General features: G+C 39.0%; 2 protein-coding genes across 3 annotated transcripts; both read right to left on the reverse strand.

The window, feature by feature from the left end:
• Positions 1–11,505: 11,505 nt before the first annotated feature.
• On the reverse strand, positions 11,506–98,749 carry LOC149231629 (disease resistance protein RPV1-like). Of its 2 annotated transcripts, XM_089376339.1 has the most exons (4): positions 98,140–98,749; positions 96,940–98,036; positions 96,746–96,873; positions 11,506–11,989 (listed from the first exon to the last, which is right to left on the reverse strand). In XM_089376339.1, the coding sequence occupies exons 1-4, from the start codon at positions 98,661–98,663 to the stop codon at positions 11,567–11,569; spliced, it is 2,172 nt and encodes a 723-aa protein (XP_089232465.1). In that variant the 5' UTR covers positions 98,664–98,749; the 3' UTR covers positions 11,506–11,566. The 2 variants fall into 2 exon arrangements, with proteins under 2 accessions (XP_089232465.1, XP_089232464.1); XM_089376338.1 differs by having other exon boundaries at positions 96,746–98,036.
• On the reverse strand, positions 12,291–13,159 carry LOC149231630 (uncharacterized). The gene is made up of 2 exons (XM_089376337.1): positions 12,480–13,159; positions 12,291–12,375 (listed from the first exon to the last, which is right to left on the reverse strand). The coding sequence occupies exons 1-2, from the start codon at positions 13,011–13,013 to the stop codon at positions 12,319–12,321; spliced, it is 591 nt and encodes a 196-aa protein (XP_089232463.1). The 5' UTR covers positions 13,014–13,159; the 3' UTR covers positions 12,291–12,318.
• Positions 98,750–144,179: the final 45,430 nt, after the last annotated feature.

The raw sequence follows: 144,179 nt of genomic DNA on the forward strand, positions 1-144,179 counted from the left end.
GAAAGATAGTTTTGTGTTTTTCAAAGAGTCAGTTCACGTCAGGTGGCATGTTTTGTACATCCGTAGAGCTTAAAGCTTTCTTGTCGATTTTTATTATCATTACTCTCTCCTCATGTGTGAACTGCAAGAATGAAAAACAGAAGTAACACGAAGCAATGTGCAGGAAGCCATAAAGGAAAAGGGTAAAGCTCCAATGCTCAGAGACAGAGAAAAGATGCCCTCATAAACGGATACCGCATGCAACAGAGCCGCAAATTCACAGAGCGCCGCTGAGCTATCCATTACAGATCTTTCAGTCATGGCCATGGTTGAAAGAGTAGTTGAACAATGTTGATATCAACAGGCGGTTTAACGCTCAAGGTCAGAAGCTCACGAAAGCAGTATGTTTACAAAATTTTGAAGCTTATACCCGGTGAAGGAAAAGGCACTAAAGGCGAAAAACGCATCAGAAAGGCCCGGATCAAAGAACGGAGGCAGTTTCCGATGCGCGATTAAGAAAATTGCTCAAAAAGCAAAGTCTCTAACTGCTCAGTCACTCGTAAGCCCGGAAAATGCAAGAAAGCAAAGGCAGAAGCAATTCGAGGATTAACCATGTGGAACTTGAATTATTACTGGGCATACACAGTAAATCCACATAGCCAGAGGATGATTCTCGAGTATATCATCAATTTTGCTGAAAAAATGGTGCCATCTCTTACCATTTCTATTTGCTTAGCTCAACCAAAAGTGGAAGACAGTCAGCCGACTCTACCCAGGCAAATATTGAATGCTCGCAATATTAAGGAGCAAATGCAAAAATAGTTAGATATTAGATTTAATTTTTAGAAATAGTTTTGCTTAGAAAAAGGGTGGTCATTTAAACTGTATCCTAAATCTTTGTAATTAAGTTATTTAGTTAGTAGTATTTAAACCCTTCTCATGCATTTAAAGAGGGGTCCAGAAATTTATCAAAAACTTGTCCTCAGAACATGCACTTTTGCACCCTCAGAGGAGGTTTTGGTGAATGAATGGATCAAGATTTGTTGATGTTTGCATTTGATATCTGCTACTGATGTTGCACTTCTGTACTCTTAGTAGATGTTAGAGCAAGGAGAGATAAATCATTGTTGCTTGAAGCTTATGAGTAGGACCAGTCATAAATGGTACTTTTATCTCTTGACCATTTCTACTTATATGTTAAAGTGATATAAAGTTTTTAGTTATTTATGTATTATTGCATGAATGCTTGAGTTATTATTTGGCACTTTTGTACGGTGATAGCTATTTATTTATGTTTAATGTATGAATAGCTCATTATGCGATATGCTGTTCACAACTATTTCGTCTAACTTTTTATGCGAAGTGGTTCATCTTAATTGATTTCCTTTCTTATAATCGTTGAATGATCTTTATTACCAGTTGTTATTTGAAATCTCTTTAGATCGCATAATAGAAGAATTACATCCCGGGTTAGCATAGATTTAGATGTGTTGTTTATTAGATTACAATAACATAGAATTAGATTAAAGTTTGAATTAGAATAGCTTAGATAGGAACTGTTAGATCAGCAACATCCAATTCTACACACACACACTCATAGATTGGGAAACTGGTCCCATTATCCCCAGTCGGACCCGCTATACCAAACAGATAAGGAGCTGCCAACCAAGGTCCGAACCGGGCGGGTATCCCCCTTGTTGTCGACCCGATTTTCGGGGCCTCAACAGAGTTGTACCGTCCATATGAGTCTATTTACTCCTTCAGTTGGTTACTCTTCCAATCATATGGAACATGATTCAATGCCACCAGGTTTGTTTCATGATATCACGTGGTGCTCATTTTTCATGTTTCCAAGTCACTTTTGTGTCATGCCACTACGTGTTCTAGGGAAGTTTCAAGTTGTGCTAGCCATCTACAGTAGTTTGTTGACCTTTCTGAGTCAGGCATCCCTGTGTCAGTTGTACTTCATTGTTTCATGACTTCATCCATACATAACATCATCATGGTCTATTGCATTTCGATTGATGGGGGATTCATCAAGGCCCTCCTTCGATGGATCTTCTCCTGTTGACTTCAATTAATTATCCAGGAGATTTATCTAGGAACCAGTAATACCTTGGAGCTTGTAGACCTCAGTGGTAGGATTCCTCGCAATTGACAATGGTTTTAAATTATCAACTCAAGATCGGTCAATTTCACTATTGTTCGACATCAGTTCATCTATTCACACTTAATGGATTGTACTAGGTACCTTAGGGTCCATTTTCTTCATTGGTGGATTCCCTCATGTTTGTTACTAGTTTACCTCATTGGTTGGTAATTAGGTGGTTTCTCCTATGCTCGACCTGACCACATCTGTTCACTTGTCATATATTCATACCATTAGGGTTATGTCAAAGAGCCTGGGTTAGGAACATTTCACTCTTATATGGCACCCTTCCCAAGTTGTGTTGGAGTTATGTATCATTTATGTATTTTAACGGCTATTCTAGGGCACCTATCTATCTTTCTTATGTCCATAATCCTACTAATGTATACTGTGACATAGATCCACATTCTATTTGTTCGTAGCTATGCTCTATCTGATGATTCACATCCATCCACTCTGTATTTCTTCATGGCCAAGTTCTAGTATTTCATGTGATGGATCTGCAGTGTATGTTTTGGCGGCCATGTTTAGTATCTCTTTGTGATTGAGCATAGGTATGCCCACTATTATTAATTAGAGAAAACCCTGGCTAAGGATAGAACTCTACGGTGACCAAAAAATCGCTTTGAGGTTAAAAGTTAGCCCTTCAACCTGGAGAGGAATCTCTCCTTAAAACTCAACTACCTAAGGTCAGAGTGGTAGAAGGTTTGCAATAAATCCTATGGCCATATTTATTTAAGAAAAACTGAGGTTGGTTGGACTATAGGAAAATTTCACCATTGGGCATGGAGTCTGACCCAATCAACTTTATATACTCATAGGTTTAGTGAGAAAACATCATAAAAGAGAGATAGTGACAATTCCTTTGACAATTTTTAGGAAGTCGGAGGATAGTAAAGGAAATCACTGTGATATTTATGTGAAAAAACAAGTATTTAAATATCTGAATATAAAGAAAATGGAGCACAAAAATATGAATTCCAATTTCAAACCACTTAGCATTCATACATTGAAGAAAATATTAAAAACCAAGAGATAGACAGGGAATTGTGACAAGGATTTCTTCAAAATCCTCACATAGACTACTTTATTATAATTTGATCACACAGTACATGAAAAGGCTACCTTTCAAAATTTCCAACCCTTTTTCCTTCTTCAGAAACTGTTTATATAGAGAATACAATAGAAAAAAAAAGGTTTATAGCTTATCTTTAATTACAATAATATAAAAATAACAATGTATATCATTAAGTACATGCATGTAAAATGTCTTTTAAAACCTATCTATATCTAATCAAAACGACTTGTTGTAAATTGGGCTAAAAACAGGGACTCGAAAGTGCATCGTTTTTATGCCTCCTTTTTTGGGAATCATGCCTTTTCATTTCTTCGAAAAAGGATTTATGTTGCATAGATTATGTTCTCGGGGTCCTTTCCTAAAATCATTGATAATCCCACTTTCATCCTTTAGCAGCCAAAAACTGATAATTCTGTTGATGGACCGACTGTCAGCATTTTCATCCAAATTATTTGCCAAAATTCCTGTGCTAAAACGCTAACAAGTGATTTGTCGTTTGAAGACCAAAATTTCATTTTTACAGTGAGGGGTTAAAAACTTAAAATATCAAAAAACAATTTTCAGTTAAGGGTATTAGTTGCCTCTAAAACAAAATCCACATTGGCCATCCTATGTATTTTACTTTCTCTAGTATCCATGGGAGTTCCCTTCTTGGAAACCTTTTTTTTCTTTGGTATTTTCGAACTGGTATCTCTCTCCTTGTTTATAACCATTTCTCTTAGTGGGATATCATCCACATCTATGACTTCCTTAGCAAGCTCTGGGTTCTATTTTAACTTGATATTTAGTCTTAGCTTGTTCCAAGACCTAGTGTGATGCCCTTTTCCCCCTTTAAACATTTTAAACAAGGTTTTCTCAACTGAGGCTCTTTCATTTTTGGGCTCAGTCATCTTTCCCTTAGTTTTCTTTGGCAACTGGATACCTGTAGGTAGGATTTTAGTAGGAGGGGTTTGTTGTCATTTCTTGAGCCTATCACTCTTTATATTATAAAATTTATGTAATTGAGGAACTGGAGGAGAGGTCTACTCTACCCTTTTCTGACTTCTTCTTTGTACAACAAAAGTTCTTTGAGATGAGATTCTTGTTTTAGGGTGTTTGGTTTGTTTGGTTTCCTTCTTACTAAACATTTTGCTACCTATTTTAGATTTAGCATGTTGGGATTGAAACCCTCCCCAAAATATAAAATTCTCCCAAGTTCTCCTGGCTTTCCTTAGCTGGCTTTCAATTAATAACTTTATCAGAGATTTATGATAAATAAAATGTGAGGATGGGTCTGATTTGGCTCGAACTCAAGTGGCCATATGCTTTAAACTTTCTAACAAAAATAAGAGGCATTGATTCTTATCTAACCTGCCAAATGAGCTAGAAATCAGAAATGGTAGAGGTTGACACAGTTGTAGCGCCCTTTGCAGGTAAAATAGGACTAAGTAATTCACAGTAAATAATTCCATTCATCTTTTAACCATGACCTCTGCACCCCTGCTCTCTAGTTCTTTTCTTTGAATTCATCCTTTAAAAAGAAAGGCACATCAACTCCAGACAAGATGTGGCTTCTGAAATATTTCTCTCCATCTGTGGGCAGACCTGTAACCTCATAAATTAATTCCTCTGTCATCTGGAAAGAAATTCCTCCAACCTCTACTCGTTGTCCATCAAAGCCCTAGGAAAATGCTCGGGCCACTTCATCGTGAAATAGATCCATCACTTGAAGAATTCTTCCCATCCAACCTATCGAAATCGTTTCTAGATCTTCGGGTATACCTCAAGAAGATCAAACCCTTTCGGCTCCCTCCTATTCAACTTTCCACTTTTTCCCATTTCTCTTTCACAGCCTAACGAACACACAAAAATAGGGGATCAAGATTTGATCCTTGATCTCCAACAGGAACTCAACAAAAAGAGTGTTTTTAGCATAGAGGATAACATAATCATAATTGATATAGGTGACTTTCTATATGCAGTAATTTATTTAAAAATGTGTCTTGGTCTGTACTATGATAACTAACTGACAGTAGATTAGAAAGGATTTAACCCTTCGATGATGAAATTTAAGCCCACAAACCTCTTCGGCGGTGGAAACGATCCCTTCAGCACATGATCTCTCTTCTCCTATCTAATAAAGTGTGTTAGCTCAATATAAAACATAGATTTGAATTTCGTCATTTTGGCGTTGATACCTTGGCTATCTGCAAAATCAATTTTGTCTGCAATTTCAAATACCTGATAACGCTACCACTCTCATTGTCAGCGTATTTTTTTTATTTTTTTCAAAATTACAATAGTGTTGATAGCCCCATCATCAACGTTTTTCCTTGTTTATTACAATTTTTCACTGATATTGCAATTGTCAGCATTTAAAAAAATTCAAACTTGACAAATGTGATAACACTAGCCTCGGGATGTTATCAGCACATATGAGACTTCAACATTTGGTAACTTCTGATCCAAGTTATTAGCTTTGTCCCCTCACTTTTATTTTGACCTCTGAGCTTTATTATAATGCATTTCGGCCATCAATTACTCTTCTGACCTCATGCATTAGGGGGCATCTGTTATCAACCTATTTTTCGACCTCGGGTTCTAAGTCCTCTTGATTCATTATGTTGTTGACCTTTTTCTTTGGTCTTGACCACTCATTTTCCCATTTTTTCTCGCTAATTGCACGCATCCCAACTTGTGAGTGTAATTGGAACCCTCTAATCGCACGAAAGACATTTTATCTGGGTGGTTATGATTGAGATTTCATAGTTTTATCTGTGTGGTTGGGAGACTTGTTTTAGATATTTATGGTTCCTAGGAGATCCGTTCGACTCACGTTCTTATCTTATATATTGGAGTTGGCTTGGATGCATTATTGAGAACCTTATCTAACTTCTCTTCATCCTAAACATATACATTCATACTCTTGGAAGTCTTCCCCTTCCTATTTATACTGGGCCATTATAGAGTTTGAAACTAGTTAGAATTTGTGAGCTAGAATCAGGGAGTCATATACTGCTATTGTGATTCAGTTTTGAGAGCCTCATGCTGCTTTGATTTTTTATTCATTATAGTTGGGAGACTCTTTCGGAGTGTGGAGAGGACTACTGAAGTTGAATTTATATTTTTGTATTCTTTTTTATATGGTTAATGAAGATTCATGTTCCCTTCCTTTATATCAGCATTTGCAGTGATTTATGTTCATGTATTTCTTGATGTCTTGAGCTGGAAATCTTCTACATAAGGTCACTTGTCATTTTTGTTTGTTTGTGATTATGTGTAGGTTTGGGATCGTAAGCAAGAAGGAGATTTCTATGGATTGGAGCAAAGAGGATTCTGCATTAGACTCAAAACCCTTCACTAACCTACGAGGAGGCAAGGTACTTGCTCAAACCCTTGTAGCATTAATAATTGCAAGGAGGCTTCTTGCATGATAATTTGACTTGGGGATTTTTATTGTCTTGGGTTAGCCATATAATTTTGTTGTTTAGTGATCCTAATCAATCTTAGGATTGCATAGCAATGGCTCCTTGTGTGTAGAATTTACTGCAAGAATTTCTAAATCTACTTAACAATAGGAACAAGGTTTTGGATTGAAATTGTTTATGGCTAGAAAGTTGTGACCCATTCGTAGAAGTGTACTTGGGCTAATGGGGTGAATCAAAACTAGTTTTGAAGGTTCTACAACCATAAAAAAAAGATAAGGTTGGACACCAAACTCCATTAAATTGATTAAGGTTGGATATACTTCAAAAATATACAAGGAAAAATACTATTATGGTAATTTCAATTAGATTACAACAAGATATTCAAAAACAAATCTCATTGCCCTGATGATGGACTCACTAAGCTAGTCCGAAACGTTGGTTTCAAAACTGTTCACAGGTTTTTCCTCAACATAAAAAAAAGTCTATCAACCTGTATGGACTCCCTCTTTAACAAGATATTCACCATCTAAGGAGAGTAGCACATACAAACAATCTATTAGAAAGATGCTACTTATCAAATCAAAACTATGACAAACATCAACATAAACAATAAGAGACTTACTGAATATTATCCCAAGCTTGAAGCTTGTACATCTCAATCATAAACCAAAGCAAATTTCATTTGTACAAATAAGAAATTGACCCTCCCCCAATGAGTCACAAATGTGAGGATAGAAACAATCGTAAATGCCTCCAAATATGTAGAAAGTAAACTTCCCAAGATGAGTGACTCTATCATCCATCTATAAGCCATAATGCAACATCAAACCATCAAGAAAGGTTAAAGCACTCAAACAATGAGTCTCCAACCCACACATGTGGATAAAATGAGACGTAATACATGTGTGTGTGGTGACTAACTTAATATAATGTGTTAATATCTCCATAAACTTAATTATTTCACTCCATCGCATAAATTGACCAAAGTGTGACATAACTAAACCAAGAGTAGACATGAAACCCTTAGGAAACAATCATTACATAGATCAATAAGTAGGTGCTTAGATGATGATGTGAAAATGCAAGGGGAAAGGGGACATCATGATTTAACCATCACAAACATGAGCAAGTGTGACTAGGAGTGTATATATTCATATGTTTTCCAAAGATAGGGTGACTACATGAGTTATCATTCATTGGGCCTTATCTTCCCTTCTTTTCCTTTTTCTCATATCTAGGACTTAGGGAATGACGCTTTGATCAGTTTGGTACAACTCATAGATATATATATCATTTACATGAATTCACACTTCAATCTTTGAGTTTAAACTTAGATACATCATTCTAGTGTACCTTCAATGATTTTTGACTTTCACCTTTTGCTTTTCTTTCATCACAAATGAAAAAAGGGGAAATCATTTGTCACAAATTTATGAGTGCTTAATCATAAAGGTTCCACATGATGAAAATGAATGAATATGCTATGTAATGACATCGGATAAAATTTGACTAAGATAAATAAGGAGTACAATAAGATCGATGTGTAACACATAGTCAAATCACCAATTATATACCCAAACCATCAAGATGACACACTTCTTTGAGTAAAATTATGAAACATAATGAAACAACTCATCTTACAATTTATAGCCAAAACATCAAGAGTTAGAATAGAGTGGTAAAGTGATCACAATAAAAATAATACACATTGCAGATATCATATACACAGGGATCATACATATCAAGCTAAATGTGGTAGCTAAAGAAACATCTTCCTACACCTAGTGTCTTAGATGGCCAAGGAAAGGTGTCATCAAACCAATGATACATTCATGAATTAAATATAGATCCATATCTCAGTTGGAAAATGATTAATGTGAGAATAATTGTAGCGGTTGACAACATGCTCAATGATAGTGAAAATGATGATAATTGTGGGTTATATGTCCAAAGTCCCACACTTGAGGAAAGCTCTAATAAGAATGTTATAGGAATTACAAACATGTTCATGGAAACTACATCAAAATATGATGAAAACAAAGATGACAATTACGATGACAATAAAATTAACATACATGATGTTATAATTACACAATATACTTGGAGTTGACAAGGAAACTTATCATGAGGACAACAAGCACATGATGAATTGATGATGGAAATGAAGTTGGTGTTAAGGGCTTAAGGATTATGGGTTAACATATGTAGGTTTTATGGGGTTTTAGGAATTAATGGGTTTAGGTAAGGGTTTTAGGAGTTTAGGAGTCAAGGGTTAAGTTTTAAGGGTTAGGGCTTAGGGGGTTGAGGGATAGGAGGTTGAGATCTAGGGGGTTTAAGGGATGCAACAAAAGTGGATGCAAAAATAGATGCAATATTCAATACAAACTTGGATGCAAGATAGGATATGTACGTGGATCCAACAGTAGAAGAAAACATGGTTGTAGTAGTAGGCCAAAAACTTGGAGAAAATTATGGTGAAACAAAAATGGATGCAAGAACGAACGCAGAAAAAGACACAAACTTGGATGAAAAATAAGATATAAAAAGGGATGTAAACATGGACAGAAGCATGGGTGTAACAGTGGACACAAAATTTGATGTAATGGAAGTAGATGCAAAAGTAGATGTTAAATGAGATGAAATACTTAATACAAAACCTAACGTAAAAGTGGATGCAAAAACATACACAATATTTGTTGCAAACTTGGACATAGAAGCAGATGAAAATGTGGATGAAAAAGTGGAAGAAAATGTGGGTGTAACGATAGGCACAAAACATGGCAAAAATTGTGGTGCAACAAAACTGGATGAAATGGAGGACACAAAAAGAGGATGCAAAAAGGGATGCAAAAGTGGACGCAAACATGGGTGCGATAGTGGACACAAAATTGGATGCAATAGAAGCAGATGCTAAAGTAGATCCAAAACGAGATGCAAATCCCGATGCATAAAAATGAGATGCAATATTTGATGCAAACATGGATGCAAAAGTGGAAGAAAATGTGGGTACAATAGTAGGTGCAAAACATGGTGCAAATTGTGGCATAACAAAAGTGGATGTAAAAGTGAATGCAATGATAGATGCAAAAAAATAAACAAACTTTGATGCAAAAGAAGATGCAAAAAGGGATGAAAAAGTGGATGAAAACATGGGCGCAACATTGGATGCAAAAGTCGATGTAACATAAGTAAATGCAAAAGGAGACGCAAAAACCGATGCAAAACCTGACACAAAAGTGGATACAAAAAAGGATGCAAAAATATATGCAAAAGTTGATACAAACTTAGACATAAATGAGGATGAAATTGTGGATGAAATTAGAAGCAAAAGTGGCGCAAAGGTAGGCGCCAAGCTAGGTGCAAATTGCGGCACAATAAAAGTGGATGCAATACTGGACACAATAATGGATGCAAAAGAATTATGCAAAACAAGATGCAAAAGTGGTTGCAACAAAAGTAGATGCAAAACTAGACACAAAACTTGGTAGAAAGGGGGATGCAAAAATGGATGCAAAAGAGGTTGTAAAAGAGGATGCAAAATATAATGCAAGTTTAGGTGAAAAAAGTGGATGCAATAGAAAATGCAAAAGTGGGTGAAACAAAATTAGGTGCCAAATTGGATGCAAAACCTAGTGCAAAGAATGATGCAAAACTTGGCGCAAAACCTGGTGGTAAACTTGGTGCAAAACATGACGCAAATTTTCTATCAAGTATGATGTGTAAAAAGGCTCATTCTATAGCCCAGTATGATGTGTATGATGTGTATGATGTGTAAGGTTGTCAGTTCGTAATTTTGGTGCAGAAAGGCTCATTCTACAGCCCAGTATGATGTGTATAATGTGTATGATGTGTAAGGTTGTCAGTTCGTCGTCAAAGTTGAAATGTTGGGCAAAAAAAAAAAAATCTAAAAAAAAAGTTAATAAATAACTATACAATTTTTTTTAAATAATGTGAGTGCACATGAAGAAGTTGGATCCCTATCGGCTCATGTTAAATTTGTATTTAAGATGGATCTATGCTCGTATTATATTAAAATTTGAAAAAATATTTATATACCTTATAATATAATAGAATGTTAAAATACAAATGCTATGAGAAAAAGTGATGTGGTAGGATTTCATGAGGTATCTTCAAAATGTAATTTTCTAAATCTAGGAAGTCTCTAGAATTTCTAGATTATGTAAAAATTCTAGAAAAAGATGTAATAGAAACTAATTGTATTTAGAAAGTATGTTCCTAAGATGAATTGTAGATTTTATAGATTTTAGAAAATACTAGAATATGTAAAACATTTTGTTTGGGAAAAAATTATGATAGGTTCCTAAAATCAAGGGGTTTTCTCTCAAGTTCCTCTAAAAATGAATGAGAAGAATTATCTTTTAAGAAATCCTAAATTTTTCCTTCTCTTAATATTAATAGGAATGTAATGTGTTTGCTGAACCAACCAAGAAAAGAGAAATGCCTTAATCTCCTCGATAAATAAAATGGTAAATAATTTTAAATTTTAAATTTGAATGGTGATTTCTTGTAATTTTATGTCTAAATATTGATTTGGAGGGGCATTATATTTTTGTTCTTCGTATTAAAATTATTTGTTTCAGCCTTTTTAATTGTACTTAAATCATTTAATTTCGATTTCTATATAGCTTTCCTTGGGTCAGTCTCCCATCAAAAAGGAAAATGATAATAAAATAATTGTTCTCTTAATTAATTATAACTTTTTATAATATTATTAATAAATTCCATAATAAAAATAACATGACGAAAACATAAACTTAGTAGCTACTTTGTTGGCCTTAGCAAAATTCCTTCCTTAGCAATATACCTTGAGGACAATAAGCGAAGCCACAACTGTTCACAATTGTTGCACGAAATTTGCATAGCAGAAATATTTCACTCCTCACCTTACTCACAAAATAACCAATCCAAACCATATTCCGCGGAATCCAAACCCTATTCCACTTTCGCGGAAAGACTTATGATTTGATTCAACACATCTAAAACCTGGTTTTCACTCGAAAACGTGAGTATCCATCCCCTGTCACCGCCCTCCACATTGAGTCCAGCCCTTTTGTAAATATTCACATTGTCGAAATTATCTTCATCTGTAAATAATGTGGAGTGTTGTGTCCACAGATACATATGTACCCATGCTCTCTCACTGTATTCACGGCGGGTTACAAACACCTCGTTTCGGGCACCACCATTGCATGCTTCGAAACTTACAACGAACTTATCGTACTGTGTGATAAAGCACATCAATATTGCACTGTATGAATGTACTTTCTCTAGAACCAGCCGAGATTCATATGTGGCTGTAGAAGGGACCTCCCGCAGTGTCACACCATGAAAACTGTTCAGTAATTTTTCAAACTCCTGCACAAATTTCACCGTAGATAATTTAATTTTAGATTTATGAGTATAAAAATAATAAAAAATTAATTATCAATATTTAAAATATAAATATAAATATTTCAAAAATTAAAATTTATGTTATTTTATCATTATTTGATCATCAATATGTTCATTAAATTTAAATATACTTAAAATAATTTTGAGAAATACTATTATGTTTTCTCCAAATTCCTTATATTGATGAATAATTCTCACAATGATTTTCCTAAAAACAAACAACAAACTTGATATATTTTACAATTTAATTTATTACTATTGCCATCCGAGCGGTTCCTTAGATATTTTATAATTTAATTTATTGCCTTTATTGCCATGTTCGTGCTTTCAGAGTGCTCCGGCGATCTCATCTGCACACAAAAACATGTTTCTTCATCACAACGAAAATTAACGAAATCTTTGTCAACATATTTCTTGGCGACATAGAAAATAGGTATTCGTTACAGGTACTCACGCAAAAGTTGTCCAACTCTTGTGAAAACGTGAAGAAATTTAGGCGTTCCAACTGACTCCATGCTGCTTCGATCGTGAAACGACACTCCTCCGCCGTAATCTCTTCCAATGACCCGCATTCTGCAACATTCTGGATTCTGACATAACCACACCTCTTTATGTTGAGAAATTTGAGACGTCCAAGTTTTGGAAGATTCATATGCTGCAAATTCTGGCAACCCTCCAGATTCAGTTTTACAATGGTTGATTGGGAGACTTCAACCTGCCTCAGACGACGGTTATGTGAAACATCAACAATTTCCAGCCCAGGACAAGCACCGGCAGGAATGCTCAAGTCGGATATGCGTGTGTGGATCAAAGTCAAATCTGTTAAAGCATCCATGGCATTATTATCCAAGGTAAAATTTTCTATTGGACTAGAGATTATAGTCAAAACTTTCAGATGTTTCAGCAGTGAGATTCCTGCTGGTAATATGCGCACTTTGGAGCCATATATTTCTAACTTTTCCAAACATGTGAGCTGTTCAATAGGCATGCTGATATGCTGCAATTCGGAGCATCCGACCAGAAACAACTCTTTTAACTTCACTAGAAAGGCCACGGAACATGGTAACTCTCTGAAGCTCTCACTCCCTATTTTTAGTTGTTCTAATTTTCACGGTAGTTCTAATTTCGAAGGAAATTCTAGTAAACTAGTATCTAGTAAATTCAAGTATCTTAAATGCCTCTGAGAGCCAATTCCCTATGGAAAGTGTAGAAATTGTGTACAACCTTTGAAGTCGATATGCTCCAATGTGGAAATCTCTCCCAAAATATCCACTGGGATGGATAAGTTGCTGCAGTCTCGCAATGTCAAATGTTGAAGTTGCAATAATTGAGAGAAGGAATTGGGCAATGTGGTTAGTTCAGTAGAGCCAGATAGATCTAAATGTCTTATCATTTTAAGCTCCGAGAAGTCAAATAGGATTGATTGTGAAATTATGATATGATTCAACACTATCTCATTCAAGTTTTGCATCAAAATGCCTATCGATTGAAGAAAACGGGTAAAACTATTTCCATCAAATGATTTCGTGGAATGTTGTTAGAATCTACTTGAAGATGCATGCTTTGTGCAATCCATGTGGAGCACACGCAAGTCCAAAGGTACCTGCAATGACTAACGAAGTACATGAAGTCGGTGCATGAATTAACTGAGTACATGATTAACGAGAGCGCGGGACAAATACTTACCTCATCAATAGAATTGAAGAAATTTTCGAGGTGGCCTTGAAAACCTTCAAGTTCCAAAACTCTTAAATTTTTCACTGAAATGGTACGAGGAAGGGAAATGCAGGGAGAATTACGCCAACGAAGCCATACCAAATCACCGGAGATGGAAGCAAGAAACTTCAAGACGCGCTTTATGGGATGTTCAACAACCAGAAGACGTACACCCGTAATGTTTATGTCCATTGGGAGTTGAGATGGACTCTGACCTTTACGGATGCAGATGCCTCGTATCGGACGGGAAAGTGATCCGCTCTAAGAAGCACATTCAAGAACGAAATAAGTATGCTCTACTCAACACCAACTTAATGAATACTTTTTCTGAATAGATAAATTCTTTGTTGAAGTTCTACCAAACCATTTTCTTTTTTTTGTCCAAAAGTAAAAAAATAGAGCTTCTTCATTATATAAAATAGAAGTTCTACCAAACAGCTATTCACTTTTTACGTTTTTTTTACCTATCGAAGATTTTATCCAAAACTTTCAAACTTTCACACCCTAATGGCTCATAGCAGTAACAAATCAGTGGTCTAACTAATTCGGAAGAACATCACAGTCACAAACTATCAAACAGAATCTGAAGAACAACGTACAATTGAGAGAGGCAATCAGATCGTAGGGCTCTAAGTTTTAACAGGCTGCATGATGGAAAATAAATAGGTGTTAGTAGTTCCTGCACATTAGCCCCTAGAAAATAAATAGGTGTTAGTAGTTCCTACACATTAGCCCCTCGAGGGCTCTTCTTTTGAATTCTTAAAAACCAGCAATCCCGTTATCATTTTCCAATCGATATTTTATATAAAACTAGCAATGCAAATGCAAATACAATTTTTGTAAGACACTTAAAAAATCGCTTTTTTATTTTACATTAACCCCTGGAAAATAAATAGGTGCTAGTAGTTCCGACACATTAACCCCTGCAAAATAAATAGGTGTTAGTAGTTCCTAGTTCCTACACATTAGCCCCTCGAGGGCTCTTCTTTTGAATTCTTAAAAACCAGCCATCGCGTTACCATTTTCCAACCGCTATTTTATATAAAACTAGCCATGCAAATGCCAAGACATTTTTTTACCCTTTTCTTAAAAAGTCTTACCTATTTTATATTAATATTTAATATCAATACAATAAAAAGATATTTTTTTGTCCTAAATATTTTAAAACAAAGTAGTTTGAGACAAAAATATTTTAAGACAAGATAGTTGAAGACAAAAATATTTTAAGACAAAATTTTATATTTAAGAGAAAAACATTGTAATACAAAATTATTTTAAACCAGAACTTTATATCTAAGATAAAAATAGGTTTGAGACAAACATTTTAAGACAACTTTATATTTAAGACAATGGCCTAACAACTACAAAATTGACTCTGATAGTGCACCCTAAGTCCCCCAGGCTACTTGCTTGTACAAAGGATTTTATTTCACTTACCATTCACATTATCTTATATAAAGACAACGATTTGTTGGGCTCTTTGTTTTGTGGGTATAGCCGACTCTAAAAAACGCGACAACTTTTCTTGGCAAGATTTCCTAGACATCAATTCCACTTGTGTCCCTTTGATCTCTGTTGATGCGATTAGAGATAACTTGTCTGTCGTTGCATTCGGCCAGTGAGTCACTTTGGTGGTTACTATTGCAGAGCAATTGATAAACTAACTAAACAGTGGGCTCCTTGTCTTGGTTATGTGATTAAGCCTTGAGTTTGAATTTCCTTTAATATGCATCACCTAAGACTTTGGATCTAGCTTAGGGTAATCAGTTGCAAGAAAGATTGCAATGTGGCTCGCTTACAATTGGGTGGAGAATTGAAGTCCTTCCTTCATTTTTTAGTCATCATTAAACACAGAGATAAGTGTACATTGCTTATGTATATTGCTTTATAGAGTGTGATGAATCTTGTTACATTGTGAAAGGTGAAAAATCTTGCGTGTTTGTAAATGTAAATGAATGTCTGAGTTTTGATGCTCAATGTATCTTCATGATTAGAAAGGTGTCATGTATGCACGTGAATTTTAAAGTGTGCCTAGAATATGCTATTCATTATTATGTGCATGGTGAATATGAAATTATGTGTTCATATTCAGTCAGTTGATTTCCAAATTTATGGGTGTACTTAGTTTAATCAATCCCTACGCTAGTTATTTTATCAAAACTGAGAATTTAGGTACCAGGAATTGGGCCATGAGTCTCCTTGAAACTACAGGACGATGGGTGCACAACAATTGTAGTTTTTCTTTATGAACCTAGCCCAAGTTTCTTTTTAGTCCATATATGCTATGTTTTTGAGGTCAAGAGGAAGTGGGAGAACATGACTTTGTTGACATGCTAACAGGTCCAATACCTAGTGGGTGTTGGTGAAACCACACCCTAGTGGAACCATGTGATGTGTATAGACACCAACCATAATCCATCGACCCTAATGATCAAATATGAGGTAAGGGAAGGGTCTATACACTTGACCAAATGTCGTTTTATTTTGGGTGAGAAGCCTGAAGGCTAAGAGTGTTGTCCAAGCAGAACTAGGAGTGTTGGGAACATTTTCAGCCACCCATCCTTGAGATATTTGTACCCTACAACATCCTAAGAGTGTAGAAACTAATATAAATTTTCTACTATTGATGTATTCGAACTAAAAACAAGTGATTATAAATTTCCTCTACTATTCCGCGAAATGGAAATCACAATTTAAAAACACATGCAATGACATGCAACCATCAAAACAACACAAGAACACAATTATTATAGGGAAACTCAACAGGGAAAAACCCTTTCACTACTTTTCATTAATCACATGAGAATGAGAAACTATTACAATGTCTTGCTTCAATTCTAAAGCACACTTTGCACTGTAAACTTGTTCTCCTACTAATTATCCTGATCTGGAAAACACTTAGTCAATTCAAGGCCACATCTTTCTTCTATTTCCTTACAGAATTTTTGAGGAAATTAACTCCTAAATAATAGGGGAATTCACTATTTCCTTGTGCAAATCCCAAGTAATTGATCGTCTGCCTCAATGCCCAGTATGTACACTCAACTAATATACAATTAATAATTACAATGTTCTTTTTCCTCCACTTTAGTCCGACAATTCAAATTCCATGCATGTTTGGGCTATTTTTAGCTGATTGACCAATTTAATCGAGAGATCATTCAGTTAACAATTTTTCTACTATTCAACTGACCTTCAACTGACTCGACTAGTTGCTTGAGCTCTGTTAACTAATTCAAACTGAAAATAACTAAATTAGATTGCTAAATTTTAGCAACACTACATCCACAACTGTACTTCTATGCTATAACTCGAATTTACTTAGTAAACTAGTAGAGAAGGCCATGCCACAAAAGGTCACTGCCATCCAAGTCCTCTTGCTGATTTGGAATATCAAATTACTAAATTTGACTAAGGAACAAGTCAAATTTAGCCTTTCTTGCTACAATTTCTAACACTCCCTCTTAGCAAGAAAGGGATTTTGCACCACCGATATCTTGCTCCTATGGAATTTGATTTTTCCTCTTGACAATGCCTTTTTCAATATATCTGCATCTTGCTTCTTAGTTAGAATGTATTGTAGCATCATAGTTCTCATATGCACACAATTACGTAAGTGATGGTACCTGATATCAATGTGCTTGGACCTGTCATGAAATACTATATTCTCAGAGACTTTGATACAACTTTGATTATCACAATAAATCATTTTCAAATCCATCTGTTGACTGAAAATACCCACAAGTATCTTCCTCATCAATATGGCCTCACATGTTTCTTGACTTGTAGTCATGTATTCATCTTCTGCTGAGTTGAGTGCCACATACTTATGTTTCCTATTATACCAGGAAATAGCTACAGACCCAACACTGAAGATAGAACCTGAAGTACTTTTCTTTTCTAATGGACTCCTTTCTGATTTTGTACCAGTGAAGCCTTGGATCTTCACTCTCTTTGTCCTCATGTACCATACCCCATACTCGGTTTTTCCTCTCAGGTACCTCAACACATGCTTTGTTGCCTTCCAATAAAGCTTGGTAGGCTTCACCATGGCTTGAATCAATTGATCAGTTGCATAATGTATGTTGGGCCTTGTGTTCACCAGAGACATCAAGGATCCCACAAGCTGTCTATAGATGGTAGCATCTACTGCCTCTCCTGAAGAAGCACTCTCCTTCCTCCAGTTTGTAGCTATAGGTGTGTCCATCGACTTGCAGTTCTCCATGTAAAATCTCTGAAGTATTTAGAGGCATACTTCCCTGACTCACAAACATTTCATCATTACCCTGCCATACTTCTAGCCTACGGAAGTAATGTATCAATCCCATGTCCTTCATCTCAAATTCTCTTGCAAGGTCCTCCTTGCAAGATCGGTGCAACAACTCATACCCTCTAAGTATCAAGTCATCAACATACAATACCAAGATAAGCAACTTTCCATATACCACAATGTGATAGAGGTTGTCATCTGCTTCACTTTTGGTGAATCCCAATCAACTCAGATATGTATAAATTGGAGTGTAACATGCTCAGGGTGTGTGTTTGATACCATACAGGGCTCTTTTGAGTCTACACATGTCTCCCAATCGTATGTCTCAAATCCCTTTGGCTTCTATATGTAAATTTATTTCTCAACAATACCAATGAGAAAGGTTGTCTTCACATCCATCTGGTGGATCTTCCACCCCATCTGTGTAGCTAATTCTAGAATGGTTATGATTGAGGAATATATTTCCACTGGTGAAAATGTTTCCTCATAGTCCACTCCCTCTACGTGAGATAAGCCTTTGGCTACAAATCTAGGCGTGTACTTCTCAATGCTCCTAACAAATGCACAATTCACTTTATAGATCCATCTGGAACCAACTATTGACTTGTTCTTTGGCCTTGATATCCCCTCCCATACATTTTTATTCATGATGGAGTGATACTTCTCCACCATAGCATAAACCCACACTCATTGAGAAACTGCTTCCTCAAATGAAGAAGAATCTAACTCAATGAGCTCTGTAATGAGAGACATATACCCAATGTACCTGTTTGGTGACCTCATCTTCCCATGTTAAGATGAAGGAGGTACCACATGCTCCCATGCATCCTGTACCAATCTGTCAGCTTCTTTGGTTCTATTGCTCCCATCTACGGAAGATTTTGGTTGAGTGGGTGCCTCCACTTGGCCTCTTTTCTACTCCTCTACATGTGGTTTCTCCAAAACCTCCTAAAGCTCTACATGTGGCTCCTTCTAAGGAATTATAAGCTCCTCCTATGGTGGGATACTCAACTCTCACTCTAGAGAGCATCTCATAGCCTTCCCCTCATCAAATTTGACATCTCTCCTCATTACTATCATCCCGGGTGATGAAACATACACCCTATAGTTATGATGTGTCTCTATGTATCCTAGAAAGACTCCCATCTCAGCTGTAGGCTCAATTTCGTCCTGCTATACTTGGAGACATGACAATACACAGTAGCTCCAAAATTTTTGAAATGAGATATAGCTGGCTTCCTCCCATAGAAATCTTAGGGTGTTATCATGACAAGTATTCAACGAGGACTCTGATTCTACAAATAAACTATGTTGTTGCATGCTTATGCCCATAGGTGTAATGGAAACCCCTAATCATAAAACATGGATCTTTCTAGTCCCACTATTATTAATTTCTTCCTTTCAACCACCCCATTTTATTGTCAGTTACGAGGTGTTATTAGTTCTCTTCTAATACCCTCTTTGGCACAAAAGGCCTTAAAGGTGCTAGATACATATTCTCCTGCATTATCACTTCTCAGGGCTTTCAATTTTTGACCAGTATCCTTTTAAACCAATGCTTTGAATTCAATAAATTTTGAGAAAACTTCATCCTTCTTCTGCATGAAGAAGATCCAACATTTTCTTGAAAAGTCATCAACAAAAATAACATAATACTTGTGGTGTGTTGTGGAGGTTGTAGAAAATGGTCCACATACATTATAATGGACTCACTTCAAGATTACTCCAACTCTGTTATCTCATCCCTGGAAGGTGGATTTGACATATTTCCCCAATGTGCGTCCCTTGCAGACATCATGTTGGTCAAGGGTGCATCTCGGGAGACCAATGGTAATATGTTGCATGATTTTTAAGGCCCCGTGGTGTAAGTGTCCCATGTCTTCATGCCATAGTTCTTTGGCATCCCAACTATGCACTTCTCCTACCATGCTACTTAGTGCAACACAAGATTCCACCTCAAGTTTGTATAGGTTCTTCACAAAAACTCCAAGCTGTTTCACTTGCCCGATAATTACATGTCTTAGAAAGGATCTCCCCTTACTAAAAACAACATCATAGCCATGGCCCTCCAATACAACTATAGATATCAAGTTCTTCTTCACCCCAAGTACATACATGACATCTTTCAGATGAAGATGGGATCATGACTCCCTCTTAAAGGTTATGGTACCAATTCCTTTGGTACTATACCACCCATCATCCCTAAGTTCTATGTGCATCTCGAGATCCTTCTCCTCTAGGATACTAAATAATTATTTACATCATGTCATATGGAACGAACCTGAATATAGATACCACACACTCCCCATTAAAGTGTTGACCATACATGAAATTAGGGTGAAGTCTAATTCGAATTGTGAGGGAAGTGCTTCACCTATTGCTCCTCTTGAAGGCTTATTGTTAGACTTCTTGTGCGAACACTTTGTTGCATAGTGCCCAAATTCATGGCAACGAAAACATTTTATCTTCCACAAGTCCTTCTTCTTGCCATTTTTCTGGCTAGTCTCTAGTTTTCTTTGGGCCTTATTTCCCTTTCCAACCAAGGGAAAACTCTCTTCCTCCTTGGATTTGGATGTTACTCCATCTCTAGTGTTCCGTTGAATTTCTTCCTGCAACAAGTCAGACAGAAGTGTCTCCCAATTTGGTAATTTTTTCCTTCCATTTACAGATTCCCAATAGTTGTGCCACGATTTTACAAGATCTAGGAGGTCTAAGATCACGAGTTCTAGAGAGGGAATACTTTCTCCAACTCCTCCAAGCTCATCTCAACACTGAGTGAACCCAGCGAGTAATGTGGAATGGTTTCTCTTTTATGCAATCAGGTATTCCTGAGCTTGTCCCTTAATGCCAATCCTATTGGTGTGTTAGGATTCAAAGTAACTTTTCCTTCCCCTAATATTATTTTTTAACTTGAGGAGGTGGAGGATTTTGATTATGGCATATTATGCTCTTCTAAGAAATGTGAGTAGGCCTTTTACTTAAATGTTCTAGGTAAAGAAATTTGTTCATATGTTGCTAGATACGATCCAAGAGGAAGGTCTGTAAAGTATAAATAATTGTGGTTGGATTAATATATTATTTTTTAGCCATATTTTAGAGTGGAATATTTGGAGGAATCAACTTTATGTGTCATTTTTACTACTTCTCTCACCTTGAAAATTTCCACAGAAAAGCTTTAGGATCCATCTTGAGGCCTTAAATGACCACAATTTTTGGTCTTGACCTTATTATGGACCCCAATTCCATAATTCATATACATGTTGATAGCGAAAAATTTCCCAACAATAGTTTGTGACTCTCTCTAGTATGAGGTCCCAACTAGACCTCACAAAATTTGGTATGAGAGGACCATTCAAATTTTGGCTCAGCTCCTATGCTTAGTTGTGTGTAAGTAATATGAGGTGTGTGTGATCACTACAATTATGGGTGCACCTATGGGGCTAGTAGCTATATTGAATGTAAGAATGCAAGAATTCTAACCTATTTAAATGGGGAAATAGATGAGAAAAACTGAGGTGATGAGTATAAAATTACATATATCTACATTTAAGGATTGTTTATTATCAACCTGGAAGGCATTGCACACATAGATTATTGTGGAGTACTAAAGAAGGTATGTTTTTGGTAATTATTTCAGCATCTTTTCATTAGAACTTACAAACCTTTTTGCATCATGAACTAGGAAAATGATAAGAAATTGTAATGAAACCCGTGAGATTAATGTGCAAAGCGGAAACACTGACAATTGTCATTTTCTTATGTAGAAAGAAGGGAAAACAAAAGACTGTCGTGCTGAAGAAAGGACAAGGACGGGTAAATCGTTGTCGCTTTGACAGGAGACCGTATGCAAACAAGGCAAAGCAAATCAAAGCGAATCAGCCCTGGAAAGGAAGTGGAGATATCAGCTCGGCGCAAAAAAGGAAAGAGATGACTGAGGACTAACGGTTCGACGAATCCCTCAGGATCCTTGATCCTGAGGGATCATTGTTTTATCTATTTCTGCACTTAGATATCTCCGCCTTCACCCTTATAAAAGGGGGCAGCACTGTTAGCTCGAGGAGGGTTGGTGATGTTTTTATGTAATTTCTCTGAAGATTGAAACTTTGATCATCAAGTCTCGTTGAGAACTGATCTACTGTAATTCCATTTTATGCATTAATACAAACTCGGTTGCTATTTTATCCCTGAGTCTGGAATAACTTCAAGCGGTGTACCCCTGGAGGCTAAGGGCCCAGCCCTGGAGGACACTTTCTCCTGTACTATTACGTTTGGTTTATGCGTGGTTTGCTTATCAGCATTATTTGGTAATCTGATGTGTTTTGTTAGTTTACATCACATGCTCTGTTATGTTTACTTTACTGAGACAGAACTATTTCATTGACTCTGCAATGTATCACTGTTCTTCTAAGTGTTAATATAATACTGTTAGTCTTTACAGAATATTGTTGTTGTTTAATTACAGAGCCTCTGTGTTGTGCACTTATTACGGAATTCATCTTAGCGATTATGTTCTTTGCGATTGTTGGATCTATAGACATTGTTGTTCCATTCTGAAACGCAGTCGTAATCTTTTATAGCTGAGAGTGATAATTGGTTTACCAAGATCGGGTTACTATTAAGGTGTGTCGTGTGCATATATGGTTTTGAAGTGTTGTTCTATAATTCATCATTAATCAGAGCTGTTCCATTTTGGTGTGTTGTTCAATTCGTCCTTTAGGGTGAAGGATTGCCATTTGATTCCTGTAGGTCACGATTCGTGCATTTGATCTTGTAGACTAAGGTGTTACTGCTTGCTAGACTTAGTTGCTGTTACAGTTTCAGATTTGTTGTTCTATTTCAGATTTGCTGTTCTATTTGAGGTTTGTTGTTCCATTTCAGATTTGTCGTTCCATTTCTTATTTCGCTGTTCCATTTCGTATCTGTCGTTCTATTTCCTGTTCTTTGTTATTTTGGTGTGAAGAACGATCCAGGGCTGTAGTGAGCACTGACTTTTACTGCCTAGCTCCCAGATCCACGATCTGTTCTTTGATTTACCTTAGTTCCATCAATTTACAAAGGGATGAGTTACTGCTACTGAACCCTTGACTGATAACTTGCTTAGTTTTCTGAATGTGTAGTTTAATCTTTTGAAGTAGTTTACTGTAAACAAGCATCCATTTACTCTTGTATTTTTGAACACTGTACTACTAGCATTACTCTGACAAATGATAGCCTCAGACTGAGACACTCTTTGAAATAACAAAACGTTCCTGGATTGACAACTAATGTGAGGTAATTAGAGGTGAAAGAGACCCTTTTTATAGCTCCACAATTATCAAAACAAGACATAGAATAGTCATTGACCAAACCAATAAGTACCTAATATAGAAGGCAATTAAACTGAAACCAAGTACAAGGGATGATACTTCCCAAGGATCAAATGTGCAATTCTTCTTCTCCAACAAGTCCTTATTAAGTACCTTTTGAATATGAAATCCATTCCAGGTTGTCAAATTCGTTAGCTAGTAATTGAGGAGAACATTAAGAGTATCTAGCCTATCCATTGGTTCTCGTAGTTTATTCTTTTCCTCTTTAAATGTCACAATTTCCTACTCAAGTATAAAGGATAGATCATATGTATTTTGTTTCTTATTCTTCTATTATGACTGCTCTACCTATTCTCTCATTTGGACATTTTCAAAAACAAGTTGATAAACTAGTTGTTGCATTGAGTCCAATCGATCCTCACTTTTTCTTAGGCAAGCTAGTTGTAGTTTATCCATAACTAAATTTATGCAGTTAGTCTAGACAACTTCCTTTTCTTTCTTTTTTCATACCATGATAATCTCCTTGCTGATTCTCTTCCATGTCATAGAAGTTTCTCTACAGACAACATGAAATAGTGTAAATACCTAAATATCCAATACATCTTTTGGATCATATGCTAGTTGAGTCGGTTTAAATTATTGTGTTGAGGTAAAATGCCCCTTCATTTTCATTGATTTATAATTGTGTATTTTATTATGTGTTCCTATGTTATCTTTTTAAAGTATAAATATTTCAAATTTTGTTCAATTTATAAGTTTAAAAAAATAACAAGTACATATCATCGTACAATAAAAAAAACATGGGAAGTATACTTTTTACTCAATTTGCATAGGATACAATGTATTGCCTTTAGGTAACAAATATCATATTGGGGAAAATATGCTTTGGATGTAGAACTTTATACAGGGAATAAACACTCACCTTTGAAGGATATTGGTCATTGCATTAATTCAAATACATAATTTTTCAATATACTTAAAACAAAATATGATTTCTGAAAAATGTTTCTTAGATCTATAAGACATAGATTAAGTTCAAATAGCAAATGAAGTCATAAATGAAGGAAAATGGGTAGTAATTAGAAATGGAAAGCTATTATTAGGGATAGAGACCATAATGATACTAATGACTTGGAATTTAGGACATTATCAACCCATTTTTTAGAACTGTCATGGATTTACGTGGCATAAAATTTGTTTGCTAAGTTTTCTCTTTATGGATCAAACATTTTATGTTTCGTGAAAACCTGAAGTACATATTATGACCTAGTGATATAAGCTTATATGTCATTGGGAAAGGTAGATCTAACCTGGAATGTCAACCTTTTTAAAAGATAAGAGGACATATTTCCTCTTGTTGATATAAAAACCAAAACCTAAAAACTGGGCTATGTAGGCCAATGACAAACTAAGAATTACAAACAAAGATGATGAAGGAATAAGATAAAAACAGATTTTTAAGGGACATTTTTATTTTTTATATATGGTAAAACATTATTATTTGAGGGGATAGTCTTCAAAGGGCTTCCATGAGGATGAGATTTGTAAATATTATGATACACTTACATGATTATCTAATTTCTCTGTAATTTTATTTCCAGGCCCTGACCCAGGTTCGGAAGATTTATTAACCAAACAAATCCCGTAGCTACCGGCCCTTTCGGCAACAGCCCGCGGAGCGCGGACTGAGGTCTCACCTGAGGTAGCAGGGAGGGTGTTGGAACCAGCTTTCCGCGCCCTTGGGATGTCTTGATGTGGTCTGGAGGGGTCGTGATCCGTATGCGGCCTTGTGCCACTCTGTACTGCTCCTTGGGCATTCGTGTAGATCCGCGCAAATGCACTTTCTTATTAATCAAATTATTACAGATCTGAGCTTTTTATTACAGTCTTTAAGCAAACATTTAAACTTAAAACCTCGTGCGCGCAATTATAACAAATAATGCATAAATTCAGAACATAAGCAATAAACAGATCTGCAAGCAAACACACAATGATTCAGAAATTCTTATCTTTATTGATCTTCTCTTCAGTACAACCAGATCCACCCTGCGCACTCAGCTGCAAGGGTCCACGCACACAGCTGCGGACTCTACCAGGCCTCTGCGCACACAGCTGCAGAGCCTCTATCTATCTACCAACACCCTTGACTCTCACTTACAGACGCTCCAAGACTTCTTTCTTCATAAACCCATTACATTCGTGATCCAAAATTACATACCAAAAAACTTCTCTCTAACCATAGAGCCTTGCTCTATTTATACATTTCCATGGTCTGCAGACCATGGGCAGGCTAACTCATTTTACATTATTTTTGGGTGGACAACCCTTTGACTTGACTCATTACACTTCGTGCTCCGTGCATCTCGCGGAGTCTTTACCATACCTTTACCCAAAATTGTGGGCTTTGAGCCCCAAAACCATTACGCAGGGCCTTCGCTACCCAACAGGCCCCCAACACAATCATCGTGACTCGTCCTGAGTCACTCGGCTGGTGCGACAATCTTCGCGCGAAGGTCGGTCAACAACTTTTGTGCTTCGCTTGTACTTGCAGCAAACTCTTCCACCATCTGCTATACTTGTTCGACACGGGCCGCCGACACATCAGTCTCTGTTTCAACTGCTTCGCCAGGTGCATATTCTGCCTACATGTGTGCCACCTTGCGCTCGATGGCGGTGGAAACCACAAATGCCTCATCAAGCCATGGCTGGAGATGTTCTTTAATCACTGCTTCCTTCTGTCGAGTAGCATCAGCTTGTATCTTCAGGGCCTGGGCATCCCTCATCTTGGCCAAGTGCTGTGTAATAGCAACCGTCTACGTGGTCCCTCTAACATTATCATAGGCTTGTTGGACCTCCCTTGCCTCCGTTCCCAGTCACTGTAAGGTTGGATCTTCCTGGAGTGAAGTGAGCGTAATAAGCGACTGATCCAACAAGTCAGCGCACTCCTTCATGGCAGATGTGATCGTTTCCCGCCTGAATTGAACGATGCCTCTACGCTGCTCGGTGACCTCTGGTGGTGTCGAAGGTGGTGCTTGCAGTTTTAGCTCTGCAATCTACAAGCTGAGAGCCAACTGAATCCTTGCAGCCTCCCCCTTCGCTTCGCGAAACCCACTAGCCAGCTTGTGGATTCGTATGCCAACAAGCAAGTCGACCACAATCTCTAACTCAAGGGCACGCGAACATGCTTCCCCTACCAATCGCTCTAACTGCTGACTCTGTGCTATCGCTTCGTCCCGTTGGAGGCTCAACTGTTCTATATTAATTATCTATTCGCTGAGTACCTATTTCGCGCATCCTTCCCTGGTGCGGAGCTCCATCGTTGCACTGTCCTGGAGCTGGTACAAGCTTTCGTGTGGGAGGGCAGCCAAATTTAACCCAAGTCCCATAAGCTGGCCCACCACAACTCTGTCCACTACATTTTTTGTTCTCAGTGCTCCTGCTGGGATCGCGATAGTATTAGCCATTTGGTCCTTTAGTAGCTGCTCAATGGCTGACATACCTGTAACTCCACGAGTATCTATGGTTCTCGGCTGCGAGGCCCGTGTCTCAAGTTCCTGTATCTGTGCACAGAGCACCCCTAACACAATCTATTGCTCCGACATGGCCTCGTCGATTGCTTCCCGGGTGACTTCGTGAACTGTGTCCCCTATGTCACCTAGGTCGCCCTCAGTCAATGTGGTCAGTTCTCCATCCCATTTAGATGCCTTGGCCTTCTTTCGCGACTTTTTCCATTCTGTCGGTTGTGGCCGTTTTAAGGGTGCCCCCGTGGTGGTTGGCAGTGTTCATTCTGTCCCTGTATCTGTGGTCGTCTCTTTGGGCACCTTTGGACCACTTTCATCCTTTGTCATTGTAGCCCCTCCTGCTAGTGCCTTGCCTTGCGAAGTCTGCGCCAGCTCCCGAGCTGCCCGTACTTTTGCAGTGTGTTGTTCGTTCCTATTTTGCTGTGCTGCACACTTAGCTTCAGCTTTTTGTTTTTCAATAGCAGCCTCATCGCGCCCCACCGCATCTATTCCATGCCATTCCGGTGGCCAGGTATCCAATACCGCATAGATAGATTCGTCAATGGCAATGAAAGGAAGTGTGGTCCACGTCTGGTCATGGTCCTTGCACGCCCGGATGTAGACAAAGTGCATGTCTGCTTTAAACTCAGCGATGTTCTTCACACTATCATATATCTCGTCGGACAGACAAGGTTTCTGGGTTATCCATTGTCAGACGTTTGCGTCCATCAGCCTCCAGAAAATCTTGATGCCCTATATTCTTGCAGCGTCCCTCGTCACCCAAAGCGACATGTATTTGGTGGCTTCTAGCCAATCCTGGTCCAAGGAAGGGAACTGGCTGTCTTCGGGTAGCTCACTTGTAACCAACATGATGGATAACAACAACCATGCATAGTGGAAGGTTTTACCCTCCTCTTGGACCTCCCAACAGTTGTTCAATAAATCATCACAGAGGAACTGTGCCCAATTGAACCATTCCCCTTCTGCGCACTGCTCTGCTAGCACGATGACTATTGTTGGGACCTCGTTGGTGCGGCATTTCCGCATCACTTTTCCTACCAATAGCTGGGTAGAAACACAAACCCCTTTGTTCAGAATACTGTCAATAGCATACCCTCGCTGCTTCTTCTCCAAATTGTATTTCTTTTTCAAGGTTTCCGTCATCGTCACATCACCACTCATAGCAACTATTTCCATGGGGTCCCTACCTTCACAGGGAAGCTGTGTGATCTTGTGAATAAGTTCGGTCATGATGGGAACAGGTTTGTTTATCCATAAGTATCCATCATGTACCAAGCAGAGCAATTGTCGGATGACCAATATTGTGATGGGGGGCCATTGAAAATGTGGGATGGACAGGAGATAGAGTAACCCAGCTTCCTCCACCTTTCGTAGCCACTTCCTCAGCTAGAGTGTCGTAACAGTTCCCTCCATACTTTGCTTCATTAGTTCGCTGGTCGCCAAATGGGGAAACTTATCGGTATCTGCAAGGTCCCAGTCTTCAAACTTCATAGTCGAGATGCGGCCGGTCACCGTTCCTTCGATCAGCACCTCTTTAGGAAGGGACGGGGTGATGAGTATGTTGTCAACGTCATCCAGATTTGCAAGGACCTTATCCTTTCCTTTGCTTGGAGGAACATACTTGGGTCGTCTTACTGGCTGGATATCTTCTTTGCCTTCTTCGTCTGGTTTGATTTCTTCAACATAGGTCAGAGGTCCCTCTTCCTCCTCATCGCTTTCAATAGTAATGGCTTTGCCCTTTTCTTCCATTGTGAGCTTGCTAAATCATGGATTTGGTGGCGACATCCTTACTGGTCCTGGTATCTGGGGGTCCTTCTTGGTCCATGGCGTCCTGGGTGATTTAGGGATTTCGGCTACCTGTGGCGTAGGATTCTGTGGAACCTCCTTGGTGGGGGTTATCGACCTGAGGAATGACTCTCACAATTCCTTTGGCATTTCCTGAAACCACAGGCTTTCTTCCAGCTATTTTTCATTCATCTTGCTCCTCTCGACTTGAACCCAAGGTTTCCAATTCTTCGAATGATCAAGCTTTGTTGTGTGCCCCTTCACTTGCTTGTTATATACGATTTCAAATTCAAATTCGGCCTTTCACCCTATTCGTGGCTCATTAATGCGATCTTGGTGGTTACCCCTATGCCTTAATTGCCCGCTGCCCACTCCTCGGTGTCTTAAATGGGACATCTTATCATGAACAGTAACTGCAATGGTCGCCTTCCATCCCTCCTCTGTAGTAGCGCAACCCCTGGTACGTAGATGCACTCTATGTGTTTGTCTAGCCTTGTGCACCATGACCGAATTGCACAACTGTCATACAGCCTGTTTTATAGTCTTGCACCCTCTTTCAACTCTGTGGAGCGCTGAGACTGGGCCTCCTACAGATAGCTAGGTGGTCGCACCCTTCGTGTGAACCTTCCTCTTCCCTGCTAGCTCAGGCTACGGGCACCCTTCGTGTTCCTTTGAGTCTAGTAGCGTATTGCGGTTTGTGCTCCCTTGTGCCCTAGGGTGTAGTTGCAGCCATGATAGCAGGGTCATGGCTTATGCTAGTAGTGTAGGAGGGCCGGCCAGGTCCGGTTCCCATAGTAGCTCTTTCGCGTAGCCCATTTGTGTGACTCTGAATTTGATTTTGTCAATTTCTTCATCCAACCTCACACTTTTCCTCCTTAGCCTGATCCCCACTTCCTCTAGCTTGTGAAGTCTCATGTTGCCATGTCGAATGGCTTCCCATGACTGTTGGATCCCTTCGTCCAAGTCTTCTTGTTCAGGTCAAACTGCAGGGGCAGCAGCTGGGGAAATCCTCCTCGGTCCCTTGATTTCAGCGCGTTTATTCACGGGTAGAGTTCTCTGTGCACACCCTGCTTGGTTTATGGTTTTCTTAGCCCAGTAAACCCTTGTGACACGCATATGCCATTGGGTCGATGGTTGCACCTCATACCATTGTGGGCTCCATTGTAGACGGGCACTTGAACTACTATATCGTGGTTGCCCTGGTCACCGCGGAAGCCCTTTAACCCGTAACCGCCTTCTACCTCCGTGCTCACTCCACCTCATCTTCCTATGTGCACGCCATACTGGTGCACGCGATGCTTCTTTCGTCACACTATGCTGCTCCTGCTCTATGATTGAAGTGCCAGGGTTGACGAAATGCTCCTCATTTGTTGTGCCGTTATCCGCTGGCCGTTGTCGTACTTCAGTGGTCATGCATCGCAATGATCTAATCATCATATTACAGTTGAGTGTTGTGACTTCATGCAATCGGTTCTGCCATCGTTCAATTTCCTCATCTAAATTTGATGTGCAGGAAGTATCACGCTCCCATGAGAGTCTTCCGTCTGCTAAGGGAATCACCCGATCCTGGTCTTATGCTGTTATCTGGTAGATGCAATCTAGTTCATCATCACTATCCTCGTCGTTCACCAACTCGGTGTAGTGCACTCCTTCAACTGGGTCCAGTGGAACTATGACACGAAGTGACTTTTTCTCGAATGTCATTTTTTTGTCTTTCTAAGTTGATGACCCCATTCATGTCTGTGGCCCAATCTATTCCTATCAATGTAGGGTATGGGTTACTGTCATCAACAATTTCTATTACCTCAAAGTTGGTGTGCGTACTTACTCCTTCAATGTCCACCGTTACCCCTTGTAGTCGTCCCATCAGTAAGATCTTTCGTTGATTGGCCATCCGTAGTTAAATAGGAGACCACTGTAGTGCGGGCCTACCCATGCGTTCCCACGTTTTCTTAGGCAACACATTCGCATCTGACCCTAGATCTAGAATGACCTGGTCCATCTCGTATTCACCAATTTGTGCCATGATTCGAATCTCCCGCCCAGTGCGCAGGGCATGTTTCCCCAATTTTCGGACTATGCACGGTTCCCCTGATCCCACGCACCTAGTAATCAATTCTTGGAGTCCTTTAACCACCTCATTATTGCGTAGCAACTTCATACATGTCTCTAAAAAGGTGGTAAGCATAGAGGGATCCATTCCTGGCTCAATTAGGTCCCTATTACCTGGGGTAGAGACTTCCATGAAGCTCTTCTAAGCTTCTTTAGACGTCCCTTTTGCCTGTTCAATTTCCAAGTCAGGTTCCTTTGTCAGAGTGTCGCAACCCTTCCCATGTTCTCCAGGTTGTTTCCTCGCATCTCCTTTGGTGGTTGCGCCACTCCTTAGTACCGTGTTTACGCTGGGGTCCTCTTCGCGGGGTTCCGACCTCATCATTTGGATATTTGGAGTCAGAGTAGGCTGCAATACCCCCTTCTCGTGTATCTGGGCAATAAGCATTAGACAATCTACCATTTCATGGTCAAACTGCTCACAGTATGGACAAGATATCCTTGTTGGATTAGTACAGTCATGAGCGTAGTGCCCCGGCCCTCTGCATTTATAACAGATCAGCCATCTGCGCCCTCACCCAGGCCCCATTCCTCTTCCCCGTCCGCATCCTTGAAATCCCCGCGTGGCCCGACAGCTAGGTCGAAACCTGGCGCTTCAGTCTGCACTCGATAGGTTGGGGTCCTTTCCGTCATTAAATCGTAACTTCGACACATTCACTCGTCGTGACCTACTGATCTACAAAAGTTGCAATATAGTTGTTGCGGGGTCTGGGTATACTTCTGCAATAGGTGGCAGTTGTCTGTTGTGTGCTTTCCCCCCACTTGACAAATCGCGCACCAGAGCGCGTGTGTTGCACTTGGCCCTGCTTGTACCTCTAGCTTTAATGCCATCAGGCCCCCTCCTGCCAGATAGTTCGCAAAGACGAGGCAATGGTCCTTGTCGTGTCCTTGACTTTTGCATTTAATGCACCCTACCTTTGTACGCGCCTCTAGTCAGGTCGCCCTTTCTTGCTTCAAGCTTTGCATTTCTAAGCACATGTTTTGTAGTTGCGCATGGATTTAATGAACTCCCAACATTGGATCTTGTATTGGAGTTTCGTGCAACCTCATTACTGTCTCTAATGCTTCGGCTTGGGTTGAGATCTTTTTCTATGATAACGTCATCCTCAGATGTGGTGTCAACGATGCCACAAACCACACGCAGTGTTGTGCATTCGTCAATGTCATGTGAGCCTCATGGATTGTGCTTTTCAATCTTTGATCCAGATCCCACAGGGTTTCACCAGGTAAATCGTGATCTCCTTGAACCCAATGGCCGACTAAATTCTCTGTTCAATGCGTCCTGGATCGCCATTATTCCTTCATTTGGATGATCGCCCGAGTACTTTATATACCATGTCAACGTGTGGTCCTGCAGCGTGCTAACCAGAGTAGCCTTCTTGATGTTGTCATCCGTTATGCCTTGGTCTTCCCATATAGCCTTTACCACAAACCAGAACTGACCTAATTCCTCATTTCCTATGCCTCTAAATACCGGAAACTTGACTGCACTTGCCATCCCAACCTTCAGTGGTGGCGGAAGTGGGGTCGGTGAAGATGGATTTGATGTAGGTGAAGTAGGTGATGGCATGGATGGTGGTGGTATTAGTGGAATGCATTGCTTAATCAACCGGACTGTGCTTCTTGGAGAGAACCCTGCGAGCTCTTCCTCACTCTCTTGCGAAATAGAAATCAGAGGACTATTCTTTAATCCTTCGGTTCCTCGGTAACCTCTTCCACTCCGTGTTACACCAGACATCAATAAATGCGCATAATCCGTTTTTCACATAACAACATTTTAATCCAAGTATTCAACAACTTGATGTACTTACCCCACGGTCCTTGGAGAAAACACCTTTCTGCTTCACTATAACTCACAGTGGTGTCTATCGCGAACTCAGTGGTAAACCCTCCTATTATCCAATCCAACCAGTGATCTACTGGGCATGCAACTTTATCTTTAGATGCTTCTAGTCTGTGCACCAATTCTGGAGTCCACAGAATGGGTTGATCTAATCTGCACCTTCCCACGCTGTTAGCTAGCACGCAATCCACTCATGCAACTCTGTTGAGAATGAAGCAAAGAAGATCTCGTGGATCTCTGTGTATATGTAACGATCGAACCACCTTTCTTCTGATATTTGTGGATTTCTGTTTTCCAGAACCACAAACTCGTAAAGCTTTTGATCCAACCAATCTTCAAGCTCTTTCTTTGTAAGGTTCTAGTGTTCCGACATCAAACATCCCTTAGGCAGATCCAGGTCCCGGAAATGGAACCATTTGTTGGCTTATTGGGCCCTGACCTAGGTTCGGAAGAGTTATTAGCCAAACAAATCCCATAGCTACCAGCCCTTTCGGCAACAGCCCGCGAAGCGCAGACTGAGGTCTCACCTGAGGTAGTAGGGGAGGGTGCTGGAACTAGGTTGTTGCACCTTTGGTATGTATTGATGTGGTCTGGAGGGGTTGTGATCCGTATGCGGCCTCGCACCACTCTGTACTGTTGTTCGAGCATTCACGTAGATCTGCGTAGACGCACTTTCTTATTAATCAAATTATTACAGTCTTTAAGCAAACATTTAAACTTAAAACCCCATGCACACAATTATAACAGATAATGCATAAAGTCAGAACATAAGTAATAAACAGATCTGCAAGCAAACACACAATGATTCAAAAATTCTTATCTTTATTGATCTTCTCTTCAGTACAACTAGATCTGCCCTGTGCACTCAGCTGCAAGGGTCTGCGCACATAGCTGCGGACTCTACCGGGCCTCTGTGCACATAGCTGTAGAGCCTCAATCTATCTACCAACACCCTTGACTCTCACTTACAGATGCTCCAAGACTTCTTTCTTCATAAACCCATTACATTCGTGATCCAAAATTACATACCAAAAAACTGCTCTCTAACCATAGAGCCTTGCTCTATTTATACATTTCCATGGTCCGCGGACCATGGGTAGGCTAACTCATTTTACATTATTTTTGGGCGGAAAACCCTTTGAATTGACTCATTACACTTCATGCTCCACGCATCTCGTGGAGTCTTTACCATACCTTTACCAAAAATTGTGGGCTTTGAGCCCCAAAACCGTTACGTGGGGCCTTCACTACCCAACAAAGGAATAAGATAAAAAGAGATTTGTAAGGGAAATTTTTATTTTTTATATATGGTACAACATTATTATTTGAGGGTATAGTCTTCAAAGGGCTTCCATGAGGATGAGATTTGCAAATATTATGATACACTTACATGATTATCTAATTTCTCTGTAATTTTATTTCCAGTTCTTGTGATGTGGGTTGGCATGATCATCAAAATCGAAAGAAGGAGAAATGCTACTCATATGAGTAAGATTTCATATATCAAAATACAAGATGGTCTTCTAGTTTAGGTGAAATCTAGGATTCTTTTGATTATTTTTATAACAAGTTGAGAATCTCCCACCCCATAACTTTGGTCTAGCCTTGAGTCTAGGAAATCAGTAGTACATCTTGCAAGGCTTTCAATTTTACTACGTTATTGCTCTTATATCCCACAAAACTTATATAAATGTAGATATGGGATCCCAAATTATCCATGAAGATACACCCATATCCCACCATGCCTGGGTTACCTTTTCAAGCACCATAAAAAAATGATCTTTAGAAAATTAAGGGGAGGAGGGACTAGAAATTGTAGCAGGGGAAAATATTATTTCCTAGAATAGATAACTAAATATGAAGTAGCATGACCTCCTCACATAAGGTGTGCCAGTCTTTATCTATTGAGGTCTGCATGACAATTGATTCCTTTACATTGTTTTGAACTATGATCCAATGAAAGTTGTGAAGGAGGGAGGGATTATTGAATATGTGATATTTCGTCTCTTTCCAAATATCCACAAGAGGACACTTAGAAGGGTATTAAAAATGAGGTTCAAGTTATGATTGTTAAAATGACGAGCCCTCCCATTGTTAACAATGCAAGGGAGACTAGATAGATCACAATTTTATCTCTTCATGCTAGCTTGTAGATTTCTAAATAGATAATTTCAATAGGAATAAATATTGCAGAAGCGCTCCCATTTCAGCTTCATGAAGGCACAAAGAATAGCGAGAGATGTACCTATGATTTCATTTCAGAATGTTATTCCAAGTTAAGGTCTTCCATTTAACTAGGGGCCATAGGAAGATGGAAATTTTTAGCATATATTTCTCTGATAGATGTTACTCAAAATGGAATATTTTAGAAATTCTTTGAATCGCAGTTACAAGATATAGGCCTCACAGATGGAAGGGAATCCACCTCATTGGTAACGCCATTCTAGTTATCTACTAATTTGGATAGCAGGATGATTCTTTACTATAGCTTCCACCAAAAGTTCAACCAAGCCTCTTGAACCGTGATTTTATTCCATTTTTCACAACCATGCATGCAAATGCAACAACTACAACTCGAACTTTTGTCATTGGATGTTAAAGAAAAGGTTTTCATTGAATTGTTCCAATAGTTATAAGGACCATGTTTAGAAAAATTATAATTGTAAACACAATTGCACCTCTGTCATCTGTAATTTGTGTAATAAAAAAATGGCTCCCTTGTTTACACCCATCATTGTAAATTCCATTCCATTCTTCCTAGATGTAGTCACATTGAATTCAGTAGCCCTGTGAATCCTTTTTTGGGCTCAAATTATATTAGCATACAGTGAATAAGATGGTTGTATTATTTTAATAAGCCTTCATTATATTGGAAAAATAATAATCAAAGCCATAGCACCAAAAATGTCACAAGTTTGGTCTCATAGAACATGAACCTAGTTCTTTAGAGACAATGAAATGTAGTAGTAACATGTGAAAAAATTTATCAATTCTGTCAGGCCAGGGTAACTCCACATTGAACAAAGGAAAACTGAGATATTATTTCATAAGAGAACAATTGTTTATATACACAAAGTGGACGGAATAGTTCATCTTCTTGATGACTGTTCACGTTCCAGTTTACCCAACCGCCTTCGGATTAGGTGTCAACATTCCCCCCCTTAATCTGAAGGGATGGTGGTGAGTCCAAGCATCGTTCTGAATCTTTCAAGCTTTTCTCTTCCAAGCGCTTTGGTGAAGATGTCTGCAATTTTCTCATTTGTGGAACAATGACGGAGATGGATTATTTTGGCCTCAACATGATGTCGGATCAGATGATATTTAGTATTGATGTGCTTAGTACGATCATGAAACTTTGGGTTCTTGGCCAACTTTATTGCAGAGGTGTTATCAATCATGAGTGGAGTTGATTGTACTTGTTTTACCTGCAAATCTTCAAGAATTTTCCTGAGCCACACAATTTCTTTCGTTGCTTTAGCTGCTGCCACGTATTCTGCTTCTCTTGTGGAATCTGCTGGTACTGATTGTTTGCGTGATCTCCAGGAGACAGCTCCTGATCCAAGACTCATAGCATATCCTGAAGTAGATACCCCAGTTTCTTTGTCTCCATTGAAGTCTGAATCAGAGTATCCAATCAAGTTGAAGTCGTCCACCTGTGTATACTTGATTCCAAGGTCTTGAGTTCCCTTCAAGTACCTTAGAACTCTTTTTTCAGCAGACCAATGTCCCTCACAAGGCTTTTGCATAAACCTAGAGAGGATTCCAACAGCAAATGAAATGTCTGGTCTGGTAGTAGTGAGGTAGATGAGACTTCCTACAAGCTGTCTATACTTTGTTGCATCCTCAAATTCCTTTCCTTCAATAGATGTGAGCTTCAAGTTTTGTTCCATTGGAGTAGAAAGAGGATTGCACTCTGTCAGGCCAAATCTGTTTAAAAAATCTCCAATGTATTTCTTTTGAGAAAGAAATATGGACTTTGGATGTTGTGTTACTTCAATGCCAAGATAGTAATGAACATAGCCCAAATCAGTCATTTCAAAAAATTTTCCTAATTCTTTCTTTATGGATGCAATATAGCTTTCATTGTTCCCTGTCATTAAAAGATCATCTACATATACCACAAGATATACAACTGTTTTGCCAACTTTCTTGACAAATAAAGTTGCATCATCAAGATCAAAATGATTGAAGTTGAGTTTCAGAAGATGCTCAGTTAGTTTTTCATACCAGGCTCGTGGTGCTTGTTTGAGGCCATACAAGGACTTCACAAGTTTGCATACTTTGTGTTCATGTCCTTTCACAACAAATCCTTCAGGCGGGGACATAAAAACATTCTCTTTTAGATCTCCATTCAAGAATGCAGTTTTTACATCCATTTGATGGACTTTCCAACCGTTCTGAGTAGCTAGTGCAAAGAGTGTCCGGATGGTGGCCCATTTTGCTGTGGGAGCAAAAGTTTCCTCATAATCGACCCCTTCCTTCTGTGCAAAACCTTTTGCCACAAGCCTAGCTTTGTGCTTGTCAAGTGAGCCATCAGCTTTGTACTTGTTCTTGTAGACCCACTTGCAGCCAATTGGTTTGGTTCCAAATGGAGGATCAACCAGCTTCCAAGTGCCATTCTTTATGAGGGCATCATACTCCTTCTGCATCGCTTCTTTCCATTCATCATGAGAAGCAGCTTCTTTGAAGGAAGTTGGTTCAAAATCTGTAGACAAGTTCAATTCACAATCATAAGTAACATCCATATCAACAGGTGAATTAGAGTTATCTACATCACCTCCATCTTGTCGATTTGTATTTCTGGTTCCTGTTTTTCCAATTTCATGAGGATGAACACTTTCAAGTGTCTTTGTCAGCCATTTTGGGGGACCTTTCTGAGATGGTCCAGGCTGCTCTGTTGATTGAGTTGGGTCTGGATCAAGATTGAGTCTCCCAATTCTATCAATTACATCACTTAAAGCATCATCCATTTTTGGAGTGTCATGCAGGGGAGATTGTTCTTCAGAAGGAGATTCCACATGTTGATCTAGTATAGGAATCCCCCCTTCAAGATGTGGAATCTGATTATCAAACTCTTGGAATGATTTCGGTTTTGTGAATCTATCCAAGCGATCAAGTTGCCGCTCAACAACACTGTCAGATTTGGATGATTCAAGAAAAATGACATCTCTAGATAAAACAAACTTTTTATTTACTTCATCATAGAGGCGGTATTCTTTAGATGTGTTTGAATACCCCAGGAAGATACACTTACGACTTCTAGCACCAAGTTTGTTTCTATGTACCTTTGGTATTAAAGCATAATAGGTGGAACCGAAAATCCTGAGATGTTTTACCGAAGGAACATGTCCATACCACAATTCATAAGGAGTCTTGTTTCTTATAGCACTAGATGGACATCTGTTCTTTATATATACAGCACATAGAACAACATCAGCCCAAAACATTGTCTTTACATTTTTGAAGAAAAGCATGGATCGTACCATATTCAAAATTGTTCTGTTCATTCTTTCAGCTACACCATTCTGTTGAGGATTATAAGGCACAGTTGTTTGATGTTTAATCCCATGTTGGCGAAGATAGTGTTCAAATTCATTTGATGTATATTCTTTTCCATTATCAGTGCGAATAGACCCAATATGAGATTGTGCATCATTTTCAATCCACTTATGAAAATTCTTGAATGTTTGAAAAGCATCAGATTTGTTCTTCAATAAATAAACCCAACACATTCTGGTGTAATCATCAATAAATGTCATGATATACTTATTTCCATTTGCAGAAGAAATAGGCATTGGACCACATAAATCTGAATGAATGAGTTCAAGTTTCCTATGTGCTCTTGAATGTGAATCATGAAAAGACTATTTGCTATGCTTTTCTAGAATGCAAGCATTACATTGCTTATGTTTTCTAGGAATTGTAGGCAAACCAGCAACACCATTTTTCTTTAATAAGCGAAGACTGTCATAGTTTAAATGTCCAAATCTAGCATGCCATAATAAACTTGATGGAAGTGTACCTTCTTCGTGATGAGAAATATTGTGCATGAGCAGAAGTTCCTTGCAGTTTAAGAAGTCTTTCTTCTTCTATACCCCTCATGACAAGTGAGTGGTCAGATGCCTTTCTTACCTCAAGCTTGCCATCAAACATATGAATGGAGTGACCTTGCTCGCGAATGTGGACCAGGGACAGCAAGTTTCTCTTGAGCTGTGGGAGATATAGAACATGGTCCAGAAGAAAGTCTGGAAGACCAGGCAATTTAAGCCTGACTGTGCCAAGCCCTGATGGCTTGATTTTTGACTGATCTGCAAAGTATACTGCTCCATCAACATTGTCAGTGAAATCTTCAAAAAAATCTTTCCTATGAGTCATATGACAGGTTGCTCCTGAATCAAGCAACCAGTCATTTTTCGAAGAAGCAAGTGAAGCATAAGTCTTCATTTACTCCAATCTTACATTGTGCCTCAATATAGTGAGCGGATTCAAGTGCTTTACCTTTATCTGTGTCATCAGTTTTACCTTTCTGCTGATTTCTTCTCTGCTCAATCTTTTCCCATGGTAGCTTGCATGTAGAAGCATCATGAGATCCATTTCGTTTGCAGCGAATGCAATGTAAGTCTGCCTTTTCTTCTTGAGAATGTCTGCCCCCTCTACCTCTGAAATATCTTTCTCTTTCTTTTGAATGCGTACTGTAACAAAAATTATTTTTGCTGATAGAAAAATAATTTTGCTGATAAAAAGAACTTCTACTGATGTACAGTGAAACTATACTCAAAAGATTTCTGTGGGAAATAACTTTGCATTAGTGTCTACAATATAAATCCCTTTGATTCTCTAGACCAGCTGTTCATCCATACCCATATCATAACTTCAATATCTGAATACTTAAAAATTACAATGATGCAAACTCGGAAATGTTTGTCAATATTTGAACAGTTTGTTAAAAAAATGCTAAAGAGCTGCTGCATCGCATCTCATTCATTCCCGAATGAATCAAGCAACCAGTCATCGAATGCTTTGACCACGCTCATCGAATGCTCTGATGATTGGGGTTTAGGTTAAAAAAAATGCTAAAGAGCTGCTGCATCGAATACGAATGGGTTGGTCTTAACAATTTGGGGCTTCTCAGACTCCCGCAATTGTTAGCCGACAGGTAATGCCGAGATGCATTAGCGTCTATAATATAATATTTGTGTTTGTTTTTACACCATTGTTAGCATTTTTTTTTTTAATGTCAGACATCGATATTGATATGAAAATTCAATGACATCAATAGGAAGTTCGAGTTCTGCTTAGAAAAACATCGATATTCTTAAAACACGTGAAGCATATACAGCCAACCTTATGTAGCTTCTTTCTGCGTCTTTTAGACTCAATTGGAAACCGCCTCAGCATTAAAAATATCCTTCCTCCATATAGCAGGAAACCCAATGCTGCAAAAATTGATATAACTGCAACAAACAGTTTTGCAATTGCCTCAGCAACATGCTGTCATCAATCCAAAGTTATATCTAAATGCAAATCTGAATAAATTACACAGCTCGCTGACTCATTGCTAGACAGATGGATCATGAAAAAATTAACAATTCGGAGATCGTGACGGCAATTAAATTCATGTTGCAGAGTCAGCCTAAGAATTCGACCATTAAACACAGCTCGGGCTTCCAGTTCCGCGTGCATTAAATGAGCACCGGCGGAGGCATTGAACCTTGTCAAATATGTTCTATACCTCTCCCACAGCGACACTGCTTCGTCGATGACAATGGCGAAGAGAGACTACGACAGCATCACAACAATGGCGGTGTACATACTGTTACTGGGATGTCTATGCGCAAGTGCGGAGGCTTCTACTCCCAGTGGAGGGATCCACGACATTCCGGGGTTTGAACACAAGAAAGAGATTCAAGACCTCGGACGCTTTGCTGTCGATGAATACAACAGGCAACAGAATGTCAGTATATCGTAAAGGAATTTGAAGCATCAGGTATTCATGCACAGAGAGGTGTATTCATGCGTAGAGAGGCAACAAAAAGGTATAACAACGCTTCTATGCATTCAATATAAAAAACGCATCAACGCTCAGGTGTATTGCACATTCAGCAGGGCAGAGGGTGCAGTGTCAAGATAGAGGCAACGCTGGTGTGCCAGAGAACATTATGGGCAGATGCCTTGGCAGTGCTCAGGGCAGAGAATGAAACGCATGACAGAGGCAGCACTCAGGTAAGAGCAGCTCTAGGACAGCAGGAGTTACAGCTATTTCTGGGACCTGTGCTCTGATACCATGTCAGGCCAGGGTAACTCCACATTGAAAAAAGGAAAACTGAGATATTATTTCATAAGAGAACAATTGTTTATATACACAAAGTGGACGGAACAATTCATCTTCTTGATGACTGTTCACGTTCCAGTTTACCCAACCGCGTTCGGATTAGGTGTCAACAAATTCAATTCTAGTACTTGTAATTCAATTCCAGTACTTGTAATTTTTCAGATAACACTTGTTATAACATAGTTTTAGACATCATTGTTTCAAAATCTGTTTGGTTCAATTCGAAAACTATGCAAAGAAACAAGCTTGAAATTTTGAGGTCCATGAAGTCATTTCCCTTCCCATGCTCTTCAAGCCCACCTGACTGAATTTGTTACCTAACCAACTAGGAACAACCTTTCTAACATCCTAGCTCTAGGGAACCTCCAAAAATTCCCTAACTCTCTGTGCCCAAGCCCTAATTTCCACCCATAATGTTTTCAAACCGTGTACTCAAATCATCAAGTTCCTATAAACTCTCTTAGCCTCCTTAGAGAACCCTTAGTATCCAAACTCTCTCAAATTTATTCCTCTCCTCTCTCCCCAAAACTTCAACAAACCCAAATATGAAAAAATGACCAGAATTCCTTCTCGCCATCCTCTCCTTCCAAGACTTATTCCCTCTCCTTCCCAAAAATATTTATTCCCCAGTAATGGCTCACCTACCCATTCTTTAAGTCCCATAACTGGCATCTCCCCCGCCCCACCAAATAATAAGAATTAATACATGATAAATAATCAAACAGTTTTAGTTATTTAATCAAATTCAAAGAATCATGAGAGGGCCAAAATTAATTTAATATTAAATTATTCATAAGGCTATACTTAATAGCATAATCAAGGTTAATCAATCTTAACACTAATCATAAGCTTAATCATTAATCAATCATCTAGCATAATAGACCATAGAATACTAGCGTATCCATATGATTTATGGGTATGTAGATAGCATACACATACCTTGTATATATACTATTAATACCAACAAAAAATTAGCAATCAATCAATCTCTTAGTAGGTAGGACAGTAACTAATCATAACATAAAATGATTGGGGAGTGGGTGTTACAAATTGCTCCATTATATTTTATCTATATATCTTATATATTATTAATATTTTCCTATTACTTACTGTTGGGCGTGGGATCCCCCGAGGGAAGTTTTGGGGCTTAGAGCCCAGATTTTGGTCAATTTTGTAATTCCAATGTAAAGACTCTGCATTTTGTGGGCATGGAGCATGTAGTTTGTAAAATAGTCATAGGGTTGTCCGCCCTTATTTTGTTATTGTAATGTCAGCTGTAGAAGATCCACCCATGGTCCGCAGACCATGCGATTGTATAAATAGAGTGAGGCTCCAAGTAGTTAAGGCATCACGATATGGAAGAATCAATAATGTATGCGAGATAGATCTGAGGTATAAAGTCTAGTTTTGGGTCGTAGAGTAGGAAGAGGCTCTGCAACTAAGTGCGCAGAGCCCAAGTAGTCCGCAGCTGAGTGCGCAGACCCCTGCAGTTGAGTGCGCAGGGTGAGTCAAAGTCTGTAATCATTTGGAAGCAATAATAAAGAGAAGTTTCTATCATTTCTGTGTATCTATTTCTTGATTTATGCATCTATTACATTGGTTATGAATTTCACTTTTAATGCTTATATGATGCGAAAATGTGTATAATTGTATTGGTTAAGTGAACACAAGTAAGAAGATTTGTTTACATGAAGATAACTAAGATCAGATAATAAGATAAGTAAGATACTCTGTCTAGTTCGGGAAATAGCGCAGTTCGTTGCCATAGTAGCACGAAAGCATCTCAGACCCTGGTTAGGGCTGCGTGAAAGCTGATCGTAACAGATTTAGAATGTACTGAAGGTTAGAACAGAGTGCAAAGCGGCCTACACAAAGGCAGGTCTAGTTGGACTAAGTCGACATCACAGACATCTGAAGGGTGCGGAAACTTGGTTCCAGCATCCCCCCATACTACTTCAGGTGAGACTTCAGTTTCTGCCCCGCGGGCTAATGCCGAAAGGGCCAATGGTGTAGGGATTTGTTTGGCTAAATAACTCTAAACCTGGGTTAGGCCCCCAATAAGCCAACAAATGGTTCCATTGCCAGGGCCATAATCTACATGAGAGATGTGTGATGTCGTATTATTGGAATCCAATTGAGAAGGAAACTGAAGGTTGGTTGGACAGAAGAATTCACGAGTTCGCGACACATAAGAATAGAAACCCATGACTGTCAAAAGAAGAGTGGTTAGACAGCTACTTGTATACGGAGATCCACGAAATCTTCTTCGCGTCCTTCCCTACTGAGCTATACGAGTGGATCGCAAAGCTAGCAGATAGCCAAGGAAGGTGGAAGCTTGACGGTCCTATTGTGTGGACCGCAAAGTTAGTGTGAAGGTTGGAAGAATCGGAGGATAAGATCATGCACACCGTTGATCATTGGCTCGATCGAATTATAGGAGGATTCGTTACTGAGTTCACGGTTGACACCTATGTTAGCTACAATGAGGCAGAGCGACGCTTTCTCAAAGGACCACGAGGTAAGTACGTAAATATTTAAAAACTTGGATTAAAATGTTATTGTGCGAAAAGCAGGTTATGAAGTTACCTTGATGTTCAGAGCTACACGAAGCGGAAAGGTTTACAGGAACAAAGGAAATAAGGGTCCAGAAATATCCCCTTGATTTCACCTCCACGAGGGGACAAGGAAGAGCTCGCGAAGGTCTCTCCGTGAAGTGATATCCATCTATTAAGCTAAAGAATTCCATGAATACCACCTCCACCCACACCTCCATCTTCACCTGTACCAACTCCACCACCACCTCGATTCAGTGTGGCAAACACAGTGAAGCTGCCTGTGTTCAAAGGTTTTAAAAATGAGGATCCGGAACTGATTCTGGTTCGTTGTAAGGGTTGTATGGGAAGCACAAGGTGTTATGGATTACCATATAAAGAAAGTGACACTGGTTAGCGCCCTGCAAGATCGTGTGCTGACCTGGTATATTAAGTACTCCAATGATAATCCAAATGCGGGAGTCGCGGATATCCAAACAACGCTAAATAAATAATTTAGCAAGCCTAAGTCTGAAGCATAGTGGATCATTGAATTCAAATAAATCATGATGCTACCATGCGAGACTCCTTGGGAGTTGGATCAGAGACTAAAATATACGATTCACGAAGCCAATATGAATCTGACAGATGGACAACATCGCGAATGGTTTGTAGCTTCACTACTACCACATTTAAGGAGTGCGCTATCGCAGCAGAAGATAACGACTCAGGCAGAGGCCCTGGAGATTGCTATGAGGCTACATGAGACCTCGATGCAGGATCCTAACCTAAGAGTTCAGCAAATCCATGCGCAGCTGAAGAATCTGTGCCTTGAGATGTAGAGTCTGAAACGGGATAGGACAGCTCAACCAGAAGTGTGCGAAGAAGTATGCTGTGTGAAATGCAAGGGTCAGGGTCATGGCAAAGACCACTACCTAGTTCTTACAAACTACCTCACAGGAGTAGGACTGATGCCTTTAAGGCTGGAAGCTCAAGCAGGACCTAGCATGACAACTACTTTTTGGTGAACGGTCTGCCAAATAGCTAGAAAATAGGCCACGGACAATTGTCACTTGTTACAAGAGTATACGCAAAACTGGCAACAATTGTTCTACAACTTTTGTAGATCGGTGGGACATGACGAGCGCACGTGTAGGAGTTATGAATTGATGATGGATAGAACACCCACCTACAGAGTTTAGGCCGAAATAGAGCCCCTTGAACAAAATGCAGGAATGGCGCAAACAAGATTTCAGGGGTGCATCGAGGCCGAGGTGGAGGAGGACCTGGAAGAGGTCGCAGACAATTGATTTGCTACAATTACAGAGGGCCAAGGGACTATGCCCGCGATTGCACAAATCCAACACGTCTGTCGTGCAAGTATTGCACGTTGTCTGATCATGAGATAGAGGATTGTCCTACGTTGATAGCTAGGATACACGACAAAGGAGCGCTACCACCTTCCCGAACACAAAACCTACAGATGATGAGATCTGAGCCATGCGAGGAAGACCCGAATGTAAACATTGTGCTCTGAAGTGGAATCGCAATGGGAGACGACAAAGGCAAACATCCAGAAAAGAGTACTTGGGTTCGCAAAGCTTCGATGAAATAAGCTAAGTTTTATTTGGAGCGCACTCGGGAAACTTCATGGAAGCTAAGAAGAGCTTCACTGATGCCTCCACTTCAGGAAGCAAAGATAAACCAAAGCTGGAAATGGACCCATCTATGCTCACAATGTTCCTGGAAACCTGTATGAAGTTACTGCCTGATAGTAAGGCTTTGAAAGGGTTACAGAAACTCATCAACAGATGCGTTGGGATTGCACCAAGAGAATCACGCATAGTCCGCAAGATCGGAAAGCATAAGACAAGGATGAGACGAGAAATGAGACTAACCGTGCAGATTGGAGAATATGAAATGGATCAAGTCATCCTGGATTTGGGATCGAATGTGAATGTTCTATCGAAATAGACATGGAAACGAATGGGGAGACTGTGCTACAATGGTCTCCAATTCAGCTAAGGATGGAAAACCACCAGAAAATAATACCCATGGGGTGATTACAGGGAATAATTGTGGATATCGAGGGAGCGAGTATGCTGGCGGATTTTGAAGTGATAGAGATTGTTGATGACAACAATCCCTACCCCGTGCTCTTGGGAATTTTTTGGGCCACTGACATGAACAGGGTAATTAATCTGAAGAAGCGCAATATGATTTTTAAGAAGAAATCACTGCATGTAATTGTACCCCTGGACCCTGCTGAAGGATCGCACTATACGGAACCGGTTCACGACTATGAGAGTTATGATGATTTGGACTGCATCTATAAGATAACAGTGCGAGACCAAGACTAGGTAAATCCCACCACGGATGGGTGGATTACATGGGAGCGCGAGGGCTCCTGTACTTCGGGCTCTGATGAAGAAATAGAGAGATGGCATAATAGGTTACATGAGGTAAATATGTTGAATTGCAATATGATGACTAGGTCGTTGCGCTGCGTGTCGACAAAAGTAAGAGATCTGCCTACTTATGATGGTCTAAATGAGGTAGATACCTTCTTGGATTCATTTGAAAGGGAGGTGCTGGAAAAGAAACGCTTCCAAGCCTTGGACTGGGTATTGCGCGCTACACCGTGAGATGGTGGGGTATGCACAAAGGAAGCTTTGATGATTGGCGCGAATGTAGGAGGATGATGAGAGTACGATTTGGGAAGCCTAAGGTACGACTGACAGACAAGTATAATGGACAGGATGATCAACGCGCGCATCTGGCCAAGTCGACGCAGGCTTATGGGAAACAACCCTAACCTACACAGATGCACATGTACTTTGCGTTAAAATACATGGTCAAGAAGCATGTGTTGGGGGTGACCTTGAAAATGGATCTTAATGTTGGGAAGACAGTATGCAGGAAGAGAAATTACGTAGAAGATTCTACATGCAAGAAGCTGATGGGACAGACACCTTTTAGGCTTGTCTATGGAGTGGAAGTTGTAATGCCTATGGAGTACATCGTGCCTAGTCTACACATAACAACACTCATAGGTATGATGGATCATGGAGCCCTCGAGGAAAGGCTCGCACAGTTGGATTAGTTGGAAGAAGAAATATTTTTGGTTGGATTTCACCAGCAGGTCCAAATGCAGCTCGAAAAGGCTTGGCATGATTGGAATATTAAGTTGTGCACCTTTAAGGTGAATGATTTGGTGATGTTGTATGATAGTAAGTTCGATAAATTCCTAGGGAAGCTCAGAATTCATTGACTGGGGCCGTATGTTATTAAGGAGATTACAGATGGTGACGAGGTGTAGTTGGTAAAACCCAAGAAAAGTGAATGGCAGTCATTTGAAGCCATACACAGGTGGCCTGGCCATCTAACTAACTGATGGAAGCACAGTCTTAGCGCTCCAGGTAGTTGAAAGGAGGCGCAGGACTATAAACCACTCTGCCTGAGAACTGCACGATGACAAGACTACGTGTTGTAGCGAAGTGTCACAGGGTCCACGACAGCGCGAGGGTAGTTATGCTGCAACGCAGGTTGGCTGGAAAGTGACCGTTAAAGTCACTATTCACGATGTGATGCATGGTTTGAGGCCAAATGAAGTGGGCAGCAGGCATTTAAGGCGAACTTTATTGGTTAGATTCTTGAAAATCTTCCACCAATCTAGCATTAATGGACCGAAGGTGGGGGAAACGGTCAAATTCAAATTCAAAAGGTGCTATGAATTACAAATGAATGTCCAGTAAACAACACTTGGAAATTTGAGAATTGAGTTGTTGAGCACTTAGATATTTATGAACCAAGACTTGTTCGATAATCTGAATGCGAATTCGTTACTTGAGCAATTAATGGAGACACTGAGATAACTGTGGAATCGCACTATGGCAGCGCCCGAAAAAGTCATGGATACTGGAGCAATGACCGCCGAGGAAGCCACGCAGGCAATTACGAAAGTAAAAGCCCCAGAGAGTGCTGGAATAGTCGCTGAGATCTCTAAATCACCGTGCATCCCAAGACCCAAGAAAGACAAGCAGGCCACAGTACCAGTGCGCGTCTTGCTTAGAAATCTGCTGAGGACTAACATAACCATGGAGGAAAATGGGAAGGCCATCAATTTGGAGGACGATGAACAAGAAGAGCTTGAAGAAATCCTGGTGGAGGAGGAGGATATAGAGATGGAAGTCGAAACAAAGGGTGCGGACCCTCTTACTAGGCTTCCCGCATATGTTCCTCCGCAAAAGGGTAAAGAAAAGGTTCCCAAGGATATAGATGAGAGCAAGAACTCTCTACAAACTCCGCTGCTCCCTAACGACATTATTTTTGAAGGAGCGCACTTGGGATGGGTTACCATATTAAAATTTGAATATTGGGACCTCACGGACCACGAGAAGTTCCCACATTTAGCAACCACTTAGCTAATGCGCCAGAAGAAAGATGCGCTAGCTGGATAATAGAGTTGGAGCCATGCAAATGGCTCCGAGGTGTTGAGAAACCAAGGTTTCTAAACCTGCTCTAGGTGTCGCATTACCACCGCGCCCCAATGACCATTTTTGTCATCACGCAGCTGCTATGCTTCGTGCATGATGGGTGCTTGTGGCTGGAGGAGCCCATCCCCATCACAGATCATCTGATTCATAGGATTACACAGCTCCCTTATGCAAGGGAGGACCTAGCGAACATTTCAGAAGGAAAGAGTGATGATTTGGCCATCGCGAAGGCCATGAAAAAGAAGTTTAAACTGGAGAAGAAGAAGCGAGGGTACGTCATATCCAACATCAACAACCCTGGAGTTAAGGTCGCGACACAGATATTGGCAGAGAAGGTGATGAAAAAGTGTCACGCAGATGATGTGCCTGCACTAGTGGTTGCACTAGCAGTGCAATGCGCAGAAGGGGTCCAATTCAACTGGGAAAAACTATATATGTGATGAGTTCCTTGAGAACTTCTGCGAGGCATAGGAGCAGGAAAAAACATTTCATTATGCATGACTTCTGTTGTCAATAGTACTGGTGGCATGGGAATTGCCTGAAGATAGCCAGTTCCCGACGATCACGCAGGACCTTCTAGAGGCAACAAAGTATGCTTCGTTGTGGGCAACCAGGGATGCATAAAGGATAAGGGAGAGAAAGATCTTTTGGGTGCTCATGGAGATGAACATCAGAATGGGGATTAATTGCAAGCCGTGGTTGTCGCCCACAGTCTACAACAGTCTGCAAGCTTCGTGGGTTCAAATCAGACTTCCACCATTTCTTCACAAGGGTGCGATGACCCCACAAAGATGTGGCATGAGCTACTATATTTGGCGACTGACAATGTGATATTCGTAGTCCTCAAGTCTTAGCCACAGGAGTACCGCACTCCAGCTAGCTCTGCGATGAATTCAGAGAAGTCTGCCGCACAGCGGAAGAAGGAAGAGATGAAACTACGGATAGCACAGCTGGCAGAAAAGCGCAGGAAGGAAGAAGTAGCCACTAAGGCCTAAGCGGCGCATGATGCTGCAAAGTTGGTCGAGGAGTAGCAGAAGAAGAGCGCGAAGGACAGAAGTCACCTTCGCCCGAGCCAGAGACAGTCATAGAACAAGGTGGTGCGGACCCGCAAACAACATCCACCTAGCTGAAACGTCCATGCCCGAGAGAGAAAGTAGGGTCGCAAAAGAAGACAAAGTCCTCAAAGACTACGTTCGACCCAATCACCCTCACTGAGGGGGATCTACACGATATTGGCGAAACGGTGAGGGACGTCACCACGGAGACCCTCCAACAGTTTGAGAAGCAACACCAGTCAGTATTGGGGGCTCTCTGGGCACAAATATAGGAGTTGCAGGTGTGCACTCCACAGGCTAGCACAGTGTCCACCAGCCTCGCAGTCAGTACTTTAGTGGCCGAGGAAATGCAGTGCACCAGGATGACCAACACAATAGTGCTGCCAGATGGAGCACTTGTTACAGAAAATGAGGCTGATAGACCTATGGTCAGCGGGTTGAAAGGGATTGGGTTAAACAGGGTTACGCTCCCTTAGGAGACGCTCTATATTTACAGGATGGAGTCACTGCAAAACTACGCACTAGGGAGAGTCGCGCACTACAAGTAATGAGCGAGCAGTGCATCAACATTGAGTTATTGAGCCTACAACGCAATGAGGTAGTGGTGCAAAACAAACATATAGTGCAGGTGGTGGAGGAAGCCTTCCAGATTGTCTTGGAATTGGCCATCCAAGTAGAGGAACCGGTGGAGGCGTGCGTCCGAAGTTAGCAACAGGGGTGCGTGACACCAAAGCTGAAATGGCCAGGGTTCAGCGAGCGCTAAACCTTCAGATAGCAAAACTGAAGTTGAAGGCACAGCCTTCAACTTCGTTGGAGGTTAAGGAACAACGCACCACCATGATCACAATAGTAATGGCAGAGGTTAACAGTGCAGTGACAGACTGCATGAAGCTGTTCGAGCAGTCGTTCGAGGTCCTCACCACCCTGCAGGAGGACCCGAACATAGAGCACCTAGAGACATAGGCATGTGAGTTGTAGCAGAGATATGACGAGGTAAAAGGGACCACGCAGACGGTTGCCCTTATGCAGAGGCTTGCTAGGATGCAGCAGGCAAAGGTGCTCAAGGAGCAGGTGGATGTTGCTCGGCATAAGGAAGCAGTTTTGAAGGCGTGCCTACAGTTGTGGATCGATGAGGCTTATACCATAATAGCCTCCATTGAAGCAAAGCTCGCGTAGCTGCAAGCAACATAGGAGAGGATTTAGGGCATCATTTCAGCCAGAACGTTCACTGAACAATGCGTAGAGGAAGTCCAGCAAGTAGCCAGCGCTGTCGAACTTGCAGTGATCCAATCAGAGTTGGGAGGTCTTTGCGCAAAGATCTCTGCATCGAAAAAGTGACTCGAGGGCGAGTCACGATGTTTGTGTTGGGGGCCTGTTCGGCGAGGGATCCCCCAAGGGAAGTTTTGGGGCTTAGAGCCCAGATTTTGGTCAATTTTGTAATTCCAATGTAAAGACTCCGCATTTTGTGGGTGCAGAGCACGTAGTTTGTAAAAGAGTCATATGGTTGTCTGCCCTTATTTTCTTATTGTAATGTCGGTTGTAGAAGATCCACCCATGGTCTATGGAACATGGGATTGTATAAATAGAGCGAGACTCTAAGTAGTTAAGACATTACGATATGGAAGAATCAATGATGTATGCGAGATAGATATGAAGTATAAAGTCTAGTTTTGGGTCGTAGAGTAGGAAGAGGCTCTGTAGCTGAATGCGCAGAGCCCTAGTAGTCCAAAGCTGAGTGCGCGGACCCCTGCAACTAAGTGCGCAGGGTGAGTCAGAGTCTGTCATCATTTGGAAGCAATAATAAAGATAAGTTTCTATCATTTTTGTGTATCTATTTCTTGTTTTATGCATCTGTTACATTGGGTATGAATTTCACTTTTAATGCTTATATGATGCACGAATGTGTATAATTGTATTGGTTAAGTGAATGCAAGTAGGAAGATCTGTTTACATGAAGATAACTAAGATCAGATAATAAGATAAGTAAGATACTCAGTCTAGTTCGAGAAATAGTGCAGTTCGTTGCCATAGCAGTGCGAAAGCATCTCAAACCCTGGTTAGGGCTGCGCAGAAGCCGATCATAATAGATTGCGGAGATAATAAAGGTTAGAACAGAGTGTGAAGCGACCTGCGCAAAGGTAGGTCTAGTTGGACTAAATCGACATCACAGACATCTCAAGGGTGTGGAAACTTGGTTCTAACATCCCCCCATACTGCTTCAGGTGAGACTTCAGTCCGCACCAAGTGGGATGATGCCGAAAGGGCCAGTTATGTAGGGATTTGTTTGACTAAATAACTCTGAATCTGGGTCAGGCCCCCATAAGCCAACACTTACTAAATGAGCTATTGTTCATTTCATATTTTTTTAAATGTTTTCCCTCACTCACCAATGTATTAAAATTGATAAGGGATATTGGTGGTGCATTGTCAATCCTCATGGATTTACCCCCTTTATTGGTCTTCAAATGGAGTGAAATAGTAATTGGAAACAAAAATACCAACTAGTAACCGTAAGGGAATTAATAACATTTTGTATCGAGAGCTCTATGAACTCTTTTGCAAGAGAACTTTCCAATTGAACTAATCCTTATTGCTACTAGCTCTTAACTAAACCTTTGATACTTTATTGTTAAAAACATTGAAATAAAGAACATGTATAATTAGTGGTTGATATATTTCAATTTATCAAATAACTTAACAATCATAATATCAATTAGTTAATAAGGGAAAATTTTATCAATGGCATGAGGAAAAATATTATTGAAGTAGCTTATTTTTATGGTGTGCATGTAAATTGTTTTATACCTCAATACATTTTCTTTTTCCATTTAGTCCAATAGGTTCCTTTCTTGAGAAACATATCAAGCACTAACATTTATTAATGACTTCTAAATATATAAATCTCCATAGTGGAATGATATTTGTTCATATTGGAATTGCAATCCACTAGCGTAGAGATAAATCAATGAAATTTGCAAGTAGAAAGTTTTGGCAATGTTAGAGTGGGTGATATTTTCCATTTCATAGATACGGTGGAAAATTTGTTAAATTTATAGGGTTGAAACTTCGAAGATATGAATGGAACTATGCCATTGATTATTCCATAGGATAGATCAATCAACCTTACAACAATGGAGGCAACCTAGCCAAAGGAGTCTTGGTAGATGTTTTTGAGATGATAGGTTCAAGATTCCTTAGGGATTGATAGAGGTGAAAGGAGATCAATTTTGGTTTCTGTTGAGAAGAGTAGAGTAGATTCTTGTCTTGTGTTTTAGAAAATCACATAAGTTTTTGAATCTACAGAAAAATCTACAATGGAGTGGCCTACAACAATGACTCTATTGTGAATAATTAAAATGTTTTTTTGGATATTGGAGTGGTCTGCGGCAATGACTCTATTGTGAATAATTAACATGTATTTCATATAGTGTAGTGGCCTGTAGCCTGCATGCAAGACACTCAACCAACACAATTATCATCCTAGACAAAGCACTTCGCTAGCTTGACTGGCACAACTATCAGCTAGCTCAACCACAAGGACTTCGTGGCAGACAGATATCGGCCGACCATTCCTCCAACGAACTAGCCACTTGTTCATTTACAGCGCAATAACTAGCCATTTGGCGAATTTAAATTTGTTTTATGGAGCGCGAGACACAGGGGCGCCAGCTAAAAATTGTTTTAGGGAGAGCGAGACAGAAGAGCGTGCCAAATTTTCATTGTCTATATGTGTAGGTTGCTTCCCATTGTTAATTTTGCAATTATGGCTTATACTGGGTTTGATCATAGAAAGCTAGATAGGGAAATCATTTGAGCTAGTAGCAAGGAACACAGCAAAGGCATGAGAATCATCTGAGATAGGCATAGAAAGGAACACAACCAAGGTTCTTTTTTCCTCTTCATTATATTTCTCATGCTTCGACACAAAGTTGTTTTACGTTTTCAAGTTTCAGAAGCTGTTATAGATAAAACCTTTTGGTCCTCTTTAAAACAAAGAAAAATAATCATCTTAGAGGCCTATGATAAAACTCATATGTGGTTATAGATCTAGAGGTTTTTCATTATCAAGGAATCTTATGCCATCATAACTTACCATGCTTCCATTCCCCGACAAGATAATTGGAAAATAATATGATGTCAAAATATGTGGTTGAATATTTCTATGTACCTATGGTTTTTCTTGCATAGGAATACTTTAACTCAGGACAGGATAAGGAAAAAAGGTTTTGAAATCCCTTTTATTAACTTAGGATGAGATAAGGAAAAGAAGTTTTGAAATATCTTTTATATGTTTCTTATGCAAAGATAGTAAGGAAGATGTTGAGCACCTCTTCAACTCTTAGCCTTTTCCAAAACCATTATGGGAGAAATATTTATCTCTTTTCAATCAGTTAGACAGAACACTAAGCAACATTATGTCCATAGTTTATTCTTAGAGGAATACGATTTTTAAGAACCTAGTTATAAATAGAGCTTGATGTATGCTACCAGGTTTTCTCCTCTGGCATACATGGAAGGAATGAAACAAGTGCATATTTGATCCGAACTTAAACAGGAACGCAACAAATCACATATATAACCATAAATACAGGCATGCAGTAGAAATAAAATTGTGTTTCATTAATATCAAATACTGAAATATGCTTACAGACAGAATGGAAATAAACTAGCTCAAGCGATGATAGCTTATCTCTGAAAAGAGATGTGGTGGCTACATGCCTCTGAACTGTGTTACAGTGTGGTTCAAGGGCCTATTTATTATTGAAGAACAAGGGAAAACCATAAAAAAACAAAACCCTAACCGCAGGAGATGGAACACCAAGAGTTTGTGGGTTCCGCTAGGGTTAGTTGGGAAGCCAACTTCTCGAGGTCGTAACTTGGTCATATTATCTTCATTTGGCACGTATGATAACTTGTTGGAGATATCTCTCTTAGTACTACATGATTTGTGACAAGACCTTCCTAAGGCCAGAAGCCTGTTGCAGACCTCAAAAAAACGTAGTTTAGGGTGTCAAAACTGTTGCAGAAGTTCAGGACCCGAAAAAATGCTAAAAATAGCAAATGATGCAATAAAGAAGGATACAGATGAAATCAACTAGTTTTCTAGGTGGAATAGGTGGATGGCCACCAATATCTAACTGGATTAGTCCTCCCTCCTTAGGAAGCATTGGTCCCCATTGCATGTAGAGCCTCCATGAGATGAGGAAATTTCTGTTGAAATTGGTCCCTGGTGAGCCACATGCCTTGGTGAAGGAGTTTTCCTGCTTTGACAACTCAATATAGTTGGATCCTCTATTGGTGATTGTTCTTGATCTGTGTGTCCATGATTTGATCAGTTGTGGATTTTTCCATATAGTCTTGGTTTAACTTTGTTGTTTTGAGTTGTTCTGCAATGTTGGATGTGTCCAACAATGGTGGAAAGTATGGCTCAAGGCAGTATTAATTGAACACTGGGTGTAGACCAAGGAGCAGTGGAATGTTGATCTCAAAGGAATTGTCCCCTAGAGCCTTGGTTATGGTGTATGTACCATATCATATTGGGTGAAGCTTGCGGTGGGGTCCAGCAAGGCGCTCCTTTTGAAAATGTAGCCAAACTTATTCACCCACCTAGAACTTGTGCGACACCTAATGTTAATCATGGCGCTGCTTGTACTTAGCATTGGCTCTATCCAGTATATCATGGAACTACTGGCGGATGTGTTGAATGCACTCAATGAAGTTGTTAGCCCTTTTAGCTTTGGACTATACGTGAGCTGAATCTTCCTGAGTAGCTGCAAATGGTATGGCCACATCAATGGGACATAATGGCTGAAATCCTAGCCTTACCTGAAAAGGGTTGGGGCTTGTTGAGTTGTGGAGAGATATATTGTAGCTATGCTAGACATGGGAGGATTTCATCCCATGTGCATGGATGTTTTGAGTTGTACATGCATAAAATGTGTACAATCATCCTATTGACGACCTCTATTTGGCCATCAGTTTGGGAGTGGAAAGTCGTGGAATTAGTAAGTTTGGTATCCAACATGACTAGAGACTTGACCAAAATGCACTTAGGAATCTATTTTCCTGATCTAGGACAATGGACTGTGGAATCAAAAACTGTACCCACACTCGCTCAAAGAAGAGTTTAGCAGTGACCTTTGTTGTGATACTCTTCTTGCAAGCCGCCATAATGGCCATCTTAGAGAATCTGTCGATGACCATGAAAACGTAGTCGTTGTCCTTCTTAGTAGAAGGAAGGCCTGACATGTAATCCATGGAGATGAATTCCCAAAGTCGACTAGGATTAGGCGGAGGAGTATATAGGGCTTACTTCTTGATGCTTGGTTTGGAAATGGCACAGGCAGTGTAGGATTTAATGTACCTCCCAACATCCTGACAAAGGTTTGGCCAATAAAAATTCTTCTGCAGTACTGACATTTTTTTCTCTACTCTGAAATGTCCAGCGACTCAACTGTAGTGCACCTCCCAAATAATATTGGCACACTCGCTTGAAAGAACACAGACGTGTCCCAAGTGGCATAACTGTGCATCCTAGAGGTGAAAAATTTGAACTTGCTTACCTTCGACGAGTGTTTAGTATATGTTGCCAAATTCTGGATTGCTCTTGTAAAGTTGAGGCCATCCTGAAGTATCATGCCCAGAGGAGTTGAGCATAGTGATCAGTGCCATGACTTGTGGTTGGCTGAGGCAGTCTACAACATTATTTCTGTTTCCCTTCTTCTACGTAATGTTCAAATGGAATTGTTATAGGTATGTATACCATTTCTGATGGTGATCATTCTGAAACTTCCCTTGTCTTTATATGAACTTCAGGGTTGGTGATATGTGTGGATGGCCATTTCCTTCCCCAGAATGTAATGCTTCGATTGATGGCATGCCTACACAATGGAATACATTTCTTTGTCATAGGTGTGATACTTTCAGACTGTGTCTAACAGTGTCTCACTAAGGCAAGCCAATAGATGCCCTTGCTGAGTAAGAACTACTCCAACAGCATAGTCAAAGGCATCTGTATCAATCTCAAATGGTTGTTGCAGGTCTGGTAATGTGAGCACTGGTGTAGAGCAGAGGTACTGGTTCAACTCGACAAATGCCTTTTGTTGGGTTTCAGACCAAAAAAAAATTTCTTTCGCTCCGCCCTTGGTGACTTGACTTAATAGCCAAGTGATATGAGAGAACCCCAACAAGAACCCGCAGTAGAATTGGCAAGGCCTAGAAAGCTACAGAGCTCTGTTAGAGTGGTTGGGGCAGGCCAATCCCGAATAACTTGTATCTTGGCTGGTTCCACATGCATCCCATGCTCATCAATGATTTACCCTAGATATTGAACTTGGGTCATGCCAAAAGTGCATTTCTCCAGATTGGCACACAACTTGTGTTTTCGCAGGGTTTGGAGGACCTATCGAATATTATGGAGGCGCTCTTCGCAAATCTGGCTGAAGATCAAGATGTCATCTAAATACATCACCACGAATGCAATGGTGAAGGGTCATAATATGTCATCCATCAATCTCACGATGGTTGTGGGGGAGTTCTTTAACCCAAAAGGCATGACTAACCATTCAAAAAGGCCCTCCTTAGATTTGAAGGTATACTTCCACACATCAAAGGGTTTGATATGCACATGGTGATAACCGAACTTTAATTCAATCTTGCTGAAATATTTGCCCCCATTGAGCTGGTCTAGAAGGTCATCAATCTGTGGGATTGGGTACCTATTCCGAATAGTGATCTTGCTAAGTGTCTGATAGTGAATAAAGAGTCTCCAGGTCCCGTCCTTCTTTTGTATCAATACAATCAAGATCCCACAGGATGATGAGCTTAGTCTGATGTGCCCTTTTTGCAATATATTCTGAATCTGCCTCTTGATCTCATCGGTCTCCATAATAGATCGTCGATAAATGGGTCCATTGGGTAGCAGTGCGCCCAGGGTCAAATCAATGGAGTGCTTGACCTGGCAGTGCAGAGGTACCCCCGTAGGTGAGGAAAAAATGTCCCTGTTGTTATCACTCATAATTTCCTTTGAAGTTATTGGAAGAAAGCATAATCTGAGGTAACCACAAACAAATCTTTTAAGTATGGGTTCTAGCCAACCTATACTCAGAGAGGGCTCTCTTTATAATTTAGCTTTGTTTTTATGGAATTTTAGGCTAGTTATTAAAGTTTTGTGAGGTTTTGGTTTTGAAATTGAGGTTGGGTGGTGGAATTATTGGAGCAGATGGATAGAGCAAGGTCATCAAGCCATTGGGATATGGATTCAAATAAAGGATAGTAGAACTAGACCAGATCATTAAAGGGAATGTCTACAGGGCAAGTTAGCAAAGCAAAAGGCAAATCTTTAGACCAAATGGGTGAAGAGGTTCTAACCAGGGTAAAAGAGAACTTAAGAATCCTTAGACCAGGATCAGAATGAGGAACAAGGGATAATCATGAACAAAGGGCAATGAAGAATCCTTTGTTATAGATCACAGAAGGTTACCTAAACTAAGGAGCAGTGAAGAATTCCTTAACTTAAGTATGTGAAGAAAACATTGATAAAGTATAACAGTCAAGACAGAGTGCATTAAAGCAATTTCTAAAATATCATTCCATGTTATAAACTTTAGAATTTAGAGACACATAAAAGATTTATGGAAAACATAAGAAAACACAACTTTAAACAAGAGATGATACTTATTTGTTTCTCGCTTTACACAGGGATCTTGCTGTTGGGCCTCTGTTTTTCCTTCATTCATGTCACCTTTTACTCGAAATACCTCATGCTTTTGTTTAAATTGAATTGTCATTATCATAGTTTTGTGCATTCTCGGAGATAATAAGTAAGTATTTGTTATTCCCTTGTTTTAACGAGATTTAAACATTAAAAGCATCATTAATAATAGTTTGTGTGTTTGCAGGTTTACAAAGTTGGTTATATGCCTATTCTAATAGAGGCAAAGTTCCTGCACCACACATTCTTGCACTAGTACCAGAAAGGGTTCCTGCAGAACACATTCCTACACCAGCATTACAAATTAATAAGTCTGCTCAAAATCTGCATAATTTCTAAATGGCCAAGTTTGACCTCGTTTTTTATGCAAATGGAAGTGAATTATGGAAATCCGAGCAAATGGGTTTTTCACAAATATAACCAATTATCTGTAATCGAAATAGTTTCATGAGATTCAAATTATTCCAAAATATACGAACAGGTCTTTGAAGCACTTTTATAAAAAAACAGTCTTTTCCAGAATTCTAGAAAACACAGTCAACAAGTTTCCAGACTGCCAAATTCTGCCTCGGTTTTTGTGCAGATGAAGGTAAATAAAGAAATTCCACGACATGGGTTTTTTTCCCAGTATAGAAAATTGACTAAGTTCAAAACGGTTTTCCAAAATATGTAATGCTTGAGGAGATATGAAGGGCGCTCTCGAGGAAGTTTGTTAAAATTACCAAATTTTCTAGAATTCTAGAAAAATCCCAGAATTAGAAAATTCGTATTAAATCTTCATTCTTTTAATAGGGGAACAGTTGCACTATTGTATGTAATTAGAATTGGTTAGGATTTAATCCCCATATTCCTTGCAAAGGAACAACTTGATTTAATGAAAGATTATAAAAGGAGGAATGATGCATGTAGAAAGGAGGACGGTGGAGGAGCGGCACTACAGCAGTGTTGTTTTGTTTTGCTGATATCGCTCAAATTTGGGCTGGACTCTGTAATTCATCATGTATTTTCCTTTATGATTTAATAAGAAAGGGAGCTTTGCCTTATGTTCATAAATCATGTTTTCCTTATGTTTGAAAGCTGATGAATTAATATAGTGCTGAGCAGCGTTTCTATTTGGAAGTGAAACATGCTGGTTGGCTTGGGCCCAGCCAACCCAGCACGTTCTCCCTATTTTCTGTTCTTGTAATTTATGTTTTAAAATGTCAAGTGTGATTTAATTTACAACATCTGAATTTCTGTTTGAGTGAAAGCAGATCTGCAGCGTGAAGTAGTTAAATTTCCTTTCCCTGCATCTAATTTTGGATTTGTTTTCCCCACCTGGTATAAGCAGGAGAAATTACCTGCACTAGTGCACGTTGGTGTGCTATTCATTTTCTGCACATTTGGATTGGTTTTCCTCGCCTAGTCTGAGTAAGAGAAATTACCTGCACCAGTGCACATTAGTGTGCTATTCACTTTCTGCACGTTTGGATTGGTTTTCCCCGCCTGGTCTAAGCAGGAGAAATTACCTGCACCAGTGCACGTTGGTGTGCTATTCACTTTCTGCAAGTCTGTTTGATTTGGTTTTCCTGCTTGGTTTAAAATAGAAGAACTGTTCCTGCACCAGTGCAAGATTGTGTGATGCAGCAAGCCTTTTTAGTTTACTTCTAACAACTTTCTTGCTTTCACTAATATTTCATGACAGGATAAATTATAAAGATTGTTTCTCTATTTCTACACTTTGATAAACTCAGAAACATTCATCTTTTTGGTATGCAATTTGGCTTCATAACACTTGCAGTAATTAAGCACTGATTCCAAGAATTAAATGTTAAAGTGTAAGAAGCTCTGATCTAGTACAAGAACCAATTTCTTGTTACTGGATCTAAGTGCTTTGGACTTGATAAAGTTCAAGCCCTTGCACGAAGAAAAAATGCTTTTAGTACAGACATCATTTTTCACCTCCTGCTTAAACCTTTGTTCCTGCACTAGTGCAAGCAGACTCTATTCCTGCACTAGTGCAAGCAGACTGCACTAGTGCAAGATAGATTCTTGCGAGAAGGAAATCTTTACATAAGCAGGTTTGAAGGGCCCATCTGTTGAGACTGCTAAAGTGTCTCTGCTAAAGAAAAACACACTCAGTAGTTAATCAATAGTCAGCTAGAGTGATTGCTCCTTTATTTCTAAATCTCTTTTGCAAATGCATTCTTTCTTGTTCCAGCACTAGATTACTTTGATGATTCAGTTATCTTTTACTCTTTCGATTCTGCAAGCTTTTCTTTAAAGTAGGAATTTCTATCAGGAAAATTCATACCATCTCTGGCATTGCCTATGCTTCGTCTCTAAGTTTACGAATCCCCCGGGTTGACAATTAAGTGTTGAGGAGTTTGCTTAAGTGCAATTCTTGCACTCAACATTTTGGTGCCGTTGCTAGGGAGGCAATTTGATTTGGTTAGAATTTTCTTTTGATGCAATAGGGTTAAGTCTGCCTTTATCTTTTTGTATTTTTTTATGCAAATGTGGTGAGCTTTATTTCAGCCAATAACTTTTAAAATCAATTATCTTCAGATCCTAATCTTTAATGTTATATCATTTTTGGGGTGTTGTAAGAACCCCCGTTACTAATATGTGTGTGGAGACAGGGACTATCAATCAACCAGATGGACTTAAAGATGATAACAAGTATGAAGGTTCTCTCTCAAGCCCTAGCAGCTGCTGGGATCTTGATCTCTACCTCTCAGGAAGAAAACTTCTTGGCAATAGTCAAGGACTTGTCCATTTCTCCACCATCACAAGAGGATTTAGAAGTCTCTTTTGAGGAGACGAATGAATCATGCACTATAATCAATGAAGAATATCCATTGGAACGTGAGAACGAAAAGTTCTTGACATGTCTATCAGCAGATCTAGAATGTGATCAAGAGACTACTCACCCTACGGAGAACAATCAACATGACATGGAAGAAGAGGATGAGCAGCATGGGCCAAATCAAGAAATGGACCAAGAATACCATGATCATATCGAACATTGGTTCTGAACAATGACTCAAGCGAGGGAGTATTCTTCTCTTTTAAAACTCTTGTTGTCATATCAAGTACATTGGTTGGTTCTTCATGCTCATGTACACTTTCAATTTTGTATGATAAATTTGAGCATGAATATATATTTTCACCTGATCCGCACATGGCTTCATTGGAAGTACTCCTATACATAAAAGGAAGTCTTCCGCCTCTTAGGTAAAGTAGGGTAGGTGAATAAAATGCTAGAAGGGTTTTTGATTTTTAAAGTGTAGTCACTAAAACTACTTTTGATCCGCATTGGTTGTTAACACACACATTTGTGACACATCTTGTTGAGTATGATTCACTCTAATACCTCATGATTTTTCAAAGCAACCATTACTAATAACTCTAAGAAGTTGTCATCTGATATATATAATTTCAGTTTCCCTTAGAAGGTACTATTGGAAACCCCCTATGGAGGACCACTCTTGTTAAGATCATAATAAGCTATTCATGAGGACACTAGCATTCTTAATTCAAGGAGTCTTTTAGTCATTATTTGGGATACCTTTAATAAGTCTTTGGGGCAGAGGAACTAGTCAGTAATGATTAGTCATTAAAAACTTTTCACGCCATCCCGTACTCTTAAGGAGCAGATATGTCTCCCCACTTATTAAGTAACCTTTTAGGTTAATCATAATCGGAGTATACAAAAGATTTAGGGGAGGATAGGTGGTCTCATGATGAGTCGACCTACCATGATCATGAGACCTAGCATGCATGACATTACTGCTTCTGGTCACCAAGCCAGAGTAATGGATTTCAACCAAAAAGTTGGAAGACAGGAGATCTCATCACGAGCCGACCTATTCATTCATGTTACTTCTTGTGAGCGGCACTGCCATTAGTTGGTTACCAAGCTAGAACAGTGGCCTTCATCTAAAATTAAAATAAGATAACTCTGAATCTATGTCTAGTAAGTGGGACACAGACATTTCAATGGGTCAAAAGACACCCCTGCCGAGGTTATGGACACCTGCGGGAAGCAAGGCTATGTTTGTGGTATTAAAGTTAATTGCATACTATGATTTGCTTGGCTATCTTTCTCTTCCCCTAAACTTATCCTTTTTCTTGGACAATGGTTTTAAAGACGATTTGAACATGATGCTTTGAGTTATATGTTTCAAAAATCAAGAATCTTTAAGGATGTGGTACCCTTAGTAAAGGTTATTCTTTGTGCTATATTAAGAGGAAATTTAGTTTGAATCCGGATGACAACGGAATTTAGAGTGTTCAATAAAGAGGTTGCTAATTGGTGTCATAACGTATTTTGACTTTCATGGTATTTAGAGTGATGAATTACTCAATGATGAAGTTATGCTCACAAGATGCTGGTTCGCAACAATGTGTATTGATGGTGGTTGCCTCTAAATATGCACTGCATAATCTAGGTACAAGATTGCTATAGTAAGTGCATGAATTTATGGTAGTTATTTTGAGATTGCACCTTTTCAACAAAATTTGATTTTCATTATAAGACTTTGGGCAGAAACAAAACAAGGAATTCATTTGGGACAAGGTAACAGGTATGTACCATGCTCTTTTGTCTATAATTTCTACTTTTTGTAATGCTTGCACCAATGCAATCACGTTGTAATATATAGTAGTGCAAGCAGAAAAGTGCCAGCAAAGCAACGCAATTTAGGCGATGTAAGCAGATCAGTGCAAGCATGCACCATCCTTGCAATTTGGTTGTAGTTGTTGTGATAGATTTTCTTGAAATTAGTATAAATAATCAAAGAGTCCAGCAAACACTATGTTCTTGAAACAAGCTTTATCTAGCGTAGGAAATGTGATCACATATAATTGCAGGAAAAATCATTACAAATGCACATAAATGTTTTTAATCTTGTTTTTGCGAGGGAGCGACAATACGACAATTGATTTCCTTGCATGAGGACACGCAAGAAGGTCAGCATGGGGGGATGTTGGGCCTCTGTTTTTCCTTCATTCCTGTCACCTTTTACTCGAAATCCCTCATGCTTTTGTTTAAATTGAATTGTCATTATCATAGTTTTGTGCATTCTCGGAGATGATTAGTAAGTATTTGTTATTCCCTTGTTTTAACGAGATTTAAACATTAAAAGCATCATTAATAATAGTTTGTGTGTTTGCAGGTTTACAAAGTTGGTTATATGCCTATTCTAATAGAGGCAAAGTTCCTGCACCACACATTCTTGCACTAGTACCGGAAAGGGTTCCTGCAGAACACATTCCTACACCAACATTGCAAATTAATAACTCTGCTCAAAATCGGCATAATTTCTAAATGGCCAAGTTTGACCTTGGTTTTTATGCAAATGGAAGTGAATTATGGAAATCCGAGCAAACGGGTTTTTCAAAAATATAACTAATTACCCGTAACCGAAACCAATTCATGAGATTCAAAGTATTCCAAAAGATACGAACAGGTCTTTGAAGCACTTTTATAAAAAAAAATGTCTTTTCCAGAATTCTAGAAAACACAGTCAACAAGTTTCCAGACTGCCAACTTCCGCCTCGGTTTTTGTGTAGATGAAGGTAAATAAAGAAATTCCGCGACATGGGTTTTTGTCCCAGTATAGAAAATTGACTAAGATCAAAATTATTTTCCAAAATACGTAATGGTTGAGGAGATATGAAGGGCGCTCTAGAGGTAGTTTGTTAAAATTACCAAATTTTCCAAAATTCTAGAAGAATCCCAGAATTGGAAAATTCGTATTAAATCTTCATTCTTTTAATAGGGGAACGGTTGTACTGTTATATGTAATTAGAATTGGTTAGGATTCAATTCCCATATTCCTTGCAAAGGAACAACTTGATTTAATGAAAGATTATAAAAGGAGGATTGATGCACGTAGAAAGGAGGATGGTGGAGGAGCGACACTACAGCAGTGTTGTTTTGTTTTGCTGGTATCGCCCAAATCTGGGCTAGACTCTGTAATTCATCATGTATTTGCCTTTATGATTTAATAAGAAAGGGAGCTCTGCCTTATGTTCATAAATCATGTTTTCCTTATGTTTGACAGCTGATGAATTAATATAGTGTTGAGTAGCGTTTCTATTTGGAAGGGAAATGTGCTGGTTAGCTAGGGCCCAGCCAACCCAGCACATTCTCCCTATTTTCTATTCTTGTAATTTATGTTTTAAAATTCCAAGTGTGATGTAATTTACAGCATTTGAATTTCTGTTTGAGTGAAAGCAGATCTGCAGTGTGAAGTAGTTAAATTTCCTTTCCCTGCATCTGATTTTGGATTGGTTTTCCCCACCTGGTCTGAGTAGGAGAAATTACCTGCACCAGTGCACGTTGGTGTGCTATTCACTTTCTGCACGTTTGGATTGGTTTTCCCTGCCTGATTTGAGCAGGAGAAATTACCTGCACCAGTGCACATTGGCATGCTATTCACTTTCTGCACGTTTGGATTGGTTTTCCTCGCCTGGTCTAAGCAGGAGAAATTACCTGCACCAGTGCACGTTGGTGTGCTATTCACTTTCTGCAAGTTTGTTTGATTTGGTTTTCCTGCTTGGTTTAAAATAGAAGAACTGTTCCTGCACCAGTGCAAGATTGTGTGATGCAGCAAGCCTTTTTAGTTTACTTCTAACAGCTTTCTTGCTTTCACTAATATTTCATGATGGGATAAATTATAAAGATTGTTTCTCTATTTCTGCACTTTGATAAACTCAGAAAAATTCATCTTTTTGGTATGCAATTTGGCTTCATAACACTTGCAGTACTTAAGCACTGATTCCAAGAATTAAATGTTAAAGTGTAAGAAGCTCTGATCTAGTACAAGAACCAATTTCTTGTTATTGGATCTGAGTGCTTTGGACTTGAGAAAGTTCAAGCCCTTGCATGAAGAAAAAACGCTTTTAGTATAGACATCATTTTACACCTCTTGCATAAACCTCTATTCCTGCACTAGTGCAAGCAGACTCTGTTCCTGCACTAGTGCATGCAGACTGCACTAGCGCAAGATAGATTCTTGTGAGAAGGAAATCTTTACATAAGCAGGTTTGAAGGGCCCATCTATTGAGACTGCTAAAGTGTCTATGCTAAAGAAAAACACACTCAGTGGTTAATCAATAATCAGCTAGAGTGATTTCTCCTTTATTTCTAAATCTCTTTTGCAAATGCATTCTTTCTTGTTCCAACACTAGATTACTTTGATGATTCAGTTATCTTTTACTCTTTCGATTTTGCAAGCTTTTCTTTCAAGTAGAAATTTCTATCAAGAAAATTCATACCATCTCTGGCATTGCCTGTGCTTCGTCTCTAAGTTTACGAATCCCCCGGGTTGACAATTAAGTGTTGAGGAGTTTGCTTAAGTGCAATTCCTGAACCCAACACTTGCAAAATATCTTATATTTATTCCTTGGTCCAGCAAGCCAATCCAGTCATTGATACAATATAATTTTGAGTTGAGAGAAAAATTCTATAAAAACGTCTTTGAATCCACCCTACATACTTCGAAATGTGAAGTATTTATACAAAAATAATTACAAAATATCTCATAACAATCTGAGATTTAATCTAGGGAATAAAAATATCTTCCAACATGAAGATAGAGACAGATGGAAAACTGCATCATGTTGTCCCTTTTATTGTGGCGTTGCTAGCTGTTTCTGTTGAGTTGTGAGCCTTTTAGGTTGGTTGGTAGTAGTGGTGTTTTTACGTTGGAACCTTCTTTTCTTTGATCTTTTACTGATACTCTTTGATTCTGTTACTCTTTGACCCTGTTGATCTGCCTTTTACCTGTTTCATCTGGCTGTCTTCAGATTTACTGTGGTAAACTTATGATGTTAAACTTTTTATAGTAAATCTGTCATTTTCTCCCACCATTCTGCCTTAGGTAATCTTACTTTTAACATTCTCCTGTAAATTTCATCTGCTTCTGTGTACTTTGCAAAATTGGGCTTGGTAAGAAATAGATGTTTCACCTCATGTTCTAAGAAAAATAGGTTCTCCAATGTATCATACAATACTTTACCTATTGGAAAGGCTTTAATAGCTTATGTGCTTGCCTATTCCTTTGCCAACCTTCTTAACCTGTCACCATAGTCTAGTTGGGTCATAAGTTTATCGTTGATGACCATCGGACTAGGAAGGCCTCTCTCCCTCAAAATTTGAAACTTAGCCATGAACTTGTCAATGGCTATCTGCATGGTGTGGCACTTCTCTTCCAGGTTGAGCATGAGGTTTCTTTTAGAGAGAACCTTCTTAATTTCCAGAATGACTTCAGTTCTATCATCTATGTCAAGCTCATGGAGCTCATGCCTGTTCTTACTATTCAAAAAGTGGATGAGTCTATTTGCATCCTCTGGTTTGTCTCCCAGTTCTTCTTTTACCTTTGCAATAGCTTCAGTAGCTACTTTCACTAATTCTTTCTACTCAAATATTACCTGTATTGATGGTCAAATATCATTGACAGAGTCAATGATATTGGCCCAGAGCATCTCCTTGATCTGTCCTAGTGGTTTCTGCAGTGTTAAGTCTTTTTCTAGGACTTTGATTTTATCATCCATACTTTTGGCCTTCTGTGTTTCTTCTCTTTGCTAAATTTGGGCAAGTTTGCAATCAGTTTCTAAACTTGCCACTTTATCCTTTAGCTTTTTGAGTTCTGTTGCCTAGATTGACATTTCCTCCATGGCTTTTACCAATTCTGTTGTCTTCTCAGTTGATGTTCCTGCTGCTGTAGTAGACTCAGTTGTGATTGGCAGTGTTGTGGCTAGTGGAGCTGTGGGTGCCAATGATTCTGCCATTGTTGAAGGAACTATTGTTGACACTGTGGGAATGGCAGTTCTGGAAGTGGTTGCTAGGTCATTCTATTTGGACTGAATCAAAATGTCCAATTCCTTCTCTGTTTCTTTGAGCTGGTCATTTAGCTTTAGGACTAGGTCCATAAGCTCCTCATGTCCTTTTTGGGCTTCCAGGACCTCCATGGTTTGTGGATGATGTAGTTGAGAAATTTTGAGATGCTTCTTCAGTGTAGCTATATCATCATTCTTCTTCTTTATTAGCTTTTCTGTGGCCTTTACATATTTTGGATCATGTCCCAACTCTATGACTAAGTCCTCTAAGGACTTGATTTTGGTATCCTTGGCCTGTGAGGAGGCCTTCTCCAACTGGAACTGTGTTGATATATTATTCAGAGAGTTTTGCAGTTGGTGGGAAACAATTGCTTTCCCTATCAAGGTGGAGTATATCATCTCCCTTGTCTGTTTGTGCAACTCAATTTGGTCAATGGGATGAATATCCCTTTCCAGTACTTCAAAGTCCACTGTCTTGAAATTTGTCGATGTCCTTTGCTACTGAGTGGTTGGTTGGATGGATGACATTTGCATTTTGCCCTCTTTAACATCAAAGGCTGACATGAGCCTTGTTTGGTTTGTAGGAGTCATCTTTAAATATTGTGCATAATTTTGGGCTTTCAGCCTCTCATTCCTAACTTTTATTTCTTTGTATCTCTCTTTTATATCTTGATTTCTATCTTCTGGAATTCTGAAAGAGGATACTTCCACACTTTGCTATCTTCGTAGCATCTGGTTCTATGATGTTGAAGGTTCTAGGATACCTCCAAATGGAGTGGCCATCCTGCTCCCATCTCTCTCTGTGCTTGCGACCTCAACTGTCTCTTCTATATATTCTTGTTCTGAGACAAGATTCACTCCTTGTCTCTTAGCCTGGCTTGTTTCTGCATAGGCTTGTGAAGTAGTGGCCCCTTCCCTGTTTCTTTTGAGGTTTCTATCCTCATTTAAAGGATTTTTTAGGACTGGGGGGGTGCTCATAGTGGCCTCTGGTCTATTTGACTGTTCTGGTACCTCTGATTGTTCAGGTACTTATGATTGTTCAGGTACTTCTAATCCTTCTTGCACCTGTGACTCATCTTGTACCTGGGAATCTCCTGGCCCCTGTGATTCTCCTTGTACCTGTGATTCTCCTTGCACCTACAGGAAAGAAGCCTCATCAATTTGTTTCTCTAATTCAATAAGTGTATTTTCAATGTCAACTTTGGTGCTGTCCTGATCTACCAAAGTCCCTTCTACCCATTCTGATTGATTTGCAAAGGCTTCAATTTCAAAAATGGGGTGATGGATGAAAGGTCCCAGCTTGACCTTTTGTCTTTTCTTAGTGATAAACTCCAAAGGGTCATACCTCCAGGTAAAACTCCTTTGGAATTTCATGCTTTACAATATCATATCAGCTTCATGGCCTGCTTCCCTTGAATTACAAATAAAGGGGCCTAGTTGGTCTTTGATTTTGAAGTTGGCCTTCTTTTTGGCATAAACAAAATTGGTTTCATCTGCACTGATCATCTACCTGTAATACTCTAAATCAAATAACCACATTGGGATGTATTTGGGGAGCTTGTATGGGGCTAACATGCATCCATAGATCCTGATCTCAGTATGGTTTTGGTACAAGTACCAATCACCAACCTTGGATTGTTTTGACAATTGTAGGATTCTTTTTATGTCTGCACTTATCCTTGGAGGAGGGCTTCCTATCAACATTATGACAACTAGATACACAAATAGGTCAATGAAGTCAGAATATGAGTACGGGGAGTGATATTTATGTATCAATGGAGTCCAAAAGATTATTGATCTAGGTTGGCCTTTAGTGTCAAGTTTTTGGAGAGTAAATGGGAACGTGTCTGCTTGAAAATATAGGAAAAAGTGATATAAGACAGAGGAGTATTTGAAGACTCTCTCATTACTCATTCTCAAGAATTGTTCATGCATTTTGTCGGCTATAAACTTGGCATAATCATAGATGATGGAAGGAGGTTCTCCTGGAGTAAAAATAGACATGAAAGCCAGGATGATTTCATCTATATACTCACTGGTGGTATAACCTAGAACTCTAGATATCATTGCTACAATGTCTTGACCAAAGGGGGAAAATATGGTAGCACATATGGAGGGCGTTCTCTTGGGATATGATTTTCTCTCCTGATGAAGGTTTGAAACATTTCAGCAAGTTTACCAGTGGTAAGTTTGGGGAATTGGTCTAGTAGATTACCAATTGACAGAGGGGTTAGGTTTTGTCCTGGCTGAAATTGCAGCATTTCATTGATAGATTCAATAGTGATGGTGAAGAGTACAGTCTGGCTTGGGGAAATCACTGCTCTTTAGCTGGGGATATAGTTTGCATGGTAGTAATGGACAATTTTAGGGAAATTATGCACTTCTGGGAATTGGTGCTTGGGCAAATTGGATTCCGAAAGCCCAATTTTGTCAGCATTATTTAGGAATAGGTCTCTTTATCTGCAATATAGTTTTAGTGGGGATTCTAGGACAGAGGTGTCCTTAATTTGAAAATCCTTATCGGCCAGAGGGAGATGGTCTAAGTCTAAATGAGGAGTGGAAATTGGTCTAATGTCCATGGCAATTGGGGCAGCCATTATTAGTTCTTGTGGATTTGAGAACGGAGGAAGGGATTTTCATTTTTTTAGGGCAATGGAGTTTTAGTGCAGATTAGGCCTGGGTTGCTTTGAGTTTCCTTTAATTAATTCTTTACTTTAATTAAGAAACTGAGTAACTGGTTCAGAATTTGACAAGGTTTTCCAGTGAATTTTGGCTTAAATACATGGAATTTGAGGAAAAAGGGCTTTGAATAGGTTAACTGGCAACTGCGAATGGTCGAAGAGTTTGTGTGTAGACTAGAAGGCGAAATGAGTGCTCAGTGGCATCTTTAGGGTGGCCATTGGACGTAAGTGGCAGCTTCGACGTCCGCAGGTGCATGCATGGAAGTTTTCAGTTGAAAAACGATAAAAACAAATGATTTTGGGGCTTTTGGCTTTATGCGTGAAAGTCAACTTTTGGCGGGTAAGGTGAACAGTGGTTATTTTGGCGTTTAGCTGGGTGAATAGTGACAGTTTTTCGTGTAGTAGGCAGGTAGTAAGTGGTATCCATCGCACCGCTTTTGGGTGTTGGGTGGTATTGGGGGGAGGCCGCCCGATTCCGTACATTGAGTGACACGTAGCATCGGGGGCCTGGCAAAAAACAACTTTATCGGGCGGGTAATGTTCAGACATCAGGCCCACCCGATATGGATAATAGCCGTTGGATGTGATGGGAGGCGATCGCATGGTGATCGGGCATGGGAGTTGCGCGGAGGCTAGTGGGGGGGCCGAAAGGTGATTAAGAGTGGCAATTTTGATTAAATGACGGATTAAGGAGAGGTTAAGGCGTCGGGATCATTAGCAGAGGGATTTACTTAATGTAATCACGAATCGAATAATTAATGACTTTGTCGGGGTTTGGGAAAAAATATAGTTTATATTTAAACTAGGTCTAGGGATATTAAAGTAAGGGATTTAATAAATACATACGGGAAAAGGGTATTTATTGGGAATTAATATATATAAAAGTTAGAAATTAATATGGACATGGCGGAAATGAATTGCGCTAAGCATAATGTATTTTTGTGATTTATTTGTTTTTCACATATAAGCATTATAACTTAGGCTAAAGTGTTTTTGTGGGTTTTTTGGGAAAAAGGGGTTTTATATGGGGGTGATTACTTTTCCTAGGAAAATAGTGTTTAAAACTTACGAAAAGGGGTTTAGTAGGAAAATGAAGGGGGATGAATTTTTATGAAGGGATTTTAGTACTTATTGCCTATTAGTCATTGAGCCAAGGGTTTGGTCCTTCCAAAAGCCAAATAAATGCTCTGAGCCTCTTTGACTTAAATGTTTTGGTATTTTAAACTTTGTTTGTAGGAAATTAGTAAAATAAAGGGGTAAAGTGAATGGGGGAGGTTAATTAGTTGACTTTGTGAACTTTATGCATGCTCATTTTCTCACTCATATTTGAAACTTTCATGATGAGAATGATCAATATGCTTTTTGTCTAACCAATCATTATAACTTTCTACAACCTTTCTTCTACTTACCCATCTACTCATCCTACCATTTTTACTTCTCTTTATTAGGGTGCATTTAAGCTAGCAAACCCTTATAAACATTTTTCTTTTCTTTACAATAGAAATCTAGCTAAATCTAACCTTATTACATCCAAGGGCTCAAATTAAACAATTGAGCTCCTTTTATTAACTCTACCTATCTGATTATCTACCAAGTTTACATTGTTTGGTCAGATTTTCATTCTCTATCTATAAACATGAAATTGAAAACATGAAATAGCCAAGTTTAAACATTTGGACTATCATGGATTGTGGCAAAGATTATAAGCTGCACACAATCATTTATTCTGCATAAAAGTAAACTAGGAGTGGCATTTTGGCTTGCTCACTTTCATGGTCTTTTTTCTTTTCTTGAGGTTCATATTTTTCATCTTTTTTGACCTTTTTGTTGTTTTTTTCCTTTGATTATTCTTTTAGGACATACCCTCTTTACATTTTTTTAATTTTTTGAATATGGAAAACATTTTCACAAGAAAAGGTATGTACAATATTAAAAGTTTCAATCTTAGTCATTCAAAATTATGACTCCTATTGGTATAGGAACCCAACAGTGGCTCCACTTGGGGATGGCATCTCCTGGTGAAATGTCAAGAACTTTGTAGATCAGTAGCCTTATGAATTACTGTGATCTTTCCTGCAACATTTTCCTTTGTGCTTCTACAATATTACTATTTATGACAGTAAAATATTTAAAGCTTAGGGCCTTCTCTTCGGGCTTCAACTCCAAAAATTCATCATCCAATCAACTCTATACATTTGAAAGTAAAGTATGTACAAATGCTAAGTGGAATTAGTAACTAGGTTCAATATAGTGTTTAAGAATTCGACTATTTACTGGTCCACCTTCTGCTTCTGTGCCATCCATTTCTCTTAGGAAGAAAGCATTATTACCCCTGAAAGCATAAATGATATATGGGCCTTTCCATAGGAAGTCAAACTTCCCATGTTTACCTTTATCTTCCCTCCTTGAGTCCCATTTCAACACTTTGTCCCCAAGGTAGAAATTCTCAGCCTTGGTTCTTCTGTCAAAAATCTTCTTGATCCTCTCTTGCACAACTTGAGATCTGATGTACACTTCTTCCCTAGTTTGTTGTAAGTGAATTGTCTCGTTGATTCTTCTTTGGATGTCATTGGGTTCAACCTACAATTCTTGAAGCAGCTTCATCACTGGTGTTCCCAGAGAGGAAGGAAAGACAGCTTCCATTCCATATACTAACTGGTAAGGAGAGGTACCAATTGATTTCTTTGTTGTTAACCTGTCTGCCCACAAGGCATTTACTAGCTTTTTATTCCATGTCTTCTTGTTATCCTCTCACAATGTTTTGATGATATTAAACAGACTTTTGTTTGAGGATTCTGCTAGTCCATTTCCTTGAGGGTAATAAGTTGTAGAATGGCCTAAGGTTATATGATACTTCTTACAAAAATCAATCATTCTCTTGGATTTGAAAGTTGTTGCATTATTAGTGATGATTTTGGTTGGGCATCCAAATCTGGATACGATATTGGCCTCAAGGAATGTTATGATAACTGTGTCAGTGGCTTGCCTTATTTAGGTGGTATATCAGCAAAAACTATGTCCATAAGAATGGTCTTAGCAGGGTACTGAACTAGGGAAACACACAAGTCCTTTATAAGTCCTAGGCACTTAACTTGGCTTGAATCAAATGAAAATAGGTCCTTGTAAGGTCTAGTGATATCCAAGTTTAACTTCTCTATAACAGATTTAGGCATTAGATTGTGTGAAGTCCCAAAGTCTAGCATGGCATTGTGTAGGATTTTATCGTGAATGTTAAGGATAATGTAGAAGGGTGGTACCCCTCCTTCCACTAGTTTTCCATTTACTTCAGGACCAAAAATGAGTTCAGGTTGATCATCAAATAAATTCAGAGAATCTTCATTCTCAACGAAGTTTAAAGATTTGCTTATTTAAGATTTGTAAGTTTCATGTTTAATCAGTTCTGTTAAAGGAACTTATATTTTCAGTTTGGCCACCTCTGCTCCCAAATTGAAGGGCAAAGGGGATTTGTCTGTTTAAATGTTTGGAATTTTAACAGCAGGGTTTGGAGTAGTTTGTTCTTCTTTTTCAATGTTTGGAGTATCTTTTAGTGGATTTTGTAACACAATTTCTGGAGGTTGTTCCCCTATTTCTTTGGAGGGAACTAAAGTGGAAGGTTGCTCATCAGAAGGTTGGTCATTGGTTATATCTTCAATGGTGGGACTGGGAGGGTTCTGATTTGGTCTAGAGAGGATTTGGAGAGTTTTTGTGATGGGAGCTGCCTTAATATTTCTAGGTTGACTTGGTATTGCTTTCTCATTTTGGTATGGAGCATCAGTGTTCTTTTTGCTCCTCAAATTGTACTATTTATGCACTTCGAAGATAGCATAGTCATACCCTTGCTTGTAATCGAATGATTCCCTGGATTGGGTCTGCAATTGTTGCAACATATGCAGTTCTTGATCATCTTGAGTTAGGAAGATTGTATCTTCTTCATCCAATCCCATTAGATTTATCTGAGTGTCTAGTTAAGGGTCATCTGAATGTGAAGTTTCAGCATAATTCTCTTGGAAAGGAGGCCTAATGTCTTGGTCAGGTCCATTCTTCCTAGTGTTCTGGTTTTGGTTTTTCCTAAAGTTTGGATTCCTTACTAGAGGAGCCTGTTGATTATACCACTGAGGCTTTCTCTCCATACTGTCTATCCTATTCATAAGTTTCTCCATACTTTTGGTAAGAACATCTATTTTAAGGTCTGAAGATGAGGCTTCATCTTTAACTGGGATTCTCCTCTCATTTCTAATCCTAGCTCTCTTTGCTAGCAGGTTGGACTCCACACTCACAGCAACACTCTGCATGTCTTCTAAAGTAGGGGGATTTTGTTCTCTAAGTTGAAAATCCATGTCTGTATCAAATCCATCAGGGAATCTAATTAAAGCTAAACCAGGCGGGTGTTTAAGATCTACTGGTATGGCATTATATATGTTGTTAAATCTAGTACAATAGTCCTGAACTATTTCGTTTGGTCCCCTCTTGATGTTTTCATATTCAGAAAGGATTTGAAGAGGGTTGTTTTTCTTCTCCCACCTATTTAAAAATTGTTAGTAAAAAACTTCTAAACTATCTATACTATTGTTAGGCAGAGATCTAAACCCTATTCTCACATCTCCTGCTAGAGTTTGGGCAAAAATTCTCATTTGGACATATCCAATGTCAATTTCATGTAATTCGAAATGGTCTGTCATTTTTCTTGTATGCTGATGTTCTGTGTAGGATCATGTGCCATTAAACAGGATAATTTTACTCTGATAATCTTGTGGCATAGCACCCAATGGGGCAAGTAGTACTAAAGGAGAATATCTGTTCGCCATGGCTCTAAGCTGAGTGGGGCTAGGTTGTGGGGTTGAGGTTCTCAAAGATAATACAATAGTGGATGGAGAACTGGGAGTTGAGGTATTAGGGGATGATATAGTAGCTGGTGGAGAACTGAGAATTATCGGTGTCTGATGGGTAATGATAGGTTGGTGAGGAAGTGCTGGTATGAATGGAGGTTGGGAAACGATCTCGGAAATGGAAGGAAATGATGGTGAATTGAAAGGAGAGGATACTGTTTCAGAAAGTTGAGGGATTTCAACAATAACAGAGGATGACTGAGGTGAATTTAAAACATACTCACCAATTGGTTGGTTTGCCCTTTGTATTTCGAGATATGTAATGAATTCAAGGTCTAAAACGATCTTATCAAGAGCAGTTTCAGACTGGGCTTTAAACAAGGAAAAATCAAAAGTAGCATCAAAAGGGAGTTCCTCTAAAAACATAAATTCATCAGGACATGACTCTACTTTAACTGAAGGTGTAGGGCTGACTGGACTTTCTTCTCTTCTAGGTCTTCTCGAAATCAGGTTGGGATTATCACATACTGGGGTAGGGTTTGGGTCTGGGTTGGCCCTAGTATACTGAGTTCTCCTTGAAGCCAGGATTTCAAGATTTTTCAATTATCTTCTTTTTATAAAGTTTATGAATAGCTTCAAACAAATCCTTTAAGAGGCATAAAATAATGATTTACAATTATCTCAAAGGTTTATTAAAACTAAGGATCTGGTCTATGAAACCAGAGATTCTGGGTTCGATCCCCAGTATGGTCACCACTATGTTATCACTCAGAATTTCCCTTGAAATTATTCAAAGAGGGCATAATCTGAGGTAACCAAAAACCAATCTTTTAGACTTAGGATCTAGCCAACCTAAGTCCAGAGAGGGCTCTCTCTTTATAATTTAACTTTGTTTTTAGATAAGATTTTAGGCTAGTTCTTAGAGCTTATGGGATTTTGATTTTGAAGCTGAAGTTGGATGGTGGAACTCTGGGAACAGATGGATAGAACTAACTTGTTGATTTTAGGTATGTTCTATGCTTAGAGCAATTTATTTCAATTTTCACAGTTAGCTCCATATCTTTTCCAGATTAGCAATCACATCAGCATTAAAGTAAACTGCAGATAGAACATAAACATAAATCGCAGAAGACAAGCCAAGACAAGAGGACACAAGATGTGGCATTGTCCAGGGACAAACCCTAATGTGGGGAAACCCTTGATCAATTCTTCTTATATGTTCTTCAATATTTAAGTAGAGAGGGAGAGAGAGATAGTACGTTTACAACAGAATTCAACACTTTGACTTATCTAGATAAGAGCATAAATCATCTCTAAGAAGATGATACATGAGATCAGTTGAATACATGCTGCTTCAACTAATTCTCCAAGGTGACTCCTTCATATTCGTTGTGCTGCATTTCATCATCATGCTGCACCTCACCGCGCTGCACCATGTTGCACCCATCATCACTATGCTGCATCTCATCACGCTTCATTAATCATGACTGTACCCATCACTGTACTGAATTATGTGCCATTGTTGCACCATGTTGCCATCCTGACCTATGTGTTGGCTGCACCTTGCTTGCTTGTTGCCCCTTGCTTGCTTGTTGTCCCTAGCATGCTTGTTGTCCTTAGCATGCTTGTTGTTGCATGCTAGTTGTCCCTTGCATGCTAGCTGTAACATTGCATGCTTGGTGTATTTGTTTCTAAGTACCATACAACTGTCCCAATGTTAGTTAGTTGTCCCTTGTATGCTACTCTCCTTCGGAGATAGATGCTCCCGCTGTTTCAGCAGTTCCCGGCAGTTCTGGCAGTTCCGGCTGTTCCCGGTAGTTCTGGTTGTTCCCAACAATTTCGGTAGTCCCGGCAGTTCCGGATTTTCCAATAGTTTCGGCTTTTCCTGCAGTTCTGGCTTTTCTTGCATTTCCGACTTTTCCGGTTTTTCGGGATTTTCTGGCAGTTCCAGGTTTTCCAGCATTTCCGGCTTTTCCGGCAATGCCAACTTTTACGGCAATTCCGGCTTTTCTAATAGTTCCAGCTTTTCCGACTTTTCTGGATTTTCCAGCTAATCTTTAGATCAATCCTACACCTCTCGATGAGAGGGATCCAAGAAAAATATCAGCTACCATAAATAAGATGACCCACATGGAGTTTGGCCCTAGTTGCCAATTTTAACACTCCCTCTCAACTAGGGAGAACTCCATCCGTTGATCCATATGTCTGACTGTACTATCTTTGCCATCAGTGCCTTGCACTACTCTACTCTACTCTGATCTGCTGAGCTCTGCTCTGCTTTTCTCTGCTTTGCTGAACCATGAAGAAAAAGAATTGATCGAGAATGTCTCATACCATTCTCTACTGACCGAAGTCAGTTTCATCTAAAGAGAGTGTGTCACATCACTCTTACTGACCCGAAGTCAGTTTTATTGATCCCAGATCAATATCACAAGAGAGTGTCTCAAACCACTCATACTGATCCCAGATTAGTTTCATTGATCCCAGATCAATGTCACAAGAGAGTGTCTCAAACCACACGTACTAATCCCAGTTCAATGTCACAAGAGAGTGTCTCAAACCACTCATACTGATCCCAGATCAGTTTCATTGATCCCAAATCAATGGAGTTCATCCTAGCATAGGGAGTACGGTAGATACAGCAATGCGTCCATCGATAGTACTACTATGGTCCCTATCCTCATTTCCCTGCTCATTGATCAAATGAGAGGTACTTCCCATGAGTCCCAGACTGCATGGGTAGGATGCCTCGATAGGAGAACTAATCATCCTGTTCACAGGAGAATGAATCATTCTGTCAGTGGATGCCACAGAGAACTAATCATCCCAGCCCACAGGAGAACTAATCATCCTGTTCCACAGTCGCCACGGAGAACAACTCATCCTGGCCCATAGGAGAACTAATCATCTTGTTCCATAGTCGCCACGGAGAATAAATCATCCTAGCCCATAGGAGAACTAATCATCCTGTTCCACGGTTGCCACGGAGAACTAATCATCCCAGCCCACAGGAGAACTAATCATCCTATTCCATAGTTGCCACAGGAGAACTAATCATCCTGGCCCACAGAAGAACTAATCATCTTGTTCATAGCGCACCACCAAGGGAGGGTGAGTCACCCTGTGGTCGTATGTTGCTCCAGTAAGTACCCCAAGCCCCCCAGAGCTCCCAGAGCTCAATGCATGCAACATGCAGGACCCTTATAAGAAGGTCTCTCAACAACTCCAAGTCGTTCGGAAAAGTCACAGATTTGACCTTTCCCCGGGGCTTTGACAAAATGTCTGCAACCTGTATATCAGTCTCAATGCGATGGAGCCTCCTCCCTCATCGACTTACCATATCGCAAATAAGGTAGTATGTGATGTCCATCTGCTGGAGTAATCATCGAATACGAGATTCATCAATAATCAAATCCCTCCTCTGGTTGTCACATAGAATCATAGTGGTATTCATCATGTGTACAAACAGCCCACTTAAGAGCTTCTGCAACCATGCAGCTTCACACGAGATCATACTCGTAGCTATGTATTTGGTCTCAACGGTGCTTATAGCAACTGACTTCTACTTCATACTCATCCATGATATCGAAGTAGAATCCAAAGAGAACCAGCACTGAGAAGTGCTCTAGTGATCCTCCACACTGCCTGCCCAGTCAGCATTCGAATAATCATGCAGTTTCATATTTCCGGCAATGTATCTCAATCCATGAGAGATTGTGCCCCAAAGATATCTCAAAAGATTCTTGGCACCAATCCAGTGATACTCAACCAAATATGAGCTCACCATGCTAACTGCAAAACATATGTCCGGACGGAAGTTCACCAAGAACATCAACGCAAATGAGTTTATGAAACTCAGAGGCATTTCCCAAATATGGTCAGACATCACTACCATATAACTTCTGAAAGTTAAGATCCTCGAGGTAGTCACAGGCTTGTAGTTTATCATTCCACATTTGGAATCCAACTCCCTCTTACTTCTGCAAATGAGAGGGTCTGCACCTGTCAGAAATAGGTCGTCCTCATAAGGTGTTGGTATGAGAGGTCTATCATCCACAACCTTTAGGTAATGTTTTGGATCGGTTTCAATCCTAGTGAATCTCAGCGTCATCAAACAGCTATCAATCCTCTCATACTACGCTCAGGGTGTCTTGCTTCAAGCCATACAGGGCTTTCTTCCACCTGTATACATGAGATTCCCAATCATGAATCTCAAACTCCTCGGGTTGTTCCAAACCTGTGGACCTATTGCATGAGGGGAATGGTCCCCTTATAAGATTTTCCTTCAATACATCTCATACATGTACCTTCATGCTCTACTTGAATTCAGACATCCCTATCACCATTTGACTCACATCATGTAGGGCCCCATAGGTAGACCTTCGGTGTTATAGATGCGATATGTCAATTGACATGATCCCCAATGGACCATCCTACAACTTGATACAAATTTTCAACCCTGAACCCATGAGAAAAAGCATCTTTGAAAATTATATTTTTTAACAGGTACCTTTCCATCGATGAATGCCACCCTAAAACCATTGATTTCCATTTCCGAGATGGACACCAGGTTCTTCTTGCGATCAGGTACATAAAAGAGATTCTGTAAATGAATCGAGTTACCCTTATTCAATTGAGAGTTAACATTTCCTACACCCTTTCTGGGATAGGTGGCATTGGCTCCAAGTATAATCCCACAATTGTTTCCATCTCTACCAAATTAGAGAGTGCACCCATCTATCCGATGAAGTGCCTTGAATCACTACAATCTATAAGCCAGATTCCCAAAGAATCTGAAGGAGAGGGCCAATACAAGATAACGCTTCTTTATCTTATCAAAAACAACATTTGATTCTTCATACCTAGGGTTCCTTGCTTTCTATGAAGAGTCGACCATTTCCTTGACCTGCATTACCTATCATTCCTTTGATCATTGAAGATGTCCCTAGAATGATTGTTATCATCATCAAGTGATGTGTCCCTGCCATTCGAACACTCCTTCGCATAATGGCCAAACTAGTTATATGTCTTTCCTTCAACCCTAAGATCCGGTCTTCCAATGAAGTGATCTTTAGGTAGGCCATATTCTGCTACGCCATTCTGATAACATTCTTTGCTTCAACTTCACCCTTGGTGAATTTGAAGAGGGATGAGGAATCCACTGATCCTTTTATCCTTTCCGAACTGTCTTCAGTGATTTCTCTTTCACTCTTGCTTGGGCATTGTCTTCACCTCAGCTCTGATCCCATCTTGATTTTAGGTATGTTCTATGCTTAGAGCATTTTATTTCAATTTTCACAGTTAGCTCCATATCTTTTCTAGATTAGCAATCACATCAGCATTAAAGTAAACTGCAGATAGAACATAAACATAAATCGCAGAAGACAAGCCGAGACAAGAGGACACAAGATGTGGTGCTAGCCAGGGACAAACCCCAATGTGGGGAAACCCTTGATCGATTCTTCTTATATGTTCTTCAATAGTTCAGCAGAGAGAGAGAGAGAGAGAGAGAGAGAGAGATAGTACATTTACAACAAAAGTCAACACTTTGACTTATCTAGATAAGAGCATAGATCTGTTGGGTTGTGTTATATTCTTTCCATGACTAGCCCACGTAGTTAACTGGGGGGTTAGAGGGGGGAGGAGCCCCCCTTCGTTGTGCTGATTGTGTAGCGGGGGGGGGGGGGGGTCATAGGGTGTTTGAGGTGTACCAATAACCCGACTTTATGGGGTCTGGGGCAGTGCCCCAGAAAATTTTGGTTTTGGACCCTATATTAGGTTGGGCGGACCCACCTATGGTTTTGTGCATGATTTTCGCACATGTTTTTTTGGACATGATGGTTTTCGGTCCATGGTATTGGACGCAATGGTTTTTGGTCCATGGTATTGGATGCTTCGGCATGTATAAATATGTATTATAACATTGAAAGGAAAATAATGAAAAATCAAGCTGGTAGTCCCGGTTTTGGGATCCAGAGGAAAATCTCTGTGTATATGTGTTTTATGTGTTATGCTCTTGCATTGTTTATTTTCTGTGTTTTAGAATTAATATGCAGGTAATTTCTATACGGGGTTAAAACCTACATTTGGTATCAGAGCCATTTTGGCTTCAAGGGGACGCCTTTTTTGCTGAGGGGTTTCGCTCAAGCCTGTGGTAGACCCTGTTCAGTGGGAGATCTGCGAGATCAATTTTGTTGGTGAAAGAAGATGGCGAGCAGTGGAAAGATAGAGATCGAGAAATTTAATGGTCAGAGTTTTGAGTTGTGGAAACTCAAGATGGAGGATTTGTTGGTGGATAAAGATCAGTGGATCACGGTAGATCCGGTTACTAAACCAACGGGAGTGTCTGATGAAGAATCAAAGAAGTTGGATCGGAAGGCAAAGAGCACAATACGATTATGTGTCTCAGATTCAGTATTGTTGAATGTATCATGGGAAGCTACGGCGAAGGCTTTGTGGGACAAGTTAGGGACTTTGTACCAATCTAAGTCTCTGGTGAATAAACTGTTCCTGCGGAAAAAGTTGTATAACTTGAGGATGAAAGATGCAGACTCGGTGATAGAGCATCTGAACGCATTTAATACTGTGGTAAGTCAGTTAGCATCTGTTGATATTAAAATTTCAGATGAAGATAAGTGCATTAGTTTGTTATGTTCTCTACCAGATTCATGGGATAGTCTGGTTATTGCAATAGGTAGCAATGCAACTGCCTTGTAGTTTGATGAAATAATCTCAGCCTTGCTGACAGAGGAGATGAGATAGAAAAATATGGAGAGCCAGAATCGTGATGCCTTGTCTGTACGAGGATGGTCTCAGAACAGAAACAAAAATAAGTCATCGAGTGGGAGATCTAAATCTAGAGGGAGATCTAAATCTCCAGGAAAACCTGTAAAGATGGTGTGCTGGAAATGCGGAAAGGAAGGGCACTACAAAAGGGATTGTAAATCTAAAGCTCCTGATAAAGGAAAGGGATCTGATGATGCTCCTTCTGCAGAGACGAAAACCACCTCAGATGAAGGTGGGGATGTATACTTGGCTTCTTCAAGTACACATGTAGATCATGAGGCATGGTTGATTGACTCAGGTGCATCCTTTCACTTCACTCCCCATAGAGAGTGGTTCTGCGAGTATGAGAAATACAATGGTGGTGATGTCTTCTTAGGGGATGATAGGAAGGCTAGAATCATTGATCGTGGAAAAGTAAAGTTGAAGTTGCAAGGTGGAAGGGTTATAACACTTCTGGGTGTTCTGCATATTCCTGCATTGGCCAGAAATCTGATTTCTGTAAGCAATCTGGATGATGCAAGTGTAAAAACAGTGTTCAAGAAGGATACCTGCAAAATGGTTCGGGGAGTACTGGTATTGATGCGAGGAGTTTGAATTGGAACTCTGTACAAGCTGCAAGGTAGCACTATTATTGATGGGTGCAACAGTTTGGTGGTTCTTGAAAGTGGAGCAAAAAATCTAGTGGTCTCTGGAGAGAAGACCATGTTGTGGCATCAAAGGCTTGGACATATTGGAGAGAAGGGCCTTCAAATACTTCATGGTAAAGGTATGGTAGAAGGTATGAGTAATAGCTCTCTGGATTTTGATTTCTGTGAAAATTGTGTATATGTGAAGCAGAATCGGGTGAGTTTCCCCTCTGGTAGTAAGAGGGCGAAACAGATATTAGAACTTGTGCACAGTGATGTGTTTGGACCTGTGAAGGTTCCATCACTGGGTAAGTCTGTGTACTATGTATCATTTATAGATGACTTCTCAAGGAATACATGGATATATTTCCTTAAGAAGAAATCTGAAGCCTTTGACAGGTTTAAAGAATTTAAGGCTCTCATGGAAAACCAGACAAAGAAGAAGATAAAGGTGCTGAGGACAGATAATGGTGGAGAGTTTTGCAGCAAGGAATTTGAAGAATTCTGTAAGAAGTGTGGTATAGCATGGCAGAAGACTACTCCATATACACCACAGCAAAATGGAGTTGCAGAAAGAATGAATAAAGACGTTGATGAAAAGGGCAAGAAGCATGCTCAGTGGTGCTAGGTTAGGACAGGAATTCTGGGCAGAGGCGATGGATATTGCATGTTACCTGGTCAACAGGTCACCTTCATCAGCGTTGGAGGATAAGACTCCACAAGAGGTATGGACTGGTAAGAAACCGTCTCTTTAAAATCTGAGGGTATTTGGATGTGATGCATATGTACATGTTCCAAAGGAAAAACGAACCAAGTTGGATAGTAAATATGAAAAGTGTATCTATATTGGGTATAAGGATGGTTTAAAGGGTTATAAGCTTTGGAACCCATTAACAAAGAAGGTTGTGTACAGTTGAGATGTGGTGTTCAGAGAGGTGAAATATGTTATAAAACATGAAGTCCAACCAAAGGAACTTGAGAAGGTAGAGTTTGAGCTAAAGGAGGAAGAATTAGACTCTATAGCAGAGGAGGAATCAGAAGATGAAGAGCCACAAACTCCGGTTGTGAGAAGATCAGTTCGAGAAAGAAGGCAGCCAGAAAGGTATAGTCCATCTGCTTTCTGTTCAAATTTTGCTTTATCTATCACTGATGATGATCCCAAAATTGTGAAGGAAGCAGTAGATTCAGAGGATGGAAAACTATGGAAAGAGGCCATGATTGATGAAATGGCATCTTTGCACAAAAATGAGGCTTGGGATCTGGTGGAGTTGCCGGCTAGAAGGAAACCCATTGGTAGAAAATGGGTGTTCAAGAAGAATACAAATGCAGAAGGAAAGGTGGAGAAATACAAAGCTCAGTTGGTAGCAAAAGGTTATTCCCAGGTGCCGGGAATTGATTTTGGTGATATTTTTTCTCCTGTTGCCAAGGTAACTTCTATTAGATTACTTTTATCTATTGCTGCTGCTTTTGATTTTGAGGTAGAACAGATGGATGTGAAGACAACATTTCTTCACCGGGATCTGGAAGAGGAAATATACATGAAGAAACCTGAAGGCTTTGCGGTGAAGGGTAAGAAAGAACTGGTATGCAAGTTAAAGAAGTCTTTGTATGGGTTAAAACAGTCACCAAGGATGTGGTATCAGAAATCTGATACATTTATACGGGGACTTGGCTTCACCAGAAGCAAAGGTATTTTAAATTAATTGGTGACCATGTTATTTATCTGGTCTTGTATGTGGATGATATGTTGCTGGTTGGAAATGACAAAGAAATTATCCAGGATTTGAAGACCCAATTTTCCTCCAAATTCGACATGAAAGATCTTGGTGCTGCAAACTATATTTTGGGCATGGAAATTAAAAGAGAATGAGCAAAGAGGAAGCTCTGGTTAAACCAGAGGAAGTATGTCGAGGCAATACTGTAGAGGTTTAATATGCAGGATAGTAAACCGGTGAAGGTTCCTATTCCTGTAGGTGTGAGGTTATCTGCTGAACAGTGTCCTAAGACACAAGAAGAGGAAGAGGACATGTCCTGTGTTCCATATGCAAGTGCAGTCGGTAGCTTGATGTATGCAATGGTCTATACTAGACCAGACATTGCACATGCAGTGGGAGTATTGAGTAGGTTTATGTCAAAACCAGGGAAGAAGCATTGGACAGCAGTGAAACGGGTTTTCAGGTATTTGCGTGGCACTAGTGATTATGGTTTGTGCTACCAAGGAAGACCAGGATTAGACAGAGTGTTGGATATTCGTGGCTTTGTTGATGTAGACTGGGCTGGAGATCTGGATCAGAGAAGATCTACAAGTGGGTATGTGTTTAACCTATTTGGAGGTGCAATCAGTTGGATGAGTAAGAAATAATCTGTAGTGGCACTATCAACTACGGAAGTAGAATACATGGCAGCCACTCATGCAAGCAAGGAAGCAGTTTGGTTGCAGAGATTGTATTCAAGTATGGGGTTAGTACAGGATGTTATAAGGATATACTGTGACAACCAAAGTGCAATTTTCTTGGCAAAGAACCCCGCATATCATTCAAAGACAAAGCACATTGATGTTCAGTATCACTTTGTGAGGGATATGATAGAAGACAAAAAGGTGTTGTCGGTAAAGGTGGACACTTTGAAGAATACTACAGATGAATTAACAAAATATGTGAGCTCTGAGAAGTTCTCTTGGTGTAGAGAGACAATGGGCGTTTCAGGGCTGGAAAAATGACTAAGCTCTCTTGTGGCTCCCTATGGAAAGAAAACAACAAGTGGGAGAATGTTGGGTTGTGTTATATTCTTTCCATGACTAGCCCACGTAGTTAACCGGGGGGTTAGAGGGGGGGAGGAGCCCCCCTTTGTTGCGCCAATTTTGTAGCGGGGGGGTCACAGGGGGTTTGAGGTGTACCCATAGAAAATTTTGGTTTTGGACCCTATGTTAGGTTGGGCGGACCCACCTATGGTTTTGTGCATGATTTTCACACATGTTTTTTTGGACGTGATGGTTTTCGGTCCATGATATTGGATGCGATGGTTTTCGGTCCATGGTATTGGATGCGATGGTTTTCCGTCCATGGTATTGGATGCTTCGGCATGTATAAATATGTATTATAAAATTGAAAGGAAAATAATGAAAAATCAAGCTGGTAGTCCTGGTTTTGGGATCCATGGGAAAATCTCTATGTATATGTGTTTTATGTGTTATGCTCTCGCATTGTTTATTTTTTGTGTTTTAGAATTCGTATGCAGGTAATTTCTGTACGGGGTTAAAACCTACAAGATCATCTCTAAGAAGATGATACATGAGATCAGTTGAAGACATGCTGCTTCAACTAATTCTCCAAGGTGACTCCTTCATATTTGTTGTGCTGCATTTCGTCATCATGCTGCACCTCACCATGCTGCACCATGTTGCACCCATCATCATTATGCTGCATCTCATCACGCTTCATTAATCATGATTGCACCCATCACTATACTGCATTATGTGCCATTGCTGCACCATGTTGCCATCCTGACCTATGTGTTGGCTACACCTTGCTTACTTGTTGTCCCTTGCTTGCTTGTTTTCCCTAGCATGTTTGTTGTCCTTAGCATGCTTGTTGTTGTATGCTAGTTGTCCCTTGCATGCTAGCTGTAAATTTGCATGCTTGGTGTATTTGTTGCTAAGTACCATACAACTGTCCCAATGTTAGTTAGCTGTCCCTTGCATGCTACTCTCCTTTGGAGACATGCTCTGGCTGTTTCAGCAATTCACGGTAGTTTTGGCAGTTCCGGCTATTCCCGGCAATTCCAATTGTTCCCGGCAGTTCCGGTAGTCCCGACAGTTCTAGCTTTTCTGACAGTTCCAGCTTTTCCCGCAGTGCTAGATTTTCCGGCTTTTCCGGCAATTCCGGCTTTTCCAGCATTTCTGGCTATTCCGGCATTTCTGGCTTTTTCGGCATTTCTGGCAGTTCCGTCTTTTTCGACAGTTTTGGCTTTTTCGGCTTTTCTGGCAGTTCCGGCTTTTCCGGCATTTTTGGAATTTCTGGCTTTTCCGACAGTTCTAGATTTTCCGACAGTTCCGACTTTCCGACTTTTCCGACAGTTCCAACTTTTCTGGCTTTTCCGGATTTTCTGGCTGATCTTTAGATCAATCCTACACCTCTCGATGAGAGGGATCCAAGAAAAATATCAGATGCCATAAATAAGATGACCCACATGGAGTTTAGCCCTAGTTTCCAATTTTAACATAACTTCTTTAAACCATTGGGCTATGGAGTCAAGAAAAGGATGGCATAACTAGATCAGGTTATCAAATGGAACTTCACAGGGTAGGCTAGCAAAACAAAAGGAAAATCTTTAAGAGCTGATAGATGGAATGATTCTAACCAAGGTGAAGGGCACTTAAGAATCTGTGGACCTAGGTCAAAAGGAGGAATAGATAGTGATCATCAACAAAGGGCAATTAAGAATCCTTTGTTACATAGACTAGAAGGAAAACTACGAAAGCTAAGGAGAAATTAAGAATTCCCTAGCTAAGATAGTTTAGCAGAAAACATTAAGAATGTAAACAGTTAAGACAGAGTGCAGTAAAGCAAATTCTGAAATAATATTCCTTGTTTACCATTTAGATTTCATAGAAATACATATGATTTCCATTTTGCACAAGAATCCTATGAAATTTGAGCTTTATTCCATGATCCAACAAAGCTAGTCCAGCCTTAGATACAATACCCTTTTAGATATGAGAAAATAGTCTATAGAAATGTTTTTGAATCCACACCTAATACTTCAAAATATGAAGTATCTATACAAAATATCCCATAACAGTTTGGGAATTATTTTGGGAAAATAAAAATATCTTCAACATGAAGATAGAGACAGATGGAAAAATGCTTCTTGTTGTCCCTTTTATTGTGATTGTGCTGGCTGCTTGTATTTCAAATTTGGCTCTTTCAGTTGACTGATATTTGTGTGTTGGAATCACTTTTTGTCATCAACCTAATGATACTCTTTACCTGCTACTCTATGACCCTGTTTTACCTTTTCATCTGGCTGCTATTTTACTGTGGTAACTTTATAGTAAATCTGTCAATTGTACACACCATTCATCTTCAGGTAACTTTACTTTAAGCATCTTTTTGTAGACCTCATCTGCTTCAGTATATTTTGAAAAAATTGGCTTATTAGCAAACAAGTTCTTTACCTCATGCTCTAGGAAAAACAGATTTTCCAAATTATCATACAATACCTTTCCTGTGGGCAACGCTTTAACTCCTGAAGTGCTTGCTTAGTCTTTGGCCAACTTGTGTAATCTATCAACATAGTCCTGTTGGGTCATAAGCTTGTCATTGATGACCATAGGACTGGGAAGGCCTTTTTCCCTCAAAATTCCAAACTTCACCATGAATCTGTCAATATCTGCCTGCATGCTTTGGCATCTTTTTTCTAAATTGATCATAAGGTTCATTTTAGTCAGAACCTTTTTTATTTCTATGATGGTTTCGGTTCTATCCTCTATGCCAATTTCATCTAGTTAATACCTACTCTTGCTGTTCAAGAAAGTGATAAGTTGGTTGGCCTCCTTAGGCTGGTCTCCCAGGTCTTCCTTTGTCTTTTGGATTGCTTCGGTGGCCACTTTCACCAGTTCTGTTTGCTAAAAAATTACTTGAATTGATGGCCAAACATCATTGATAGAGTCAATGATGTTGGCCCAGAGCATCTCCTTTATTTGTCCTAGTGGTTGTTGCAATGTCAAGTCCTTTCCAAGGAACTTTATCCTCTCACTCATCCTCAAGTTTTTCTGTGCTAGCTTACAGTTAGTTTCTAAGCTAGACACTTTTTCCTTAAGTCTTTTAAGCTCTGTAGCCTAGATGGTCATTTCCTCCATGGCTTTCACTAATTCTGTTGTCTTGTCTGTAGATGTACCTGCACTTGTGGATTCTGTTGTGATTGGCATGGCTGTAACAGATGGAGCTGTTGGTGCCAGTGCTGTTGCCAAGGTTGAAGGAACTGCAGTGGAAACTATAGGAATAACAGTCTGTGGAGTGGTGGTCAACTCACTCTGTTTAGACTGAATTAAATTGCCCAGCTCCTTCTCTGTTTCTTTCAATTGATCATTTAACTTAAGGACCAAGTCCATAAGCTCTTGTTCCTTTTGAGTTTCTAATGCTTTTGTTGTTTGTGGATGATGCAATGGTGGAATTTTGAGCTGCTTTTTCAAGGCAACTATGTCATCATTCTTTTTCTTTATTAATCTCTCTACATCTTTGGGATCATGTCCTCAATGATTAAGTCCTCCAAGGACTTGATTCTTGTATCCTTAGCCTGTGAGGAGGCCTTCTCTAGTTGGAATTGTGCTGATATATTATTCAGCGAATTTTGTAACTGATGGGCTGCAATAGTTTAGCTGGTTAATGTGGAATACACCATTTCTCCTATCTGTTTATGCAATTCAATCTGGTCAATAGGATGTATATCCTTTGCCAGCACTTCAAAATCTGTCTTTAAATAGTCAGCTATTGACCTTGGTTGCTGCATAGTAGACTTCATGTAAGTCATTTGCATTTTACCTTCCTTACATCAAAGGCTGACATAAGCCTTGTTTGATTGGTGGGAGCCATTATGAGGTACTGTGCATAGCTTTGAGCCTTCAGCCTTTCATTCCTGGCCTTTATCTCTTTGTACTTTTATCTGATATCTTGGTCTTGGCCAGCTGGAGCTCTGAATGAGGAGACTTCCATACTTTGTTGTCTTTCCAACACCTGAGTAGGTGTAATGGAAGGTTCTTGTGTTCCTCTAGAGGGAGTAGCTTGCCTGCTCTCTACCCTTTCTATGCCTGTGTTTCCAACTGTTTCTTTTGTGTATTCTTGCTTTGATAAAGGATTTAACCTTTGCCTCTTGACATAAGTCTATGCAATTGGTCTGCCAGAAGGAGTGGCCTCCTCCCTGTCTCTTTTGGGGTTCTTCTCCTCATTTAGAGGAGTCTACACAATAGGAGGGGTACTCATGATGTGTTCTTGCTGTGTTGTTTGAGTCAACTCTTCTGATAAGTCTGGTTGCTCTGACTCTTCTTGCTCCTGAAGTTCTTCTTCTGCTTGTGTTTCACTGTGTTCCTGTGTTTCCCTTTGGGCTTGGGATTCTTCTGGTACCTGTATGAAAGAATCTTCATCAAGTCTCCTCTCTAGATCAATTAATACATTATTGACAACAACTTTAGTGCTATCTCTGTCCACTAGAGTATTTTCCACCCATTCCAATTGATTTGCATATTGTTCTATCTCAGGAATTCTGTGGTGGATGTAAGGAGACAATTTGTTTTTCTGTCTTCTATTGCAGAAGAAGTCAAAGGGGTCATATCTCCATATGAATCTTTGTTTTAGTTTGAGCCTTTGAAGGATTTGATCTGCTTCTCTTCCAACTTCTCTATTATTGCATACAAAGGGGCCTAGTTGGTCTTTTATTCTAAGTTGAGCCTTCTTCTTGGCCTTTACAAAATGTACCTCATCTGAGTTGATTATCTGCCTGTAGTACTCCAGAGCAAATAACCTCATTGGGATGTATCTAGGTAGTTTGTATGGTGCTAACTCACAGCCATAGATTCTGATTTCAGTGTGATTTTGGTACAAGTACCAATCTCCCACTTTGTGTTGTTTAGATAGTTGTAGGATCCTTCTGATATCTGAACTGATCCTTGGGGGAGGACTTCCTAATAGCATGGTAGCTACTGGATGCACAAAAAGGTCTATGAAGTCTGTGTAAGTATATGGAGAGTCATATTGGTGGATCAAAGGGGTCCAGAAGACTACTGACCTGGAGTTGCCTCTGGTATCAAGCTTTTGCAGAGGGAATGAGAATTTATCAACTTGATAGTAAAGGAAAATGTGATATAGAACAGAGGAGTACTTAAATACTCTTTCATTGTCCATTCTCATGAATTGATCATGCATTTTATCTGCTATGAATTTGGCATAATTAAACATGATGGCAGGGGGTTGTCCAGGAGTGAAAATTGACATGAAGGCAATAATGATTTCATCAACATATTCGCTGGTAGTATAGCCTAAGACACTAGATATCATTGACACAATGTCCTGGCCAAGTTTGGAAAATATGGTCCACATGTATAGGGGAGGATCATTTGGGATATGTTTCTCTTCCACAATAAAAGTTTGGAACATTTCAGCAAGTCTAGCAGTAGTAATCTTGGGGAATTTGTCTAGTAGGTCTCCAATAGAAATGGGAGTATTTTGTCCTGGTTGCAACTACAGCATTTCATTGATGGATTCAGCAATGATGGTGAAAAGTATAGTATGGTCAGGGGATGTCACTGCTTTTTGGCTAGGATTGTAGTTTGCATGGCAATAATGAACGATTTCGGGAAAGATATGTACTCTAGGGAATTGGTACTTAGGCAAATTTGACTCCCAAAGACCTATTTTGTCTGATGGTTTAAGTACTGGTCTCTGTACTGGCAGTATAATTTCAGTGGGGATTCCTGAACAATTTGAGACATGCCCAATTTTATTCATACTTAGAACTTTGATGATGAATATGATGAATATGCTTTTATCTAACAATCATCACAATTCTGCAACCATTCTTCTACTTACCCACCTACTCATCCTACCATTTTTCTTCTCTTTATTAGGGTGCACTTAAGCTGGAAAACCCTTATCAAAACATTTTCTTTTCTTTTACAAAAGTAAGCTATCTAAGTCTAACCTTATTATATCCAAGGACTCAGATTAAACTATTGAGCTCCTTTTATTTACTCTACCTAATCTAATTATCTGCCAAGATTAAACAGTTTGGTCAGATTTTATTTTCTATCTATAACATGAAATTCAAATCATGGAGTAACCAAGATTAAACTATTTGATTACCATGGATTGTGGCATGAATAACTAGCTGCACACAATCATTATTATGCTTCATAAAAAGTAAATGGTAGTGGCATTTTTGGTTTGCACACTTTCATGGTCTTATTTTCTTTTATTGGGGTTCATATTTTTCATCTTTTTTAACCTTTATGTTTTTTTTGTCCTTTCATTTTTCTTTTAACATACCCTCTTTACATTTTTAAATTTTTTCTTGAATATGGAAAAAATTTGCACAAGAAAAGGTATGTACATATTACAGGTTTAATCTTAGTCATTCAAAAATTATGACTCCTATTGGTATAGGAACCTAACAGACTACAGAAGAAATTGTCAAGACAAAATACTGAGATTTTAGCATTAAGGAAGCAGCTAAAATTTCCAGCTTCAGAGGACCCAATGACTAAAGAGATTGAAGAAACTGAAACTCAAAAATTTGACGTGATGAAGCTCATCATGGAACAAAATCTGCAAATAAAACAGATGGAGGAGAAAATGGAGAAACTTGTCAAAGAGAAAGAGGAAACTGTAAAAAGGGCCAACATTCCAATGGATGTAGTTCCTCTTAAAGCAGTCTTTATAACTACAGCTTCTGCCTCAGGCACATCAGCAACTACAAGAACAACAGTAGGAGCTGTGCAGAATCTGTCTATTCAAACAGAGGAAATGAAGAAATTGCAGGATCAACTGAAGACATTACAACACATGAAAGCATTTACATACAGTTCACATGCAACTGAGTTGCAGAGGGCAAAAAGTCAAATTGAGGTATTGCATAAAGAAATCAAAGAATCTTACCTTGGAAATAAATTGGGTTTGGTAAAGGAAATGTTAGGGAAGAGAATACTGAATCAATCAAAGATATCTCACCTTATATCAGGATAATCTTTGATCAAAAGGACTTGTTGGAAAAAGCTCAGGAAGCTATTGAAATCTCATTCTTCAGTTGGAGGATAAATGCAACAGTGTTAATGTTATAGTTCAACGTTTTTTCAGTAAGTTGGAACCCTTGACCAACAAGGGTTTTCCCTCTATGCTGGTGATAAATGATAAATTAATGCCCATTGAAGACTATGTTTGAAAACTTGCAGAGGTTAGTACCAATGCAGCTGCAGTTTCAAACATAAGAGGTGAAGCAACACCAAGGTTTGTGTTGAATGCACTTAGAGATACCTTTTCCATCCTAAATGAAATTAGACATATATTTTTAGTGAAACCCACTTTTAATAAATATATAGAAATGGATGAGGTTTATCGAACGGTGACTAAGTTATCTATCCTAGATAAGAAAAGCTGGGAACAGTTAACTAATTTACTTGACTAAAAGGAGGATCAAACAACAATCATCAACAACTCAGCAGCATTCAACAGTCACCAACAGTTCAACACCAAAATAATCGACTATTAGTTCATATTCTTGATTTTGTATTAATCTATTTTTGTAAATTTGTTTAAGATATTTTCTTATCTCTAAGATTGTATAAATAACTCTCTTTAACGAGTTATTAAGGGTGGCACCCTTGAAGAAACATTTGTAATCACTAAATGTACTCAGCTTTTTCTGAATCATTAATACCAAAGCAAAGGATTCTGAATTTTGATTCATACAGTTTCGTATTCCTTGTAAGTTTTCCAATTTTCATTCACTTGTTTTCTTCGTATTCTTAAGTTTTACAAAGATAACCATATAGGAGTAGTTGAGTCTCAATTCACTCTTATAAGCTTTCTGAAAAGATCATCTTTAAAGAGAATGAATTATAAAAACTGTTTGTTTAAGTAATTTCCTCTAAATAATAAAATCATCGGTATTTTTGTAATCTTGAGCATATTTTGTCAAACTTTCTGAACATTGTTTGAAGGTCTTCTTACTTATGGTTATTTAATTTTCTATTTGAAAACTATAATAGTCATAACATTTTTTTGTTTCTACTCATCACCATATAAGCTAAATCACTGTGTGGATTTTAATAGCAGCCCTTTGGTTAATATTAGTATTATTCAACAACTTTAGTCATCAATGATTTAAATCTGTTTTAGACATTGGTCCTCCAAAAATTAAAACAAAACCCCCCAAAACAAATATCTTAGATACTCTAGCACGATAGCTAACCATTATCATCTCATGATATTTTGATATTTTTTAAATTAATTGATGAACATTTTAAGCATGTACATAAATTTAAACAAGTTTTCAAAAGTAGTGATTTAATTCTAAGCAAAAATAATATGGAAATCTTCCAAACCAAGGTTAAATTCCTTGGACACGTCATTGAAAATGGCGAGATCGCTCTCAGCATGCAATGGCATGTGCAGAGAAATTTCCCAGATGAAATAAAAGACAAAACCCATCTTTGGTTGTCTAAACTATGACTGTAATTTTTATAAAGACCCTGCGTAGGATAGAAAGGTTCTAAATCAAAGACTAAAAAAACCAGAACTATGGAATATGGAGCACTTAAAAAGATAAAAGAGAAGGTAAAAATTCTTCCTATCCTCTATGTTTATGAAAGTTTGCCAAAGATTGTTGAAATGGATGCGAGTGATATAGGATGGGAAGTAATCCTCAAACAACTCAAAGAAGGCTAGGAGTAAATTATTCAGCTTGCCTCACTTGTGTGGAACCCTCGAGAAAAACTATTCAACCATTGAAAAAGAAGTGAACATTGCTTAGAATTGCATTGATAAGTTCGATATACACCTAATAAATAAAAGTTTTTTCTTATAACTGATGCTTCAGCCATGAAGAAGGTGTTAACCAAAAATATCAAGAAACCAAGAGAGTCAAATTTTGTTGGATGAGAAGCTCTCTTCACAAACTTTGATTTTGAAATTAAATAGGTCAAGGGAAGTAAAATTTACATTCCATATTTTCTAAGTAAAGAAAATATTCAGGAACAACCACATTTAATGGTTATAGCAACTGAATGGAATCTTATTCTTAATCCTGAAACTTTCATAGAAGTAAAATTTGCATTTCAGATTTTCTGAGTAGAGAAAATATTCAGTGACAACCACATTTAATGGTTATAGCAACTAAATGGAATCAAACTACTGAAAACCAACTCTGTAGTTGAGAAACACATGGAAATTTAGAGCATTTGACATATGGAAAATTTAGCAAAAAATACCTTAAATCTTCACTTTACTTTAAAGATATAGATATAATTTGGAGAGAAGAAAATAATACACTTAATAGTTTTCACAAATATTTTGTAATAAACAAAGCTACACATCCAAATTTCCATCAAAACCTCTTGTGGCCGCACCATTATCTAGAGCCTTTGGTATTTACAATTAAAATAAGTCTGCATCCTCTCGAAAATAGAGAAGTCGGTTGTGGTTGCAACACGCCCACCCACAACATACATCTCTTTTTTCAGAGAGTCCCACAACATACATCTCTACGTTAGTGTAATGTAAAGGGTATAGAGAGACACAAAAAATAGTGAAATTCTGATGGGTGACGGATAGTCTATGCAAACTCTGTAATGTTTGAGAAATGGCAATGAAGTGTGGATTTTGGATTTCTCTTTTCAGAAATCCGATGGACATTGTTTAGAATACAAATAAACTGATAACTTATCATGGCAAAGTCTGTAATGTTTGATATATTATTCGATAGTGAGAAATGGCCATGAAGTGTGGATTGTGGATTTCTCTTTCCAGAAATCCGATGGACATTGTTTAGAATACAAATAATTTTTCATGTAATGTTTTCTTGTACATTACCGAATGTGTGTATCGGATAATAATTTTTTCCCATTTAACATTTTCGTTACCTCGCAACGTTTAAATTGGAAAATCGAAATTAGTTATGAAATGTTTTGAATCCCATAGAAACTCATTTCCGCTTTCACATGGATTTATTTAACCTAACTTGATTCTCTTTCAAACATATTCCTTTTAACTGAACTTAGTTCTCTTAAGGTGAAAAATGTTCTCTTTTGCAATTTGTTATGCTATTTCCACTGATGTTGTTTTACTGATGCTATTAATCCTCGACCATCCAAAAGTTGGAAATATTTAAGCGATAGACTTTGGGTTTAATATGCCATCCCAAAGTTAAAATTGTTGAAGTAATGGACTTTGGAAAAAAAATTTCGGAACCGTGCGACATAGTTTAGGAAAACAAATAAACTGATACCTCAACGGCAAGTCTTTCTGTGATTGGATTATATAGTACGTTCTCCTTTTAACCTTTTTTCACAACACACCAGCGAAAGAGAAAAACTAATTACGTTAAAAAAAATTATCGTAATAATAAAACTAATTATGTTTAGTTTCTATTGTAATCGGAATTTTCATGGCCTCTTTTTCTTTTCCGAGAGTATAAATCTGATGGACACTTTACCAAAGTTTTTTTACTATGGTTTTTTTTTTTTTTCAAAATTGTTTTTCATAGGATGTTTTATATTTATTTATGTTTGTCGTTTAAATGTTATTATTATATTTATTTTATTATAGTAAATTTTTTATTGAGATAAGTTTTATTTTATTAATTTTAGTTTAGGCATAAACTAAATAAAATTGAGTGAAATCATAGATATACACATTAAAGAATAACATATTGAATCGTGTTAGTGATTGTGAAACTGATCAATAATTTAGGAAAATTATGTATATTCATTGTTCATATAATTTCATAGTTTTTGTAAGTCATGTAGAATAATTCTCAATTAGCATGCTCAAACCCATTAGTTGTGTAATGTATTTTGAATAGGAGCAATTGATCTCAACATCCAACATGAGAAGTTGGATTGAAAAAAGATCCTATAAATAATAAAACAAATTTGATCCCATTTTTACTTTTAAATAGGGATTTGGAAGGATTCTAATATTTAAAACAATAATAATATACAAGGTATGTGTTATGAGCAAATCCATGATTGTGTAATAAGTAAGGATAGATCATTTTAGTAGGCATTCCAAGATTTGAAAGACAGGAATATGATCATGTTCAAATTGGATTATAAATTTAAGGAATGTTTTGAGATTTCCATTTCCAATCACTAAGTAGATCCATTTTTTAAAAAATGGGATGTATTATGAGCATGCTAAAGCTGAACAAACTACACAAAAACTCTCAAATCAAACAAAAAATTGTTATGTCATTTTTATTATTTTTATTGAACAACTAAAATACCCTTCAATCTCATTACTCTATCACTATAGGTTTTTTATATAGCATAAAGATGGGCCATGAGCACATGAGTTTAAACCCCCAAGCTTGAGAGTTTAAGGTTCAAGGTGCATGGTGTGGGATTGCATGATGTGAGTTAGGATAGAGACAAGCATTTTATAGCATGCCCAAAAACCCATGGTTTGTGTAGTAGCTAGCCTACTACTACACCATGGTTTATCTGAGAGTTTATAAGTACCATGCAATATGTGCTTATCTTGGAGTTTTATCTTGTATTTCCCCAATCCAATTGGGAGTTTGCTTATATCTAAGATATATTGTTATAAAAATAGATGCAAGAGATATATCTCTCTATCATGCAAACAAACATATAAAAATGAATATTTCTCTCACACACACATATATCAAATTTAACCATTGTTACCTCTTAACAAAACATCAAAAGCATATTTTTTAATTAGTGTTAATTACTGGAAATATCTAATTACAAAATATAATAAATTTAATATGCAGCATTGCTGCTTAGTACCTGCCTTATGCAAAAAATAATTGACAACCAAAGTTATTGGTCCCAAAAGTCAATATTTAAACACTTTTTACAATTTTATTAATTCCAAATCAAATGACCAAAATTATAGAAATACATAAAATTTATAATTATTAACACTTTACTAGGTGGGAGTTTCAACATATTTTGAAATTTCTTTGTAACTAGTAGAGATATAGTAAAAATAAAAATAATTAGGAATTCTTTTACAATAAATTTCTATGTAGATAGTGGCCACCATTTTTATACAAATATTTACTTAAATTATGGTGGGCAGTTATTACATGGCATTCTTGCATAAAAAAAATGGTGGATAGCTATCTACCTAACATTCTTTTATGCAAAAATTGAATAGATTTTTTTTAAATATATATTTTTATATCTTATTATTTAAATTAAAACCAATTAAAAATAACAACCCACTCATTATGAAAAACAATTTATATTAAAAAGATTAAAATTTGTTTTTTAATTTACTACTTTTATATTGAAAAGATTAAAATTTATTTTTTAATTTTCAAAGTATTTAGTGTAATATTTTTTTTAAATCTTAATAAACCTAGAATCGGTTTAAAAAGCAATTTTTTTATTGAACAAAAGAAAAAACAATATAATCTCCGGTTATTAGAAAAACATAATTTTAAAAACATCAAATGGCATAATTTCAAACCAGCCATTATAGGAAACATCCAAAGTCAAAATGTCAAAAAGATTATAATTCGAAGCGGAGAAGTGCACGGAAATGGAAACTTCGCATACCTGCTTTTCGATATCCACTGCGCAGCGAAGGCGTAGTGGCTCGCTTTGATCTTCTCTAACAATACACCGAGCCATTTCCCGGACTTGATTATGCATTATCGTTTTTGAACTGCGCTTCGTTAAAACTGCTGACAATGATTGCGATGCTTCCCGCACATGATATCCCGATGTCTCCCGCGCAGAATGTTCGAAACCTGACAATGATCGCGATGCCTCCAGCGCAGAATATCCCAATGTCTCCCGCGCAGAATGTTCGAAACCTGGTGGCAGAAACTTAGCTATAAGTTGATCCCACATTTTACGATCATGATGATAGTCCACGTCGTTCTTGAAGCTTATGAGGTAAGTTTCACAGAGCCTTCTGAGGGAGTAGTGAACGTCCTTCATATAATCTAATCCCTCTAACACTTGAACAGCCAGTTCCTTGTCTTCTCCCACCAAGAAATAAGCCACGTCCAAAAGCATCCTTCGCTGTTCGCTGTCCATATCTTTGCAACTCCATTTTAATAATTTGTTAATTACATCGTTTGCTTCGGGCAGACTCGCTCCTTGAGAGTATAATTTCAACTGCCGCTCCCAGTGCGCTCTATCAGAATTGCTAGATACCTGCTCCCCCAAAACTTGTAAGCAGAGAGGCAAACCCCCACAAATTTTCAAAAAATCCTCCACCAAATCTGCGCACCCTTCAAGTGAATTTGATTGACGGGTGGCATGGTAGCAGAACAATTCTCGGGCATGCTTGTTCTTCAATGGCTCTACATCATACACGAATGAAGTGTTTGCATAAGAGGCCCTCACTACATCTTTATCACGAGATGTTACGAAGATCAGACTACCCTCCTCCACCGCATGTACATCCAGTACACATTCTATTTCGTCCCAGTGATCCACATCATCGAAAACAATCAAAATTTTTAATCCTTTTAGACTGTTTCGTAACATAATCTTCCCCTCCCAGCTACGTAACATATTTTTGCCCAGCAAATCACGACAGAGCTGCCCCTGCAAATCATGATCATCTGTTTCTCTGACGTTAAACAAATAAGAAGCCCTTCTAAACTCCGAACGGCTCAATTCGTTGAAGATATGTCTCGCCAGAGTTGACTTCCCTATTCCGCCTAATCCGGCAATTACTACCACCTTTTTGGACCTTTGTTTCTTAATTTCATCATGCAAATCCTTCCAGGCCTGGTCTAGTCCAACTGCGTGAGGAGGGATCTCTAACGGGTCCCGTTTGACGTGTTCCATTACAGTGTTTTCAATGTTCCTCACAAGCTTTCCATAGTCATCACTGTAAACAAAAAAAATTATTTGCAGTCTATGATAGTTAAAAAGATTGATGATTCAAGATTCACCAAGTTGATAGATGATAAATAAGTAAAGTTTCTATTCACCTTTCCTTCCAATTGAACACCGTATCAGAATTGTCTGCGGCTTTTCCGAGTCCTTCCTTCCCTTTGAACACCTTACCAGAAATGTCTGCGGCTTTTCCGAGTGCTTCCTTCCATTCATCCACTACTTCCATGGATCCTCTTTCACGGTGTTTCTGAAAGGCTTCGGCATAACATCCCTTCTCAATGAAACGAAGCTCCCAAGGCTCAACGTCACAGAATATGGGAATAAACTTGGGCTTATGAGATGATGTCAACATCCAACAAAGCTCTTTTAAGCACCAGTGTGATTCAGCATAATTCTTCGAGAATATGGCAATGTGAACAGAGGAACTGCTAATGGCTCCTCGGATTTCAGTCTCGATGGTATCTCCCGGGCAAAGTACGTACTGATCCAAAAAGACTCGCAACCCATAGGGTTCGAGGGCATGGTAAATGAGGCTGGCAAGAGTCAGCTTGGTATCCTTTCCCCTGTGGTTGATGAAAACCTGGTATTGCTGCCATGATGGCGTTGCTACTGGCTCCATACTTGATACCTTCTAGTGATCGGATCGGTTTGGAAGATGGACGAAACCCTTGTCACGGCAATGAAGATGAAAAACTAGAGAAATGGCCGATCGAAAAGCTAATAGGGAAGTGGAAAAGCTAAGTCACCGTCGTCATGAAGGTGGGAGGTCGAAAAGTAAAGTCACCGTCGTCACGAAGGTGGGAGGTGTTAGCAAAAGATGTCGTATTATGATCGGCGCGTAGAGGGAATTCCACAAGTCTTCGAGGTGAAGTCCCCACTCTAACTGTACCATGCGTCACCCATGTGGGTTGTGGGTGTCGTATTATGATCGGCGCGTAGGGGAATTTCCAATAAATGGTACGATGCACCGGCCGACCACTCTTCGTTTCCTTTGGGCTTAATCTTCCGTAATCAAGTGGGCATGTGCAGGAATTGTTGACGCCTTCGTCGTGGCAGTTCATTGCCTACTAACATAGGCCTAGGTGCAGGCGGAATGCTTATTCGCTAATATACTGAACATTTTCTAGCTTTGATAGAACATGTTTTTGTTCTGTCACCATCTTCTATGATAGAAGATCTTCGGTGGAAATTCACATCTCACATCTGTCTTTCACCGATGGTGGGTCATCCATGATGTGTGGACTTACAGAACATTTTCTAGCTGTGATGGAACATGTTTTTGTTCTATCACTATCTTCTAAGATGCCAATCTCCAAAGCTTGGGTATGGATAAAGTTTATGAGGGATGACCTAGAGTCACTAGCATGGCGTTAATTATGTTATTTAAGTACAGGTAAGAGTTTTTGATAAAATGTATAATGTAAATGCCTATATTTACACAACATTATGTACAAGATAAAATTATTATACATATTTAATATTGAGTATTTAAAACGTATTTATTATAAACAATTTCATGGCTAAATAATCATTTATGAGTATATTGCAAGGTTAGAGGAGATTGCTCTCAAACCATCGTTTATCGTTGAAAGATGGTTGTAACAATAAATGGTATGGAAGAAATTTCACCAAACCCTGCAAAGAATGCCTTCCTAAGAAGTACAACTAACCCTTCCTAAGAAGTACAACTAACCATGGCCAACATCTTCAATGGTTTCTACTCCAAAAATATTTATTAAAAACAAGTGTAGGTGTTTTATACTTGATGTTTCTTATCAAAGGCAATTGTTTAAAAGCCATTACACTGTCCTTGAATCATTTTTTTTAGCACTTAGCAATTATATGTTTATATATTGTTAAACACTCTTTTAGTTTATATTTTTCATAAATTTGCATCCACATTTCCACAACCTACTAATTGCACTCTTCCTATATCAAGTCGTTTTCACTTTCATGTGGCTTGTTTAATAAGTTTTCTTCACTTTCCATCCTACACAACTTTGTCCCACTTGACACACACAAATATGCTCATGCTTAGCTACTTCACTTGTATGCAAATTCACTATATCCTATAATACCTTATATTCCCCCATGAGTCTCTCTTGCATGTCTCTCGTGCATAACCCTACACTTAATCATTTTAACATATGTTTTCTTTTCATATCCAAATGAGGGAGTCATTGACTCATTTCTCAGCAATATCTTGTCTCGCCTCCTACAACCTACATTGAGCATCTTTTATTCATTATTCCTTTTGTCCTTTCAAGTTGCATTAATCACTAAAGCCCACGCATCCCTCGCACAACTAAAATTCTATGTTGTATTAAATAAGGTGCATTTCTCATTGAAATTTTATTATCTTTTCGAGTTAATGTAGTACTTGTTCTTTTTGAGCCACCTCTTTCACACAAAACCACAAAACAAGAGTTAATAATGCACTTAAATTTATGAAAGCTCTTAGATTAGCTACTCATTGATTCATTCAATATGTTTCATAAGTGTTCATAAGTAATAAATAAACATGTCAAATAGAGGACCACCCTTAACACACTTGAATGATAGGATCACAACTTTTAGTGGTCCATGGCGTACATATGGTACTCAATGGTTAACTTAGAAGAAAAGAACACTAACAAAGATTGGACTTCCTTTATTGTGCATGTTGGATGCGTACCTAAAGTCTTTGAGTTTTTTGAATTAATCTTATAGTGCACAAATAAATTTAACACCAAGAAAAGGCATATGTAGTTTGTCGACTCTTCCAAGACTCCCATTCCTTTGACCGCTAATGTGTTTAAGAAAATTCTTTACCTTTTAGAATCCAACTAAGTTTTTAGAGTAACTGAAGCCAACAATTTTCTGTTCAACTACAATGGAGGGAAGAATCATCTAAAGAAGTGATCCGAATTTATGAAGGGAACGAAATGAAATACAAATTTATAACCAAAACACAGACATACAATGACAATGGACTTGATTTAAAAAATGGAAAATATTGAAATTGTATACATGTAGTGTTAGGGTCCAACCCTAACCCCTTTATTTATGTAATAAACCAAATAGGGTTGAGTCATAGTCATAGTTAGTTAAGGATTCAATAAAGCCCGTATTAATAATTGTAATTGGTTGACCTGCATTTAAGAAAGGGACCACAGTTAGTTGCAACGGGCCATAATTAATAAATAAAGTGGTTAACCCTTGTTATGCAAAGGACCACTAGTCATTAGGTTGTTGAAGGTCATTTAGCTATAAAACAATCGTAGTTAGAAGGGAAAGATCATTGAGTCTTATTTTCTAATTGAGATTTTCTCTCCTGGAGGTTGCCCCCTCAAAGAGGCAAGTGAACATTGCTTTTATCTCTGAATAATAAAATACTTGTTGTTTTTCTTATTCTATTATGTGTTAAGGGTTGTATTTCTTCGCATATTTGGTATTCTGGAATTTCTCGTAGGTCAAAATCATAACAAGTGGTATCAGAGCACTTTCCAAGGTCGGTGGTACCTCCATTTTTGGCAGTTTTTTTTTTAGGCTAGAGACGTGTTCCGGCATCTTTAAACCACCGGATCTGTCATTGAGAGCATAAACCTACAGATTTGGGGAGGCATGCACGCAGGAAATACAAGAGGTGGTCACGCTTGTTGGACTCCCTTGTAACCCCTATGGGTACCCCTTCGATAAGTAGCGCATTAGACAGACCCGCGCACGGACTGCCTTCCACGTACCCTCTGGGTATATCGGAAGCCCCCTAGGCTCACCTGAAACCTCGCCTTAGATAAGTTGTCGGTCGTCTTGCTGCTACAGTACATTAAGAAAAGCACTCAGGGAGATTACTTGCACGTACGATAGGGTAGTTGGGTAATACGACTAAGGGTACGGTTGATCCTCCTTAATTAGCGCCCTGAAATATTGGTCTGAGTACTACTGTTGGACCCTTATGTATATTGCAATTTGTAGCACCTGACACTCCTTTGTGACCATAGTCCCTCGACTCTCTGAAGATCGCCCATTATCCTATTTACAAGATCAAATCCAGAAGTTAGGGTTCTACTGCTGCAATACGATTCAGATCTAGCAGTCGGGGTTTTGTTGCCGTCGCCACAATCAGATCCACCAGTTGGGGTTCTACCACCACAGTACCATTCATATTTAGTAGTTGGGGTTCTGTCACCACCGCACCAATCAGATCCACCAGTTGGGGTTCTTCTACCGCAGGAAGATCTAACCCTTTGTGCGGTAAGGCTTGTAGCTGCTATAGCCTAGGTCCGATTTTCATAGGACATTGGGCAGGATCAAGTTTTCTGGAAATTGGCCACTATAGTATTGATCAGCGGGGAGTAAAACTCCATTCGAAGTAAAAATAAAAAATAAAAATAATAAAATAATAAAATTGAGGCCTTCTCGGGACTCTGATAAGAGACTTAGCCCATAAGATTCAGGATGACGATTTGATCGTAGTGGTACCATTCGCTTGTTAGCTTCAATTTTCGGGCAGTCCCATTTTTTTTCAAAGTGACGTCAAGTGACCGAGATCTGTGTATGGTAGAAACCAGAGCTCAAGTCATGGCCAACGAGAAGATCGAGCACCTTGAACAAAAGTTGGATTATTTCTAGGAAGAGATGAAGAAATTCATGGCACAATTCAATATGAGCATGTCAGGGTTGCATCTGGAGGCACATGGTATTAATGAAGACCTTGAAAGAGAATCTAGTCATCATATTCACTTCCATGGGAATCACCAACATTCGCACCCTTGGCCACCCAAGCTGTACATGTATAAATTTGATGGCTCTAATCCAACAGTATGGGTAGCACAAATGGAACAATATTTCATTCTGAATGAAATCTGCGATGATACAACTAAACTACATGTGGGAGCCCTTTACTTGGACCAAGAGAGATGACAAAGGTGGCAGTGGCATCAGAAATGCTATCCCGGGAACATAACTTGGCAGGTGTTCTCAAAATCCCTTTGTGACCGTTTTGACAGAGAATATAATTTTTTGGGTTGTGTTACTAAGCTCCAATAGACAGGCACAGTAAAATACTAGATTGTAGCCTTCGAAACATTGGCCATCCGAACATAAGGTATAGGAGATGAATTCTACCTGGAATGTTTTATAAGTGGTCTCAAAGAATTCATCCAAGCACGTGTCCAGATGCACCACCCACCTACATGGATAGACGCTTGCACAAAGGCTGTCGAAGTGGAACGTGCTTTAGCTGCCTAGTCTACTCGTCCAAATTTCATAGCCAAGGGACGCCCCACCCAGGCTCAGGGCCCTACCCAAACACTTAAGGTTCAAAAGGTGTCCCTAGCAGAAATGGCTGAAAGAAGAAAACAAGGATTGTGCTACTATTGTGATGACAAATAATCCCCAGGGCATAAATGCAAGGAACCAAAATTCTTTCAAATTGATGTTACTGATCACAACTCATCGGAGGAAGCCCCACCCCTTGGGGAACCAGAGGATGAAGTTGAGGAAACCCAGCAAGACAATGAGCTCACAGCTACGCCAGAGGAACCAATTATCTCGCTACATGCTTTGGCGGGAATTTCTATGCCCCAAACTCTCAAAATCAGAGGCTTTATTAAACATCGCCCTGTAGTAGTATTGATTGATAGTGGCAGCACTCATAACTTTATCCATCAGTGAGTCACCGAAGTTGTTCATTTTTTTGTAAGGGAAGTCTCTAATTTCCAAGTCCTTATTGCTGATGGGGGGACAATGAAATGTGAAGGCCGCTGTGAAAATATTAAACTTCAGATGGGAGAATACCACCTAAAGACCCACATGTTTGTGATTAACATGGGTGGTTGTGACATTGTCTTGGGTGTTGAATGGCTTCGCACAGTAGGCCCAATCACAATGGATTTCCAGGAGTTATATATGAGCTTTAAGCAGAATGACCACATGCATACACTCTATGGACTCCAGGCAGGTGCTCCTTCTATCATCAGCTCGCATCGAATGGAAAAGTTGTTGAAAAAGGGCCATCATGGAGTTATCGCATAGTTTAATGCCATCTAGGGCATAGAGCCCACTACTCTTCATATTCATTCTGAGATGAAATAGGTCTTAAACTGCCACCAGTAGGTATTTGACAAACCTAAAGAGCTTCCACCCTCTAGATGGGAATATGATAATAGCATCACTTTGGTCCTAGGGGCACAACCGCCAAATGTGCGACCATATCGATATCCTTTTGCCCAAAAGAATGAAATTGAAAAACTCATCAAGGAACTACTTGAAGTCAGTGTTATTCGTTCTAGCATGAGTCCTTATTCATCACCAGTGGTCATGGTGCTCAAGAAAGATGGGGAATGGCGCATGTGTCCAGACTTTCGGTCCCTCAGCAAGCTCTCTATCAAAGACAAATTCCCTATCTCGGTTGTTGATGATCTTCTTGATGAACTACATGGTGCTCAATTCTTTACTAAGCTAGATCTTCGCTTTGACTATCACCAAATATGCATGAAAGAACTAGACATTCCCAAGACTTCTTTCTGAACTCATGAAGGTCGTTACGAATTCTTGGTCATGCCATTTGGTCTCTGTAATGCTCCATCCACTTTTCAAAGCCTCATGAATCACCTGTTGAAACCATATCTCTAAAAATTTTGTCCTTGTTTTCTTTGATGACATTCTCATCTACAGCCTAACCTGGGAAAAACATCTTCAGCATGTAGATCTGATCTTGCAACTGCTCCAGAATCACAAATTATTTGTCAAATTGTCCAAGTGCTCTTTTGGCATGGAAGAAGGCAAGTATTTGGGACACATTGTGGTCGTGAAGGTGTCAGGGTTGATCCCAAAAAGATACAGTCAATGCAAGATTGACCCCAACCAAAAATCTTGAAGAGTTTGAGGGGATTCTTGGGTCTCATTGGCCACTATTGCAAAGTTGTCCGCAATTATGGCTGCATTTATAGACCCCTCACTAAGCTTCTCAAGAAAAATTCATTCCTCTGGACTGATGCATCACAACAGGCATTTATGGCTCTCAAACAGGCCATGTGTTCCACTCCAGTATTGGCACTACCCGACTTCACTAAATCTTTTTTGATTGAATGTGATGCTTTAGGTACTTGTATTGGTGTTGTCTTAATGCAGGAAGGTCGACCCTTGGCTTTCACCAGCCAACAATTGAGTGGGAAACATATGGGAAAATCTACCTATGATAAAGAGATGATGGCCATCTTACATGCAGTGGATACATGGCGACCATACTTATTGGGTGGTGTTTCCAAATCCGCACATACCATCAAAGGCTCAAATATTTTTTGGAGCAACGTCTATCCTCGCCATAGCAAAATAAGTGGCTGGCAAAAACGTTTGGATATGATTATGAGATAATTTACAAGAAAGGGCGTGATAATGTAGTAGCAGATGCTTTATCACGCCAATTTGAGGATGAAAGAACCCTGCTATCAATCTCTCTTCCCATAACAGATTGGATTGAAGAAGCCCGCAAGGAATGGATTTCACAACCCTCTCTCTCCCAACTCATTAATAACTTGAGAGAAGATCCTAATTCCTTAATTTTCTACTTTTGGAAGGATGAGATTCTTCGCTACAAGGATTGAGTAGTTATATCACCGACATCCACCCTCAAAACGCGCATTTTGGCAGGGCTACACTCATCTCCCACTGCAAGCCTGTTGTGGTATTCAACAACCCCCCATTTATTAATGATAGTAGCTAATATTACGTTAATAAATGGGGACACTTCAAAAAATCTATCCAAAAAACAAAACTTAGCACTTAGGAATTTCTTTTCTTTTTGGAATAAAACAAAGAAAACAATCAAAACCCCCCTTTTTTAGAAATCTACTAAACACTTACCTTCTCACATATAGCATGATTAAAACCCACCAAAAGACTTTCTAAAAATCCAAAATCAGGAAAAATGATTAAGTAAGGACTCTATGCTCGAAACTATCATAAAATCCGACATAAACTAAGTCCTTAAAGATTTTTTAGGCTTAAGTCTCACATCACATATCACCATTAATAAAGGGTCTGATTTAAAAAGGTCATTGTGAAACTGCGATGGCGTTGTAACCTTTATCGCATCGCATTCCGACCATTCAAACGAACACCGTGTACTTACCACCAGCCGATATTGCGAAATGCGATTAAAACCTGGACCCACTCCTTAAATATCATACGCAAATGTTTTAGGTCTGCCACTCAGTAAAAGGGGTCTTTTACATAGGATAAACCTGGAAATTAGCTACGTTTCGAAACAATTTACGAGCGGCTCGCATCTCGCATCTCACAGAAACACAGCGGGAGGTAAGAAAGGCGGAAAAGCATATTGCGATATTGCGATCTACGACATTGCTTCACGAATCGCACAATCGCTATCATTGTAGTTCAAAGGCTCGTCACCCTAGAAGCTTTCTTCCTGTCTTACGATGCAAACATTTATGAGCATTAAAGCTAATGGATAACGAATCATTAGTGGGCATTTATTAAGAGATAATGCATTTATGTGTGAAAATCCATTTAGCGTGATATCATATCTTCTTACGTGCGTTCAAATAACACTCCTTTTATCACCTTTACAGGCTATCTGCATTATTTCATTTTATGTTCATCTTTGTGTATCTGATTGTTGTTGTTCTTCACTTTCAGGAAAAATCCGCAGAGCAAAGCGTTGAGAACAATGGTGAAGAAAGGCAAGGCAATTGCCTCTGAGAAGTCAGAAATGACTCCTTTGTTTACAGATACTACATGCAACAAAGAGGGAGGAACCTCTACATGGGAGGCTATGTATGATATACTGGAGGAGGAGCAACCGAGGATTATGTAAACAAAAATTACAGTTGTGTTGAAGCCCTGAAAATCGGGTCTACAACAAGGGGGATACCCGCCCGGTCCGGACCTTGGTTGGCAGCTCCTTATCCGTTTGGTATAGCGGGTCCGACTGGGGATATGGAACCAGTTTCCCAATTTAAGAGTGTGTGTGTGTAGAATTTGATGTTCCTGATCTAACAGTTCCTAATTAAGATATTCTAATTCTATACTAACCCGGGGTGTAATTATTCTATTATGCGATCTAAAAAGATTTCAAATAACAACTGGTAATAAAGATCATTCAGCCATTATAAGAAAAGAAATCAGTAAGGATGAACCACTTCGTATAAAAAGTTAGATGAAACAGTTGTGAAAAACATATTGCATAATGAGCTATTCATACATTAAGCATAAATAAATAACTATCACCGTACAAAAGTGCCAAATGATAACTCAGGCATTCATGCAGTAATACATAAACAACTAAAAACTGTATATCACTTTAACACATAAGCAGAAATGGTTAAGAGATAAAAGTACCATTTATAACTAGTCCTACTCATGAGCTTCAAGCGACAATGATTTATCTCTCCTTGATCTAACATCCACTAAGAGTACAGAAGTGCAACATCAGTAGCAGATATTAAATGCAAACATCAACAAATCCTGTTCCATTCATTCATCAAAACCTCCTCGGAGGGTGCAAAAGTGCATGTTCTGAGGACAAGTTTTTGATAAATTTCTGGACCCTTCTCTAAATGCATGAGAAGGGTTTAAATACTACTAACTAAATCTAAAAATAACTTATTTACAAAAATTCAGGATACGGTTTAAATGACCGTCCTTTTTCTAAGCAAAATTAAAGCAAAACTATTTCTAAAATTAAATCTAATATCTAACTATTTCTGCATTTGCTCCTTAACGGTGCAAGCATTCAGTATTTGCTTGAGTAGAGTCGGCTGACTGTCTCCCGCTTTTAATTGAGCTAACCAAACATAAGTGGCAAGAGCTGGCACAATCTCCTCAGCATAATTGATGATATCTTTGAAAGTCATCCACTGACTATGTGGCTTTACTGTGTATGCCCAGTAATAATCCCAGTTCAACTTGGTTAACCCTTGGATCGCTTTTGCCTTTCTTTAGCTTTCTGTTTCCAGTGTCGCCTCTTGCAATTTTTTTTGGGGTTTGCAGGTAACTGAGCCATTAGAAGCTTTCCTTCTCGAGCAATTTTCTCAGCGATGCGCGATTAGTGCTAGGCGCTAATCGCGCATCAGAAACTACCTCCGTTCCTTGGTCTGAGCTTCTCTGATGCATCTTTCACCTTTTGCGCCTCTTTCTCTTTTCAGGCATAAAGCTCAAAATTTGTAAAAATAATGATTTCGTGAGCTTTTGACCTTGAGCATTAAACTGTCTGTTTCTGATATCAGCATCGTTCAGTACTCATTTAACCATGGTTGTATATGAGAGATCTGTACTGGATGGCTCAGCAGAATTCTGTGAACCTGCGACTCTGTTGCATGCGGTGTCTGTGTATACGGGTGCCATTTCTCTGTCTTTAGACATTGGAGCCTTGCCCTTTTTCCCCATAGTTTCCTGCACATTGCTTTGTATAACTTTTGTTCTTCGTTCCTGCAGTTTACAAATGAGGTGAAAGTAATGACAAAAATAATGACAGGAAAGCTTTAAATGCCAAAGATATGCAAAAACACGCCACCTTACGTGAACTGGCTTTTCGATAAACACAAAACCATATTTCATTAACAACTGGCATATAACTCATTAATTATCATTAAAGCGCGTAACCAGTTCTTGGTTTATGAAACTTTTTCTTGAATATTGAGCCAGGAAAATCTGCGATGGAATGTTTCTTCGATTTGCATCGCATTATCGCATATCGCTACATCAGATTATCGCAATATCGCCACACCGGATTATCGCAATGTCGTAATATCGTAATATCGCAGATCGCTTAATCGTTTAATCGTTATGTGTATTTTATGCGGTTTTGCGATATGCGATATGTGATATCGCATATCGGCGATTTTAAGGTTTCCAACGTGAGTGCTCATTAATGCATGCGATGCGATGGAGTTCACGTCGCAATCTCACATTTTTATCATTTTGGCTCATAAGAAGATACCTTATCATTCTTTGCGTGATGGGATATCTCTTTAAGGAGTTTTTAAAATTTTTTGACTAAGGGCCCCCACTTATTTAGTATTAGCAATAACACTGGATAAGAAGGGGGGTTGTTGGTGGCCACAACAATTGGTGATTCACTTGGAAGAACCAGTTATCTTTGTTTTTCTATTGAATTTTCTAAACTTCCAAAACAGGAAATTTTTCAGAAAGTTAAACTTTATTATGGAAAGATAAAGTACATTATGTTCTAACTTGTCTGACATTTTGTTTCAACTATTTTCAGTTTTGATTATTTGCTCCCTCAGGCTAGTCCTTGTATCTACATCAGTCATTACTTGGTCTGTAAAGATAAAACAAAGTCTTCTCTGTAAACCAGTTTTAAATGTGCTCATTTGTCGTAGGTAGAGCCTCTGCTGCCAGCAAGCGTTTATAGCCTCGGCAGGGTTACCTGTTACCCAGCAATGATCCTATATCCTACTTAAAGCAACCTACAACTCTCAAAGAAGAATCCACATCCACACTTATTGCTTTGATTTTCTTTTTACTCTTAAAGAACAATGTCTTGGTTTGATAGCCAATTTATGACACGGTCATTCACTTGATTTATAACTTTGCTGAACAAGCTTCCTCGTGATGAGACCCCTTGTCTTTTGATTGCAACAATCTTGAGTCATTGCCCTGTTGTGGTGCACAGTATTTGGCAAAGTCAGCAAGTTATAATATCTGTGATTATGATAAGCCGGCTCATGATGAGACCTCTTATTCTTCAAGATGAAGTGTATCCTTGGGTTGTTCCTCTGAAAGTTGTGATTTCCTTAGCAGGGAGGAAGTCATTGTTTCCTTAAGATAGCTCTGGACGACAATAATAGAGTTTTTGGAAATAGGTGTTCTACAGAGAATCTTTATTTTGTTATTGATACCTTTCATTGTACTGACATAAAACAATTTCTTCACTAAATGTTGTTTTCATCAAACTTTATGAAGTTGAAACTAATATCATATCTAGGCTAGAGTCTTTAACTGTATCTTTCAATAATAAAGATCAATTTTCCAAAATATTTACTATTTATACAAGCGAAAAATAAAATCTGAAAGAGAATTGGTATTTCATTCGTAAATGCCTAATGTAACCACTCACAACTGGTTTTATTATGAAAAGAAAAACAATTACTCTACAAAATAGAAGAATAATCTTCTATGGAAAATATTTCTTGAGAATTTGTCCATTAACAGGCAAAGAGTCTCTCTTACCTGCTAAATCCTGTAACACAAACGTTGATGGACCTATGACTTCTATAATTTGAAAAGGACCAAGCCACATTCTTTGAAATTTTGTATGTTTCCCTTTTTCTTCATGAGCATTGTCCCATTTTAAAACTAAATCTCCTATCTGAAAATCTTTTCTAGTCATTATGTTCGAATCGAAAGAGGATTTTACTAGTGCTTGATGATGAGCATGGATTTTCTTAGCCTGTTCTCGTTGTTCTTCTAATTTGATTATTTCCATTTGTCTTAGCTGTAAGGAGGAAGTTGGTACTTCATCAATGTATTGAACTAGAGACAAAGAGGGAATTGCTAAATGAGTTGGAAGAACCACTTCTTTCCCATAATCTAAATTAAAGGGAGAAGTGCTGATAGAAGCTTTTTTCGTTATTTGGTCTGCCCATAAAGCATATATTAAAGACTTATGCCAATTTTTATGATTTTGGTCAACTGTTCTTTTGATAATCCTGATTAGGTTTTTATTTGTAGACTCAGCTAACCCATTGCCTTGTGGGTAATAATTGGCCGAATATTTAAGTTTGAATCCTCTTTTAAGTGCAAATTCAGTCATTGCATTTCCAGAAAAGTATGATGCATTATCAAACATTAAAGCGGAAGGCAATCCAAACCTGGTGATTATAAATTGATCTATGAACTCAATGATAATTTCAGCATTAGCCGTCTTGAGTGGAACTGCTTCTACCCACTTAGTAAAATAGTCTGTTGCTGCAAGGATATATCTATGCTGCTTAGAAGAGTGAGGAACGATCTCACCTATTATGTCCAATCCCCACTGACTGAAAGGTTGCTCAATATTAACTGGTTGTAGTGGCAAGGATGGCTTCTTTTGTCTCCCAGCAGTAGTTTGGCAGACTTGACATTTCCTCACTTAACTGTGCGAGTCTTTGAATAATGTGGGCTAGTAATACCCTGCGCGCAAGATTTTATGTGTAGTAGCATCTCCAGCATAGTGTCCGCCTGCTGGCCCATCGTGGAGTTCCTGCAAAACTTTTTCAGCTTCAGATTTCTCAAGACATCTAAGGAGAACAGAATCATAATTTTTTCTAAAAAGAATATCATTTATGAGCTGATATTGTTTGGCTTTCAACCTTAGAGCTCTTTTCCTAGTATGATCGAGGTGTGAAGGAGCATACCATTTCTTAAGATAACAAATGATATCAGCGTATAATGATTCTGCATCGTTTAGGCTTACCTCGTACATTTGCACCTCTGCAGAAGGAATTTCAGAAATTTGCGACGCTCCAGCCAGCATTTTGCAAAAGCCTTGACCTTTTACAATGTTTGCTGGTTTAATTTCTATGTCATATTCCTCTAAGGCAGTAACCCAATTGGCCCTTTTCTCACCCATATCCTTTTGTACTAGAAGATTCCGTACCGCTGGAAACGGTACTATAATTTTAGTATGGGTTTTCAGTAGAAAAGGTCTGAAGTATTTGATTGCTTTGAAGACAGCATAAGCTTGTTTCTCCACATCTGAATAATTTAATTCAGCACCCTGTAAATTTGAACTGAAAAAAGCAATTGGGGCTTCCGCTTTTTCTTGATTTGCTTGAGTGAGTATCGCAGCATATGACCTATCTGAGGCAAATGTATATAAAATAAAAGGCTCTGAGAAATTCGATTGAATGCTTCGTGTTCATCTTGGCCCCATTTAAAATTTGAGTTCTTTTTAATCATGGTTTGTAAAGGAGACACGATTCGTGAAAAATCTGGAACAAATCTCTTTACAAAGTTGATCTGACCAAGGAAAGATTGCATGGCTTTTTTGTTGTGAGGTAGGGATATTTCAGAAATCTCTCTGATTCTGTCGGAATCGATGTGAATACTAGATTTTGACACTATGAATCCTAGAAGTTTCCCTTCACTTAATGCGAAAAAGGATTTTTTCGGGTTAAGTGAAATTCCATACCTTAAACAACGTTGGAAGATTTGTTTTAAATCTCTAAGATGGTCGCTTCGTTTCTTGGAATACACGGTTATATCATCCAAATAAATTACTACAGATTTATTGATTAAACCTTTGAATGCGATGTCCATGGCTCTCTGAAATGTGGCACCAGTGTTAATCAAACCAAATGGCATCTTTCGATATGCGTATGTGCCCCATTTAGTTCTGAATGTGGTTTTTAATTGATCATCAGGATGTACCAACACTTGATTGTATCCTGAAAATCCATCCAAGAAAGACATTAATTCTGAGCCCACCACTGCCTGCAATATCTGTTCCATAGGTGGTAAGGGAAAATTATCTTTTTGGCAGGCCTTGTTAAGGTTTCGAAAGTCAATGCAAATTCTAATATCTCCATTTTTCTTTCTAACAGGTACCATATTGGAGACCCATTTAGAATGTCTGACGGGAAAGATTATTTTGGCTTTCAATAACTTATTGAGTTCAGTCTTTATCTGATTTTCTAAATTGGGATGGATCTTTCTCAATTTTTGTTAGACATGTTTTTCATTATCGGTCATTGGAATAGTATGTTGGATGATGGAAGTGTCGTATGTTTTGAGTTCATCATAGTTCCAAGCAAAAACATTTTTATATTGTCTCAAAAGACGAATATATGCTAGTTTTTCTTTAGGGGCTAGGCTGAGACCTAGATTAATGTTTTGTGGTTTGGCATCGGTTCCTAGGTTTACTAATTCGTAGTTCAAAGTTGAACTTTGGAGTTTTGAATTGGTAGACCTTTTAAACAGATCTTTCAAATCGTACAAGTCTTCTAACTTGACTACCGACTTAGGTATAGCATTGTTAGTGCTATATTGTTGTAATTGTCGATCATGTTGGTCTTCGTCAATTATTTGATTGGAGTAGGATCCTTCAGATGTGAGGAAATTTACGATATCAGGATCGTCGTTGAATATTCTCCAATTTGTGATGTTATCAGGAATGGACGGTCTAAAGATTAATTCTATTGAGAATCTATCTGGACTAAAATCTTCTGAAGGAATGAGCTTAGAAGCTACGTTAGCTAACAGGTCTGCACTTGCATTCTGGAGTCTGGGAATTGAAGAAATATTAAATGCTATAAAATGCTTAGTCAGATCTTGAACTAAGGATTGATAATGTTTTAAATGACCTGATAAGCAATGTATAGTATTACGTACCTGTCTGACTACAATTTCAGAGTCTCCGAACACTTGAAGGTACTTGACGTCTAACCCGATTGCTTTGTACAACCCTTGGACTAAAGCCTCATATTCTGCTGTATTGTTGGTGCAATCAAATTCGAGTCAGCATGTGAGCATAATTTTATCTCCTTCTGGACTAATTAGAACGCATCCTACTCCTGCTCCTTCGTTAGATTTAGAACCATCAAAAAATAATTTCCAAAACAAAGATTTATTTACAGGACTATCTAAAAAATTGATACATTTTGAACTATCCGTTTGAGAAATTTTTTTGACTTGGGACAAAACAAAATGTTCTAAATAAGGTGACGTATGAGCATTAAAATTGCCGAGGAAAGAATCTACTGAGTAATTGCCAATAATGCTACTGTTATATGCTACTGGTTCATTTTCCCCCTCTAGCTCCGTTACTATGTATTTCTGATGTAGTTCTCGTTCAACTTTTATTTGATTTGGCTTACCATTGTAGGGCAGCCACATGTGCGACCAGTCAGTTGCGAAGTATCCATGCAGTTTTTCTGACCAATCCCTGCTAAGAATTAAGCCATAAAATTCTAGAATATCAGCAACTAAAATGTCAATAACTTGACATACCTTTGGGTTGGATGACAGCCTTATGGTTACTTGATTTAGTTTGCTGATCACTTCGACTTGAGATCGATCTAGCTGAACTATGCGCACAGCGGATTTCTGTGGTTGAACGTTTAATTTGGCACATATGGACTTTGGTAAAATATTCGATGAAGCACCAGAATCCACTAAGCAATTGTGCACATTTTTATTGAAAATTTCATAAGGAGAAAAGGGGGAGTGTGAGATCTCGATCTTCCTCCAATTAAAGTGATGTCGTTTGGATCAATCTTATTGGTCGCATTAGTTGGAGGTCTTCCCATGTTATGGGAAGCTTGAGAAAGTACAGCGGCAGGCAAAGGTGCAACTGGCACAGCATGTAATTCCTTCAACATTATCTTTTGTTGATGCTTTAACTTGCTCAATTCGTAAAGAGTGATGTTGGCCCTAGTCTTTTTTATATCTTCTATAATATTATACTCCATTTCATCCGAAACGATCAACGTTTTAGATGGAGTTGATGAATCTGTTTGGACTGGGCTGGTTTGAGTCGCTTTAGATGTCGTTTTCTTTGATGCGACTTTATCCTTTATTGCAGAGCTTGCGCTCTTTGGCTTAGGGACAGTTTGGGGAGGATCAAGCTGATTTCTACTTCGTGTGCTAACTGGGAATACTTCTTGATCTTCTTCTTGTGGGAGGATGAAACCCCACATTCCTTGTAATTCTACAACTTCTTCTTCATCGGTTTGCCATTCAGTGCAATTTCCTCTTCCTTTTCTTCGGATTCAGCATTTGTAATAGCATTAGGTGGCTTTGAATCCATTGAAGGGCCTCTTTTAAAAGCTCTGTAGGGCCTTTTTGAAGAAGTTTCTGCTACTTGCTTTCTGATGTCGACCATTTCATTGGACATGGTCTTCAGAACTTTCTGCAATCCCTCCAAATCGAATGGATCTTTGGCTTTTTTCTTCTTGGAATCTTCTTTGAAGGTGACTTTCTTGGATTTCCATTCCTCTATCGCGGATTTCTTCTCTAAGGCTATTATACGTTTCTCTACTACTATTGCTTCTCTCATGTTTTCGGCTAAGGTTGTTTTATTAGCCCTGTTCACGAAGATTGCTATGTTTGATGGTAAAGAAGTGATATACCATTCACTTCGTACTTCTTCGCTAGGCTGGGAAGCAGTAGGAATTTTGTTTAGAATTTTATTGAAACGTAGATTGAAATCTTTGATAGGCTCTCTTGTTTCGGCCCTAAGGTTAGATAGATCGTTTATTAGCGTTGTCGTAGACCTGTCATCACCAAACTTGGTTAGGAATTGCTCTTGGAAGATGTCCCAACTAGTGATAGATCCAGAGGGTAATGAAAAATACCATGATCCGGGTGATCCTTGCAGAGTGTAAGGAAAAATTCGAACAACAACATCTTCATTAGTAACCCCATTGAGATTAATGGATAGCATAAAGTTGTTTATGTGCTCTTCTGCTAGCATGCCTGCCTCGGGATTGAACTTAGGCAGCCATTTCTCAGGATGGGCCGGTATTTGACTCAAGGGTGCAGGCATTAAGACTGCCCCAGGGTTATTCCATGGAGTTTGGGCCATTGCTGAACTACTAACAGAGGAAAGTGCAGAAGATGATCCCTGCGGTTGGGAGGATGAGGATATTACGATCGTAGATGATTGAGGAGGAGTTGTGGGGGTTCCAGTGGGTGGATTGACAATGGTCTGAAGTGGAGGAGTGGATGGTTGACTTCGCGGTGAAGAGGTTGAGATGGATGATGATGATGAAAGAGTCTCACTGTCGGACCCTTTAGGTGACTTCCTTTCTCTTTTCCTTTTGGGAAGAGGTAATTCGGTTGGTTTAGCACCAAACTTTTCACTCTTTAATCTGGTCAGGGGATGAGCAGGGTTATATTGCGAAGTCACGCTGCCTTGAGATTTATCAGATCTTTGAGGAGAAATAGAAAATCGCTGAAGTTTGTGAATCAGAGATTCGACTTTAGGAAGTTCAATAGTAGATTGTTCTGAAATGTCAGGGTTTGTAGCAGCGGTTGATGCTCCAACAACTTCTAACTCTGGATTTAAGTGTAATGGAGAAGTCGGGGGAGATGGTGAGGGTGATTTACTCTCAGAATGGTATTTTGATTTAGATTTACTTGCCATTCATAGTTTCATGCCCTCCTTCTAGCGCCAAATATGTTGAAGCCCCGAAAATCGGGTCTACAACAAGGGGGATACCTACCCGGTCCGGACCTTGGTTGGCAGCTCCTTATCCGTTTGGTATAGCGGGTCCGACTAGGGATATGGGACCAGTTTCCCAATTTATGAGTGTGTGTGTGTAGAATTTGATGTTCCTGATCTAACAGTTCCTATTTAAGATATTCTAATTCTAACTTTAATCTAATGCTATGCTATTGTATTCTAATAAGCAACAACATCTAAGTCTATACTAACCCAGGGTGTAATTCTTCTATTATGTGATCTAAAAAGATTTCAAATAACAACTGGTAATAAAGATCATTCAGCCATTATAAGAAAAGAAATTAGTAAGGATGAACCACTTCGCATAAAAAGTTAGACGAAACAGCTGTGAAAAACATATCGCATAATGAGCTATTCATACATTAAGCATAAATAAATAGCTATCACCGTACAAAAGTGCCAAATGATAACTCAGGCATTCATGCAGTAATACATAAACAACTAAAAATTGTATATCACTTTAACACATAAGCAGAAATGGTTAAGAGATAAAAGTACCATTTATAACTAGTCCTACTCATGAGCTTCAAGCGACAATGATTTATCTCTCCTTGATCTAACATCCACCAAGAGTACACAAGTGAAACATCAGTAGCAGATATTAAATGCAAACATCAACAAATCCTGTTCCATTCATTCATCAAAACCTCCTCGGAGGGTGCAAAAGTGCATGTTCTGAGGACAAGTTTTTGATAAATTTCTGGACCCTTCTCTAAATGCATGAGAAGGGTTTAAATACTACTAACTAAATTTAAAATAACTTATTTACAAAAATTCAGGATACGGTTTAAATGACCATCCTTTTTCTAAGCAAAATTAAAGCAAAACTATTTCTAAAATTAAATCTAATATCTAACTATTTCTGCATTTGCTCCTTAACGGTGCAAGCATTCAGTATTTGCTTGAGTAGAATCGGCTGACTGTCTCTCAATTTTAATTGAGCTAAGCAAACAGAATTGGCAAGAGCTGGCACCATCTCCTCAACATAATCGATGATATCTTTGAAAGTCATCCACTGACTATGTGGCTTTACCGTGTATGACCGGTAATAATCCCAGTTCAACTTGGTTAACCCTTGGATCGCTTCTGCCTTTCTTTAGCTTTCTGTTTCCAGCATCGCCTCTTGCAATTTTTTTTGGGGTTTGCAGGTAACTGAGCCATTGCAAGCTTTCCTTCTCGAGCAATTTTCTTAGCGATGCGCGATTAGCGCTAGGCACTAATTGCGCATCGGAAACTGCCTCCGTTCCTTGGTCCGGGCTTCTCTGATGCGTCTTTCGCCTTTTGCGCCTCTTTCTCTTTTCGGGTATAAAGCTCAAAATTTGTAAAAATAATGATTTCGTGAGCTTTTGACCCTGAGCATTAAACTGTCTGTTTCTGATATCAGCATCGTTCAGTACTCATTTAACCATGGCTGTATATGAGAGATTTGTACTGGATGGCTCAGCAGAATTCTGTGAACCTGCGGCTCTGTTGCATGCGGTGTCTATGTATACGGGTGCCATTTCTCTGTCTTTAGACATTGGAGCCTTGCCCTTTTTCTTCATAGTTTCCTGCACATTGCTTTGTATAACTTTTGTTCTTCGTTCCTGCAGTTTACAAATGAGGTGAAAGTAATGATAAAAATTATGACAGGAAAGCTTTAAATGCCAAAGATATGCAAAAACATGCCACCTTACATGAACTGGCTTTTCGATAAACACAAAACAATATTTCATTAACAACTGGCATATAACTCATTAATTATCATTAAAGCGCGTAACCAGTTCTTGGTTTATGAAACTTTTTCTTGAATATTGAGCCAGGAAAATCTGCGATGGAATGTTTCTACGATTTGCATCGCATTATCGCATATCGCTGCATCAGATTATCGCAATATCGCCGCACTGGATTATCGCAATGTCGTGATATCACAATGTCGCAATATCGCAATATCGCAGATCGCTTAATCGTTTAATCGTTATGTGTATTTTATGCGGTTTTGCGATATGCGATATGCGATATCGCATATCGGCGATTTTAAGGTTTCCAACGTGAGTGCTCATTAATGCATGCGATGCGATGGAGTTCGCGTCGCAATCTCGCATTTTTATCATTTTGGCTCATAAGAAGGTACCTTATCATTCTTTGCGCGATGCGATATCTCTTTAAGGAGTTTTTTTAATTTTTTGACTAAGGGCCCCCACTTATTTAGTATTAGCAATAACACTGGATAAGAAGGGGGGTTGTTGGTGGCCATAACAAGTTGACACACGTGATTCCTCAGATGCTTCCATGTTAGAGATGGCATGCTCATTTTTTCACCGCATATCCCCGACACCGAAGATAATCCCTTATACCGACATGGTTAAATGGGTTATTGATGAAGCAGACATCTCAGACAGAGAATTCAAGACAAGAAGCCAAGAGGTTATGGGATCTTTTACCCCAGACAACCTACGGCTTATGTACCACCTTCTAGAGCCACAAATCATCTACAACAGGTAGTTCGTGGAGAAGTCTGCTAAAGAGAATGATGACCCAATAGACTGCACCCGGACCTGGTCGAATAATGAGGAAGAAATAAAGAAAGAAAAAAACGGTATGTACACTACTTCATCTATTTGTCCCCCTCATAGTTTTGCAGCGGCCATGTTATGTAGAGTATTTGGTAGACCCGATAGTACTAAGTTCTCCCTAGAGTGGTTATCGTTAAAAGATGCAGCTGTTAACACAACTGTAATGAATTGGGCACAAATTTTGTCTGACAATTTAGCAAAAACAATTATAGAGTATAGAAGGAAAAGAAGTGTTGCTTCGAGGGTTTGCCCTTCATTTTTTATGAGCGCCTATGTCATGGATGCAATTTGTTTTAGTTCGAAATTCCCTATCATGGGATGGAAATGTATTGTTCAAATCTACTTCCCATTCACATATACCACAAGGACATGTGGGAATCCAATTTTCAACCACATTTTTTCAAGATTTGTTATGGAGTTATGCTCCCTATTCACAAGCGGCTTTATAATTGAGATGCCCCCAGGTTTTCGCAAGAAGCTGAAGTAGACATCCTCCTAGTGGCCAGATGGTTTGGGGAGGAAACATTTACATATATCAAGGTTTTTGGTAGCATCACCTCCCCCTATGTCCTCCCATACTATGTTCGATATAAATTGATGGCTAGAGAGATAGCCTATCAAGAAACTAGTGACGGAGGAATGAGCAAGACATTAAAGGAATCTAGAAAGGCCATCTAGCCTACCTTCCCTGTATAGTGTGGAGCATTTGCATTACACGAACTAGGGCATGCTTTCAAAGAAGCAGAGAACATGCTACCTCTGCGATTACCTAAAGTATTCAGCAATGAGGCAGATGCCTTTGATGACATCTTTTTGCAGAAAAACACCTTCACAGAGGTGAAGCATATGGCACAACTACTTTTTGACCATGAAGATATGGAAATTTTTTACAGTTACAGAGAAAGGAGGTTAGCAAAGGTCCCATTGGACCAATTATTGATTAAACCAATAAGGGAGCCTACTCCCAATGTGACTATAGAATGTGACTCCAAAGAAAATTCGAAGACCGATTCTGGAGTAGAATCTCAAGAGAAATCTACCAGGGAATCACAACAGTCATCGTGAAATGGGAAAAGAAAAAGCATGGAGTTAGTAAAGGATACAACCCAATCTACACAAAAGATAGCTGAAGAAACTTCAGTCAGCAAGCAGGTTAAAATTCCTACTACCTCTGCACAACCAATAAAACCCCTAGTAATTGATTTAGAGGAAGAGTGGGACAATTTTAATAAAAGTCTCAACACATAGGAGCAGGCGCCAGAGTTGCAAACTCCACAACAGAAAACAACTCTGTTAATTACAGTGGAAGAGGCCGCAAATAAACAAGAGGTAGAGCACATCCCTGTTACCCCCACTTCTGAAATAATTTTAAGAATTGAAGAAATTCCCCCTCTAGATGTGTTTTATAGCCCACAGCATAAGGCCATGGTGAAAAGAAAAAGAAAGAAAAGGAAATTGGACTCTACAACTGCTACTACCCCTGAAAATGAACCAATGGATGTTCTATGGAAAGACTCACCCGTTGACCCATTTGCCAACCTTACTAGACTCTCACAGTTTGCAGGTGCTTATGCAACAACGGCCATGGACAAAGCAACAAAAATACAAATGTTGCGTAGATAAAAGGAAGATAAAATAATGTCACTTGAGCAACAATTACAACAAGCAAAATCTGACTAGCAGGCAGAGATATAGTTGGTTAAGCTACAACAAGTATCCAAACTGATGCAAATAGAACATCAAACCAGCTTAGCCAAGAAGGAAGCACAGATGCAGGCAATAACTGATCTATACAAAGATGATCCAAAAATTGATCAGTTTGTTACCGAAGCACTTGGTCTTAACTCCCAGCTGATGCACCACAAAGAATTATTCTACGAGAAGATTACACAGTGGAAATCTTCTTGCGAAACAAGCGATAAACTGATAAGTTAAGTCATGGAAATGAGACTTGAATACGATGAGATCTTTAAAAATGTCTCCGATTTTATCGCCTGGAAAAATACAGAAGATGGGAGAAAGGCCGACCTGCCCAAGCTAGAAGAATCGCATAAGGAAATCCTATTTGCAAGCTGGGATTCTCGACTTAAATAAGCAGGAAAGGAAACAACAGATGTGGCAGCAGCAACAAACAGTGTCATAGAAAACATCAATGAGAATTTACCTAGTGCCAACCTTGTGGCAGAGTCCATTCTGAGTTTCCTTCCTAATGCGAAACAACTTGAGCAACAATGGAAACAGGCAGCAGAAGAAAAAGCAGAAGTGATAAGGCAAACGACTAGGTTAAACTGGGAGGCATATTGGCAACATTTGGTAAAACCTCATAGCCAATGGATGACCCTGTGATGCCTAACCACTTCTATGGAGAAAATGGTGCCAACACTGATCGATGTCGTAAACGCTGGATAGTTGAAATCTGAAGTCGGTCAACCAACACAGCTCAAGCCCATGATGGCTATTTTCAATCTGAAAGATCAAATGCAGGATAGTTAGTCACCTTGTTTATTTCCATTTGACATTATTTTTGCACAAATTGAGGCAGGTCGTTTAAACCTCCTCAACTATTTTTGTAATAATCTATTTTTATTTTTATAGTTTAAGTATTTAAACCCCTCTCATGCATTTAGAGAGGGGTCCAGAATTTTATCAGAAACAGTCTTCAAAACATGCACTTTTGTCCCTTTGAGGAAGTTCTGGTGAAATTAATGGAACATGATTTGCTTTTATCTAATTTAGCATCTTCTACCGAAATTGCACTTTTGTACTCTTAGATGGTTTTGAATGGATTGAAGATAGATCAATATAGCTGAAACACATGAGTAGGACATATTATAAATGGTACTTTTATCTCGTAATCCTTTTTACTTATGTATTAAGCAATGATTTCTTTTCGAATTGTTTATGTATGAAAGTCTGAATCTTGATTACCATTATTGCACTTCTGTATGATGATGATCTATATTTTATGCTGAATATATGAATAATTCCTTATGTGATACATCTTTCACAATTGTTTCGGCTAATTTTTTTATACAAAACAATTATTGTTAAAATGGATTCACTTCTCATCACAATTGAATGATCTTTATTACCAATTTCTTTCAGATATTATTGTATATCGCATATATCAATTTAATTCGGGGTATATTTATAATTAGATAGTGCTTAAATTAGGATAAAATGGATGTGATTGTTAGTTATGATTAGATTAATTTTAGCTTAGACATTACTTTAAAACCTCACATATCACCCCATTAGCACAAGCATTAAATAGATTGGGAAACTGGTCCCATTATCCCTAGTCAGAGCCACTACTCCAAATGGAAAAGGAGCTGCCAACCAAGGTCCGGACCGGGTGGTTTTCCCCCATGTTGAAGCAACGATTTTCGAGGCTTCAACATTTTGGCTCTAGAAGGAAGGCATGACTGTGAATGGAAAGTAAATCTAAATTAACAATCCATTCTAAGAGTAAAACTCCCTCACCCTTACCTCCCACTTCTAGAAAGTCTTCCAAGTCCTCTGATCCTAAGAGAGAAGTTGCACAGAATATTATACAACCTCTTGCTAAAATCCCAACTAAGCCAGATCATTATTCTTTTACTGAAGCCCTTGAAGTTCAATCTTTGATTCCTAAATTACAGGGGATTTCGCTATCTCAAGAAGAATCTGAGTTATCCCAGGATAGTGTTACCTCTCAGTTCACCCCATCTCAATTGTTAACTAGAGCACAGAGCGAAAATTTTGGAATTCCTTTGTTCGAATTTCCTCTGCCAAGCCGGAAGAAAGCTAAGAAAACACCATCTAAATCTCACAGCGAGGTTCTATCATCATCTTCATTCATTCCATCTATACCCTCACAATATCAATCATCCACCTCACCACTCCAGATCGTGATTCACACAGGTACAGGAGCTACATCTTCCTCTACCCAATCACCTTCAAACACTACTGCTACACCTTCCCCTACCCACATACCAGCAATGGCACAGAATCCTCCAAGGCCATGGACAAATCCAGGGGCTGTTAGGATGGCTGGACCTTTACATCAATTACCAGCACACCCAGAGAAATGGGTTCCCAAATTCAATCCTGATAATGGCCTATTAGTTGAGGAACATATAAGTAATTTTATGTTGTCCATTAACTTGAATGAAGTAGTGGAAGAAGACATAGTTGTAAGATTATTCCCATATACTTTATAGGGAGTAGAAGGATCATGGTACTTTTCATTACCATCAGGTTCTAGTAATAGTTGGGATGCTTTCCAAGAGCAATTTTTAACTAAATTTGGAGATGATAGATCTATGACTACCCTAATCAATGATCTCTCCAATTAAAAGCTGAACTAAAAGAACCCATTAAGGACTTCAACTCTCACTTCAATAAATTATTGAATAAGATACAAACGAAATCTAAGCCTAGCGATGAGGTCCAAAATGAGTGGTACATATCTTCTCTACCATCAAACACAACTATCTTCGTTCATAGAGCTACCAAACCAACTTTGCTAGAAAATATGAAAGAGGCAATAGCTGTGGAAAAACACATTCTATCTGTGGAAAAGAAAAACACATTATAAGAACATAAATCTAAGAAAGCAACCTTCAGAGACGACTCTAAGAAGAAACCACCAAAATATCCTTTTGATATTGAAGGGTTACAGAAAGTCCTCAAGACCATGTCTAACGAAATGGTTGATATTAAAAAAAGGTAGCAGAGACTTCCTCTAAAAAACCTTTTAGACCATTCAAAAGGAATTCCCCTGCTAATCCTAAACCCCCAAATACCATATCATGATGAATCAGATGGAGATGAGGACGAAGTTTCAACAAACAAAGAACAAACACACGATGAAGAAGTAGCAGAGTTACAAGGGATGTGGGATTTTATACTTCCCAATGAAGAAACTCAAGAAGCATTACCTATTGCTACTCGAAGTAAAAATCGTGTTGAATTGTCACAAAAAAATCCAAAATAGAAGGCTTCAATGCCACCCCCTAGGGACAAATCAATAGGTAAGAAATCTGTACCAAAATCCACTCAAACTACACCTACTTAGTCGGATCCTTCTCCTTCATCTAAAACTTTGATAGTTTATGATGAAATGGAATATAATATTGTTGATGATATGAATAATACTAGGGAAAACATCACATTTCATGAGCTTAGTAAATTGAAACATCAGTAGAAGTTACTTCTTAAAGAACTTAAAGCAGTACCTACTACGCCACTTCCTGCTGTCGTGATCTCACAAGCTACCCAAGAAATGGGAAGACCCCCTAGTGCTTCTTTGAACAAGATTGATCCAACTGATATAGCTTTAATTGGGGGAAGATCAAAATCCCACACTCCGCCATTTCTCCTTACTTTTGAAGTCTTTAACAAAAACTTACACAATTGTCTAGTTGATTCTGGAGCTTCATCTAACATCTTACCCAGAACAATTTGTGCAAAGTTGAATGTTCAGCCTCAGAAATCTGTTGTATGAATAGTTTAGTTAGATCACTCTCAAGTCGAAGTTGTTGGGGAACTTAACCAAGTAACCATCAGACTTTCATCAAACCCTAAAGTTTTCCAAGTCATTGACATACTTGTAGCTGACATTCCTGAGTTCTATGGCTTAATCCTTAGTAGAGACTAGTCAGAAAAACTTCATGGTTATTTTGCAACTAACTGGTCTCACATGTGGCTTCCCTATAATGGAAAACCAAATCAAATAAGGGTTGATCGTGAGAAACATCAAAAGTTCATAGTGACAGAATTAGAAGGAGAAAATGAACCAGTTGCATATAGCAACAATATCATCGGAAATTATTCTGTAGAATCATTTCTAGGGAATTTCAATGCTCATACTTCACCTTTCTTAGAAAAATCTGTTATCTCTCAAGTTGAAATTTTTTCTCAAACAAACACTTCTAAATGTGTAAATTTTGTAGATAAACCTGTAGTTAGATCTTTATTTTGGAACTTATTTTTTGATGGATCTAAAGCCAATGATGGAGCAGGAGCAGGTTGCATCTTAGTTAGCTCAAAGGGGTAAAAAACTATGTTAGCATGCAGGCTTGAATTCAATTGCACAAACAACACTGCTGAATATGAGGCACTAGTTCAAGTTTGTATAAAGCAATTGGCCTTAATGTTAAATACCTCCAAGTGTTTGGAGATTCAGAGATTGTCATAAAACAGGTGAGAAATACTATGCACTATTTGTCAGGACATTTAAAACATTATCAGTCATTAGTCCAAGACCTAACTCTCCACTTTACAACGTTTAATATTTCCCCTATTCCAAGACTACAGAATGCTAGTGCCGATCTTCTAGCTAAAGTCGCTTCCAATCTTATCCCACCAGAAGATTACAGCCCATATCGATTTTCCATTGAATTAATTTTTAGGCCTTCTATTTTTGACAATATCACCAACTGGAGAGTCTTTAATAACAATCTGGATATCATAAAATTCCTAACCTCAGAAGGTTCTTATGATGACCCGATAGCTGATGAGGACTAACATGATAACCAAATTAAACAAGAAATAATCATTAATGCCATACCAAAATCTGTAGTTAAGTTGGAAGATTTATATGACCTTAAAGACAGATTTAAACGAACCACCAATTCAAAACTTCAGAGTTCAACCCTGAGGTTTGGATTGATCAATCGTGGGACTAATTTAAAACCTCAAATATTAACATAGGTCTTGGTATTACGTCAAACAAAAAGTAGCTTTTATAGGCTTGTTGAAAAGATACAAGAATGTATTTGCATGGAACTATGAAGATCTCAAGACATACGAAACCTCTATTATTCAACATACTATTCCCATGATATCTGACGAAAGACCTATACAACAGAAATTGAGGAAGATCCATCCTAATTTAGAAAGTCAAATTAAATCTGAGTTGAATAAACTGCTGAAAGCCAAAATTATTTTTCTTGTCAGACACTCCCGGTGGGTTTCCAATATTCTCCCAGTTAGAAAAAAGAACGACGGTATTCAGATATGTATAGATTTCCACAACCTAAATAAAGCTTGCCAAAAGGACAATTTCCCATTACCCCCTATGGAATAGATTTTGAAATTAGTAGTAGGCTCAGAGCTAATGTATTTCCTGGATGGATTCTCAGGTTATAATCAAATCTTAGTACATCCAGATGGCCAGCTGAAAACTACATTCAGGACAAAGTGGGGCACTTACAATTATCAGAAGATGCCATTTGGACTGATTAATGTTAGGATGTGTTATATTCTTTCCATGACTAGCTTACGTTGGGCGGACCTACCTATGGTTTTGTGCATGGTTTTTTGCACATGGTTTTGGACACGATGGTTTTTGGTCCATGGTATTGGATGCTTCGTCATGTATAAATATGTATTGTAACATTCAAAGGAACATAATGAAAAATCAAGCTGGTAGTCCGGGTTTTGGGATCTAGGGGAAAATCTCTGTGTATATGTGTTTTATGTGTTATGCTCTCGCATTGTTTATTTTTTGTGTTTTAGAATTCGTATGCAGGTAATTTCTGTACGGGGTTAAAACCTACATTTGGTATCGGAGTTGTTTTGGCTTCAAGGGGATGCCTTTGTTGCTGAGGGGTTTTGCTCGGGCCTGTGGTAGACCCTGTTCATTGGGAGATCTACGGGATCGATTCTGGTGGTGAAAGAAGATGGCGAGCAGTGGAAAGATAGAGATCGAGAAATTTAATGGTCAGACTTTTGAGTTATGGAAACTCAAGATGGAGGATTTGTTGGTAGATAAAGATTAGTGTATCGCAGTAGATCTGGGTACTAAACCAACGGGAGTGTCCGATGAAGAATGGAAGAAGTTGGATTAGAAGAAAAACAACACAATACGATTGTGTGTATCAAATTCAATATTGCTGAATGTATCAGGGGAAGCTATGGCTAAGGCTTTATGGGATAAGTTAGGGACTTTGTACTACTCCGTATACACTTGAAAAATGGAGTTGTAGAAAGAATGAACAAGACGTTGATGGAAAGGGCGAGAAGCATGCTCAGTGGTGCTGGGTTAGGATAGGAATTCTAGGTAGAGGCTGTGGAGACAACATGTTACTTGGTCAACAGACCACCTTCATCAGCGTTGGAGGATAAGACTCCACAAGAGGTATGGATTGGTAAGAAACCCTCTCTTTCACATCTGAGGGTATTTGGATGTGATGCATATGTACATGTTCCAAAGGAGAAAAGAACCAAGTTGGATAGTAAATATGGAAAGTGCATCTTTATTGGGTATAAGGATGGTTTAAAGGGTTATAAGCTTTGAAACCCAGTAACAAGGAAGGTTGTGTACAACCGAGATGTGGTGTTTAGAGAGGTGAAAGACGTTATTAAACATGAAGTCCAACCAAAGGAACCTGAGAAGATAGAGGTTGAGCTCAAGGAGGAAGAACTAGACTCTACAACAGAGGAGGAATCAAAAGATGAAGAGCTACAAACTCTGTGTGTGAGAAGATCAGTTCGAGAAAGAAGATAGCCAGAAAGGTATAGTCCATCTTCTTTCTGTTCAATTTTTTCATTATCTGTTACTGATGATGATCCCAGAACTATGAAGGAAGCAATAGATTCAGAGGATGGAAAGCTCTGGAAAGAGGCCATGGTCGATGAAATGGCATCTTTGCACAAAAACGAAGCTTGGGATCTGGTGGAGTTGCCGGCTGGAAGGAAACCCATTGGCAGCAAATGGGTGTTCAAGAAGAAGATAAATGCAGAAGGAAAGGTGGAGAAATACAAAGCTCGATTTGTAGCAAAAGGTTATTCCTAGGTGCCGGGAATTGATTTTGGTGGTATTTTTTCTCCAGTTGCCAAGGTAGCATCTATTAGATTACTTTTATCTGTTGCTACTACTTTTGATTTTGAGGTAGAACAGATGCATGTGAAGACAACATTTCTTCACGGGGATCTGGAAGAGGAGATCTACATGAAGCAACCTGAAGGCTTTGCGATGAAGGGTAAGAAAGAACTAGTATGCAAGTTAAAGAAGTCTCTGTATGAGTTAAAACAATCACCAAGGATGTGGTATCAGAAATTTGATACATTTATATGGGGACTTGGCTTCACCAGAAGCAAAGCAGATCACTATGTGTATTTTAAATTAATTGGTGACTGTGTTATGTATCTGGTCTTGTATGTGGATGACATGTTGTTGGTTGGAAATGACAAAGAAATTATCCAGGATTTGAAGACCCAATTGTCCTCCAAATTGGACATGAAAGATCTTGGTGCTGCAAACTATATTTTGGGCATGGAAATTAAAAGAGATCGAGCAAAGAGGAAGCTCTGGTTAAACCAGAGGAAGTATGTCGAGACAATATTACAAAGGTTTAATATGCAAGATAGTAAATCGATGAAGGTTCCTATTCCTATAGGTGTAAAGCTATCTACTGAACAGTTCCCCAAGACACAAGAAGAGGAAGAGGACATGTCCCGTGTTCCATATGCAAGTGATGTTATCACTCAGGTTGTTCCCCAAGCTCCTACAAAGGGAATATGGCCGAGGTAACCACAGACCAATCTTTTGGATGCAGATTCTAGCCAATCTACAGCCAGAGAGGGCTCTCTCTTTATAATTTAGCTTTGTTTTGTTGTATGTTAGGCTAGTTATGAAGTGCAGGTATTTGTTTGATTTTTGGATGGTGTCATTCAATAGAACAGGGGTGAAAATATGAAAAGTTCAGACCATTGGGTTAATGGATTCAATGAAAATAAACCTCTGGGTATGGTTTCTTTGGCAAAAGAAGGAACTACAGAGCAAGATAATTACTCATGGAACAACTTTCAAGCTGAAATCAGGTGAAATGGAGTCAAGGAATGAAAGGCAATTAAGAATCTTTCATTATGGTGACAGAGGGAAGGTGTATGAATATTACCAGGGAGAAATTCAGAATTCCTTGATTATATCCAAAGTGTAAGAACCAGGGAGACAGGAGCAGTCAAGAATTCCTGCCTATGCTAGTCTTGAAGAAAACATGAAAAATGACAGGAATTGAACACAGAGTACAACTAAGTAAATTCTGAGCTATTCTTTTTTCCTGCAATTTAGAGTATGATATGTAAATGATATATAAAACATAGAAATAGTAAAACAAGAGTTAAAAAGACTTATTGTTCCATGAGATAATTCAAGAATTCTGCAACATGTTCTTCTGCCATCAATTCCATAACCAGAGAGTTCATCAGCAAAGCATTCCAGCAATCTTTATTTCAGAAGAGTTCTCAAATTTACAGCGCAGTTCCAGAATGATATTCACCAACCCCTAATACATCTCTTGGGGGGTATTTATACAAAAAGAGTTACAAAATATCTCATAGAGAAAATATCCTGCAATAACTTCATCCATCTACTTTTACAAGGAAAATAAATGCTATTATGAATGCAGAAGTTATTGTTGTTGTGCTGGCCGCTTTAATTGATCAGATACATTTGACTTTTACGCCCAGTGAGTCGGCTGATAGTCTTTCCTTTATTTGCATTGCTGAGTTGCTGCCCCGGCTCTTTCATCTGTGCGTGATCCTGCTTTAATGAGCTACAACTCTAGCTTGATTTCCCCCTTCTGCTATTTTCATCTTTATGGTATGTGCCACGTGTTTTGACATTTGATTAAATGCAGATGATAAAGGAAAATTAACACTACATTGGTAAAACCTCCAACATGTTCTGCCACCATTGGTCTGTTGGCAACTGGTGTCTTTGCAGTTTTATTAATGTTTCATCAGCTTCAGTATACCTGTAGAAATTGGGCTCAACTGCAAAAAGATGTCTTATTTCATGTTCGATATAGAACAGATTTTCCAATTTGTCATATAAGCTCTGTCCAGAGGGGGGGTGCTGTGTCTTGTGAAGTGCTTGATGATGTTGTGATTTGATTTGCAGCAAATGTGTTCACCCTGTGAGCATATTGTTCATGTGTCAACAGTCTCTGATTGCTGGTTAATAAACTGGGTAGACCCTTTTGCTGCAGGACTGTAAACTTTTCTGTAAAGACATTTATTTCTATCTGCATTTCTTGGCACTTCCTTTCCAGATTCTGTATAAAATTCCTCATGGTTAGCACCTTTTTCACTGTCAGAATGGTGCCTGTTATGTCCCTGATCTACAAAGCTGCTAATTGTTCCTTGGTGTGAGTGTTCAAAAATTGAATTAATCTATTGGCCTGTTCGGGCATATTGGACTCCCAAATTCCAAAAACATCAGCATTGCAGCAGTAGCTATTCCTAATTTCACAAACTGCTTGAAGGTGAGACTTGTTATCAAGTCCAATTGTTTCATTAATTTGGAAATCTCTGTCAACAAGGGGCATCCACTCCAATTCTTTATGTGGTGCATTCAAGGGGGCAACATTCAGGGCCACTGGAGCCTCCATTTTATGACTTTTCGACTTGTAGTTAGGGCTTTTGCAGCAACAGTATGGTAAAATGACAGTTTATGGGCTTTTCTATAGAAATTGCAGGCGGAAACAAGCTTAATTTCAGCTTAATGGGCGAATTTGCAGAAGGAAACAGAGTTCACGGGATTTCTTTGCAAAAAATGGGTAAAAAATTGGCTATGATGCAGATGTTTGAAGGCAGCACCGCGTTTTAATTCAAATTTTAGTTCTCCGGCGATTTTTACAGAGAAAGTTGGATACACAGGGTTTATGAGCAGGTTTCGGGTAAATACCTGTTTAATGGACGCCTGGTGCGAAATGTGGGTAGCAGACCGGGCCGAGGGGCTGCGCTGTGGACTAGATTTCCTTGGGTGGCGGACTGTGCAGTGGAAATGGCGTTTTGAACGTTAAAAACCATGCAGAGCTCGCGCATAAGAGACAAAGTGAAATGAACGAAAAACAACGTTTAACGGCTTTTTAACAAAAATTGATTTTGGCAGGTTTTTGGCGCGCTTTGGTTGGGTGACGTCAGCATGACATCATCGTTGTCGTGTAGTGAGGGTACGGAAGCTGACTTGGCAGTGACGTGGCGGACACGACGGATGCTACAGTGGTGAGGTGGCAGGTGACGTGGGTGCTGACGTGGGCGACGACGTCAGCGGCGGGAATGGAGGGCGGTATATGGTATTATCGCACCGCTTATTGGGCAAAAGCTGTATTGGGCGGAGGGGTCACGATAGCCCCAGGCAGGCGACGCGTGGCTTCTGTACGACAGCAAAACCACCGTTTTCCCGGGCGCTAAAGGATAGGCATCGGGGGGGTCGCAATATGGCTGAGGACCGTCTGATCTGCGGGATCGGATCCAACGGTGGATGAGTGATGGAGTCGGCGAAGAGCTATGGCGCGGGGACCTACCATCATATTTGAGTTTTGTAATGTTTTTGCGTTATAACCCTTGGCTATTGGGTTTATGCGGGGGCAGTTATTTATTTAACCAAGTGTTAAATAAATTCCATAGTTTGTGTATGTGGAAGGGTTATTATAAGGTTCCAAGTGAACCTATAATTCCCGAAATACTATGGTTTATGGCTATAATTGCCGTGGCAGGGAATATTTAAATACTTGGGGTTTTTATGTATATTTTTATAAAATAGGGGCAGGGAAACATTATATAGGAGCTATACCATAAAGTTAATGTGTTAATATGGTGTTATGAATGGAGAATGCTAAGTTTATAAGGTAAAACTTAGGTTTTTAGGGAAATGAAAAGGAAATGAAGGGATTTTTTCTTTTTACACAAGAAATGTGGCTTCTTTTGGCTAAGTAAACACAAAGTTCCACTTAGTATTTTTCATGAAATGAAATGGACTAGGACCACTGACCAGATCCCAATGTCCTTGAGGGGATGTTAGTAAATGTTCTTGGAGAAATGAGAGGGGAAATTAGTCATGCTTCCACTGTTCTGCAGCCACCTTGCCATGGTAGTTGTGATACCCATGAGATAGATCATATTCAAAAGGACAAACTGCTCATAAACTTGTTTCTGCAACCTCAAACTGCTTACCCAGCCTATTAAATCCTAACATTTTTTCTTCCTTTTCCAGGGTGCATTTGAACTAGCAAACCCTTACTCTCTTGTTTCTTTTAACTGCCCTCCTATCTAAGTCTGCCCTTATGTCTTCTAGGGGCTCAGATTTCACTGTTGAGCACCCTTGTTTCTCTACCTAACTACTAATCTTCCAAGCTTGAACTTTTTGGGCAGAATTCACTCTCTACCTCTAAAACAAGAATTGTAAACATGGAAAAGCCAAGATTAAGCTGTTTGGCCTTCCCTCAAGTGTGACAGAAGTCCCTGATTGCATATTTTGGAATTCTTTGCAAAAATTAGGATAGTAGTGGCATTTTGGACTAGCACACTTTCCTGGTCTTTTCTTTGGGGTTCATTTTTCTTTTTCCTGACCAATTCATTCTTCTTGCCCTTTGATTTTTCTTTTAGGGCATACCCTCTTTTCATTTTTTTAAACTTTTGATTTTTTTGGAAATATGGAACCTTTGCAGCATGGAAATGATGATCATATTTGGCATTTTAACAGTCCATCATGAAATATGACACCTATTGGTATAGGAACCTAATAGTGGCTCCACTTGGGGATGGCTTTTCTAGATGAAAAGCCAAGAACAGCAGGTCAGATGGCCTCATGTTCAACTCTCGCTGCAATCTGAAATTTCCTTTTGCTGCAAACAAACAAAACTGTATCTCTGTAATATATATACGTTTCCTTTGAGCTGGTTTGAACAATTAAAGCTCTGTCTCTGATAGTTTGTTTGAATGTTTACAGCTCCCTAATTTCTTCTTCACTTCTTCTGATAAACTCAAAATGTAATACCAAAAGGTGACACAGTCCCTTGCCTTTTTTCTCAAAATTTGCTGCATCTTATTCCCTATCTTATTGCTGTAATAAACTGCAGAAAATAGACACTATTATGTACAAATTACAGTGTTGTCATCTCATCAAATTGGGTCAAAATAATGCTTGAGCATCCGACCATTGACTGGCCCATCTTCAGCTTCTGTAGCATCCAGGCTTCTCAAAAAATAGGTGTTGTTTCCTTGTACAGCCTGAATGACATAAGGTCCTCTCCACATGAAATCAAATTTCCCATGTTTTCCTTTATCTTCTCTCCTGGAATCCCACTTTAAAACTTTGTCTCCAATATAAAAATCCTCTGCTTTAGTCCTTTTATCAAAGACTTTTTTAAGCTTCTCTTGTAAAACTTGAGCTCTTTGATAGACCTCCTCTCTAGTCTGCTGTAAGTGAATTGTTTGATTGATTCTCCTCTGAATGTCATTGGGTTCTGCCTGTATTTCTTGCAGCAATTTAATCACATGGATTCCCAAAGAAGGGAACACAGCCTCCATGCCATAAACCAACTCATATGGGCTTGTTCCAATATATCTTTTTGTAGTCAACCTGTCTGCCCAAAGTGCATTGACAAGCTTTTTATGCCAATTTTTCTTATTCTCCTCCAAGATTTTCTTGATGATATTGATCAAGCTCTTGTTGGATGATTAAGCTAAACCATTACCTTGAGGGTAATAGGCCGTGGAATGGCCTAGGGTAATGTGGTATTTATGACAAAAACTGATCATTCTTTTGGATTTAAAGGCAGCAGCATTGTTAGTGATAATTTTTTCGGGACAGCCAAATCTGGATAGGATATTGGTTTCTAAAAATTGTATGATCACTGAATCATCGGCTTGCCTACAAGGGATGGCTTCTATCCACTTGGTAAAGTAGTCTGTGGCAGTCAAAATCCATCTATGCTGGCCAGAAGAGGGAGGGTGAATTTCCCCAATGAAATCTAAACCCCATTGTTGAAATGGTCTTTCAGTTGAAACTGGTTTGAGGGGTAGGGGGAGAAGCTTTCTCTTGCCTTCAAAGATTTGACACTTATGGCAAGAAGTTACAAACTTTCTGACATCAGCAAAGAGGGTGGGCCAATAAAATCCAGCCCTTAGGATTTTATCAGCAGTTGATTTCCAATACAAATGTCCACCACAATCCCCTGCATGAAATTCTTTCAGCACTTTGTCAGTTTCATCCTTTGTTAAGCAATTCAATAAAATGCCTTCATGATTTTTCCAAAACAAAACATCATCTATAATACAAAACTTTGAAGCTTTCATTTTCAAAAATCTCTTTTTAGTTCTGGATAACCCTGGAGGAGCCTGCAGGTTTAACAATACATAACATATGTCAGCATACCAAGGTGATTGTAAAAAGGCTTGATTGATCTGTGGAGTCGCCATCTCCTGTTCGTTATCCAGTTCATTGATGTCAAGTTCTTGGAAATTGGTTTCAGTGATCAGTTTAGCTAATCCTTGTCCTTTTATCAGCTTTGTTGGTTTAATTTCAATGTCATATTCCAAGATGTTAGCTATCCATTTGCCTCTTTTGCCTTCAATTCCTTCTTGGGTTAGAATATCCTTGACCACAGTGTTTGGTACATAAGCTATTACATGAGAGTATAAGATATAAACTCTGAAATCCTTAATAGCTTTTACCAATGCATAAGCTTGTTTTTCCATGATTTGATACTTCAAAGGGGCATCTCTAAGTGCTTTGCTGAAAAATGCAATGGGTTTTTCACATCCCTGGTCATCTTTTTGTAACAGGACAGCAGCAATAGTATGTTCAGATGCAAAGGAAAAGATCATAAAGTCTCTGTCAAATTTCGGGCTTGTGAGGACAGGTGTTTTAGTTAAAGCTATCTTGATTTCTTCAAAGGCTTGCTTAGCTTCTACTGTCCACTTCACTTTGGAATCCTTTTTCAGCATGTTATTCAATAATCTTATCAGTTCAGCCAAGTTGGGTATGAATCTCCTTAGAAAATTGATTTTCCCTAGAAAAGCTTGCAATTCTTTGATGTTTCTAGGGTGAGGAACTTGCAGAATGGCTTGGATTCTGTCTGGGTCAATTATAATGCCATCTTTAGAGATTATGTGACCTAATAGCTTGCCCTCTTCTAGGCCAAACAATGATTTCTTAGGATTTAGTGATATGCCATATTTTCTGCAAATTAAAAGCACTTGTCTGAGATGTTCTAAATGTTCTTGATCTGATTTGGAAAATGCAGTAAGGTCATCTAGATATATGACCAAGAAATCATGAATTTCCTTTGCAAAGGCTATGTCCATGGCTCGCTGAAATGTTGCTCCTGCGTTCTTAAGACCGAAAGGCATTTTCACATACTTGAAGGTTCCCCAAGGTGTTGTAAAAGTTGTTTTGTCTTGGTCATCGGGGTGAACTAGGATCTGATTGAAACCTGAAAATCCATCTAGTAGTGAAATTCTTGAAGCTCCCACTACCCTTTGTAAAATGTGATCCATCTTGGGTAAGGGGTAGTGGTCTTTTAAAGAGAATTTATTCAAATTTCTCAAATCAACACACAGTCTAATCTCACCTGTTTTCTTTCTAGTGGGCACCAAGTTTGAGACCCATTCAGAGAATCTAATGGGTGCAATTATTCCAGCCTCATACATTCTTTTGACTTCTTTTTCAATGAGAGGAAGAAGTACAGGATTGATTCTTCTAAGTTTCTATTTGAAAGGTTTTTGGTTTTCTTTTAAGGGTATTGTGTGCTGAATAACAGAAGTGTCATAGGACTTAAGATCCTCATAACTCCAAGCAAACACATCCTGAAATTCCTTAAACAGTTCAATATATTTCAGCTTCTGGTCAGGTGGCAATGTCTTAGATAATTTTATCATTTTCGGGTTTTGTTCAGTGCCTATATTGCAGTCCTCAATCTCTGCGTTTAATGGCTGCATTTTTGGCTTTCTTGGAATATCATTTGAGTCAAAAATATCCTCCAATGGAGTCAGGCCTGTGGGTAAAAAATTATCCTTTAACTCAATTACTTCAGATTCTCCTTCAGCATTTTCATCAAGGTCTATTTGTTTCAGCTCCTGTAATTGTTTGCTGCTAAATTTTGTTGGATGCAAAATCTGATTTGTTGTTTCAGCTGAAATGTGTGTTTCAGCTTTGTTTATTTGATCATCTTCACAGCTAGGATCCATGTCTATATTGCTGCTGAAAAATTCCTCTTTCAAAGTCAGGAAATTATTGATTTGACTGTCATTTTCAAACACCTGCCAATTTTTTACATTGTCTGGAACAACAGGTCTGTGTTTAATTTCAGCAGTAAAGTGGTGATTGGGCTCAAAAGGCAGTTTGCAAGTGCTGGCAAATGTTGCCAAACTGTGAGCATGTAGATTGTGATTCCTAGAAATTTTGGTAAGCTGTGATTCTAGGAAGGTATTAAGTATTTCAATTGCTGCTCCTCTGTAAGCTCTCAACCTGAGATCATTTGTGACAAAGTTTCCTTTCATTTGTTGGATAATCAAATCAGAATCTCCTAAAATTGATATCCTAACTGCTCCTAGTCTTTTTATCAGTTTGAGTCCTAGTAGGAGGGCTTCATATTCAGCCATGTTGTTTGTGCATCTAAAATTCAGTCTGTATGCATGTCCTTCAGCATGATCATTTTGCATGTTATGTATCCAAATCCCTGCCCCTGCTCTTAGCTTATTCACCAATCCATCAAACTCTAGATACCATAGGATTTCTTGACTGCAGTTGGCATTAGGAATTTTGGAAACTTTCTTGGTGGGCAGATCTGGATTTTCAGTTTCCTGTGGTTTCCCTTGTGTGTCTGTCACATCAATTGTTTCAACAATTTCTAGATTTTGAGGGAAAGATTCCTCTTTTATGCAAATTTTTTGCTCCAAAGCCAAAGCTTTAACATCAGTTGGAGAAGAAATATCAGCATTGAACAAGATAAAAGAGTCCATATCAGAATGGATGGAATAGATAGGAAAGTTTTGAGGCTTCTCTTGACTGCTAACCACATATTTCATTAGAGTTTCCCGGTACAATCTCTTTGGCTGACCAAAGACCGAGATAGTGGCATAGGACATGTCTAGTTGCAAAGATCCTTGGAGCTTTGCACCCCAAGATCTGAACAAAAGCATTCCATATTTAGGTGGGATATCAGCTACCACCACATCCATTAAGATTGTCTTGACCAGGTATTGTACTAGAGATACACACAAATCTTTGATTAGGCCTAGACACCTGACCTAGCTAGAATCAAATGTAAACAAGTCTTTGTATGGCCTTGTGATGTCTAGGTCCAACTTTTCCATCACAGACTTAGGCATTAGATTATGGGAAGCTCCCGAGTCAAACATTGCATTATGGAGGACCTTGTCATGAATATTTAGACTGACATAGAATGGAGGAACTCCTCCATCTACTGATTTACCATTTACTTCCGGGCCAAAAATCAGTTCTGGCTGGTCATCTAAAACGTTCACTGCATCTCTGTTTTCTGGAATTTGAAGTGACCTGCTGATTTGTTCTCTATAAACCTCATGTTTAGCCAATTCTGAGAGTGGAATTGCTATTTTTAGCTTGCCTATTTCGGTTTCCAGATTGAAGGGTTTTTCTATTTGAATCTTTGCATTTTGGGCAGCAAGCTTTTCTTTTTCTGCTGTGTTTTCAATGGTTTTTTCTCTATCAGCAGTGCTGTTATAAGCTGAATTTTCTTTAGGATTCATTTCAGCAGACTTTCCCACAATTCCTTTAGAAGAAATAGGGTCTGGAGATTGTTTATTAGGCTGCTGATTATCTGAAATATCTTCAACGGTTGGACTGTTTAGGCTAGGAGCTGGTCTAGGGAGGGTTTGTTCAGGTGTGTCGCTGATTTTAGCCTTTTTAGGCAGCTTGGAATCTTTTTGTTTGTTGGGTTCAGGAACATCTACTGTTCTGCTTCTCAATTTATATTGTTTATGAACCTCGTAGACAGCTGCATCATAACCTTCTCTAAAATCAAATGATTCTCCGGATTTGGTCTGAAATTGATCAAAATTATGAGCTTCTTGGTCTTCTTGGGTTAAAAAGATTTGTTGTTCACTGTTTAAACCCATTAAGTTGATGTGAGGGTCCTCTGTTGGTTCACTAGAGGTTGAAGCTTCGGCAAAATTTTCTTGGAATGGAGGTCTGATATTCTGGTCAGGGCCAGCCCTTCCAGCATTTGGATTTTGATTTTTTCTAAAGTTTGGGTTTCTTGCTGTGTTACTTGGTTGACCCTCCCAAGATGATTTTCTCTCAATGGTCTCTACCCTGTCACCTAATCTATCCATCCCTTTAATGATTGCATCTAACTTTTGTTCGAAGGCAGAAGGTTCTTCTTTGATGGGTATTCTCCTTTCAGCTCTAGCCCGAGCTCTTTTGGAAATCAAATTTGCCTCTACACTGACAGCTATGCTTTGCATGTCTTCTAGGCTTGGAGGAGCTCTTTCCCTCAGCTGGTAAGCCATGTCAGAATCAAATCCATCAGGGAATTTGATCAAGGCTAAGTCTGGTGGAGGTCTAAGATTTTGTGGGATAGCATTGTATACATTGTTGAATCTAGCACAGTAATCTTAAACCATTTCTTGGGGGCCTCTTTTCAAGCTTTCATATTCGGATAGGATGTGTAATGGGTCCTTTTTCTTTTCCCACCTGTTCATGAACATTTGATAAAGGGCATCTGGGTCAGCAATGGTATTTGCAGGGAGTGCTCTAAACCAAGTTCTTACATCACCAGTTAAACTTTGGACAAAGATTTTCATTCTGACATCATTATCATCAATCTCATAATTCTCAAAATAGTCTATCATCTTCTTGGTATGTTGTTGAGCTGTATAGGTGCCAGTACCATCAAAATAAGTGATTTTACTTTGATAATCTTGAGGCATAGCCCCTGGATTTGCAGGTAACTGCAGGGGAGCATATCGGTTTGCCATATTTACAGGGATAAATGGGACAGCAGGAAGGAGTGGGACAGCTGGAATAGCAGGGACAACAGTGGAAATATGTGCAGTGGATGGAGGAGTGGAGAAGATGCTTTGAGGTGTGGATGAAGAACTAGGAGAAGCAACAGTAATGGAAGGAAAGACTGATGCTTTAGCAGGAGTTAGCTGAGTTTGGATATGGTTCTGCTAAACTGTTTCAAGGTTTAAATCAGTGGAATTTTCTTGATTATCTCGGTTCTTTGGTATCAAATTAGGATTTTCGAAGATGGCTGGAGGATTTGGATCTGGATTAGATCTAGTGTAACGGGTTTTCTTCTTTGGAGCCAGCTTCTAAATCTATTTTTTGGTATTTTCTGGAAGTATTTTGAAGGATACAATTTTAGACAATATTTTGAAGGAAGCTTATGAAATATAGGAGCTTGAATTTCCTTCAGATGTGTTTGAAACAAGGAAACTGATCAAGTCTTTGAGACAGTTGTTTAAGGCCTAAAACTAGGCTGGAGATTGACTGAAGTAGTGTTTATTTACTCCTGTAATTGAATGGCAAAAACAGTTTCGAAGGTTGTCTGGCTAACTTCAGGCTCCATCTGTAGTTTTAGAAAATAGACAGCAGTAACAAACATTTATTCAGTTCCCCAGTGGAGTCACCAAGGATGTTATCACTCAGGTTGTTCCCCAAGATCCTACAAAGGGAATACGGCTGAGGTAACCACAGGCCAATCTTTTGGATGTAGATTCTAGCCAATCTACAACCAGAGAGGGCTCTCTCTTTATAATTTAGCTTTGTTTTGTTGTATGTTAGGCTAGTTATGAAGTGCAGGTATTTGTTTGATTTTTGGATGGTGTCATTCAATAGAACAGGGGCGAAAATATGAAAATTTCAGACCATTGGGTTAATGGAGTCAATGAAAATAAACCTCTGGGTATGGTTTCTTTGGCAAAAGAAGGAACTGCAGAGCAAGATAATTACTCATGGAACAACTTTTAAGCTGAAATCAGGTGAAATGGAGTCAAGGAATGAAAGCCAATTAAGAATCTTTCATTATGGTGACAGAGGGAAGGTGTATGCATATTACCAGGGAGCAATTCAAAATTCCTTGATTATATCCAAAGTGTAAGAACCAGGGAGACAGGAGCGGTCAAGAATTCCTGCCTATGCTAGTCTTGAAGAAAACATGAAAAATGACAGGAATTGAACACAGAGTACAGCTAAGTAAATTATGAGCAAATCTTTTTTCTTGCAATTTAGAGTAGGATATGTAAATGATATATAAAACATAGAAATAGTAAAACAAGAGTTAAAAAGACTTATTGTTCCACGAGATAATTCAAGAATTCTGCAACATGTTCTTCTGCCATCAATTCCATAACCAGAGAGTTCATTAGCAAAGCATTCCAGCAATCATTATTTCAGAAGAGTTCTCAAATTTACAGTGCAGTTCCAGAATGATATTCACCAACCCCTAATACATCTCTTGGGGGTTATTTATACAAAAAGAGTTACAAAATATCTCATAGAGAAAATATCCTACAATAACTTCATCCATCTACTTTTACAAGGAAAATAAATGCTATTATGAATGCAGAAGTTATTGCTGCTATGTTGGCCGCTCTAATTGATCAGATACGTTTGACTTTCACACCCAGTGAGTCGGCTGATAGTCTTTCCTTTATTTGCGCTGCTGAGTTGCTGCCCCAGCTCTTTCATCTGTACATGATCCTGCTTTAATGAGCTACAGCTCTAGCTTGATTTCCCCCTTCTGCTATTTTCATCTTTATGGTATGTGCCACGTGTTTTGACATTTGATTAAATGCAGATGATAAAGGAAAATTAACACTACATTGGTAAAACCTCCAACATGTTCTGCCACCATTGGTCTGTTGGCAACTGGTGTCTTTGTAGTTTTATTAATGTTTCATCAGCTTCAGTATACCTGTATAAATTGGGCTCAACTGCAAAAAGATGTCTTATTTCATGTTCGATATAGAACATATTTTCCAATTTGTCATATAAGCTCTGTCCAGAGGGGGGTGCTGTGTCTTGTGAAGTGCTTGATGATGCTGTGATTTGATTTGCAGCAAATGTGTTCACCCTGTGAGCATATTGTTCATGTGTCAACAGTCTCTGATTGCTGGTTAATAAACTGGGTAGACCCTTTTGCTGCAAGACTGTAAACTTTTCTGTAAATGCATTTATTTCTATCTGCATTTCTTGGCACTTCCTTTCCAGATTCTGTATAAAATTCCTCATGGTCAGCACCTTTTTCACTATCAAAATGGTGCCTGTTCTGTCCCTGATCTGCAAAGATGCTAATTGTTCCTTGGTGTGAGTGTTCAAAAATTGAATTAATCTATTGGCTTGTTCGGGCATATTGGACTCCAAAATTCCAAAAACATCAGCATTGCAGTGGTAACTATTCCTAATTTCACAAACTGCTTGAAGGTGAGGCTTGTTATCAAGTCCAATTGTTTCATTGATTTGGAAATCTCTGTCAGCAAGGGGCATCCACTCCAATTCTTTATGTGGTGCATTCAAGGGGTCAACATTCAGGGCCACTGGAGCCTCCATTTTATGACTTTTCGACTTGTAGTTAGGGCTTTTGCAGCAACAGTATGGTAAAATGACAGTTTATGGGCTTTTCTGCGGAAATTGCAGGCGGAAACAAGCTTAATTTCAGCTTAATGGGCGAATTTGCAGAAGGAAACAGAGTTCATAGGATTTCTTTGGAAAAAATGGGTAAAACATTGGCTATGATGCAGAGGTTTGATGGCAGCACTGCGTTTTAATTCGAAATTTAGTTCTCCGGCGATTTTTACAGAGAAAGTTGGAAAAACAGGGTTTATGAGAAGGTTTCGGGTAAATACCTGTTTAATGGATGCCTGGTGCGAAATGTGGGTAGTAGACCGGGCCGAGGGGCCGCGCTGTGGACTGGATATCCCTGGGTGGCGGACTGTGCAGCGGAAATGGCGTTTTGAACGTTAAAAACCATGCAAAGCTCGCGCATAAGAGACAAGGTGAAATGAACGAAAAACAACGTTTAATGGCTTTTTAACAAAAATTTGATTTTGGCGGGTTTTTGGCGTGCTTTGGTTGGGTGACGTCAGCATGACATCATCGTTGTTGTGTAGTGAGGGTATGGAAGCTGACTTGGCGGTGACGTGGCAGACACGGCAGATGCTACAGTGGTGAGGTGGTAGGTGACGTGGGTGCTGACGTGGGTGACGACACCAACGGCGGGAATGGAGGGCGGTATATGGTATTATCGCACCACTTATTGGGAAAATCTGTATTGGGTGGAGGGGTCGCGATAGCCCCGAGCGGGCAACGCGTGGCTTCTATACGACGGCAAAACCACCGTTTTCCCGGGTGCTAAAGGACAGGCATCGGAGGGGTCGCGATATGGCTGAGGACCGTCTGATCTGCGGGATCGGATCCAACGGTGGATGGGTGACAGAGTCGGCGGAGAGCTATGGAGCGGGGACCCGCCATCATATTTGAGTTTTGTAATGTTTTTGCGTTATAACCCTTGGCTATTGGGTTTATGCGGGAGCGGTTATTTATTTAACCAAGTGTTAAATAAATTCCATAGTTTGTGTATGTGGAAGGGTTATTATAAGGTTCCAAGTGAACCTATAATTCCCGAAATACTATGGTTTATGGCTATAATTGCCGGGGCAGGGAATATTTAAATACTTGGGGTTTTTATGTATATTTTTATAAAATAGGGGCGGGGAAACATTATATAGGAGCTATACCATAAAGTTAATGTGTTAATATGGTGTTATGAATGGAGAATGCTAAGTTTATAAGGTAAAACTTAGGTTTTTAGGGAAATGAAAGGATTTTTTCTTTTTACACAAGAAATGTGGCTTGTTTTGGCTAAGTAAACACAGAGTTCCACTTAGTATTTTTCATGAAATGAAATGGACTAGGACCACTGACCAGATCCCAATGTCCTTGAGGGGATGTCAGTAAATGTTCTTGGAGAAATGAGAGGGGAAATTAGTCGTGCTTCCACTGTTCTGCAGCCACCTTGCCATGATAGTTGTGATACCCATGAGATAGATCATATTCAAAAGGACAAACTGCTCATAAACTTGTTTCTGCAACCTCAAACTGCGTACCCAGCCTATTAAATCCTAACATTTTTTCTTCCTTTTCCAGGGTGCATTTGAACTAGCAAACCCTTACTCTCTTGTTTCTTTTAACTGCCCTCCTATCTAAGTCTGCCCTTATGTCTTCCAGGGGCTCATATTTCACTGTTGAGCACCCTTGTTTCTCTACCTAGCTACTGATCTGCCAAGCTTGAACTGTTTGGACAGAATTCACTCTCTACCTCTAAAACAAGAATTGTAAACATGGAAAAGCCAAGATTAAGTTGTTTGGCCTTCCCTCAAGTGTGACAGAAGTCTATGATTGCATATTTTGGAATTCTTTGCAAAAATTAGGATAGTAGTGGCATTTTGGACTAGCACACTTTCCTGGTCTTTTCTTTGGGGTTCATTTTTCTTTTCCTGACCAATTCATTCTTCTTGCCCTTTGATTTTTCTTTTAGGGCATACCCTCTTTTGATTTTTTTTAACTTTTGATTTTTTTCGAAATATGGAACCTTTGCAGCATGGAAAGGATGATCATATTTGGCATTTTAACAGTCAATCAAGAAATATGACACCTATTGGTATAGGAACCTAACAAGTCGGTAGCCTGATGTACGCGATGGTCTGTATGAGATCAGACATTGCACATGCAGTGGGAGTATTGAGTAGATTTATGTCAAAACCAGGGAAGGATCATTGGACATCAGTGAAGCGGGTTTTCAGATATTTGCGCGGCACTAGTGATTATGGTTTGTGCTACCAAGGAAAACCAGGATTGGACAGAGTTTTGGATATTCGTGGCTTTGTTGATGTAGACTGGGTTGGAGATTTGGATCAGAGAGGATCTACAAGTGGGTATGTGTTTAACCTATTTGGAGGTGCAGTCAGTTGGATGAGTAAGAAACAATATGTAGTGGTACTATCAACTATAGCGGCAGAATACATGGTAGCCACTCATGCAAGCAAGGAAGCAGTTTGGTTGCAGAGATTGTGTTCAAGTATGGGGTTAGTACAAGGATCTATAAGGATAGACTGTGACAACGAAAGTGAAATTTTCTTGGCAAAGAACCCTGCTTATCATTCAAAGACAAAGCACATTGATGTTGAGTATCACATTGTGAGGGATATGATAAAAGACAAAAAGGTGTTGCTAGTAAAGGTGGACACTTTGAAGAATACTGCAGATGCATTGACAAAATCTGTGAGCTCTGAGAAGTTCTCCTGGTGTAGAGAAACAATGGCCATTTCAAGGCTAGATAAATAACTAAGCTCTCTTGTGGCCCCCTATGGAAAGAAAACAACAAGTGGGAGAATGTTGGGTTGTGTTATATTCTTTCCACGACTACCCTACGTAGTTAACCAGTGGGTTAGAGGGGGGGCGGAGCCCCCCCTTCGTTGCACTGATTGCGCAGTGGGGGAGTCGCAGTGCCCCAGGGAAATTTTTTTTGGACCCTATATTAGGTTGGGCAGACCTACATATGGTTTTTTGCATGGTTTTTCGCACATGGTTTTGGACGCGATGGTTTTCGTTCCATGGTATTGGATG

Source organism: Pinus tabuliformis, chromosome J, assembly GCF_031772625.1.
Source record: "Pinus tabuliformis cultivar Carrire ecotype Pingquan chromosome J, CPIR1, whole genome shotgun sequence".
NCBI lineage: Eukaryota > Viridiplantae > Streptophyta > Pinopsida > Pinales > Pinaceae > Pinus > Pinus tabuliformis.

What these genes read in the sequence shown, in the direction of transcription:
- LOC149231629 (XM_089376338.1), bottom strand. Translation starts at nt 98,663, where the DNA reads ATGGAGCCAGTAGCAACGCCATCATGGCAGCAATACCAGGTTTTCATC. An exon ending in GTGTTCAATTGGAAGGAAAG is followed by an intron (nt 98,037 to 98,139) that starts GTGAATAGAAAC and finishes TTTTGTTTACAG; the next exon opens with TGATGACTATGGAAAGCTTG. An exon ending in CAGTGGATATCGAAAAGCAG is followed by an intron (nt 11,990 to 96,745) that starts GTATGCGAAGTT and finishes AAATTTGTGCAG; the next exon opens with GAGTTTGAAAAATTACTGAA.
- LOC149231630 (XM_089376337.1), bottom strand. Translation starts at nt 13,013, where the DNA reads ATGCCTATTGAACAGCTCACATGTTTGGAAAAGTTAGAAATATATGGC. An exon ending in AAGAGTTGGACAACTTTTGC is followed by an intron (nt 12,376 to 12,479) that starts GTGAGTACCTGT and finishes TTTTGTGTGCAG; the next exon opens with ATGAGATCGCCGGAGCACTC.